General features: G+C 33.2%; 7 protein-coding genes across 7 annotated transcripts; 4 read left to right on the top strand and 3 right to left on the bottom strand.

Annotated features, from left to right (window-relative positions):
- Positions 1–2252: 2252 nt before the first annotated feature.
- LOTGIDRAFT_154711 (hypothetical protein) lies at positions 2253–6356 on the top strand (the record flags this gene model as incomplete). The annotated part of the gene is made up of 1 exon (XM_009063907.1): positions 2253–6356. The coding sequence occupies one exon, from the start codon at positions 2253–2255 to the stop codon at positions 6354–6356; it is 4104 nt and encodes a 1367-aa protein (XP_009062155.1).
- Positions 6357–10070: 3714 nt separating this feature from the next.
- On the top strand, positions 10071–10637 carry LOTGIDRAFT_154710 (hypothetical protein; the record flags this gene model as incomplete). Its single annotated transcript, XM_009063906.1, has 1 exon — positions 10071–10637. One exon carries the CDS (start codon positions 10071–10073, stop codon positions 10635–10637), a length of 567 nt encoding a protein of 188 aa, XP_009062154.1.
- Positions 10638–12220: 1583 nt separating this feature from the next.
- LOTGIDRAFT_154709 (hypothetical protein) lies at positions 12221–12781 on the top strand (the record flags this gene model as incomplete). Its single annotated transcript, XM_009063905.1, has 1 exon — positions 12221–12781. The coding sequence occupies one exon, from the start codon at positions 12221–12223 to the stop codon at positions 12779–12781; it is 561 nt and encodes a 186-aa protein (XP_009062153.1).
- A 2792-nt stretch (positions 12782–15573) lies between these two features.
- On the bottom strand, positions 15574–50544 carry LOTGIDRAFT_210612 (hypothetical protein; the record flags this gene model as incomplete). Its single annotated transcript, XM_009063904.1, has 17 exons — positions 15574–15672; positions 17002–17131; positions 19832–19954; positions 20934–21097; positions 23800–23941; positions 25436–25525; positions 27251–27390; positions 29276–29363; positions 29619–29690; positions 29956–30027; positions 30389–30483; positions 31057–31134; positions 31932–31995; positions 32430–32535; positions 40575–40688; positions 41878–42044; positions 50231–50544. The coding sequence occupies 17 exons, from the start codon at positions 50542–50544 to the stop codon at positions 15574–15576; spliced, it is 2058 nt and encodes a 685-aa protein (XP_009062152.1).
- Positions 50545–77709: 27165 nt separating this feature from the next.
- LOTGIDRAFT_107417 (hypothetical protein) lies at positions 77710–77985 on the bottom strand (the record flags this gene model as incomplete). The annotated part of the gene is made up of 1 exon (XM_009063903.1): positions 77710–77985. One exon carries the CDS (start codon positions 77983–77985, stop codon positions 77710–77712), a length of 276 nt encoding a protein of 91 aa, XP_009062151.1.
- A 3873-nt stretch (positions 77986–81858) lies between these two features.
- Positions 81859–87791, bottom strand: LOTGIDRAFT_154707 (hypothetical protein; the record flags this gene model as incomplete). The annotated part of the gene is made up of 5 exons (XM_009063902.1): positions 81859–82199; positions 82567–82686; positions 83909–84104; positions 87001–87069; positions 87576–87791. The coding sequence occupies 5 exons, from the start codon at positions 87789–87791 to the stop codon at positions 81859–81861; spliced, it is 942 nt and encodes a 313-aa protein (XP_009062150.1).
- An 11274-nt stretch (positions 87792–99065) lies between these two features.
- Positions 99066–102629, top strand: LOTGIDRAFT_67517 (hypothetical protein; the record flags this gene model as incomplete). The annotated part of the gene is made up of 4 exons (XM_009063718.1): positions 99066–99233; positions 102123–102186; positions 102251–102271; positions 102454–102629. Coding segments are annotated over 4 exons (429 nt in total), but the record flags the coding sequence as incomplete, so codon positions are not given.
- Positions 102630–114780: the final 12151 nt, after the last annotated feature.

Here is a 114780-nt window from a genome sequence, read left to right as displayed (position 1 = left end):
TGTCATAATGACATTATAAACACTGAAAACTTTATCTTGATATCATTATGACCCAATAAACACTGAAAACTGTATCTTAATGTCATTATGACATAATAAATACTGAAAACTGTATCTTGATATCATTGTGACCCAATACAATAAACACTGAAAACTTTATCTTGATATCATTATGACCCAATAAACACTGAAAACTTTATCTTGATATCATTATGACCAAATAAATACTGAAAACTGTATCTTAATGTCATTATGACATAATAAACACTGAAAACTGTATCTTGATATCATTATGACCCAATAAATACTGAAAACTGTATCTTAATATCATTATGACCCAATAAACACTGAAAACTTTATCTTGATATCATTAGGACCCAATATATACTAAAAACTGTATCTTAATGTCACTATGGCATAATAAACACTGAAACTGTATCTAAATATCATTATAACCCAATAAACACTGAAAACTGTATCTTAATATCATTATGACCCAATAAACACTGAAAACTGTATCTTGGTGTCATTATGACACAATAAACACTGAAAACTTATCTTGATATCATTATGACCCAATAAGTATGACCGAATAAACACTGATAACTGTATCTTAATGTCATTGTGGCCTAATAAAAGCTGAAAACGTTAGGTCACGCCTACTTTTGATCGACAGGCCAATGTAAATATATAGAGTGAATGTGGATCTTGTTGTCGTAGTGGGGAAATAAATCTAGTTTATCATGTGACAAGACATACCATCCACTTAAACTTACCATATATAATTCATTATGGTTAAACGATTGTAATAAATTCCAATATGATATAAAACAGATTAACAAAAATACATGTTTAGAATTTAACCCCAAAATAGGGGCAAAATGGTTTTTCTAAAGTTAATCTAAGGATTTAGGTCTTGACCTTGAATGAAAACACAAGATGCATACACTTTCATATAACTACTGACAGGACAGGGAAATGTTTGTCAACTTGTCCAATTGAAATCGGGATTTTAGAACAGCTCAAAACCCGAGTTTTTCAAGCATCAAGAACAGACCACGTATTATCGAAACGATCTTAGCCCTAGGATGTCTTTGAATCAATGTTAGAAGATAGGAACCTAGGACATCCTAACACTAAGATTGTTTCGAGAATTCGTAGCCAGGGGTGCAAATAGGGGGTAAACTAACTAAATAGGGGGGAGGGGAGGACAGACAGAAACGGAAAAACAAGGTTGGGAATGTTAACCAGATAGCTCTGAAGCACTTCGACGGCTGAACGCATCTGAATACTTCCTAAGCAGCTATGACGGGTGTGGCGCCAGACAGGGTATGCTTACTCAAAGTCCCTCAAACACTGGGAGCCAGGAGAAAGCATTTCTGAGAGTGTCAAAATCTCCATCAAAATGTTAATCTTTTTTGGTTCTTGAGACGAATGTGAACTGCCATATTTTCACCTTTGAAAACTATCTTCTGCGTTGACGACCCAGTCCGGAAAATACATTTTCAGTGATTCCAACGCATTTGATATGCAATTTCAGATATGATGTTATTTGGCTAACACAGGAGCTTCAAATGTGTGAAATTGCGAAGGGGTTCTTCGAATTTTTTAAAGAATAATAAACCCGTCAGCATCATTTCAAATGATTTCAGACAAGAGAGGGAGGCCCTCCCTCAAGAGTTTTTAAGAGTTTTCAAAAAGTTTTCAGACTAGTCCGCGACCCCAAGAAAAGTGCTTCCAAGTTGAGCGACCAGTAGTCCCCAACCCGAGGGTCACGACCCAAGGGTTTAACAAATGCTATAGATGCTACAAAACACGTATTCTTATTTTTTTAACTTGGCGTTTTGTGTATATGCATGTAAATATTGGTATATGTTACATAAAGTTGTGGGTAGAGTTTGAAAGACGACATTCAAGTACAGTATAGCGTAATGTTTTTGTTTGCTGATATATGATATGTGATTATTAACTTAATTGAATGCACAATGCCACAAATTGTCCAGACACTAATTATCAAACTCCTATTTGTGCCTTTCATTAACAAAAGTAGGTAGGTGCTTCTATAGGCAATTAAACGAAACTATTCATTGTTTCCAAAACAATCAGTTTCGAATCGCTAATGTAAACTGCGTGGAAATTTTCATTTCCATTAACATATGTTGCATATTGACAATATATAAGCGACAAACGTATCAATTTCAGTTGCATTTAAGTCTTTCTTTTTTCTGCTGTGGACCATTTCTATATTCGAGATGGGTACCTTCACAAACGTTATACTATTATTTGGCATCCTGTCAATCTCATTAGGGATGCACGTAGTGAAGATTGAAATGGAAGATTTAGCACTGGATTCAAACACTTTTAGAGTTGTGGGAAGATCAAAGGCCAGTGGTGGAAAAACGATTCAAATCCGGGGAACAAATCCTTTAACATTTGAATTATGTTTACGTGAAGCAGAAGACTTTTTTGTTAAAACAATCGCGTATTCTAACGATGGACCTTCATCACTTGTAAACGTGCTATTGAATGAAAACGTCTTAGGATCTTTTCAAACCCAAGCTGGCTCAAATAATGGCCTTTTATGGAACAAGTTTCATTACACTGGTGTCATTAGCAGGCCCCATCTGTTAAGTCGAGGTAAATTCAATTTCGCCATTCTAAATAACGGACATGGTGTTGAAATCGACTTCATCGAATTTGGCGTCTCAAAGAGTGTCTTGCCTGATCAAATTTTATGTCCTAACCAGTACAATCCTACTTTAAATCAACTAACATTCGGTGGTAATGGAATGCTTTCAAGTGACAAGGAAGTTGGCCAAGATTTTGGTATTGGTAATGATGATGGACTTAGTACAGGGCTTGATGCACAGATTGGGGCTCTGGTTAATACGGAAGTCAACGCCGGTGTTAATGCAGGACTAGGATTGGGAACAGAACTCGGAGCTGATGTCGGAGCTGGAGCAGGTGTCGGTGTTGGCACTGAATTAGAAGCGGATGTTGGAGCAGGACTAGGTCTCGGATTAGGGCTAGGTCTTGGACTGGGAGCTGGTATCAATTCTGGTGTTGATGCTAGTGTTGGAGCTGGTGTTGATGCTGGTGTCAGAGCTGGTGTTGATACTGGTGTCGGAGCTGGTCTGAATACTGGAATTGGATCAGGTATAAATATTGGAATCGGCGCTGGTATTGATGCTGGTGTCGGAGCTGGTGTTAATACTGGAGTAGGAGCCAATGTTGGTACTGAAATTGAAGCTGGAGTTGAAGCAGGATTAGGACTTGGATTAGGAATTAGTCAAGGACTAAGCTCTGGTATCAATTCTGGAGTAAATGCTGGTGTCGGAGCTGATGTAAATACTGGAATGGGAGCTGGTGTAAATACTGGAATTGGAGCTAGTGTAAATACTGGAATTGGAGCTGGTGTTGCTGCTGGTGTCGGGGCTGGAGTAGGAGTCGATGTTGGCACTGAAATCGAAGCTGGAGTTGAAGCGGGAATAGGTCTTGGATTAGGACTTGGTCTTGGACTGGGAGCTGGTATCAATTCTGCTGTTAATGCTGGTGTTGGAGCTGGTGTTGATGCTGGAATCGGAGCTGGGGTTGATGCTGGTGTTGGAGCTGGTGTTGATGCTGGTGTTGGAGCTGGTGTCGATGCTGATGTCGGAGCTGGTGTGAATACTAGAATTGGAGTTGGTGTAAATACCGGAATCGACGCTGGTGTGAATACTGGAATTAATGCTGAAAATGGAGCTGGTGCAAATACTGGAATCGTCGCTGGTGTCGGGACTGGAGCAGGAACCGGTGTTACCACTGAAATTGAAGCTGGGGTTGAAGCAGGACTAGGTCTTGGATTAGGACTTGGTCTCGGACTGGGTTCTGATATCAATTCTGTTGTTAATGCTGGTGTTGGAGCTGGTGATGACGCTAGAATTGGAGCTGGTGTAAATACTGGAATTGGCACTGGTGTTGATGCTGGAATCGACGCTGGTGTTGATGTTGGTGTAGGAAATGGTGTTGCTGCTGGTGTCGGGGCTGAAGCTGGAGTCGATGTTGGCGCGGAAATAGAAGCCGGACTAGGTCTCGGATTAGGACTTGGTCTAGGATTGGGATCTGGTATCAATTCTGGTGTTGATGTTGGTGCCGGAGCTGACGTTGATGCCGGTGTCGGAGCTTTTTCAAATACTGGGGTTGATGTCGGTACAGAACTGGAAGCCGGAATTGAAACAGGACTTGGATTGGGATTAGGACTTGGAACTGAAGTTGGGGCAGATGTAGAAGCTCGTATCAATTCTGGAGTTGAATCAAGAGTCAGTTCCAGGGCAAATAATGAACTTGAAGCTGGTGTCGAAGCAGGAATAGGATTGGGGTTGGGACTTGGTCTCGGACTCGGAGCAGGCGTAAATGCTGGTGTTGGTGCAGACGTTGATGCCGGAGTTGGAGCTGGTGTAAATACCGGAGTTGGAGCTGGCTTGAATACTGGAGTCGGAGTTGGTGTAAATACAGGAGTTAGAGCTGGCTTGAATACCGGAGTTGGGTCTGGTGTGAATGCAGGAATCAGAGCTGGAGGGAATACCGGAGTCGGAGGTGGAGTCAATACAGGATTCGGATCAGGCTTGAATACAGGAGTCGGATCAGACTTGTTTACAGGAGTCGGAGCAGGCTTGAATACAGGAGTCGGAGCTGGAGTGAATGCAGGAGTCGGGGCTGGAGTGAATTCAGGAGTCGATGCAGGAGTCGATGTTGGTGCAGAACTTGAAACTGGCGTCGAAGCAGGATTGGGCTTGGGATTGGGACTTGGTCTCGGACTCGGAGCAGACGTAAATGCTGGTGTTGGTGCAGAAGTTGATGCCGGAGTTGGAGCTGGTGTAAATACCGGAGTTGGAGCTGGCTTGAATACTGGGTTTGGAACTGGTGTAAATACAGGAGTTAGAGCTGGCTTGAATACTGGAGTTGGAGCTGACTTGAATACTGGAGTCGGGGCTGGTGTAAATAGCGGAGTTGGTGTAAACACCGGAGTCGGATCTGGTGTAAATAGCGGAGTTGGTGCAGAACTTGAAGCTGGTGTCGAAGCAGGATTAGGATTGGGGTTGGGACTTGGTCTCGGACTCGGAGCAGGTGTTAACGCTGGTGTTGGTGCTGAAGTTGATGCTGGAGCTGGCGTGAATGCTGGAGTCGGAGCTGGCGTGAATGCTGGAGTCGGAGCTGGTGTGAATGCTGGAGTCATGGCCGGTGTAAATAGCGGAGTTGGAGTGGGCGTCAATGCCGGAGTCGGGGCTGGTGTAAATAGCGGAGTTGGAGTTGGTGTTAACTCCGGAGTTGAGGCTGGTATGAATACCAGAGTCGGCACTGAGATAAATTCAGGAGTTGGTGTCAAAACTGGAGCTAATACTGGTGTAGGAGCTGGAATGAATACTAGAATTGGAGGTCATTCTAGAACCGGGTTCGCAGCTGGAACTGATTCTATGCCAGTGATTAAGGTTGAAATGGAAGATGTCGCTTTAGGTCCACTATATACTGGTAGAATTATTGGAAGATCGAATGCAAGTGGAGGAAGAACTGTTCGAATCCTTGGTAAAGATTTACTTTCATTTACATTCTGTTTGGCTCAAGAAGAGGTTTTCTGGATAAAGCGGATTGTTTACTCTAATGATGGACCGGCTACACAAGTCAATGTAATCTTGAATGATCTAATCATCGGATCTTATAGAACCCATTCTGGTTCAAATAGAGGTCTCCTGTGGAACACGTTTCATCAAACTGGTCCTATCGGAAGACCACATACTTTAAGCAAAGGTAAATTTTACCTGACATTGACCCAGCTTGGAAGCGGAGTAGAAATCGACTACATGGAATTGTCTTTTTCAAAGAGCTTCATGCCTCACGAGATTATGTGCCCTCACCAATATATACCATCAGAGTATAATCAAAGACTGGCATCAAACGATATACTGGCATTGGATACATCATATTTGTATAATGACCTATCAACATACAACAGCTTATATCAAAATCTATTGGCTGCAGAAACCAAGGACTATTATGACTGGTTAACCAGACAAAACACCATAGCGACCGCTGTAGGACTCGGAGCTGACTTAGGACTTGGTGCAGGGCTTGGTGTCGATGCAGGTCTTGGTCTTGGTGTCGATGCAGGTCTTGGTCTTGGAGTCAACACAGGTCTTGGGCTTGGTGCTGATACGGGTCTAGGGCTTGGTGTCAACACGGGTCGTGGGCTTGGTGTCAATACGGGTCTTGGGCTTGGTTTCGATACGCGTCTTGGGCTTGGTGTCGATACGGGTCTTGGGTTAGGACTTGGCCTGGGTCTTGGAATTGGAAAAAGAGATGTACAAGATGAGAAAAACTAAGGGTAAACAAAAAAATAATTTTATACTAAAGTGGATAAAATTGATGACCGGCGGCATAATTATAATGTTACAAATAGACAAAACATAATATGTGATATCCTTCACAAAACCAGATCTATATCGCAATTTATCAAAACGTGTGGTTTAACAAAAAATCGATGCGTCGATTGCGATGTGAGGCTCACGGGAAAGTATCTCTTCTGGTATATCCCACATATCTGTATATCTGAGCCTGTTTTTGTGTTGGAATGTCACATATTGTAACATAATGGTCTACAAAGATATTGAAAGACTTGTGTAAATATTCTTTATGTTGAATATAAAATGTTTTAGTGTTCTTATATTTTCTTTATCACAAGGAAATTATATTTCCCATTTATTGTCCAGAACCATAGTTCCAAGTCTTTAAGACTCCTTGCGCACTTTACTTGAATTCTGCCAGCTGGTCCCCCATCACCTCCTTTATTAGCGCAATCAGAACCTTCTTGTCACGCATCTTATTATTCCTATATATTTCATAAAATTTCTTCCATTCAATCCCCGGGGAATGAACTATTATATCGTTTAGTTGGATCCAGCGTTTCAACGTCTAAACAAAAAGAGTATAGCTCACTGGTCGCAGGCAGAATTGATAATGTTTGGTGCAATGAGTTGCACCCCTTTGCCAAACACGCCATAAATGCAACTGAGAGATCACTGGCGCGTGCACATGTTCGAGCAATGCGTTTTGTTTTACCTTTCATAAAATTTCATTTTATTCTAGTAAAATTCAGCCACAATTACACTTCAACTGCGCCTCATTAATTATCAAGGCGATATGTGTATACATTTTATTGTGGCGAAAAACAGAACATAGGTTAAAGTAAACTATTATGTATACAAATTTTTAAATTTTCAAAATTTTACACAATAAAAAAATTTTGACACAAAATTCATTCCAACTAATACGAAATGCCACCAAACCCCCGCTGATAAATTCTAAAAAGAGAGTCGGGTCCTTTTATATAAGTATAAGTTGAAATGAGGTAACAATACCGTATAAGGAACCAGTCACAAATCTGAAACTCTCGCAACAAACTGTATTGTTTTGGACCACTTAAAGGAACAGATTTGCCATTTTCGGGGGTTGATTTGAGTCTCGAATATATGTAAATATTCTTTAGAAGTACTAGAAATGTACGAAAATCACATTATTCCTTAAAACAATATCCCAAACTAGGATTTCCTCTTTCTTTTTATATATACGTCTTTTATATACGTCCAGAAAATAGGAGTCGTCTTTTTAACTTTCCTCTAAAATCTGGACACACATGGATTTGAAGGCTCAAATTTCAATAGTGAATAACTTAAGTTTAGCTGAAAAATTCCCATTTCTGAGACTAAGGTACGATTGATCAAACAAAGCTGCTTAGAGAGATCAATGTTTTGTGACAATTTGAATTAAATTAGACACCTCATATAAAATGCAAACAAAGAGTAGCTACGGAATGTTACATCATTAGGTTTAAGAAATCGTGCAATTCTATTAGAATGCTAGGTAGCTCGTTCAGGGCTCAACAAAATAAAAATGAATAAACTTTTCCACGGAGAAAGTAAGTGCCTATTCGTTTCTTCTGCAAATGCTGACAGAATCGAATTTCTAACATCCTTCTTTAGAACGTTTAGAAAATCATCTGAAATGAGAATGTGTTAACGCATTACCAAGTCCTCTGGTCTCAGAGTAAAAATCGCGATATTTGATGCCCGTTTCACATCTTGACAAATTGAAATTTGATTATTAACGTAACAGCGGAATTCATCAACATCAGCGACAAAAACAATTTCTCTCAAAAACAGATGTGAATTGACACTTTTGGATTTTGCGTTATTAACAACAGTTACCGAGGTTCCATTATTTACCTTTTTCATTATCACACAAAAGTAATATTACTCTCTTGCCGAGCAAATAATTTCTCCATAATTTCAGATAAATCACGATTGTTAACTTAAGCTCATTGATATATTTAAACACAACCTGGAAATGCTGTATAAAAAAAATCTACAGGCGTCACTCGGTAGCATTCGGTACTGACCGAATCATAGAGACACCATTGTCATGAGGTAAATTTACCCATTGAGTTGACAAGGACTATTCTATAGTTCACCCAAAGTGTAAGTGGATTTTGGTTGCAATGTAGAGCGGGGATTAGATGATGCTTAAGCATAGTACTGGTGTTGTGTGAAAATTTCTTGCTGAAACGGCGGCTTTGACCCAATAATTTCTTTCGTCACCTCAGATATACTAACTAACTTGGTTCAGGGCATAAAATAAACACCGAAATGTGTGATTGCCTTCCTGAATTCCAAAAAAAAACAAAAAGAATAAGACCGAAGATCAAAGAATATAGTTACTTATTATACATTATGGATGTACAACATTTGCTTTTCAGGAAGGTTAATGTTTAACGTGTTGTGGCAGTTGAGTTGACTTTTTATGCAAATCATCTACTTTTTCAATAAATATTGTTCATATTCCAAGGTGCAGAAAAACATTTGCTATATCCCAATATTCGTCTGTTTGATATTGCCATTATCTATGTCAATATTTGTCCATGTCAAGACCCTTCAAGATGTTATTGATGGTATTTTATGTTTGGTCTTTGGTATGTTCCTGTAGTCTATCAAAGTATTTCTGTTGATAGATATGATAAAACGGATTTTGTCAATGCTGCAATTGCAGATGTAGCAAATGATCTGGAAAATATTTCCTACATCTTGGTCGACCGCATATCTTCTGTTCTGTTGTACCTATAAATAAATCTATCTGTAAATTTCTCACACGAACATTCGAACACGGTAATCATTTGGGTATTTTTAGTTAGAGGTTATTCTGACAATCTTAAAACATAAACATTGCAATCACATTAACTCTATATCACTATGAAAAATGACCCAAATGTGCAGTAAACGCGCATAAGTAACATCAGATAAATCATTTGCAACACTCATCAGGAAGTTATGTTTCTTTCTGTGCTAATCTGTATCTAATAGATTACAATGAAATGGAATATAATTTCTTATATTACTTTTGCGACGTTATCTTGATCAAAATTTTGCTTCATACAGCTAAGACTAGAGAATCTTTATCGAAATTGTGTTATTTACATCAAACCACCTTAAATAAAAGCAATTCAAGGAATAAATCTGTATTTTGATGCAAATCAAGTCTCTGGATTTCAAGAAGTCCATAAACAATGTTTAATGGTTTGATGTCGTCACAAATCCACAATTAATAGGGAAGTCTTTTCCGGTCCAAATCGAGTGAAGAGCTGAAAAACAATAAAAATAGTGATCAGATATAGAAAGGCAATACCTGTTATAATAATTAAAATAAGTTGAAATCGAGCATATATGGTATGATTTTTAAATGAAGGAATATAACTAAACTACCGCCTGGAATGTTTTAATGGACTGTCTGTACCATTCATTGAACTCGTGATAGATTACTAAGGCCTTGTATATACTTCTTTGACCGACGAGTCGAGAAGTTACAATTGGCAAAATTAAATTCGATTAATTGGTTACGACTGACTTCAAAACCAAATTTCTCCTACGCATCAGTCGGGTGACATATTTGGAATAGATATATAAACCACGATATGACAGGTTTATACACTGACTGGTAGAACCTGTGGTGTCGTATTATTCAGATCCTACTTCTATTAAATTACCAAAATGCTTTCGTGGAAGTCACTGAGTTTGTTTCTGGTGCTAGCAGTGGTTACCACCAGTGCTCTGAACGAAATGAAACTAGAAGCTGAGGATGTCGCAACAGATGCTTCCTACATTAACAGATTCTACATGAGATCAAACGCCAGTGGTGAAAGAACTATCTTAGTTCGAAACTCCCAGTCACTGTATGCTTTGATTTGTATCCAGGATCAGCAGGATTTTCAACTAGCTGATATTGTCTACTCAACTGATGGATTTTCTGAGCCGCTCAATGTATATCTGAATGATAACATCATTGGAATCTTCGTGACTCACCAAGAGCAAGGAAATGGCCATCTATGGAACGAGTTTCACCACACTGGTCCAGTTAGTCAGGAAATCATGTTACCACCTGGACAGCACAATATCAGTATCGTTCTGGAACAACCAGATCCACGAGGTGCTGAAATAGATTACCTACTACTGGCGTTCTCCGACAGTGCCACAGTAGACCAGATCCTGTGTCCATACCACGAATACTCCAACCTTCCAGGGGTAGGAGATCAAACGAGGCAAGCTGGACCTGTTTAAAAGCGTTTTTATTCCAGAAACCAGATTTAACGATTTCCAAGATAAACTAATTGAAAAAATTATGCGCAAAATAAAGAACATACAAACTTAAATTTTGTATCTCTAAGTAATGTTTACTTCAATAATTAGTAACTACGTTATGCATTTTGAAACCTTTCAGCAAGCAAAAAGATTTGGACTATCCGAAAGATATATCATATTCCCTTTTCTTAGTGCATTTGACGAAAGCGATTTTGAAAGTTTGGTTTTAGCTTTTATCGGAATTCCTCCTTACCACTCTAAAACAGTTTCTAGGAAACACTAGTTGAGAGGGCCGATCAGGGACAATAAAAATTTCCAGGGAGCCACAGGACAGGCCCAAATTTTTTTGCTTTGCTACAGGATATACTTCGACCGTACAGACATTGTGTTAATGCAATAGATTTTATATTTAAGGCGTTTAATACGTTTGAAGTAAATAAAAATATAGTAAAGATTAGCACTTATAGCACCAATGTGTGAAAAGTTTTAAATTCAAGGGAAGTAATAGGCGAGTGGATTCTAGATATCAAAATACATGACGATACATAGTTTCCACAAAATCTGATCTTAACTGTGCTCTATATCACTTTAACAAGTCAATGTTGACATATTCTTATCAAGGGCAATAACTCATCAAGATACGTAAGAGTAATAAAGCTGAAATTGAAATATATTAAGCCATGTTTGAGTTATTTTTTTAAGTCAAAGTCGATCACAAGCACAAGCCAAATTTTGAAATTTTAGCTTAAGTCAAGGGCAATACATCAAAAATTGTAAATTGAAAAGGCAAACTCAAACCAGATCTTAAACATTCTAACTTTCAAAACTGCAGTCTCTATGTCGTTCCCAACCAGAATTCGACATGGCTAAAAAGGGGCAATAACTACAAAATATCGTTGCCTTTTACGGACACACCTCAGTATTTCATTTACCGTCTGTTTCCATATTATATCACGAAATTAAACCTTCTAGAACTTTTTCCAGAAATCTCGTAGACTTTCCAATATGTCTCAAGTAAACCTGGCCAATACTTGTTTCAATGTACATTCAAGATATCATGACCATGAAAATCTTGGACCTATAGTCCATACAGATAGGAGATGCAATTTAGTTCAATATCGTTTTAGTATATTATTCAGATTGCGGGACAATGTCGTCTAAAAATTGCTGATTGCTTTTTATAAGTTCCTTTTAAGCTATCCTTAGCAGTTGAAAGTAAAATTTGTAGGGAAGAATAAAGAAGGATGTATATCTCAAAGAATCTTGTTTAAGAAAGTTTTGATCATTTCAGGTTTCATAGGCCATCTTCAAATGGCCAGACTCTGGCTTTGTTTGCACCAAATATTATCAATTATGGTCGTACAATGTAGTACAATAGTCTTTGTTCTCTTTAACTACAGGCTGTAATTTTTTTAATTTCATAGATTGATTAAATAACTGTATAATTGTTGTTTCGCCCCCAAATTTGAAACACGTGTTGTCGTTGGTATAAAAGGCGATTGAAATCAAGTCAGTGTATCTCTAGAAAGGAACATTTTAACATTGTAACTCCGCTTGCTGCTATGTTCATGATGAAGACTTTAAGTCTAATGTGCTTGGTGGCTCTTCTGTCAACCTGTACTGCTTTAAACGAGATCAAGATTGAAGTGGAAAATATTGCAACAGACGAATCTTATACTGGTAGAATCTACCCTAGATCCAATGCCAGTGGTTTGAGAACTGTTCGGATAATGGACTCCAATAGGGTAGAAATATTTCTGTGTATCGACGACGAAGAAACATTCCAAGTGGCAGACGTCAGCTATTCTACAGATGGTTTTTCGGATGAAGTTAATGTGATTCTAGACAACCATGAGATAGGACAGTTCACAACGCACAGTGAATCTAATGGTGGTTTATTATGGAATGAGTTTCACCATACCGGTGAAATAGGCCAAGAATTCCGCATGATACCAGGAGAACACAACTTAACCATCGCTCTCGATCAACTTAATGAACTCGGAGTTGAGCTCGACTTTCTTCTCTTACGATTCTCAAGAAGTACTACAGAAGACGAAGTTTTATGTTCGTATCACAGTTATTCTCATATATCCCCAGATTTGACCGTTGGTGTCGAACCATAATATGCTTCTAAAGAAAAGAAAAAAGAAGGTGACAAAATGTTATGGACATTGTTTGCATGATTTTGTATGAACAAGGTCATCTAATGAAAGAATGTAGTATATCAATGATAAACAATACTTTTGCAATTGAACCCCAGTCTTATAATATACATGCACTTCAGCCAATTAAACACATCGCTCGTTTAATACTGAGGTACGCATATTTACAATCCCAACATTGATGTGGCACTCAAACGATTCCGGAGCGGCTGCCTTGTATAGGAAACTATATTGTGGCTATCTAACCAGACTAATAAAGACGGACAACGCCATGCATGCGCAAAAAGATAAATTTTGCCACGGCATTGTCGATTTCCTAATGTCGAGGGATATTAAGTTAAATTTGTATAGCCTTTTTTTCCCGTCATCTGAACAACGCTTTTTTCATGTTAGCCCCTCCACCCTGCATTTGTGACCCTGGGTCCCTTAGTTCAACTTTTTGATCAGTGCATTTCATTTCTTTTGGTCTGGTAGAGTATATAGTGGCCGCGAAGTCGTGATGTAGCAATTGAAGTGATTCGCAGTCGAGACAATAAATGAAATATCAAGTCCTGATTTTAATCAGATTGTCTACATGCAGACGAATTTGAGATTTCTCCTTGTCATCTATCTCATGACGTCAGAGAACAAAATACAACGTATAACAAGAAGAATCCAGTATGAAATATTTTTATTTCCTTCTCCGAGTCGTCAAATAAATTCTGTACAAACAAAAAACCTTCCATGGTTGTCTTGAGACGAACAAACAAATAACAAATATAACAAAACTTGTCTGATAAATAAATAAAAAATCATTTGTACAACGTCTCTTGACAAGATCATTGTCATTCAAATTTATCATATTCTTAAACTATTTACAGAACACATTCATTATATCTTCATAAAAATAGAAATTTCTTTACATACATATTTCATATTTGTGACCTTTGATATTAATTAATTAATTTAATACTAATGATAAATTAATGAAAATACTAATGATGGATAAACTAAGTCTACTTCAATTTTTAGCAGGTGGATTAAAGTTACATGGCCAATTAAACAGTTTCTGTATGGTATTTTCAAAATGTATTCCGAGTTGATAGACCCAGATGCACAGTGATATCAGATGAAAGGTGATCATACCTTACAAGTGGCACCCGCAAGCAGGGAATTTTCCCATGAACTGAATATTTTGATTTAGTTTTTGAAAACTGTAAACTTGCTCAACCGTCTCAATATTATAGAATAAGACTTGGCATAATTATCTTAATCTTAATAAATTAACCCAATGTGGATATAATAATATAATGCAATTAATGCTGAAATAAAGATAAGAAAAGAAATGCTATACCTTCTTCTATGTAATAAACTAAACAAGGACAAATTAAGGCACCAGTAATGTCGTGAATACGTTAATGCAAATTATCATGTTCTGTAATCAAACCATCGAAGACAGTGTTTAAAACAATAGGTATTTTTACTCCACAATTATGAAAGGTCAGTCTAAAGCAAATATTGGCCTCTTTCTGTAAAGACCAATTATATCATTGAAATATAAACTTATGGTATCTGAGATCAGAATCATAAGAAATCGTATAACATTCAATTTTACATTATGCCAGGAATACTTTGTTTTCAAATATGACTTATTTCCCCTACACCAATGTCGTGCGTCAACAACGCTTGATTGTCCCATTACGAATATCTTAGAGGTTCAACGTTTCTGACCACTTAATTCCCACCACGTTACTTATGTATGCATGGATATTGTTTTGGTGTCTTTGCAGTATCTCCAAATATCTTAACAAATCTCTCGAAATGATCCAAATAACTTATATTAAGCTCTGTTTATCTAAAAGGCGCTTCTTTGGCTATCTTTTTCATAGAATTTTGCTATATTTTTTATGATGGTTGACTTTTTTCTGGGAAAAACCGTTTGTCATATTTATTATAGAATTATCCTTGACACAAGAATAAAATCTCTATCACAGAATGCTTAAATTCATATTTTTGCAATTCAAATATAAACAGGTCTTAAAATTATTAGGCATTTAAAAAAAAAAAATTCAAAAACAATTTCTCAAAAACCTTCAAATATATTTTTTAACCTACAATTAAGTCACATAGCTAAAATACCTAGAAGAATGCTTATCTTTGAATTTTGACGAGGAACACTTTGCATTGTCCATAATGTTTCAATGCCTATCAAGGCTGTTTGTGTACGCTGTCACCTACATAATGATTTGAGAAGAATATCTACATGTAAGTAATATTTGCGTATCACAAGATGGTATGATAAGGCCCGATTCCTTTGTTGGACTAGTTACATTCGGCTTTCGGAGACAGTAGTCTATTAAAGACTAGTATTATAACGGTTTCCTGTTGAGTTAGTGACTATTGCACCATCATTAAATATTATTGCATTGTGAATGAAAATCTTGTCAGTTTCTCGCTAAATATCTATCATCAATCTGATTTAAGTACAGCCCATGTAGTTCATTTCGGCTTGTTTATGTTGGTGGTTTCATTCACTAAACAGAGTTGAAGTTGTACAAAATGTAACAACAGAAAAAAGAAGAAACGCAATATTTCATTTGCATAGTAACCAGATTGATATCACATAACATTCAAAATGTTATCAAACACCAACACTCAGCAAGTTCCAAAATGTAATCATTACTTTACTTCTAGTTCCACTGTGGGCTTAAACTAAGTTTTATATGAATCAATTCACTTTCCAATAGTTTTAATCCTAGCATACTGAGTCTTCATCAAAAATCCTTATCCCATCCGGACAAATCATCAGGTGGTGGACCATCCTCGTCTTCGGGATAATCATCAAAGTTCGATGTATCTGTTGGTGATTTTATCTGAAAAGATAGAAGATCAAAATTATTGAATTTAACTCATGTACAGCCTAGTAAACGCGCTTGATAACATTGTTGGTTTGGTTTTATTCATCATATACTATACGTATAACAATTCATAGTCTGTAAGCCTACAATAGTTGTAACGTTATCGAAGCAATAAGTTTACTTTTGATGCGGGTAAAAGTTTGCTAAAGTGTATCTGAGCCTAGAGCAAAATTTCTCCGTTGTTGTCGTAGCATTCTGGTAACCACAAAGTTTGTATTTGTTTAATTAATTTCAATACAGAGCATAAGTTTCGACAATGAAAATTTATTCTACTGTAAATCAAGTTCACAGAATAGTAATGATTAAATCACACATTATGATAACATCTTAACTGGAAACTTGAGAATAAATACAGTAAAAGAAAGACTCAGTTATTCTGACCCACTGGCCTACATCATTAGGAACGATCATGTTTATGACTCTATCAGAAGGGATTATTACAATAATCACATTAATATTTTCATATCAGTTCTACTTTCAATTTCTACAAGACAATTGTCACTACCTTACAATTCTTGTATTGCTATAAGAATGGTTTTTTACTGGTTTAGATCGAATTTGAATAAAATGGATCAGGACAACTATAAAACTTTAAATGAAAACGGTGATTTTCTTTTTATAAGGAGAAGGTGTTGGTTGAGGTGACGACAGGCAAAGACGATGCCCCATAGAGAAGGGGTTTTCAACCCCTACGGAGGTAATTTTGAAATTTTTTAGGAGTACCTGACAATTATATTTTAATATAACGCTTTATCCTTCGACGTGAAAAGAAAAAAACAGGGGTGATAGTACGGATATATATGGGTACGAGGGTAATAGTTAGGATCTATAGTGGTAAGGGGGGTAATTGTTAGCAATTATAGTGGTAAGAGGGGTAATAGCAAGGATTTATAGTGGTAAGAGGGGTAATAGTAAGGATTTATAGTGGCAAGAAGGGTAATAGTAAGGATTTATCGTGGTAAGAAGGGTAATAGTAAGGATGTATAGTGGTAAGATGGGTAATAGTAAGGATTTATAGTGGTAAGAGGGATAATGGTAAGGATTTATAGTGGTAAGATGGGAAATAGCAAGGATTTATAGTGGTAAGAGGGGTAATGGTAAGGATTTATAGTGGTAAGAGGGGTAATGGTAAGGATTTATAGTGGTAAGAGGTGTAATATAATCAAATAAGGATCCCGAATGTCACACCTGCTGTTAATCGTTTTCGACCCCTATTATTTCTGAGAATCAAGTTTTTGTCCTTGTCTTATTAGGGGAAAGTTAAACTAGGGGTCATATACTTACCACAGGTATAATCGGTGGTTTCATGGATCTGTTTCTTAATCCATCCCAGTTAAAACCTTCAAACCAGGTGTGTTTCTGTATCTCTCTAATACCACCTCGACCATAACCTAATCTTTCTAGTGGATTATCTCTGTAAAATATCAATCATTATAGACTTATATTACATATTACATAATAAGGACAACATCCAGAGATGATAAAAGAAGAAGAATGCCACACAGTTTCTTATAATATGACAGGAGTATGCATGCTTTAATTGGTGTTCCAACAAATCTATTGTCAAACTTTAGTAGGGACACAGGCTGAAATAGGTCAGTCATCTGGAGATCAGTGTGAAACTTTTAATATTTCAGTATCGCTCTACAATATTGTTGGGTGTATTAAGCTCTATTTTTAACAATGAAAATATTTTGTTAATTAAGGCTTTCTTTTCGATAGACTGACTACATTTTAGTTCAAAAGGGTGACGATTTATTTGTATCTATTTATTACATTACACAACAGTGGAAAACCATTATAACTATCATGATGGGTATCATTTTGAGTTTTCAGTGTACTAGAATATAACTCAGGGGAATTCGAATAAACAACGCTACAACCCACAAGACATATGTTTTGAAATAAAAAAAATCAATTTCATTAGTTTAAAACTTGTGTTCATAAATGTATTTCAACAGAGCGATATCTTGTCCGACGCATAAATAAACCCAATTACGAAATTTTAAGAATCTACAGTAATCTTAACGCCGCAACAAACCAACTGATTTACAACATAGCTTTTGTATGAAGTGCGATAAAACTAGGTATCAGTTCATAAATAACCTAGGCTGAACCTAAACATTGTGTAATAAACAAGACAGGTAGTAGATAAAACTGGGAGTTATCATTGATATACTGAAATACACATTATTATCAAAAACATTCTTTCTTTCTGAAATATTTGTTAGAACAGATTTCAATGACAGAATACATAAATCAACATCTTTTTTGTTACCTAGTTTTTCTGAAAATTCGGATGTTTTGTGCAAGATTTTTGTAAAGAATTTATAACGCACCTGAAACAAACTACACTGTTGAAGGGTTTCAACTAAATTTTGAACTACTGTTGCGACTTTTGGGTGGATATAAGGTATTGCTGGGTCTAATCTACCTGAGCGCATCGAAAATAGGTTTGCTCATTTTCTAGTTTCTAGTAAAAACTTGGATGTGGTCAGTGACCTGAGTATGGAAATTTGACACCCATCATTGGAGTTGTAAACCGATACGACGAGATGCTGTGAATCGTCAGTCGATTTGACCCTCATTTACAGACATTGAGGATACGTCCCGCTCAAATAACAGGACGGTGCAAGGCAGGGTTCAATTAAGATTGAAAAAATTGGTTACCAATTTATCACATTGGATATTTTTTAGCTAATCATGTTAAATGTTGATTCGCAATTTCGCATTTCATATAAAATCGGTAGCAATTCACAATGTCGTACAGTCGTAAACTTCAAATTTATATTTCCAATGACGATAATTCATAAGGTTAGAAACTGTCGAGTATCGCCTTTTCTTGTAAATTTTGCAGAAGATGTACACAAAAAATATTGGTTTTGATTCGCAGATCGTTGCGATAAATTTTGATTTCGGCTGATCATAGGTAATATTGAAGGGCAAACTGCGATGCGATGCCACTTACATTGGTGCCTGGTTCAAGGAAAGTTGCAATGAAGACAAATCTAGAAGGTATTGGATCTCAATATTTACAAAATATACAGCCATTCCTTTCCTACCAAGTTGCATCAATGTAAGGTCAGTGTTAAGATCATTGAATTAATCAGATAAAAAGTTTTCTACCAAAATCAATAATGTAATCAGAGATAAGATGTTATCCAATTTAATTGTTGTTCAGTCTATTGTATAATCAAACCCTACAGCAGTATTCTTCTGTTAGATTTTGATGTTTTTATGGTACACGTTTTGTGAAGTTGATTTTCAACTGCAGGTCCTTCTGGTTTTCAATTAAGAAGATAATCATATGGTGATGGCCTCAATGAATACTGAATTAACTTGTCACTTGCAAAAATATGTCTACAGGTACAAAAGCTAATTTGATTTGGAATCAATGTGTCACTTATCAAGATAATATTCAAAGTGATAAGATTGAGCGAGGTGCATATCTCAAATAAATGTGTATTGAGCTAAATTAAAATCGTTGTATTGTGTTTTGATTACCTCTAAAAACTGAAAACACTTTAACGAGATTAACGAAAATAATTCCTATTCTTACATTTCAAACTGACAATTAGGGGAAGCCCGTTTTTTCCCGTATTCTCGAGATTGGAAAAGTTATCCATATTTCAAAAGCAGGCTTCAATTTTTTTGGTACGAATTGGCAAGTCGAGAACACCCTGAATAATACTGACAGATTTAACCTGTTGAACGATTTGTCTGTAAATAATATTCCAATTAAAATACAGAACAATTAAACCATTTTTCATTCTGGTATTTCATGATTCCAACATATATACGCATCTGCTTTCACATTCTCATAGCTAGTCTGAAACATTCTGACTGTTTACTTACCATCAGATATTCTCTTTTTAATAACAGTAAATAAGTTCATTTATATCTAATTCCAACACCTATGCTGCATTACATTTAATTAGCCGTGTTTTTTGCATTTCTTGATTTATATTCAAAATAATATCAATCCGCTAGGAATTTCTGTCTCCTATTAATTTGTAGCTGGCTAAGATAATGCACTATTTCGAACTATCTTGACACTTGAATATACATTTCACATTTCAAGATGGTAGACAAAGATTATAAAACAAAAACAAACCTGCATAGTTTTTTGATTAAAATTTGAGCATTTTTCGTTATTTTTCTTGGAAAATCTATTGCATCGATTCCCTTTAATATCAAGTTGTATGTTTTCATTGGATCTGGGCCAGCGAAGGGTGGACTGAAAAATATAACACAGACAAATGTTAAACATAATCTGAGAAAACATGAAACATTTCAAGTTTAAAAGTCAATTGTCGAGATCTATTGAAGTAATTTTAAAGAGGAGAAAAAAGCCAAGAAAGTGGATATGTGAGTAAATAAAGTTAAATAAACACTTATCAGTGAGATTCCGTACAAGTTTTACCAATTCCCCTCACTTGATGATTGAAGCCAAAATCAAGCGATAAACTGATTGCTTCTTGTTTGAATTTGTTAGACTTTTAATGAAATCACTTGTTCATATTTCGCTTATAATGTTTCATCTCTTTATATCAGACGTGCGTTTTGCCACACTTTCCAAATTCACTTATCCAAATTAAACCATAAAATAGCAAATGGAACAATACAGAGAAAATAAATGACGATATAAAGAGAAACAAAATGATATTAGTTGTAATTTATCTCGATCTATCGGCACCAAATAAGATTATTATGATATAATAACAGCACGCTGGACGTTTATTACATTTTAAATATATTATAACTACATGTTATAACCATTCCTATACCAGTAATAATCATAATTTTATCCAACGATCTCCATTTCATTTCAATTACCAAATTACATGTTTTCCTTTGGCACCCGACATATAAAAACACGACACACGAGAAAAGATGTAAGATATAATCACAACTCTTTTAGATGTTAAACTCCAAATAATTACACGATACTTTCACTCTTAATCAACGGTTCAATGCTACAAATTGATATCCAATCTTCCATGAAATTGGAAACGATACTTGAAGAAATCATTGTCGCAGAGATAAGTTGTTCTGGCTCTGGTATCCCCACCCTGTAGCACAAATATTTCAAGTGAGAACGGATATGGGAGACAACCTTTTCCCAAATTCTTATTAGTATTGAAAACTGTGGTCCTAATCTAATAATAATGATGAGTTAAGAGTCTTTAACTTCTGTTACCAGAAATAATACATACCTTCCAGTGAGTAATTCAAACATCAGTATACCTAGAGACCAGTAATCAGCAGATATATCATGACCTTTATTTAATATAATCTCTGGTGCTACATATTCTGGAGTTCCACAGAATGTCCACGTTTTTCTCCCGTGACCAACTTTCTTAGCAAACCCAAAATCAACCTGAAAATCAGAAGTAAAACATTGTAACCTTAAGTGACATTGAGACATGTTAGGATCACCTATAATTATTCGTATTCGAATAAACTGTGGTTCCAGGTGATCCATTACAGCGTCGGAATGGATGCCTTCATTCTATGGGTTGCATAGACTGACATTCTCCCTCCTGTGATACCTTGATTTACCAATTTCTGTTAATATCACGCAGACATGCGGTTTTTCCATTATTGTCAATAGATGTAGTAATCCTTGTTTTGCAAAGTACCTTTTACCTCTTTTGTTCGACGATTCTATGATCTTAATATTTAATTATATAATAATATTATATCATAATATTTAATTTTAATTATTTTTGAGTATGGTATGAATATTTCAAAATATACGATGTAATTTGGCGATGTAATCAAGGCAGATGAAAAACTTGGTCAGTTGAATAATGTAAAATAGAGTAATAACCCTGTCTCAAGTTATTGGTATATGTACTGAATTAACTTCCTGTTGACATTTATAATATTATACCTTATATCTAGATAGTGTATGATATTACAGGAAATATTATTATATAATATAATTAAGGTGGAAGTCTTAGATTAGAGTCTTTAACATTATGACGTTTGACGTCACACACGATTTGAAAGTGATCTGGCCCAAGGCCGCAAAACATTTCTCGTGTTCAGCTTAGTCATAATGCCCCTTCGCATTAAGGAAAGGTAAAATTTTCTGATTAATGTGATGATTCCAGAAACATTGTGCTCTTTCTTTGATACAATCAATTATGCATCAGTAATAGCTGCTTCAAATTTGAAAAAAAAGGTATGAAAAAAGGGTTATGACCCCGGGACCTGATACTGTTTTTCCTTTCCTCATTGTCTACATGAGCAAAGACATTAATGTCCTCTTGTATCCTCGTGATGAGGTATTCGACTATATGTTTTGTGTGCCTTTTATATTGCTTCTATAATGCAAGTTTTGGTGAAAAGGTATTTAATCCTGAACTCAATCAAAAGTAAACTAGTTGGCGTGATAAAAATATCCAACACAATCATGTTTCTTTTTCTAACATTTGTAACGATTAAAATCTTCTTTATATATTTTTGTAGGATAACTTTTTTAATCGTAATCATTGTAATCTTTCAATGACAGAAAGAGTCGCGACTAAAACAAGACGGCCTTAACTTCATTGATTTACATTTCACTCAGAAATCAATGTCAATGGCTTATTGTGTTATTTCCTTTTTTTATTCTGTTTCTGAACTTCCGGTTTTAACGTATCCACATTGTTTGATAATACCAACACAATGGCATTGCTGCGTGCACGCTAATGTTAACACAGGAAACCGGAAATGGAAAACAGACGAAACTGGCACAATTTTACATTTGGAACATCTTCAAGTCAGAATGATAACACGCTAAATTAATTTCTTTGAATGATATCGAAACTGAATTACTTACAAGTAGTATTTAAATGATAAAGGAGCTGTAGCAACATTTGATCATTCAAATAATTTAGGCGTCATTTACTTGGCTGAGTTTTGGTCTGATTTGTTGTGGCCATTGTAGCAGATTTATTAATTAAGAATGATCAGGACTCTCGGGGAAAATCGTGTAACTTCAGTGAATTTCGTTATGGTTTAAGTTAGTAACATTAATGAATTGAAAGAATTCGAAGGTTCAGTGAGATATCGAGAATTTCTATCTCTGACTATAGGCATATTACTGTACAGATCAGTAAATGTCTAGTAAATCACAATAGTTACATAATTATATACTGTAAAGAATACTGGTATATGTCATGTAGTTAGACTTTGGTGGCTGATTTAGAACAGAAAACATCTGATTAAGGAAGCATTCTTGAATTTACACTAAATAAAAAATCTCAAACTACTCTATGATTATAGAAAACAAAATTGAGGTCATCAAAAGAAAAATATAATATGCAAGTACAAATATGTCATTGTTTCGTTAATGGACCACCATAAACATCTAACTCAAAAAGAAAAGCAAACACTCCTTATCTCAGTACTAACTATAGTAACCTATTAAATTATTATATAGCTTTTTTATCATAGAGGTTACATCTACATAGGACTAAAAGCTTCCTTCTATTCAAAATCCATTACACTGGATACAAGAACTTTTCTCTCAAGACAGATTCATTCGCAAACAGACCCTCTCTGTCCGTGAACGAATTCAGATTCAGTTGTTTTTCATGAAACAACTGACAATTTCGTAAATTGGAACTGAACAGATGCAACCATGCTAATTGTAACCACACCCATCTAGTCCGTAAAAAATAAGTTTTTTTTCCATGTAATAGGATAGTTGTGATACCATATGATTGTGACAGATTTTAAACTATGGTATGTGTTTTTGTTTATGATTCCATCAATGCACTTTACTATTCCCATACACGTGTCTGTTGCGTATTGGAACAGTGTAACCACTTGCAACTGTACTGGTTTACAACTTAATCTTTACATCCATTAATTTACAACACAGCCCTTTAGAGCACGAGTGATGGTTTGATTTAACGACATTATTTGCATTACATTACAATGCCAAAATATATATTTGTAATGGATTACTACAAATAACATTAAGAGCATGTTACATTTAGTCTTAAAGAATGGGTTTTCAGCATCAAAACAACAAAACTTAACCATAAATCTGTCAAGAGTTCCGATACTAAGGAATTAAGTACTTACCAATTTGACATAACCCGTGGAATCCATTAAAAGATTTTCAGGTTTAAGATCTCTGTAAACTATTCCTCGACTGTGTAAATAATTAAAAGCTTCTACAACACAAGCAGTGTAAAATCTGGTGGTGTTATCATCGAACGATCCTCTTGAAAAAATAAACATTGAGAATTAACTGTGTTCTTATTCCTGAGCAGCGTTTATCATTTGTTGTATGAAATGATAACACTTCTATAACTTTTAATATGCAGCCATTAGTTTACAAATCACACATTTTAATATTTCTGTACTTAATGCCCCTTGTATCTTTACAATTATCTTTAATTGAATGACAACAAACATTTTGTCTTATGTGAATCCTTTCGTCGTCATTTAAAACCTGATTAATTTTCGCCATCAATGACGTATATATTATTCACTTTCAATATCCTTAGAATATCATTCACGCTTTGTTCGCTCCATCAAATGAATAACCTAAGATCTACGATGTCTTTGAAGAAGTGATAGCAGTGAATTATGTAAACTATATGTGATTAAAAAGCCGAATTTTAACTTAAAGCCTATAATAGTTATATAATGGAAAATTAACATCAAGTATTCGATTTCAGATTATATATAGTGTGGTAGAACCACATTCAGCAACAGAGTTTTTAACATTGACTTTTATGTTAATTAAAAATGGTTTGCCTTTTCTTTCTGCTGTAAGATAAATAAATGCGTGATTGTGGATTAGAGGAAAGGATAATTTCAATTATTATTTATAGGTATTAAGGTTAAAAGCGAAGCAGTAGATTTTTTTTACATGAAACGGAATTCTTAGTGGCGCATGCGCACCTGAATCACATCACAACATGCGATCGTAATCAACTCGTATCTTAAAACAGCTTAAGACGTAATTTTACTAAATAATTAGCATTCAAAAATCACATCAAAATTTCTACTGAAACATAGCGAGATCAACTCATTTTGCAAACCATCATTAAAGCAGTTGTCTACTGAAAAATACAGGTTCCACTCAACTCACTTTTTCTGTTTTGCAGATACAATACTGTTGGGATAGAAACACATCAGATTTGCGTTAGAAGATTTGGCAGTTTCATTTTTCGTAAAAAGAGACATAGGTTAAACGTGTGGTTTTTGTTAAAATATTGTACATAGGAGTTTTATTGAAGCTCGTTTTTTAGGTTCTTGGTAGCTTTAATTTTTTGAATAACTCACTTGACGTTGAGCTCAGGCCAGTAGAAAATAAAAATAAAGTGAAAATAGAATAAAAATGTTTAATTGTGGTTGGGATTTTGGAATATGTTGTAACGACGATATCTGAAGAATGTTGGCCCACGATTGTCATTTTACATGGAATATTAAAGCTATACTAACAGCTTAAAGGGATACCTAATTAGGAATATAAACCTATGATAAATGTGCCCACATCTAACATCAACATGCAAAAGTCTTAAGTCTCAGAATTTCAATTAGCTTAAATTTCTGCTATCATTCTGTGGATTTTCCAAAAAGACAACAACATTAACGGCAGAACAGCAGGTGCTCTGGACAAGTACCATTGGGTCAGTTGAATACAAGCGAGCATCAATCCACAAGAATTTTGTTTTGGGCAAAGAAATTATATTTCAAAATGACTTACTTGTCTCTCAACACGGTCCATAATTCACCTCCTAGACATGATTCTAATAACATATATAAATATTTTCTATCTCGGAACGTTCTGTGTAATCTACAACCAAAGTATTACAATTATTTAATTTGATAAGATTTATAATAAAAATAAACAAAATGAATTTCATAAACAAACAATTCTTAAATAAAGAGATTATGTTATAACTCCATCAACAGGTAGTATGTGTTAGAGATGAACTTTCAAAGTTTTTGTCAAGCTGACTGCAACCAAACTTGCTGTAAGACATAACACATTGTTAAAGGGATTGTAAAGAAGTTTTCTTTTTTTTTATATGTATCGGGACACTGATAGAATCAATTTGCACCATTCCCATTTTCCAAACGTCTGTGGTTCCTTCAATTCCACTAAAAGTAAGTGTTTGATGACGTCACTAATCGCAAATACCCTTACGTGATAAACCATATTTCACGATATGTGACATCATCAAACACTTACATAGTTTTAGTGGAATTGCAGCAACGACAGACCTCTGATTGAAAAGTGGAATGATGTAGATTGATTCTATCAGTGTCTCAGATACACATAAAACCCTTTAATAACCCCTTTAATACTCAGGATTATAATGTTCTAAATAAAATACTGATATAAGTTTTTCAGCCTCCATTCATAGGTGTTCTTATCATATAATATAATTATGACACTCTATGTCATGGTGTGTATGACGTGACCAAAACCACGGGTGCATGTCAATATGAAGAGATCTGCGATTAGTGTGAATAAACTACTTGTTTTGACTCTTGTAAGAAGTTTTTAAACACAAATATTTCGATAAATACAGCTAAGACGAGGTTTTAAATCTTAAATACCGATTCAATTGCATCTAAAGAGCATAGAAATGTATTTCTGTAATTATCAATAAAAAAAGTTTTAAAAATCTCCAAGTTAAAAGAATGATATGTTTCAAGTTACCGCTAATACTGAGATTTGCCTTAGATTGATTCTAATACAGGTCGTAAAAACATGTAAAAATGAATGAAATTTGATATGAGAAGGACTATTTTAGAACATGTAATTTCGTTATAAGATTACTGAAAGGTTGAATTTCTCTATTATTGGAGAAAGACTATATAGCGGTATAATTGTCTAGTGCAAGGTAACAGTGGCTTGCGGAACAGTTTGCTCTGATTCTTCTGAAATCATTGTTTAACAATGCTAGTTACAGTAAGTACGTGTAAAAAAGGGACAATAATAGGAATTCAGATCTCTCCACTAAAATAGCACATTTTTTGCCTCGTCAAATCGTTTTATTGAATTCCATGATCTGTCACTTTCATGGGTACAATGTATGCCGATTTGTCAAGATCAAGAATATCCCTTTACCCACTGATATTCCCCTTTTTTAAGAGATTGTAAAGAGGTTTTTTAACCACTTGCATCATTCCAACTTTTAGTCAGTCTGTGGTTCCTGCAATTCCACAAAAATAAGTGTTTGATGATGTCACTAATGCAAAATATGCTTCATCACATAAGGCTTTTCGCGATTAGTGACGTCATCAAACACTCGTTTTAGTTGAATTGCAGGAACCATCTGATTTAAAGTTGGAATGGTGAAAATTAATGCTATCGAATTGTTACTTTATTCTTTTACTCATTTTTTCGTGGCAATCGTGTGTGGCAATTAAAATGTGATCCAAAACATGATATTTAAAGTTTTAATTGCTTCCCCTACTCAGGTCTCTAGCATTTAAAATATAAACTGTTAAACTAAATATTATTAAAATGATTTTTTCTGCCAACTTGCTGAAAGATCAAGTTTCTTACCTGACTATAAAGGCACACCTGGCTTCACTCATAATACGTTTTTCATTCATGATATGTTCCTGTTGTCTAGTTTCCACTATATGGTGCTTCTTTAATATTTTTAATGCATAGGCTTTACTGTTATCGTTGTTTATTTGTACCTGGAGTAGAGAATAAATAGACTTTATAATTGCAAGTAATAAACCTTTGAATGGTTTTGTTTTGAAGTGCAATTGTCAGCCAATGAAAAATGAAGAATGTATATAGACAATCATATTAAAGAACAAACAATTTTTACACCAGTCTGAACCGTTATTCCAAATTCAAATTTATTGCATGTCCGTGTCAGCGTGCTGTATCCCCACTTTAACTAGATACATACCACTGATCAACTTACAAAGATTGGTTTGTTATTAAAAATGAACATGTAATGCCAAAAAGCAATTGCCAGTGCAATGATCTTGCATATTTAAACATACATAACCAATTCATGGTAAATTAAAAAACCAGCAAAAATTATACTTGAATAACAATTCAGGAATAATATGCTTCAAGACTGAATTCACAACATTCCAGATTAAACAGAGTATACAGTGAGGTTAGTGTAACACCTGTACAACCGGAATTTAAGAGAAGTAAAAAGAAATTTCCTGTCAGATGCACGCCCTTTTACAATATGGAACGCCCACATCTAACAATTAACACGCCAAGTAAGTGGATAGCAGAAAGTATTTACAACTTTTACTCCCGATTTTGCCATATTTTGATTGACGGAATGGACTCACTTGTAGAGCTTGAGGAAGGGGGGAGGGGAGGGTAAAAATTCAAAATCGAAATAATATAGTGATGTGCACATACATCTCTCAAATCCCAATCAAGGACATTCTACTCCTGAAATCCATAGCAGTCGGGAGCTGCATTAAACTTAATGTATATTCTGTAATGACTTAATTGTAAGGATATAAAACTTTTGCATTTTAAATCATGTTGCCTTTAGAAAAATGAACAGACGCATTAATTTATTGAATGAATGGTATGAAAATAGACATTTATATAGAGTACATGTTTTTAGCAAGAGAGAATTGGGTGTGTTTGTTTTAAGAGAGATTAGATCTATAATTCACCTAATGATGTTTATATTAAATCATCTTATATACCTACATCAACATATAATATACAAATTATCATATATACTAGACTTTATCTTGTATATTATTCATAGGTTATATACAATGTGTGATACGACCTTCTGTAAGGTATTTTCCATATTTATCATTAACCTGCTCTGAATCTGGTTCAATCTGATGGTTTATAATCTTTTAAAATATATCAGCCCTTATATAAGAAGTTTTTATCAAGAATGAATGTCCTCAAATTACGAGTTGTCAACTAGTAATGATCAGAGGATGCATGGCTGTAAATATGAACCCACTTTCCGAACAGATTTTTCAGAAGGATATTTCTATATATACAAAACAAATTCCCATAAAATGCCAGTACAAATGAACTAAAGTATTGCCATATGTCTCATTGTTAGGTCAGAGAGTTGTTTTATAGAATATTTGTTCCTCATACACAATCCGTACCGTAATGGTAAGACACACATTGCTCGAGGCGTGGTAATGTTACGTCTGTCAGGTACCATCATTAAGGTATAACATATTCCTTTGATATAGCTGTTATTGACATAGCCTACTATTGAATTGGTAATTCATACATTGCTGATGGAATGAATAAAGGATTTCTGATATATTTTCCTGTAGAGTAGATTTAAATAGTTATTCTAACACCATGAAAGGATGAATAAAAATGATTTTGAGTAATAGTGTTGCGTTTCTATGTTACGCCAATAGGATGATCCCATTTGTTCCTGGTGATTTCCATAATATAAGAACTAAAATAAGAAATTGAATACAGTCGTGTTCTCGTGTTCAAGTATTCTAGTGTTCCCGGGGATGTTACTGTGTGTTCCTAGAGAATATATCCCATTGACATAGTCATTCTAACATAGCCAGAAGGTATGAATAATGAAATGTTAATATTTACCAATTCTACTCGACCAAATCCACCAACACCTAACGTTGATAATACATGAAGATCGCTGAGTTTAATTTTAGCATATTCTGAATCAATACTGAAAATATATAATAACCATTTATTATACTGAATAAATAAAATTGATTGACAGAATAAATATATTTATTCCTTGCTAATATATGTTCTGAATGATAAATAAATAAAGGTAATCGGTATAGAAAGAGCTATACCAGCTCTGATTGAGACTTCCATTTCAGAACCATTTCAGAGCAATTCCCTGATAATAATTCCTGGATGTAAGATCACTGAGTTTAAACCCTGCCGAATATATTTAGTCCAAAATTCAAATTACCCAAGTTTTTCTTCATCATCTTCATATATTCTTTTGAGATCATCTAAATTACTAATAAGTTGGGAATAAGCTCTGAAAAAAATGAAGTATGAATTCTAGTCTCGATTTATCAAAATGAATCGTAATTTTCACTAATATCATCTGCACCACTCACAATATTCCAAGTCAAAATTAAGATGGAATATGTCTTTTCCAGTAATATCCAAATGTTTCGTATATCCTTCCAATGTTAAAGGAAGGCCCCTGCTGTACTATTTATTAAAAAAAATATAAGAATGAAGATTCCACGGTAGATTACTCTTGATAACTACAAACTATCAATAAAAATATGACTTACTCTCTATCTATAGTTAAACAGTCAACACCATCAGGATCGTGTGCTATAATATTGGCTGTCCGCACATCTTCACTGGAAAATATTATGAAAATGTTTTTAATATCATATATATCATTTGAGGCGACACATTGTACTTAAGATATAAGGGCACAAGGCCTCTGATTAGTCTGCTGGAACTACAGTGCCTGTAGCACTCTTAAAAACCAAAATCAAACACCAGTTTCCTTAGATTCGATAGTTCTACAAGCACTTAAGTGATTGAGGATTATGTCTCTCCCTTTAAATGCTTATGACATTCTCCACAATTAAAAAGACATTTCTCATGCAATCTCGACTATAAACTTTGACATTACAATAATTCAATCTCGGAATGAGTTAAAGGAAGATCTATCAAATGATACATTTACTTATTATAAGACAAAGATCAGCTTACCCTTGTAAGGCACGTTCACCAAAGAAATCACCTTTCTGTAAATATCTCATTGTGACTTCTTCGTGTGATTTGGAGCTGCGTTTTGTTACACGAACCTAAGAGAAGCAAAATATGGTACAGGTTGGCATATTTGACTCGTAGAAAAACATTTAAATTGCTTTAGGAGTTTAGCTCGGTATGACATTATTAACTCATTGGGTCAAGGGGAAATGTAAGTATTGTATGTGACAGGGGTTGCTTACATGTAGACATTCTGACATCAACAGCTTCAGTATGTCTTTATAATACTTTACATACTCTATGTATCTAATTGACATGCTCATCCACAATATCTCGATCGTATGATATAGATGTATCTACTAAACAATATTGGTCACGAGGGTTTTTTTGAAAGAATGTCAATTCGACAAACAATTTAACAGTGTGATATGCATTGTTCTAGAAGATAGATTGTCCTTTATAGCTTTTGACAACCGCCACTGTACTTTTAAAGATAATTCGTGGAATTTCACGGAGAAGATGCGTGTGATTATGGATTATTGCAAATGTTTATTTCAGGAAGTTGTATATAGTAATCATTAGCTGCAGTTCGCACCATTAAATTACACATCTAATGGAAATTAAAAAGTGACACACATAGACAGCTAAGCACATTTCGATATACGTACCTTTCCTTTAGCTATTATATAAAATGAATCACCTCTAGCACCCTGTCTGATTATATATTCACCGTTGTTATAATGTGCCTAAAATGCAGAAAAAATGAGATGCTATAACAGTGGCATAATTAGATATAGGTAGGTGGAATCGAGCAGTGACGAGGTTTACATCCGTTGCCTTTTACCTTGAGCAGGACGTTGCAAAGACAATCGGGTATGAATCAATTTAAGTTTTTACCATAAGTCATGGTTTATTTTCTATAATATATTTAAGAGCGATGTTTCAATCGTTTTGTTGTCAAAACCAAAAGAAGTTCTCAATGATACAATCTTTTTTACATCAGTGTTTTGCCATTTCCTCTAATGTTTTGCACTAATTATAAAAAGTCACTTATTCATAAAAGTGCATAACATAGAAACACAATTCTAGTACAATATTTTGAAGAGTATATTTAATGGCTTTAGCACATTTAGTGCTACATATATCATATTGAATGCTGGATTTAATTAGAACATGCATCTAACACAGAAACTATTTTGACATGTTAATGGGATAAAATTTTTAAACAAAATTCAACAAAAAGTGTTCAGGTAAAATATGTTACGAACATTTCAAGAAAAAATATATTTTTTCTAATTCTCAAGGGAGGCAAGTTTAAATGTTTATGTATTTGACTGAGACCTCAATTAAAATTATATGTTTGTAACTTAATTGTTTTAAAGGTAATTGTAATAAATTGTCTCTTGTTAAGCTATCAGTATGGACTTTGTAAATAAATGAACTCCAAACATGTGTTATATGAAAGGCTTTACCAATCATGGGCAAGTTCTTTTTAAGCTTTCCAACCCTAGATTCGAGAATATGAAAATATATGATAACATACCTCTTCTAAGACATCAGCTATTTTTCCTAAAGTTTCTTCTGGAAGGCCATCGAATGTTGGAACGCTGTGAAAAGAAAGAGAGTTGGGTGAAACATCTTATAGAAGAAACATTGAGACGTGAAGACTTTAAGGCCCAGTTATAGCAAGAAAAAGAAGCCCTTAAGTGAATTGTACACGAATTTAAATCTTTATTACTATATAAACATGAGATAAATCAGAAAGAGAAGAAGCCATCACTAAAGACATTGAATATAGCGGTCTGTTAACAACTGATGTAATCCTCGTATTTAAAATCAGTTATTATATAATTTTTAGAGGGTCTTTGATAAAGAAATTCCAATATATTTATAGAGCAAACGAAAGCAACAATTCATGCTACACCACCTTAATCAGCTTAAAAATAAAGTAAAGCACCAAAACAACGACAGAAAGTCACTTCGACTTCTGCATTTGAAAGGATATAGCTATCGACCCAAAGAAAAAATAATCTGAACAAACCTGCGTAAGAATTCTAAATGCTCTGAATGTCTCTGTAGACCAGTTCGCATCATAATACTTTGGAAACAGGGTCGATCTATTGCCCATAAACGACATGCTTGTAATGCTGAAATTATAAAAGGCAAATATTGAAATGTCATTCGATTTGAATTTCACTTTAACAATTATTGCTGTTTAAGATTGGGTTGATATAACTATACCTATATCGAACTCCGCTGACCACAACAATGTATTTTGCAGCAAGCTTTAAATGTATACAATCCGAGAAAGATCATCGCAAGGTGGTCAATAAACAAATTAAGTACTAAAGATCCGAACCGCAAAATGAAACCCGAAATTCAAAACAACATTTGGCGAAGACATTCAGTTAGAATTGTTACCCCTGTTCTGTCCTGGTTTTAATCAAATTATCGGTCTAGAAAGGATATACAGGGCGTGCAATTGAACGATACGACTCAGTTATTACTGCTTGTCAGTATTAAATAATTAAAAATATGTTGTTGTTGACTTTGTATCACGATTCAATGTTTGCATTTAACTACTCACAAAGTTGCTTTGATAAGCAAATAAACTTATTCTATGTAATAAACGTCGAGACATTATCAATCGAAATCATCTCCTTTAACAAATCTTGTTTGATTTTATGATTCCATTATCTTCAGTTGTACTACTTCAGACAATCCATAGGATAAAAGAATCCACAGAACCTACCTCCATTCGTCATATAACCATCAAAGGATTGGGAGAAAGAGGGAGTAATTAAGAGTTACTAATGGATTGATGAGAATTTACATTTATTACTAAAGACAAATTGAAACAGCAAACCAAGAGTCTTTATATTTAAAGTATTTCCATTAGGAGGAATCAAGTTGTATTGAATGATAGAAGGAAATAGATTTCATCTTATTAGGTCTACTGAACAGACATTTTGTTTGTTTCAACTCAAGTCGTTTCAAGATGCCATTTTCATGCCAATCAATTGTCCAATAGTCAAAATAGAGTTATTGAAAGATCAATTTTTATTACGCTGCTTAACCACAGACGAGGAATAAAATATTAGCGATCAATTTGATTTTAAAATTTAATCTTGCAAGTCTATCTTACTTTTTAGTTGGTTTTAAAGGCCACAAACGGCTAAGGTGCACAAATCAGACCTCAGTCTCGAACAACGCATCAAAGATTCCAAGTAGCTATTCGTAGAAAGAACGAATTGTGCACATTCAGCAAATATCAAATGCTGCTGCGCTCACGTTAATTTAGTGTAGTGTTTTTCAATGGAAACCCAAATTTACGACAATTACTTATCGGCAAAAAAAAAAAACTGAACTGGGCCCTGGTTTTTCAGCAATTTCAAAATTTCACAGTGTATCGTCTATAACAATGTATATGAAATAAATGTAAAGAATTGATAGAATGGGCTGTCAAGATATTTCCCTCAAACAATAACGACTCCTTGACAGATCTGATAGACATTTCGGACTATACTTTACACGCTTATTAAACATTTAAATTAAATTATAAAGACTGGGAGAGAAAATCAACTTCAAACAGAAAATCCGTGAATAGAGTAATACAGTGTTAGAATGGCCATATCGAGCTGACAGGAGAGCTATGTACCAGCTAAATTCAATAGATCTTCAGATACCAAAATCTCACCAATGTTCAACCAGTCTTTTTAGCTAATTAAGTGCAATGTTTTTATGTTCGAACCTAAAATTTCTTAATTAAGCATGTACAAACAGAGTATATTGTCTCAGTCGACTAGTGTTATTACTACAATGATTTTAAAGTTACAGTATGTCAGATAACCTGGATCGCATTTCCATGATTTTTACATTTAATGCGTCTAGCTGATAGAATGATAGGGTTGATAAGAATGTCGACTTGTTTTATTTGTGGTTTGTCTGATTGTTCTCGATACGATACTAATTTCGTTAAAGAAAAGGTTGATTTATTGAAAGAGAACGAAATTGTACGATTGGTACGAAGTTCTTTGGCAATGAAATTTTCAACATGAAGTGCATTAAAGTCACCATCCTATTATATATAATACGCCCCAGACTACTGATAAACTTTATAACAGATCTAAATTTTTAGCAAATGAATATGGTAAGTAAACTGCAATATGTACTCGGTACTCAGATTTACCAGCCGCTCTGGACTGATTAGAATGACCGATTGAAACAGTCTTGTTGGGTACATTCCAATACGATTATCGTGATTTTTTTGTACTTTAATCTGCACCAGTACAACAAAACTGGTTCTGTAAAGATGCAAAGTCATAGTACACTTGGCATCTGTACAATAAAAGAGGTTCTTTAAAGTTGTAAAGCCAAAGCATAATTCAATACTAAGATTGCGATATGAAATACTAAATCAGCCAATACAATATTCTAGACAACTCTGACTGTCTGTACTATTCCCTGTGTGATATTACTATCATAAACTCTACTAAATAGAATTTCTACCACTTTAACTCGTGATCATTGATTTCTCGCTTTATTCGTCCAAATAAAAATTTGATTTATGTGAAAATGTATCTTTGGTCTCAGTTCAATTGAAATTCATGTCTTATAGTTGATATATTTATGGTGTCAAATGTTATTTTTACTTTAATCATTGGTCTATTGCATGTTATTCTTAATGTTTGTCTCAGTGGTATTTAGTTCAGCAAACATACATCATATAATTCATTAACGAGTACACATCCTGAGAAAACATTGTGTACAGGCTTTTGCCTATATTTCTCCTCTCATGAAGACGCCCGAGCCAATTCAACTCACTTTGCACAATAATATTCCATTCTGAATCAGAACCGTCGAGAACGTTACCTCTGGTGTTTCGGCCAGGCGTCCGACTTTCACCGAAGCAGATAAATGAAGTCGTCATGGAAGAGTCATCAAGTCTTTTGGACTGGACAAAAAAATTCATCCTGTGCACATTAAAGATCCATTGGAAATTAGAGATCGAGAATGTGTAATGCCATTGCAATGGTAAATTTTCTCTAATTGCACACTGCATGGCGTCTCCATCCATTTTCCTCAATCACAAAACAATAAACTTAATTTCACAAGAGAATACAAACCCCAATGAGTCCTGTCTCAGAATACTTTTACATTCTCCTTACCAGTAAGTCGCCGGGACAGAACATGGGCAAATACTTTCGATGGGAAATTGTACTGGATTATATTTAACACGATTGCTGTAAGAAGGTAATATGATTATTGTAAAAAATCAGATTTTCTCAGCGTTAAGTAGGCTGTAACATCCACGGTTTTATGTGTTTAATGTAAGAGCAGACAGCGAGTAAGAAGCTTACTCGTTACACTACTTTTGGACTTAATCGTCAACATTATTTCATAACCATTACATATCGTGGTCGCTTAAGAATATAATGTTAGCTGGGACAGTTACTAAGAGGCTTACGAGAACCACAGGAACATCGTAACTTAACGCAATCTATCCTAAATACTTTCATAGAGCTTAAATAAGACCGATCAAATTCTTACAATATGCTCAAAATGATTATCAAGAGTTATGATGTTTAAACAGCCGTTCCAATTGTTCAAATAATTCTATTGTGAGACAGATTTGAAATAATTTTGTAGAGCTATATTTGGATTACAATCGCACATGGAATCATTATAAAATGTTTTTAAGAAGTAAAGGTCTTGGCTAAAGTTAAAAATCTATAGTCTTAACCTCCAGATCATACACCTTAAACTCCCAAACGGTTGTCAAAGACAGGCTTTTTACATACCAAAACGTCAGATAATTTAATATTCTCTTATATTCAGACATGAGCGTACAAGAAAATATCTGACAAAATTTTAATGGGTTAAAATTTGAGAACAAAATGATGTTTGTTGTCAAAACTTAGTCACTTGGATCTACAAGATTAACATCATATAGGCAGTCAGACTTGGATGATTTGTTTGATGTGTTTATACTATTAGTACTAAGATGTATCTAGTGCCAAATTTATAGATATAGTTTGTACTTTAATAATTACTTCAACTTGATGTTGTTGCAGTGCAATAAGAATGTTTATACCCTTCGAAGTACTACTAGTCATGTTCTACCAAGAATTGTTATTTTAGTATATTGAAACCATGTCGGTACAACTCAAATAGTGCTGCGTATGATAACAGTTCCATGAACAGAGTGGGGCTACTTAATCTCGTTGTATCCCTACTTTGCAACCTCCTTACGCCTTCTTGCATTACGATCGATTTCACACAAGCGGTCTAACACTATTTGCCCCAGAAAAATAAAATCTCCATTCATTACCCCCTGTATCATCACATTTCAGAAAGGTTTCAGCACATAATCATGTACAACGTGAGGTTAAGAATATCATTCTAACTCCACACGTTATTACAGCGACCAAAACATTTTCGTTGTTGGCAACAGTTGTCGTTTTTGGGATGAACCTGTTAGTGGTGCACCATCGACAATCCTTGCCTCAGCAATTGTTTGACAGGTGCTGAACGAACAGATGAATCAGACATATTACACCATAAAAACAACCATAGTAAATAACTGTTACAGAAAGATCTTAATACTTGCCAAGTGGTAGGAGGGATTCTAAAAATTAAAAAAAATATCACAGCATGGTACAGGTCCGAAACTACAGGGACAGCAATACCCATGTCAACACCCCCCGCCCTTCCAAAAATGGATTGCCTCTCTTCCATGAACGAACAACTGTTGTCTTGTAAAATCTTTTTCATTCGATCATTCGTCAAAGTCTACACTAAAAAGGCGTTTTGAAGATAGCGAAACCAACATCAAGCGATAACTGATTTGCAATGTCGAAATCAATTTCTTACGGAGACAGCGGAAAAACAAGAGAGTTAAGTTTTGTAATCAAAGTTAACGAGTATTTGATTAACGACAGTGTGTTGTGTTAACATTGTTTAAACAATATTCATTAATTAAACATAAGACGACATTAATAAATAATTTCAGCTTATTATGTTACTGTATTATGAAGTGTTCATTACGGCATTTCATTGCAACTGAAAAGAAAGGGAATTGGGAAGGGGTTATTCGAATATACTCTAATGTTCAAAATGATTTTACTTGTTAAAAATGTCAAAAATGATGAACAGCAGAAATGCCTCTATCATGCTACTACAGTGAGCTAACTTCTTACACAACCACTTCAGCTCCCAGTTGCAAGACACATTTTGTCTTGATGACACCAAATGGTCTTCATGATAGTTCAGACCCCGAGTCCATCCTTTCCATACCCTGTGTTATGTAACTGACCCACCCCGAACGTCCCTGTTACACTACTATTACAACTGTTAGTCGTGTAAACAAGTTAAGATTGATTAGTTACAGAAGAATGACACCAGATGGTCTTTATCTCAGTATAACACTTTACTCATTCATTCAATAATATTATCTTGGTTATTCTTCCTCTAGTTTCTTATTCTAAACTGATTTATTAAAGCTACTGTATAGCAAAGGCAAGGTATGTGTACCATTCCGACACACGGCCTGGGTGGCAGCCTGTGATTTCGTATTTTCCTAAAATGGCATAATATATGGCGACCGTGAGTGAATAATAAATTCGACGAAAAGAGAAAAGATCTATTTATTCAGCGACTAGTCAGATACCGAAATTATTTAGCTCCCCTATCAAAATATAGTAAGCCAGGTTACCCTTTGATTTCTTCTCACCTCAAAATCGATGAATTCAGCAAAATATTGACTGTTCGGTATTTTCGAATCATAACAAATAGACAAATGCATTGTTACAATGTTGCTTTTAGGAAATAAATTTCACCAACTTATTAATGTAATAATTGTTAAATCGCTAATTATAAAGTATTAAGAATAATTTATTGAACCAACTTTATCTTTAAATATAATTAATTCTAAGTCATTGTGCCCTTGACAGCCTAGTCTACATTGACTTGATGTATGAGTCTTCTTGTCATTTTTTTTTCTTTTTAATCTTTTAACGAACAGTCTGTTTTCTTTAGTTCAATAAAATCAATGTTTAACATCAATGTTTTAAGTGTAAAATTTCTTGTCTAAATACAACAACAGAATGTTTGATTTTAAATTAATTGAGAATGAGTTTTACTCAGATTGACTTTTTTGGAATTCGTTATGTTGGTTGCCGAGTGAAGATGATGGGAGGATGAGTTACCAGCACACTGACCCTGTGATCTAGAACTATAGCCTTCAATGGCCGATTAAGTTTAAAAATTTCCTTAAAACTTGTGGTCGATATTGTCAACGACTGCACGTTTAATCACTTAATCAAACGACAAAGATCGAAGGTGCCCTTCATCGCACACCGTATGACATCCATTGGTTTCAGAGAAACAGCTGGACAATAAACTCCGTCATTTCAATTATATTGTACTGATTGCGTGTAGAAACCGAATAACGAATCAATTTCCAGATCAACTACATCGGGCTTTTGTAATCCCAGGATGGTTATAACAGTCTTCAATCGACCTTCTAAAACAACCGATTTTGCTTTTGAATTCAGAATTTAAGACTGATGCATCGATTTCTGTTGTTGTCGGGGTATAAGAACAAGCAAAGTGTGCCACAAAAGAAAATTTTGTAAGAAATGTTCTAATATATAAACGATACCTTACAATACGCACCCTAAAAATCAATGTGATCAAAGTGTTGTACTAAAAACATTTCTGAGATTACAGGAGAACAATAAGATCCGTTGGCAATTTTTGTGAAGAGTGGTATTCATGGTCCACTTTCAAGTTTTCATTTACCTTTTGGGTTGTTTTGTTCGCTTAGGAAAGGAGATATTTATAAGGGAAAAACTGCAGTGACAATAAATTGTGATTAGCTGAACATGTTTATCGTTTGTTGACGTTTTCTTATAACTTTTTCAATTGATTCATACTTGCACTTAAATTAAATTCTTTACGGACAATTGGAGAAAGAAAATGATGAGATAAAAATAACTAAAAATTTGACAGAATTGTCAATATACCATTGATTTATAACAGTAGTATCTCATTCCTGCAAATAAACCATAGCTACCATTCTCAATTTGAATAAAATAACAGTTTAGTTTTAAGTGTGTGTGAAAAAGTATTTTTATGAAACGGAGTCATGAAGATTGGCATGACATCGCTCGTTATTCAGTGTTAAATGTTTATTGCCAGTCTAGCAACCTGTCAGATATGATAGCAAGAGAACTGAACCATCTCTGAACAATAAGATGAAATACACCAGCTTTTATGTCTCTCGTTTACTTTTTCCCTGCATGACTCAAATCCTACGTGTTCTGCATAACGTTACAGAATTTTGAAATGAACCATCACCCTATGCAATTTTATTACAAAATACAGTTTTATGTTTTTGTTTCGATTTTTGTTTTCGTTTGTATGAAATGATATCACCATCATACATATGATATTGGAAATTAACTTTTCAGCCATTATCCACTGAGCTTCAAGATTATGAGTAAAGTCAAAGCGTTGGGTATTGTTAAAGTTAAAAGTGCTATGAGAGTGGCCAATCTGCTTGCTAAGATACTTTCATGTAATAAAACGTAGGATTTATTATTAATCCTTTAGGACAATAGTATATTTTAGGCTCTTTTGTTTTCATTGATAGGATTTGGTCAGTCTGACACCAAATTAGAATTAATTTCTATGTCACAGAGCCAAATACCACACTACAGTGTTTGTCAATCGATCAGTCTTAAGTGTCTCAATTTTTGCCGGAAGAAAGACCATTTACCATTGTTAGCCTGATATTAACTGTTCAATTGACTCTTTATTGAACTGTGCCAACAGCCTGATGACAATTCATTACAATTCATTTAGTTACTCTCAATGACTAATAGCGACCATTGCTTACAGTTATGTCTGACACGTCTTTACACGGAATACTGAACATAGGCCAGTATGTGAAATGACAAAAAGACTTGAACAAGTTTCAAAACTTACATTTTTCCTTGATCATACCGTATCGAATTGTATCGAACTGCTCAAAATGTACAACTGAAGGTTTAAGATGACATAAGGGACTCACAAAATACTATTTCAACCGAATCCCCAAAAAATAAAAACCCACCAAACAAAGCTCTGATCACTAGATCCTTGCTAGTTGTAGACCACATTTACGATAAAAGTTATTATTTACCTTTGACTGAGGCTGTTCTGGTACAATTATATAAAATAGCTAATTCACCAAATACTTTTCCTGGAGACATAGTGCATAATTTCTGTCCATCTTTTGTAACTTCCACCTTACCATCTACAAAATAAACGTTATTTATAAGATCCCCTTAAAAAGCTTTATTCATCAATTACATAGGACTTCACTACAAAAATGCAGGATCCTCGCATGATCAGAAAATATATTACATTTCTCTACCTGTAGTAAGCTGGAAAAAGGCCTACACTTTGTAGAAATTAAAATTGGGGGCTGCATACAAATCTAGTATGATTTCAGAAATAAATACCAAGCTTTAAAAATGAGTTACTGTAAATGAGAAATGATATCTGAATATGAAATGAATGTCTATTTAAAAGGGATTGAGAATATTGGAATTCAAGACAAGAAAGTCTGACAGCTTCATCCTTCATAAGTCGATGAACTTGTATAATGTATAAAAAAGAGAATTAAATTTGAATTTGCCTTCGGAACTAATAATTGCTGTAAGTGATTTTTGACCTGATAAAGTTAAAAATTGTAAAACCGACAGAATTTTGATGGCTGATTTTGATGTTAAGTGTATTTTGTAGACAGATTGGAGTTAGAAAGAGTAGTTGAAGTGTGCGTGCATGTGACAAGTGGGGGATCGATTTTAAAACCTGAACATTTCATTTTTATCAAGAATAGATTAAACTTGTTGAAATGCTGCTATATAGTTTGTGAAAAAAGAAAATTGAAATAATAATTGGGTGAGTGGAAATTGGTGAAGTGGCAATTAAAACACGTGTCAAAAATCTCTCAATGTTCGTGATGATGTTACTGCAGCATGCAGAAAGGTGGGCGGGAATTCAGGATAAATTACACCAATATCTCGATAATTGAAAATATAATGGAGGTCATCATTTTTACTGAGAATATATTAAGAGAACCAGGCTCAAACAGCACGAAGGAAGAAATGTTATTTTATTGCCCAGAGCGAGACATAGTCTTGTATCTTCTTTATGAATTCACTGGAACTTATCAACGTCCCTATAGTTCTTAGTTCTTAGTGCAATAAGAGAATCTTTCCTCGAATGTACGCGAGTTTGTAATGTGATCTAATTTATAATCACTATCATTAAAAAATGTTATGTTTGTATATAGTAATTAGTCCAAAGTAATCATTAGTTATTGTTTCATAATCTTTTTTCTGACTATATCCTAGTCCATAATTCCACATGTATTAAAATAGAAGATTACATACATGAAGGTGTCTAGATGACCATTTAGAAAAAAAAACAATGCTTACCTTCCATGACATACACAAGCGACCCAACATCTCCTTCTTTTATAATAATACTGTCTTTAGTGAATTCTACCGGATACATACATTCTACAATTTCTCGTATTTGTCCCAATTCTAAATTCTTCATAAAATCATTGTCTAATATTGCTTGTCGTATTAATTCTTTAGAACTGAAATGGTAGAGAAAAGATGATTAGGGATCTAGCCAAGCAATAGTGTTGCAACCTTGATCTGGTTACAGTAACAGAACAGTTGCGTTTGTAATGGGGCCGAGAAGGGGGCCTTCCCACGTATCAATTTCTTATCTATGATTCACAGTAACGCCACTGTTTCATATATATCTTTATGGAGATTGGTGCTTATGAAAGTTAATTGGTATAAATGTAACTGGAACTGATTTGTTAACTGATTTTTGTGCTTTAGTTTTTATTGTGTGTGGAACATAGGAATAGGCTGTGTCCAATTGTGTTTCGCTTGACGGTTATGATTATGACAGGAAATCCATGTAAACTCGAATTGCTGTATTCAGTTGTTGGTTTCGCGCTGGTTTTGATTACTGACGGAATTTGTTGTGTATACGGAATTCCGTAATAATATAAACACTAAGATGATAGACCTTCAAGGTGGCAATAAACACCACATGATGTTATATTTTATACTAGTATATGTTTATATCAGGTATAATACTATAGATATAAATATTGTTTTTGGTTAGTATCTATTTTATCAGTGGTTGGTTATATATTCTAATCTGCGTATTAGTTACAGGTCAGTATACTTAGTAGAATTCGTGTTTTGAGATTGTCAACAATTCAGTACTTGCTGAGGTCGGCAATCGTGTGTGGCTAAGTACCATTTCCATTTTGTATGTTTCCATCCATTACATCTCACAAATGTATATCTTTTTTGTGGGATATTATCTGCTCAGTTGGTTATTGGCATAAGGTCTTAAGACTCTGGGGGAGAACTGATGACGGTTGCGTCAAAAGCACTTTGACAATATAGGAATTGAGAAAAAAAACGACATTCAATGAAAATTACGCTTGTACAATCAGGCAAAGAACAAATTGACACAAATCTAGTTTAGCCCTCACCATTGCATCAATCCAAGTTTTGTACCAAGGTAAATACAGGTTGACTTGTAGGCATACCTGTTCCACGATATTTTCCTGCTTGTTTGTTTATCTTCTACTATCAAAACAATTCATCCATCAACACCAGTCTCGAGCATCAGAGAACATATGTATACTATTTATTATCTACTACTATCTCTCTAGCCTACTATCATTCCTATACACTGTTAGTATTAACTGTGAACATTGGTATGATTTCTTTCCCAAAACTTGCTTGACACTGAACACGCCAATTTCTCCCAAATACTATTCATTTTTAATACCAACTACGTTGGTTATTTATCACGACCGAAATGACTTTATCTGGAAATAGGGAAGACAATAATCATAGGGCGGCTCAGTTGCCCGCAGAATGGGAAACTGTCTTATCAACATGCATTCTGATATAATTTTTCCATCTTTTGCCAACAGCGTAATTAGTTTTCTATTATTAGTGTTCCATTGGAGGAATGTTTTTTGAATCATAAACCACAACCTCTGAGTGTATTCACACCATACTACGAATAGCACAAATCATATATAATAGAATATTAAATATAAAAATAGTATATGATTATGTAAGTTTATATATATTATGTTGTTGTCTGAAGATCGCATAGCGTGAAACTATGAGTAAGAAAAACATGTTTTTTTAGGTTCTGTTTTAATATTTCTATCTGTATTTGTAAGTGAGTGAACTTTCAAAATATTGTATTACAGGTCGACAGCTTGGCGGTCAGACTGTTCTGTATTATACGGAAAATTCTAACAGTGTAAGTACCTAAAGACATGAGTATGTTTTATTTCCTACAATATACATACCTACATGCTGAAACTAATGTGAAAATAATTCATTTCTATGGCTCATTTGTGGCGATCACTAAACATGAAAGACCAGTACTTCTTCAAGCCAGGTTTAATAGTCAATACTATGTTTCAGACTAAATACTTCTCTTCTTTCAATATTTAGATAACTGATCACCTATTTTACAAAAATAGTATTTATAATGTCTGTCTAAGTGGTTTCAATATTCCTATTTTAAACATTTTTCTCTTAAAGATCTACCCCACATTGAAAGAAACACATTTTTACTAGACAATATCTGCACCATGGAGCAACTCATCCAAGATGTCAGACAGATAGCCCATTTGGAGCAACATCATAATGAATAACAACATTTTAAAAAAAAACAAAGCAAAAGTATACTGCATTATATGTCGTGTCGTTGTGTAACTACCAACGCAACGAAATGGTTCTGTCTGAACTCTGTAGAGTCATTCATCAAATAAATCGAGTTGAAAAAGACACTAACAATACACCGTGGTATGAATTGGAATTTAAAATATATCAATATATTATCTAAATCAGAATAAACAAATTAGATTGCAGGCACTTAACGCTAATTAAATAAAAGATCTGTCTATTGATTTTGTCGTGAAATATTTAATCAACAATTCATTTATTATTAAACTCTTGACTTTTTAAATGTTGATAATTGCAGTGGTAGACTGCATAAACGAACCGTTTAATGACTGCAGTTATAATAGTCATCAGAGAATAGATCAAATGTTTGTTACTGTTTGAGTTTCATTTAAAATAGAAAGAGTTCAATATTATCAAAATGGTCTGTCATTATTAGACAATCTATTCTGACTTAATTACATGCACTAATATGTGCTTAGTTTAGGTAATGTGTGGCAATCACAAGTTATCTTTGGTTTTAAAAAAAAATTACATTGTATAATCATTAACATTCAAAATCGCACCTAAATTTAAATAGGACCCTTTTTACATCAACTGAGATGAACTCTACTCTTAAAGAATTCTTCAACATCCACTACTGAACATTTTTACTGTAAGGCAATGTTTTCTGTCGTTCACTAGATGTAATGCCACATTCCTCTGTTTGCAGATGGAGTACAACCTTGAACCAAATAAAAACCATTAACTGTTGAACAGCAATGTTTTTAGAACCTTTAACTTAACCAATACCCATTTTATATCAATTAATAGATATTTACACAGTAAAACAGTGTTTTAGAAAATTAATATAATTAACATGCTTCGTTTACTATCGCTTATCATCTGATAAAACATTATACCTCTGATATTGCGCTGAAATTAGGTATATCTTGTGTATGTTACTATGTACAGCAGGCTGATACGAAAAGGTCGGAGTACATCATATCATATCATATTTTAGTAATTAATGTACGTATGAACCACAAATAAATGCAAACTCGTTTCATATCCATAGAGAAATCCTACATGTGAAACAACATCCTACCAAAATGTTGGTGTTCGAGCCATTTCATTGTACTATAAGTTGCTACGTTGTGGACTTTGTGTACTCAAGGATAATAAGATGTTTAAGTTTCAAACAGAAAGATATAGAAAACAAAACGAATTTTCTAAATAATTTAAAAGCATTAATGTATAGATCCATCTAACTTTTAGTCTTGTCCAAAATAACATTCTTTATTCCTTTCTATCGTGATGGTTATGTTAGTAAAGTTTTCTCGCCTGATTTGTCGTATCAATAATGAAGAAAAGTATTGGTGAAATTTGATTCGTTAAAAATTGATGTACTCTCTACTTGATAGACTTGGTATAAAATAGAATTATTTCAACTGTAAGTAAGAGGTGTCCTGAAGCTAAATGTGTAGTTTGAATTCATGCAGAATAGACTAGTCTTTGATGAAATTTCATACAACTATACTGCCTTTTATTATTGGTTATTCAGAATAGCGTACTTCAGTTCTGACCAGCACAGAGACATTCAAGTCGATTGAATAGCCGAAGTCATTAAATGAATCATTATCATTTTTTTTTCCTTGTTGATCGCATATCTGTGTCAAATCTTGTAAATGTTCTCAATTGCTTGCATTTTCAAAACAGTTTTCATACAATATTTGGCCGTGTGTTGTCATGCCTCGTTTCAGACGTTCCGACAGAGCTACTCCATACAAACGCTACTTAGGGATTGCAAGGAGGTTTTCTAAAGGCCTTACTCAACGTCTGCGATATGGAACATTGAACCTGGCAATTTTACGGGATTTCTTCAGATACATATACGTTACAAGTACTGTTCATTTGAAAACACAATTAATATAGTCATCACTTAATTTAAATATTGTATTATTATTATATTTAAAAAAGCTTAAGAATCATATATTATATAAAATCATCCAATATTGATACTTGACAAATTCAGACTAAAATACAGCACCGGGTACTCGATGTTTTTTATTTTTTATTTATTTTTAGTTTAAATTCAGTATTTTGCTTTCTTTCATATAAATACCAATTTATAGGACACAGCCCACAACAGTCGGACAACAGTTCTGTTACCTGTACAACATTCTACATATAATAAAATTCAGCTTTCACTAAAACGTCAACATTTATTTTCTTTAAAGGCCACTTGAGTCTCATTGTCCAATTACATGTGTTTTTTTTTAGAATACAGACTTGCGAAATAATAAATTACATTACACGAAAATAAATATGTAAGAGTTGAGATTATTTCTATTGATCAGATAAGATGTGAGACAGGTGTCACTACCAGGTGAGATAGCGGCTAATTACATACTATAATTAACTCTCTCTCGAGACTAACTACCTATACATCAGTCTGAATGATAGAAATAGCTCCCCACCCTCTTTCTTCTATAGCTCTGATTAAACTGATACTACTGTTACTCTCATCTCAATAAATGACCATTGGTGTTTGCTCGTGTTTAACAAGACAATTTAGATAGCATCAATATGTGAAGATTGGGGGAGATGGTAAGAGATATTGACCGAAATGGTCAGTTACTGGCCAGTCTATTCATTCATATTACCAGATAAGATTAAATGGTTTCCGAAGCAGGTAATGTCAATCAGACAGTATTTGATGTATATTTGATAAGCCGATAATCCAAGGTCAAATTATGTGAAATTTCAAGCTTTTTACACACTTGACGCACGGAATTGAGCATAAAATAGTTCAAGTATTTCTGTATAAAATAAAATGTACACTTGTTTGGAAATCGCCTCGGGGCGTCTGATTTAGGCAAAAAGAGCAAAACGCGTGATTCAGTAAACCTGAAATGAACACTGTTTATAGTGAAAACAGATAAAAACACCATAAGTGGTATATGAAGAACATGTTGTTACTCGCTTTAATTTATATTTCAAGTTCAGTTTATAATACCTTAAAAAGAAAGGTGTAGGAATTGATAGATACAATTTCAAAAGTCATCATTTCCCATGTAAATGCTTATTAAAACGCCATATATTTATAGTATTTTCTCCATCTAGAGCGTGGTTGTCATTTCTATAAGTCACATCAATTCGTATTGTATGACAGGCAGTAAATATCCTAGTCTCTGAAACATGCAATTTCTACAACGTTTTAATGAAATTGAACGATTTACTCTCATTCAATGAATAAAATGAAAGAGGAAGCAAGTGATCTGTTTAAAGTGACTAGAGTAAGAAAATTTGTCACCAGATTATTGGGATATAAGCTAAATACATGAAAAATCTTTCAGCGTTTTCCATTCATCAGTTTTTTCTCAGATTCAATTTTCAGAATAGAAGGCTGTTATTTAAAACATTACTTGAATATCAGGAAGTACCGTCAAAAAATTCTCTTGATCAAATTATTGCAAGATAAGCCCGAAAACGTTCGGCCTCAAGCCAAAGCTAATTATATACTTCATTATCAACGTCATGTTTTCCAGGTTTATCAAATATTCCAAAAGGAATTCAATATTGGGATTTTGATTCGAGAGATGCTTCCTTTGGATAAAGGACGGATAACGTAGGCTAATGATCACCAAATTGACCTATTATCGATAGCATTATCATCATGACTGTGAACAACATGTTTAATTATTAAATAGAAGTATTATTACCAGTCCTGTGTTTAGCACACAATTGGTTATGTATATAGGAAAATCAAATTATCATTTTTCATTTTTGTTTGCTTATTGTTCAATTTGTCTGAACCGTTTCCTGATGAAGACTAGAGAAACTTGGTTGAAACGCCGCCAGGTAGAGTAGTAACAGGCGTCCTGCAATAAAATATCCTATGCAACACATTCATTGTGTTTCAGCACAAACATTACTGTAGTTCTCTAAAGCTAATATATAATAGAAACATATTTATCATACACGTCGTGTGTATATATGTAAATATTTTGTGATTTTATCAAATATACTGAAATATTTTAACATTTATAAGAAACAATAAACAGGAAATGAAATTATGGCAGGATGTTATTTCAGTGATTGCATGTACACTTTATATCTGATGATATATAGCTGATACCTTAGTCATCTTTGATTGCAGGCAAACCTGATACAAACTGGTTAATGATATCTATTCATTGTGGTATAAAAATACATCCTACTTATATGTTATTAAAATTTCAGGTGTAAATAATATATTTTACTTAATTGTTAAAGGTTATACTAATTTTGACTTGGTTTACAATTTCCATTCGATTAGAGGAGGGGGTTGGGTTCTCTTGGTTCAGTACAACATTGGAGTTGTTGATATTAATTAAATTACTAATAATACACATAAATAATTGTTGGATAAACTGGACCAAAACGTCTATTTCATGAGATGTATTAAGATGAAATATGTCAGAATATTGGAGCAAGGAATGTCAAAAGGGTTAACCAGTTCCGAACCTAACCACAATCCTTCACTATGGTCAAGAGTAAATCTATAATACTGTATTATTGATAACAATTACTATACAAGGCTTCCCCTAGGTTTACAAATTGGACAACTGTTAATAAAACTGCTGATAATAACCTTTTGCGTTCTCCAATCTCTTATAAAGGGGTCTTGTATGGCAACTTTCCCCATAATGTATTAAAACATCATTTAGTTTGGCATCTAAACGACAAATTTTAACTCAAGGTTAAATGTAAGAAAATTTTTTACTGTTGTAACAATCTAAGCCTTCAACTTTATATTCTGCAGTTATGTTTAATGTGTGAGAGAATATTTGATCTTTAAAGCATGAATAATAATGCGAGTAAAAATAGCAGAGAAAGGGTTAAGAAATGGTATCTATATTTATAATGGGTAATCAAACATTGTTATAAGAGGCAATAAATTGTCGTCATCCAGTCAAATTGGCTGGAATTGACAGTAATTCAGACAGGAATTCAATTGTAAACCTTCCCTCGTTTATCATTGGACAGAATACAACCAGGTTTCTAAAAATATTTATATCTTATATTCAAATTCAACAAAGTTTCTAAAAATATGTATATCTTAAATTCTTTAAAAACTAAGTATTTAAAAGTATTTAGATGTTAAATTCCAATATATGCAGCAATGAAACAAGAAGTTTCTGAAAGTATTGGATGTTAAATTCCAATACAACAAGGTTTCTGAAAGTATTTAGCTGCTCAAATCCAGTACAAACAAGATTTCGGAAGGTATTTAGATGTTAAATTCCAATACAACAAGAATTTTGAAAGTATTTAAACGTTAAATTCCAATCCTGTTTGAAGGTAAAATATTTATTATCTCAGCGGGATACAAAGTAATCAAAATATAGATAGAGGTTCAAAGAGTCTCGTGTCATAAAAACATTATGGTTATTTTAAACCAGTAATGATAGGTACTGGCCGCCAAAGACGATAATGAAAAATTGAAGTTAGATGTATTGAACTTTAGAAGGTGCCCTTCCTTTAAATTATTTCTGGAATTCATGAGATACACTCATTTGTCTTCCTTTAAACGTTTGGAAGACCTGAAATAACTTTGAGATAATAAGTTCTACTACAAGTATTTCGGAAGTTCTGAATACATCTTATCACTTGAAAATATTTCAGATATGGAATACTCTAATTTAAAAGAATTTTGCAGAGTATGGGATATTAATTTTGATATTTATTCCTTTTGGACTGAAATTCCTGAAGTTATAAATTTCCGACCAACTTCGTATACCACATTATTTCATGGTCATGTTTGTTATAGATTAATGAAATTTCAAATGTTGTAAATGAGGTCGGGAGTCAGTTTGCATGTGCTTCAAATGTTGATTAAATCAGTCTTAGGTCGGCAAATAATCATTTCAAGCAGGGAATATGAGTATTTCAGTTGATATAGTGTATTTACTGAACTCTGAGATCAAATGATAAGATGTAGTATGAAGGTATAAGTACAGTGTATACTAGTGCACGTATATCAACTATATATACCAATAAACAAATATGACATACTTACGAGAGTGATTTGGCTACAAATTGAGTTTCGCTGTCCAAAACATGAAATGTATTGAAATTGGCAGGCTCAGCTGATATAGCAGTTCGTTTAGATCTTTCTTTGACCTGAGTGTGATTTGGAAGGCTAGCTACGGAATTCTGTTGTGTGGCAGGTTTTAATATGGATCTATATTTGTCCAGTTGAGTTTGTAATTTTTGGATTAAAGCATCCTTTTGATCTAATTCCATCTCTAATTCATCTATTAACTCATCCCTCTGTCGCAATTCCTCAATCTTTTCCTGTAAGGCAAGTTGTAGATCACGCAATGTCCCCATTTTCACTAACAATACACTCCAATTTGGCATTAACATGAATTATAATAAAGGATGTAATCCCTTTTGGAATGTTACTTTTATATCACAAGCAAATAGTAATCGAATATCCGTTACAGCTTTAAAGGCAATGCTATGATCTAATACAAACCATAACTGAGAATATAGGACGGTGTATCCAATCTAACCCAAAAAGACAAAAAAAGGAATAGACAATATACCTCTGAAAATTCAAAATATTACTTATACCCCTAAAAACTGATCCTCAAACTTCTGTGATCACGAGTTCAGCTATCCACAAGCACTTTAACCTTCCAAACAAATATGAACACATATACACTCTTCTTTCAGATCTGAAACATTTCACTAATTCAAACACGTGTTCCCTTCAATTCATTTGTTTATGTCAAATACTTAGAATTCATCGTTCATAACTGATTTTCTTACAAACATTTAAACACAGGCAATATTAATCCCTTTCTTCCAAACACCGGTAATCAGTTCTTATCGCTATATCCTATTCCATCTCCCTTACTGCCAATCATAACGATACGATGATAGAACACACCGGGACGGTGTCAATCATACACTGAACAGGCACTGACATCGAACACACCCATCATTCCGTACAAATTAACGGACATTGACTGATAAAAGTAAATGTTAATGCACATTATAACGTGCACGTAAAATATATAAACATAGCCACGCGTTCAGCCCAGACTGACTTGTGTCAGTTCTTCAATAAGCTCCATTAACTAACTTCCACACAACATACCTTGAACTGTCTTAAATCGCTTTACGCTACTTTGGCATCCGTGGTTTACTGGTTAGTGAGACTAATATATACCAGTTTATATTAAAGCTAACATGAAAGAGTTTTTTCTAGCAATGTTGTACTTTTTATTGCTCATTTTCCGTTGGGTAATCAATCACTGCTTTACTTAAAAACCTTCTAACTTTAAATAGCAAGATTGATCGGCAATCGTCGATAAAATAATAAAACTTGTTAATGATTTGACCAAGGTCAGACCATGCATGCTATTTATATCTTCACCGTAGCTTTAACAATCTCATCATAATTAACATGGTGCTAAAAGTTGAGGAGGTATTTCATAACATTATCAACCAAATACCTTTAATAATAGACTAGTAATGATGAATATTGTTTCAGGCCCTAATTAAAAACACCATGGTAAGTATAAATCGTAAGACTCGACGTGGGGGTGTTATTAATTGTTAAGCCCCTTGGAGAGAAGGGAGAAAGAAACTAAATCCCTAACCGAAGGAAAAAAGAAACGTTACCATTTGAGCAGCATAATTTTATCAAAGAAGGGTAATTTTTTAAAGAAACTTTTATTATTGCTGTGCTTAATTTAGAATCCTTAACCAAAACAGTTGCAAAGTTTCAACATTGGATCTATTTCCGGAGAAATAAGATTATCACAAGGCTTTATGAAAAATTTGCCTGAGCTGAGAAGAGAATGTTTGCTCTTTCAGTGTTCGTCTGTCTTTGTCATATTTTTGTTCATAGAGTCTTTGAGTTCATTTAAGTCATGAATTTGACTAAAAGATAGCGGTTTTGATAGGCATGTGTCGGTTTTCACTTTATGATGTTAATTGAAAAGGTGACCCAGGTAGTTTTCAAGAAGTTTGTGTTGTACTGTTATGATATACCGGTATTTCAATTAGTATTAGGTAAACAATATACACATACCAATACCGGTATACCTGGGGTTTTATTACATATTAAAATAACCAGATGATATCATCCTTAAGATCCTTTTACATGTTTGAGTTTTATAGCATAATCAGACTCGTTTCGGTAGTGGAAAAGTGTTGGTATTAAGCTTTGCTAGGAAAACAGTCATAAGTAGTGCTACATGTAACAGTTTCATTTCGTAGTTCTAGTACCAAGCTCAATCTATAGCAGTTGGAATATATATATATTTGACATTTTGTCATAACACCCTTTCGCGTTGTATTTCTGGATATCAGAACTGGTGGCATGTTCCATGTAGCTCTATGTTACTTTTACATCAGGTTGGGTCAAATGTCCCTGGGCTCAATGTTCAAGAGGGCCGTCCTCAGACCCTAACTGTAGTGGCTACATTAAAAATAAAAGCTAATTAAAAAACTTAAAGAAGGTTTGGTGTAATTTCATTAAGACTGGTGGCATCTATAAGATTAATACTCAACATTTGTAATGCCAGTATACGAGAATATTTAAGAGCATCAAGTTGTGTTAACATATCTTTACGGTATAATTTCTCTGTTATAACAGAATATTTCAAGGCAAACATGTGGTGAATTCTAATTAAATCAACTCTGTGGAAATTACAGTCTTCAATCATTTTTAGCAGATAATTTATAAACTGCCAAATTCTTGTATCTACCTATAACAGTATTCCTTCATCATCAACACATTTTATACTTAAAATTGAATTTTTATTCCCTCTTTTACAGTAGTTTTGTTTACCCTGGAAGGCATACGCATTACATTTGTGCAGGAAGGCAACCATTCGCCAACGAAGTTTTAAAAAAACACGAACATACATAACCCTGGTCATTTTGTCAAAAATGCTTTGGCCTATTTAATGACAGTCCATGCCTTATAACTGACACAGATAAGCTGAATGGTCCACAATTATCAGAACAACGTGCATTTTAGAGAAATAAGGAATGGTAGGTTGGGATGTAGATGTAGGTAAATATTAAATGTTATATGGGTTAGTTGGTTTAAGGACAACAGTTGTTTCTGACGGATTGAATAATTTCTTTCATTTCAAGTCCTATATCTACCTGAAGCAATCGAGCAGTAAGCAGAAGTTATTGACAGGGTCGTCTGACATAATACTATATATTAATCATACAAATAGTTATAATCTAACATCTGGTTCTGATCTCTTTAATTATAACTCACCCATACCGTCTTGTACAGAAGAATATCTGTCCATTGTCTGTCAGTGGACATTCAGTTTCCACAATTTGACCGTAGACCTACCAACAATTAAGTACCCATGAATCAAATGAGTGAATGATCCATACTGTCTTTTAATGTAGAATATGTTTTTTCCACCTGCTATTAAATCGGTGGATAAAGTCTTTACAATTTATATTTTCACCTTCACATTTGATTTCAAAGAATATCCTAGGGATTATTTCAAAAATCACCAGCCACTTCAACCCTCGTCAAAGTGTTTTCATTCTACGGAAATTTAAGATCTGTACAAAACATCTATCATAACATGCTCAGCTATTGACCATCTATTCAACACCATATGAGCTAACCAGACGGCGTCCATCGGCTACAGAGAAGTTATTGTTGTCTGAATATATCTACTTTCTTTCGAGTTACGCCCCATTATATCACCAACTTGTTTCTCTCCTTTGCGTAAAATTCTGACGTCTGTAAAATGTGATGCCCAAGATTATATAATCGGAAGAAGAATATGTTTACGTCAATAATATCAAGTCTGTAACGATATTTTTACATTTATAGTGTATTTTTAAATTTCATTCTAAAAGCATCGTTTGATGTTCTGGGAGGAAACGTGAGAATCTTAATCAATGTTGAGATCATAGGTAATAAAATTCTTTAAACAACATTAAAAAATATATATACTGTTGAAAAACAGCAAGATATTTTAAGAGCCTGTAAGGCGGCAGATAAACCTGCATAAAAACACAGAAATGGAAAGAAAAACGGATGTGTCGATAATTTATAGTGTACATTATAATACACTGTAAGAGCTTGTGTGGCAAAAAGTAGACATGGAGTGGTATTTTGGGACCTTATGGAAATGTTACTTTAAGATGGAAATAGATAAAAACAGCATGATATATACAGTGTAATTGTCTATGCAATGATTGTCACCACACTGACTAACAGAAAAACAATATGATACTAATGCTATATTGTAATTATTTAGCGGTCCGTTATTCAAACGTTTAGCATCGTATTTCTATACGAAAAGAATTAACAGTTAGATATCATTTTCTGTCAGTCCTGAAGCCTACAGGTATTATGCGGTATTATCATAATGGGGTGAACTAATTAATAATGTATTCTTGCACCTTTACTGTCATTTCTAAGCTGTATATTTCACAGAAGAAACTTTACAGTGAGGTATATCATCGTTCCACTAACTCGAATGTGATGTTTATCTAATAATTTATATATGATATAAGTATATAATATACACACACATTTTTGAGTGCCAGCCAATTTTCAGTTTTTATTTGAAATGTTTAGATGACAGAATAATTATTAATAAAGGAGTATATTGTGTACAGTACCCTGAGTTGCAGAGTGATTGTGTACTTAAAATTCTACAAAACAGGTTAACGTGATCGTTGTAAATTCCTAGTAATTCATATCATTAAACGGACTTCTATATATTTCCAGATAAATTTAATTTACAGCTATCCATAACACTCTTAAAAATGGCATTCAATTTGTCTACAATTTTACTAAGTATGATAGTTATTAAAATACTAAGCCTTTCCAAATATTATTGATACCTTGTTTTAATTCAGTCGTACAATCATCATCTCAATTTAAAGTTCTAACAATGAATAAAAGGTAAAATAAATAGTTGATTAATCAGTTAAAATAAACAAACGGGATTTTGATAAGTAACAGAAGTAATAAAACTGCCAAGTCTGTGTGATATACTAAACTTTGAAATAACACTTTATTCTCCTTTACTTTATCTGTTTATAGTACTTTCATTGTTTTAAAACAATCAGATTCTAGAAATCGTAAAATATAAGTATAAAGAGCAACTCTCTGTCGCCTGATATTTCTCTATTCGGCAGTTTTTCTGTGTATTACACTATACTTATTATACCTTCATTATCTGACAACAATTCAGATCAACAATCGGACTTCATTTACCTAAGGGATATACAATAGCTCTCCAAATAAAGAGGATTTCAATTTTAAGTCAAGTTAAAAGTATGAAATATAATTATTCTGTCTGAATTGAACCACGTCTTTGCAAGAATTCAAATTTTAGTCTGATTTTCATAAAGAATCGGCTTTTGTAGAGAACATTAGAACGTTTTTATGTAAGTATACAGCTAAGGTAAGAAGAAATAGAGAAGTTTGCAATAATCCACGATTTATCGACTGATAGATAGTGATAGATCATACTTTAAAATTGACATTAGTTGAGACAAATTTATCGCCTTGTTTTCCTTATTAAACATTTTCTTTGAATAAATTGTACTATTTCTCTATTTTTAGTTTCTTTCGATATTTCTCTTTGATGTATTGACAATGTATTTATTACTTGTTTTTATATTTTTCTGTCATTTCCGTAAACACTGCTTGTAATAGACACGACAGTAAGTACTCTTTTCCCCTTTCCTTAATAATTTTGTAACCGTCCTAGTTAAATAGTCATTGTTTTACTAAAAGCTATATTATCAATAATAATAATAGTTATTGATTGAATATAAACCTTAAACTATTTATAGCCTAATACCTTTTTCACAATTTTTTATAACCCTTGGATAATTACAGGCATAATTTTTCATCTCCCATCAAATACAGATCTACGTGTTTGTCTCCTATAAGGGTTACTACACTGGCTCAGTATAAAATAATCTGAAGAAACTCATCTTATTCACTTGCCTTGAATTTATTTATTAAATGTATTACCTCACCAAGATCTGACTCCCTGTTGAATATCTTAACTTGACTTTTAATACGAAGATTTAGTACCTCAATTGAAGATATTTTATGAAATTTGCAAGCCCCCAGTCCCGCACTTCCTATTTGTATTTCTTCGTGTACCCCTACTAATAACCCTTCCTATGGAATGATAGCAGTAACATTTTCTTTACCAGAAACAATAGTCAAGCTACCCTGCTTCTCTTTTAAACATGTTTGGCATTAAACAATCGGTAAAGAATTGAGGTTGAAAGTTTATTTCGGTATATTACTTTTACCTATAATATAAACTAACTGGTGTGGTGAAACCATTAATTCTCATTTATTCCAATGTTTGGCTGGTCAGCCGTCCTTGGTGATCAGAGTTGAAGAAGTTCAGGCTAGGGTCAGGGAGTGTAATACTGTTTATTTTCAAGATTAAATTTTCAGAATGATTTATATTGTCTTCTATCATTTTATTTATTCTGAATATTTATTAGGTGAGTTCTCGGTTTAAAGTAATCTGTGATGTCCATAGTCAAATACAGTTGAATAGATTACGCCGCATAGAGGTCTGGGTAGTAAAAGTAATAAGGAATAATCATAAGAAGATGAACGCACCATAAACAAATATTTATCAACATCAGATTCCAGTGTGCAGTGATTAGACCCAATTCAAGAAACCGAAAATTAATGACACAGGCAATTCTTGCCGACAAAATCAATGAAAAATTTGTAGCGATCAGAACAACATAAAAGCACAGAATTGAGTGCCTGGAACAAACATTTTAGTATTTTATGAATACTTTAAGGAAATATGAACAGAACATTTTGTTTTAAAAACCATATTGGTTATCAAAGATACGTATACGTGTAGCTGTTTATTTCATCTTGAAACTTTTTGTGCCAAACTTATCATCCGACACTTCACCTTCAAGATATCCTAGTAATCTTATCTCACATATCCCGAATTTCAGAACATGATACACAGTTTTAAAAACAATGTGTGTTTTTCTTTTCGGGTTACTGACTGGTTGGTCAGTATTTCAATCATGATGTTACAGCCTCCACTATACGCCTCTGTGGATAACAGGATGATGTCTATGATAACCGTATCTTATATGACTCCGGGTTCTTAAATTGCATTTCAGATGTATGTGAGGTTAGTTATAGTAGGCCTATTGCAGAAATAGTGAACTGCTGTGACAGAATAAAGTGATGGTCCTGTTTACCCTTGAAGAACATTTTATGACAACTAAAGCTGTTGCAAGGTCAATTCCTAAATCGGGCCATATACTAAGGGGCGAACACAAGGAAACACTACATGGCTATAGCGTTAATTAGCTTCAGAATTAAATATGCTTCTTACATGGTTAATTGAAATTAGGAATGTCAGCACACTGCCAAATATTTACAGAATAATGAGAAAGTACCGATATTTGTTTATTATGGTATATAATTAATGCATACATCAAAATTTACTGTTATTGATATATGTGCCAAGTTATAATACACAAAAAATCTTGATACAACCGAAGTAAACTGGTGTAAACAATAATTTATTCATAATGAAAAGGATTGGTGAATAATTAAATTTGTCGGATTAAAACGAATAAAACCATTCACCCGATTCCTCAGAAAAATTTTGTCTTTCACTAAGGGCATGCATTGTCATTACTTAGAGACCAGGCGGCAAATTGCTAAATCCCGATAGAAAATCGGGGCCGATGTCATCCTTACATAAATCACAAGATCAGATGAAGAAAGATGAGGTTCCCGTGGATTTAGTTAGCCATGGACGATATCGGACAAGGATTCAATAAAGAAACGGACAATACTTATTAAAATTTTGTACCTCTCTAATTGGTTATTTTGAACTTTTTCGAAATATTCCCAGGAAAGATCAAAGAACTAGCTACATGTGTGGGATAATTAACTTCAAGTTTGATTGAGTAGCATAGTCTGTTTCTATTATTGAAATACATCACCAATGTTATCGTTTCTTGCTCGCGATAATTGGCAAAATACTACTAGAAATATCAAGGATCGAGTTTTACATCCATGTTGTTTGTACTATATTACTTGATTTAATGACGATGGGCAATTGTATAGTTACCATGCAGGCATTGAAGGTGGGTTCACGACAATGTCTATTTCAATAGATCTGGAATCTTACATATATTCAGTCAGTGTGACTTTGCTTAAGTGTAGTTGCTTCAAGATTTTAAGTTGCATAAAAATTCTACCACGTCAGCTTCATCCGTCAAAGTACATTGACCAAAGGTAACACGGAACCTGAACCAGTAACGACGTTTGAATCCAGTTATTAACCCAATTTAGAACGAAAATTTCGACAAGCTATACCGACTTCTGATATGACAAAATTGTGGAAACAGCAATAAAATTTAATGTACTATATCAAGAAAACTGAACTGATGACAGGATTTAAAGAAGAGTTATAAAAGTTATAACTTGACACGATTATTTAAAATAATAAGTATATTGTTGGTGAAGTGATCTGTTCAATTGTTTATTATATAGCCTAGAGGGATATCAACATTCCAACTGAGTCAAATCTGTAGAGAAAATGTGTAAAGAAAACATGGTATATACTATACTTTTTATATCTATATCAAACGTTGTACCCTACTTATATACCTATATCAAAAATTATACATGATTTACGAAGTTTATTGTCCCTCTGTTTTAAATTTTTGAGGCATCATGGGAACTGTGTAGAACGCACCCCTACATTTAACCTTCGTTAATGAAACGTGGATGATATTGTAAATTATCTATGTTCTATTCATATTATATCATGTTAAAGAAATGAAATTAAAAAAATGGAGTTTTACGTCCTACTTTTCTGCACCATGTGGGCTAATGAAGACGGGCAACGCCATGCAGGGTGCAGGACAACGGCATTAGCCTGCTCTTTTCGATTTCCAACTGTCGAGGGATCTTTAACGTGCACAGCCTGTAGCACACGGGGCCTCGGTTTATTGTCCCGTCCGAACGACTTGACGCTCTTTCCATGTCAGCTCCTCGGACCTGCATCACTGACAGGGGGAAACCGGGTTGACAAATCCGAAGGTATTATCTCGACCTATGCCGGGATTGAACCCTGGACCTTCAGGTTAGCGAGCAAGCGTCTAACTGACTGAGCCACCGCGGCTCCCATATCATGTTAAAGAAGTAGTTATCATTTGATAACTGTACCATAATTGCACACACTGCACATAGCAGCTTATTTCGTGTTTCGTAAAAATACATGATCTGTTTTGAATATTATTTCTGTTTATTTCTAGTTTATTGTAGTTATAGCTCCTACAGGAAATATTGTCACCTCTACTAAATTATATTAAGTGTCCACATGCTAACAAAAGATGTCAATCAACTGCATAACAGTGTTTGTTATATAAAACAGTTGCTCGTCGTTAGAATTCTGAAAAGGTAGAACAAAATATTCTCTTATTCAAATATTTTTATAAGCAACCAATCCTACATTCTGAGAGCCAATAACAGGTTTTTAACAGGGCAACAGACATGTGTTAGAAAGTAGAGGTCAGTGTGACCCGGATATAGATAAAACTTTATACATGATGACCTTGACATTTTAAACTGTTTACCATTGCCAGACATGGTACCAATTTCATGTAAAACACGACTCGGTGGAAAACTGTTTCATCTGTTGCCACCCAAACAGATCTCATGACTGGGGTAGTTGTATTTATTGGAACTGAATATCAACAACAGTATATAGGCCAATCGTTTTTTACGACATTGTCATGGTAATCCAGATTATCTAGAATTACATTAACTAAAGACAATCAGTCAAGATGTATACAAATATAAATGTGATTCCAATACACAAAGACAATAGACCTGCCCCAATCCCTTAAATCAGGAACAATGGAAATGAATTCTAAAAAGTATTACGGGCAGAGTTTTAGCGGCTAAAGTAACATATTAAGACGACCATTTTTCACTTAAAGATTACTTTCTTTTCTCACCTGCTATCTATTTGTTTTTAATCTACATATTCCAAAACAGTCAACTAACAGAGTTATAAAGAAGCTTTTAAAATATCTCTAAAACTTGGCAGGTTAATATGTTTTGAGTTTTATATTGTTTATATAAACCACAAGGCCACCGTATAAAATATGGCATGATGAGATGAACATTGAAATATATAATAAAATATATATGTCATTAAATGATTCTGAGAAATAAATAAAACAGCACATATTTATAATTTCGATATTAATTCTTTATAAATGAAATTATTCATCTACATGTATGTTTATAGCTGTTTTATATTGATCATAAAGTCAACGCCGAGCTCAGTTCTTTCTTTTATCAGATGGAACGAAATTCGAGATAAAAAAAAATACCGATTTAATTATCGAAGCAAATATGTCTTCCAAATGTGATAGAATGTTGGATGCAATCGACTGAAAAATTGTATTTCATACTTGAACATTTCTTTAAGACTGTATCTGTTTTTTAAAGTCTATTTGATCCTATTTTCAACTAAACCTAACAATTGTTTTGAAGAACTTTGTCTTGTAGACTGAAGTTTACATAATAACATCAGAAAGTAGAAAAATATTTAGAAATTAGACGATAGAGGAATAAATATTTTTCTGTGCCGTTTCACATGATAAAGAAACACTTATAAAGTTTCTAAACACGAAATTCTTCGGTTTCTTTCACTTGGAATTGATGAGGAGACAGAACCACAGAACGCTCAATGTTTCATTCACTAACACTAAGACCAACATTTCCTTACTGACAACCAAATAAATAAGAAAACCATTCAGCATCAACATTGTGAGGGGCATTAGCGTATTTTGACCACTTTATCAAAACAAACTTGTATAATACATTGTTGAGTTTACACCACTTTAAACTGAAGTCAGCAACTTTACTGTTCACAACACAAACTAACAAAGTAGAGCTGTATTTTATTCAGGTACAGTTTTTTCTGAAATTCCTTGTATAAATGAAGTAAACTGTAGTTTAAAACGAATTATTAGAGTAACGTTAACCTCATTTCTAACTGTAGATCAATTAATGGGCTAATTTAAATTAATGAAGACATTCAAGAAAAACAACAACTTTGATTTTCATTAAAACGATTAAGTTGAAATTGTACAGACATCACAAAACCTTTGTGAGAAAAGAGGTACCGAAAGCTAAATCAGCAATTAAAACACCTCGAGTACACTTCAATGAAATAAAGTGTACATCTTTTACCAGTTATACTATTAATTAGAAGATCTCTGTTAGTCTTAGTATTTTATATAATGCCAGTATGATGTTGCAAATCCTAGAGTTGTAATTCAACTGGCGTGAACAACCCTAATGTACAATGTACTTGTATGAATATATTATTGTAAACACCATAAATGACCCTCTATGACACAAGGATGTCAGTCTTTGACGTAGGTACTACAAGTTAAATGTTGAATTTGAAATACCCTGACATTGTGAAATAAATTGATAACATAATAACATAATATATTTCAATTATTTTGGTTTACATTATACATGTATGACGTTTGCTGTATTATTGTTTTTCCACTGAAAAATGATGCAGTGTCTCACATATAATTATATTAGTTTTTTCTCTGATAAATGATTCAGCGCCATATAATTATTGTGAAATACTGTATATTGTTTACAAGTCCCTGCAATCCTAATACATATAAGTGATATCAATATGGTTTCACATTTCTTGACTTTAAAATACATAGCTCTAAGATCGAATTGCGATTTAATGTTTTTGACGCGACTCTCAAATGATTTGACATAAGTAGGTCAACGTGTTGAATGTGTCTCAAACCATGAAAAAGTAGTAAACACGGACACAATTCCTTCCTGTCAGTCAAGGGTTCGAATCAATCAAATATCGACAGGGGTGATGGAAAATAGGTTAAGTTAATCCGGGGTTATGTAAACAAACCTTCAGTGTTATCACAATACTGATAAATCATACCTAAGGTTAATATCTTATATACCATAAATAAAACCAGCCTGTGGGTAACAACCGGAAATGTACCCATTCAACCAGCTTAAAGCATAATTTAACAGCCAATCAGAAAGGTGATAAATATGTTAATAAGATCATCAACAATTCTTTTCGTTTACACAACTGTTCAAGAGAAGTCATAGTGTCCAACCTGGAATCAGCCCATTTTTATATGCCACTTAACCAAATCGACTGTAATTTTCTACATATTACAATACATGTAAGTATGAGTATAGTGAGTATGTATGTGCAGACATAAGACCAGCCAAACACATTCTATGAATAAATGAAATGAATGGAGTTTTAAGTCCTACTTTTCTGCACCAATGGGCTAATGAAGACGGGCATTAACCTGATCTTTTTCGATTTCCAACTGTCGAGGGATCTTTAACGTGCACATCCTGTAGCACACGGGGCTTCGGTTTATTGTCCCACCCGAACAACTAGAAGCTTTTTCCATGTCGGGGGGACCGGGTTGAAAAATCCGAAAGTATTATCTCGACCCTTGACCTTCAGGTTAGCGAGCACTTACTCACTGAACCACCGCGGCTCCCGATTCTACGCATAAAATTCATTCAGTTCCCCCTATTAACTCATTCGTACTGCTCGCTTAAATCTAAAATATTTCGAAAATGTCTTATATTATTAACCCATTATAAGTATATTATATTTTCCACTTAATTAACTAGACCGATGAAAATTTTTATAGTTAAATAATTTTTATTAGATAGAAATCAACCTGATTGAGTGAGAATATTTGATTTAATTCCTGTGGGAAAATAGAATGAGTACACAATAAACAGTAAGAAATAGTCTAGTTAATTAGTTTATTGTAATATTTATAGGAGGTTTATCAATATATACATAAACTATGTCTACCAGACATTATCAATGTAATTTGTTCTTCATTACCACAATCGTTTGAATCAAGAGTAGTGGCTTATTCTCGTATTCGTCAAATTTTCCTTGAATTATTAACTTTTTGAAAAGGAATTACAGTAAAAAAGTACTCACTGGTCTCAACCACAGTTTATTGTTTAAGTTAATAATGTGAGCGCGGACCTATGAGAAGCCCTCTACTTTTACCGAAGTGTATCGAGAGCACTACATGCGGAACAATATGCCACAGTAAAACATATTATGTTCTTCTGGATTTCTTGCATCTAAATACCAATGCAAATGCTAACAGTAACAGGCATACTGTCTCTGATACTATTATCGATTATGGTTTGCATTAGACCCATAAGATAAATGACAATATGGCATGCAAGCTCGTTTAGATAGAAACCATTCTATTCTAAGAGTTTATAATATAAATAATACAACATTAGACATTATGTTTATATGTAAACATCTTTCACGATAAATATAAACATTATACAATAATCACTGTTTGTTATAAACAATGTTACTCTTATAGCAAGATGTGTCATTTACAAGTTAATTTCGTTACGATATCAAAGGATGTCCATCACATATCATTTATACCTTGACTGAAAAACATAATCTTTTTGTTTCATGATATTTGTGAGGTTCATTAGAATTATAAATACCCAGATGCATCTCATACAGAAGTGCATTGAAAAATTAGATGCTTAAAGCTGATATGATGTCACTTGATTCATACAAGTCTTGACATTGAAAATTATAAGAATGTAAAATTTATATGTTAAAGATTTCATTGTAAATATTGAGCATGGTCTCAGTCTCAGTCGCCTTTCAATCCTACCTGCATCATCAAGTCAGCCAATTTTCACTGCTACGAATATTGTGCAATGATCGTCATTTTGATATGTTTAATTATGGTACAATGGTTGTCATTTTGATGTGTTTAATTAGGACAGGTGTATCTGTTTTATGATTGTATTTAACCTTCACAAAGTCAACCGTCTCTCATCTCTCTAGTCTGATTAGATAATATTTTGTTTATATTTTTCTATAACTGATAAGTACTGATAATTAACTAAATACCATATACAAATGATTATGTGTTTTATATGTCATGTCTTCTGGCACGTTCTTTAAATGCGAGGCATACAAATGCAACTAGTCGGAGAGCATGAAGTATAGGAAGCCAAAATGTCATTGTGGAAAACTTAACCAATATGAAGCATTGCAAAACTATACATAAAAGTAGCCAGCTGGTAGTATAGCTGAATTGACTTGCACAATCATTATGCTGATTAGATTCAGCCAGTTTGGACCAAAATCAAGGAACAATTACAGTTGTTCTAAACCTTTGCTATGTAAACCTGACCCGAGGTTTTCGAGGATAAATTCACATTTATGTATGAACATATACCACGCTGAAATGATATTTTGTGACAAATATTGCTCGAGGGAAAAGTCTTGATAATAAAACAGTAGAAATGTTGTCGCGATGATTGATGATAGCTAGAAATGGGTCGAATCATTCAGCACTAAAATATTACAACGACGGCGCCACATAATTGTCCCGAATGTTGCTCTATGGGAAAATGTTCTTTGAATCGTATCACGACCAGCCCATCACATACGAACGGGATGAACAATGGCCAGTAGGTAGAAAGAATCACCGAGAACCTACGTTGTTAATGCCCGGTGCTTTTTTTGAGACAACTTATTGTGGTCCGTAACCACTATAATCTGAATAAAGAACACTCTGTATAAGTCAAGGAGATACTCTAATCAGTTGAATAGCAGCCAAGACACGAACACCATTGTATTCACTCTAACAGGTGTTTATACCTCCACTTTAATACAAAACACACACGTAGGAAAATCTCATCAATTGTCGCTAATAGTATCATTCAAGGGTTTCTTTTTCTCCGATTTAAGATTTGGTATTGCATTTTCTGGGAAAACCTCGCGTGTCAATGAACGTAAAAATACAACCTTCTTACTTATGTTTCATCAGTAATTTGACCAAATCCCATGACATTCGGTTGATTTCTTTTAGACACCTTGTAGATGCTTGTAGACTAACTATGGGATCGGGGATGCGATTTCGACATGGGTCGAGATGATGCTTTCGTATTTGTAAACCCGGTCTCCTGAAGGTGCTGACATGAAAATATTCGGATGAGATAATAAACCTATATCCCGCGAGCTTGACAATCGCAAGAGAATAGGTGTAAAACGTTGCAAAATATCCTTCATTGCTATATGCGTTGTCATGAGACCAAACTGTTGCCGTGACATTTGTAGAAGCGTAATCGTTTGATTACTTTTATTATTACTTTTACTAAAAATAAATTTACCTAATGAACAATATGGATTCTCCGAATGGAACACCAGATTTTTCTAAAAGGTGAGAATATTCTATCTCGCTAGCGACTCCCGCCACAGTACTAATTTTAATAGAGTTCAAGTTCGATGAAGTCTTAGGACACAAGATCTAAATAACAGACTATATCAAATGAGAGATATTTGTTTTTAGTCCAATATGTGCAGTCTATACTAGTTAATAAGATATCATTTTATTTATTTGATTTACACCCTAACAGTATGATTGATTTACCAATTGCTTCTAATCCAGTCGGAATTTATCTCACTTCTTCAAAAGATATTCAGAATAATCTAAATAAAGTATTAGTATTTATAGACTATAAATTTACACCTTGCTAATAATTCATTCAGAGATAAATCCTTGTGTACATGTCACTTGAATTGTGCAGATTGTATGGGAGGGCAAAAGTGGCAAAGTGTTATATATGAAAAACCATATCTTTTGGAAGAATGCATGAATTTGAAGATTTCAGATTCGGTTGGCGTTTGGTCTTTCAAAAAATAACCTTTGTGGTACAAATAAATGCACACTTTAAGCAGCATATTACACTTAATATATCCTATTCCACGAAAAATTAATGCCAGAGATAACCTTCCATACAATTTCGATGAAATGTATATCCAAATATAGACAAGTTATAAACCTTTTGAAAATACTTGACGATAAATTTGGTTTTATTAACAACACCTTTGTGAACCACTCTAAATCTCTAGACGAAATACTTGATGGGATGTTTACAGTTATATTACTATTGCATTGAAGTAGTATTGATAGAAATCCAGAGCTACTCAAAGCAAACTCTATCATAGCATACGATGTGATGCCTTTAAACAACAAAGATTGCAAAATATGTAGTGCTGGACAAGGTTTGTTAACCATTATACTGTATCGATGGAGTTTGAATAGTTAGTCCATCTGCTGAGACATGGTGCCACTGTGCGATTTCTAAGAGCAACTTTTATAATCGATGTACTTTTACTGAAGCACAATATCAAATTATGTGACACAACTGCAACTGCGCCGAATTCTGCTGGACCCAAGTTATTCAATATCCCATGTATCACTGCGTGCTTGCTCTATGCTGGGTCGAAAATGTCAAATTTATAGGTTGTTCTTTGTTCTGGAAAGACTGCATTGTTTAAACAATCTCAAATTAATGAAGACTGTTAGTAAACATGTATTGTTTATTTCGATAAACGAGAAATGTCAAAATAATAGCCATCTATTCAAAAAGATATTAAAAGATAGAAAACAATGCAATGTTAACTTTTAACAAAAAAACAAAACAAAGAAACGTCGATGAATTGAGATCGTTACCCGTTACAGATCATTACCACGGATTTGGTCAAAGATTCACTGTAGCAAACAAAGGTCAGGGAAATGGAAATGATGGCAATATTGAAATATGTTATTTGACATGAAATGAATGAGTTTTACATGCTACCATGTGGGCTACAGAAGAAGGGAAACGCCATGCAGGGTGCAATGTGGAAAATTTTGCCAGGGCAGCGGCATTAGCCTGCTATTTTGAAGTAGCTTTTTGTCAGCCCTACGATAAGGGGATTTACAGTTACTGAAATGTCTTATATCATCAGTGTTGTTATTTATAATACTGAGCTAATAGTCTTCAGGAATTCGTGCCGTTATTTTACATCTGTAATTTATCATGTAGTTGCATATTAACTCCATTGTTTATAATCTGTACGATTGTGTCTATGCACCTTGCCAACTTGATGAAAAACAATCATCTGAATATAATTCTTGTAAAGAAGCCGCCGTTAAATTGATGTCAGTATCATTCGTGACAACCTTGTCGAAAACTTCTCATCTTTTCAATCGTTTCAAGGGAGTCAAATTCAAAATGTTCGGAAATGCACCTCTGAAAAAGCACTTCCATACCAGCGTTCTTTACTGTTAGATTATTACTTAAAATATGAATAGCCATTTCCTATAACATTATACTGCCTCGAAAATGCAATCTATTACTGAAATCGAGCACTTAGCCAGTTCAAACATGGAAAGGTTTGCGAATTATGCTATGGCAACTTTTTTTGTTAGAATGTTACAGGAAACAAGATAATGCACCTGAAATGAATAGGCATTTCCTTTAAAATCATCCTTCCATAAAAAGTGTTATCTATCATTAACATTTCAATGATATTTAGCACTTAACCACATGGTAATATTGTGCGAGAGAATGGTACAACTATCCAACCTGGAATTGGCAAGTTAACATAGTAATCAACAGACTGGAAACACGTGCAGTATGCATACCTGTAATTTGAGGTATGACAAAAAGTAAGATTGTAATGTGTATTTTCGTGAGATAGTAAAAGGTTATCTGTGTTTAAATCAAGTTAATACAGTAGGTGAAACCTCACTTATTTTATGCCTGTGTTATAAATGCCGTTCACCGCAATAATCAAAATATTTTCAAGTGTTATTTTCACTGATGATTGACTTTGTTGGGTTGAAGATAAGAACATAAAAACTCCAGGGGATATTAATTTTTTTTTAAATACAAGATCGTTTTTCCAAGTAATCGCAATTTCTTTCAGATCCTGTAGTTGGCATCTTTACAATGTCAAACTATTAAGTAACTTTTGTAATGATATAACCGCGTCTAATACACTGACTGCAATAGCCAAAACGTGGCCATTACAATCAATGTAATAGATGCAGTTCTTAATAGTTTGACATTTTAAAGATGATAGTTTGGGGAGTATCCCCTTTGGGTCTGAAGCTTGAATAACTAACAGCAAATTTTCCATGAAATTGTACCATCTTTCGACACAAGACACAACCTTGAGCGGTGCCTTTAGAACACTGCTGTTCAATCGAGCAGCGCTAAGTTGAATGTTTATCATTTTAGAGCCATTAGGCTATTATCGGAACCACAATATTCAATAATACGACGCTATTAAGCCAACGTATGTTAATGACAACACTTCGTCGGGTTTTCAGAGTATAACTTGCAGGTGTAAATAAAACCTATATGTTGCACAGCAAAATGGCCATTCACCTCATAGAGAGTAATAGAAGTAATGTCTAGTGCTATTCTGAGATACAGCTTCAATGAACAGGAAGTTTCTCCCCACTTCTTTGTCACTTAGATAGCTAATCAATTGATAAAGTGTTTTGTACTCTGGGCCCTGATATTATATTTTGCGGCCAGACTGTTGTTCTATCGTCATTGATATACATGTAGATCTTTCTGACTTCAGTCTTAAGTATTGTTTTAAAATACGTCAATGATAGTAAAGCAAATTTGAGGTCATTTCGTTAAATATCCATTCATTCATTCAACTTTTATCCACATATATTTTCAATTACTTCTCTTGGTAATATTTTCAAGGAAATGTGACTATACTTATCATAACTGATCATGAGGTCCGAAACCATTTGACTTGAAGGACTTGCAAAAACGACTGAAATAGTCACCATCCGTGCCATGTTCACGTTGTCTTCGTCTTATACCTTGACTGCGATAGCCACCTTTCTTGTATCACAGAAGTTTGTAAAAGTAGCGATTTGGTTGGAATATACCTTAGCAAATATCTCTGATTGGCTGTATTCGCTAGCTTACAATCCAATCAAATCGCTGCAGTGATTGTTATTGCAATCAAGGTATAAGATGAAGTTCGTAATACCTTGACCATTGTAAAGTTGCATCCGTGTCTACATTTACATAACAACATTAGCTCAATATCCAACTTTGCTCTTTCGTTTATAAAATTGCTTGTCATTGTGTTGCGTTAATCAATCGTCAGCGAACTTCCTTATTTGTTGACAGTGACCTTGACACTTGACGGAAATGGCCACTAGTATTGAAATTAATGATGAAAATGATGAAAAATTATATAAGAGTGTATATCAGTATTGTGTGATGTTATAAAGGTATTAATTATTGTCTCAATGACATGTTGAACACTTAATAGTGTTATGTATGTTTACACTAGGGAACAACTATTAACAAAATATTACTTCCTTAAACATACCATTTTCTGTATCGTATTCGGCTCGAGAAGGAAAGCAATGCGCTGGGAGGTTTTCGTCAGGACATTGATATCAAATGGTTCGAAGTGATAACGACACATTTTTCAAATATGATGTTTTGGAAAAAAATTTTGTTTTTAACAAATCGTGCCTCTCATGGCCACAATTAAATAATACCAGATGCGATTGGTTAAAATAGTCAACCGATTCGACGATTCTTTTTATTATCGTGTTTCACTCCACCAATATATACCATGTATGCACTTCAAAGGGAAATCATTTAACGAACCATATTAGATCTAATTTAAATGATAATCCTGGTTATCATCGTTGGTGTCATCACCGTCATGCATCGTTTACAAATGATAATAAGCAAGAAAAGAGGTACAAATGAACCTGTTGTGGTTTTTTTTAACAAAGTACAATCTTGTACATAAAATAATGAATAAATGTACAGAATTTTAATAATTCTATGTATTAAATGTATGTACAAACATAGACAGGGATGTAGATGCGGTTTAAATTCTAATGAATTCCATTTAGTACCTCACGGTGACTATATACCTTTTATTTTTTTCACTGAAAAAAGTGTGAATTGATTTTATCTACGCAGGAAACAGACACCAATTTTTATCACTTGAACAAGGGGTTAAAAAAGGATTGACTGCACATCAACAAAACAAATTTACATCGTCTCTCATGATAGCCCTCTCGAATTTCTATAAAGGGGAAATGAAAAAGGTTGGTCGTGGGTAAAATAAAATGAGATTAATTGATGAGATTGCCCTTGGTGACATCAAGTAGCGTCTCTATGATAAACTATTACTTAATGAAATGACCTGATTTCATTCAGAAATTACACTCTCAAAATCTTCATATACACAGCCACGATTCCTATGTTATGTTTTGTTTCTGTCAAATGCAAAACTCTTACAATTTCAACTTAAATTGTTTACCTCCCAAAGAGATCCTGAATTTGGACGAACTAATAACTTTCCCAGTGGTGCATGATTTCTACATGAAAAGAGTTTTACGTCCTACTTTTCTTAACCAGAGAGTGTAGTATCATCTCAGAATCTTTTATAGCAAGAGTGGAAACGATAGTGAGAACACTCAAATACAGCCTGGATATCTCTATAAACTGTATTTAGACAACAATTGACTTCGTGGATATTATAAGTTTTAGCACTTCTGCATTTTAAAAGTTTTTAGCTGAATATCATTGTTGATATGTTGCTACGCACGTAAGGCACACGTTTAGCACGCAACTTGTATGACATATATTTATACATCTAAGACTTATTTGTTTTAAGTGAATCAATACATAATTATGTCTATTATCAAAAATAAAGGTGCAAGGTTGATTTGAGTCTATATAATATTTATAATAATTCCTTCACAAATATCTCAATCTAGGAATTCATTTTCCTATTTATATTTCAAAAAAGATAATTCTGGACACACATGAATTTGAAGGCTCAAATTTCGACGGTGAGTTGTGAACATTGTTTCTGATTGGCTTAGCTATTAAAAACTTTTCTGAGAAAAAATAATGACGCACTTGTCCTTGTTTAGTTCAATACTATTGACACGGAAATTTAATGAAAGACAATAAAACCGCTTGTAGTTGATGAGAGAATGGCATATGTAATATGTAATAGAAGACTAGCTTGAAGGTAGATATATCTGATAGTAAACCTATGATATACAATACCTACATTATGATAAACCTACAGATTCCTGTCTCAAAGTTTAACAATATCTCACAGTGACTATTCAAACAGCCCCGAGGCTAGTTAACCGGACTTATGTGGATTACTCAATTTATGTTTTGGCCAAGGGTCATCTGTCACCTTCAATGTACGTACTTGACGTAACGAAAGGTTAATGTTTAAAAACCGTAAATCAATTTATTAAATGGATATTTACTCAATAACTTGTCTTCTTGAACTATTTTGGAATATGTTGGAATAGGGTTTACCCACCATTTCAACAGAACCTGATGTCTATTTTCAACTGGGAATCCTCTTATATAACTATATCATTTTTTTTATTACTGAAACAGCCCAAAAACCGACTCGGCAAAAACTCAGAGGAGTTTTCTAAAATGTCAATGCACAAAACGTTTCGGGCTTAAATTGCTCTTCTTTAGTGGTAAATATGGGGGAAACTGTTCAACTTATGTAATATGTTCCGATCTCCCGTGCATCACTAAGATCCCGATCTAGCATCTCTCTCTACAATTCTTTTAATTCAGCTGATGCATATCTACGGGAGGTTGTGTAGCCGCCTTTTCTCACTTATATGGTATTTTATATACTTCTATAGTAGCAGTTCTGACTCCTTCGGAATACAACCCTGATATTTTAACAAGGATCATCTGGATATATGTACTCACTGACATCAAAACAGAATACGGCCTAATTAGAGTGCAGCCTGACATATAACTACATTTACCCTTGTTCAAGAGTTCGAAATATATTCGAAAACTTGTTTATCAAGTTGTTACACCCAATTTTGTAATTAAAACTCTGTTTTTTTTAAATCATTTTATGACAAATAGCATTATCAATGATCTATTTATCACGATGAAAGGAAATGAAATGTTACGTCCATCTGGCTTTACACTATTTACCGACAATGAAATTTACGTTCTGCTGTTCTGGTCTATGTTCAAATGAGTTTGGTTATACATCCTGCTGGTCCGAACCTTAATTGGCTTATGGAATCAATAGGCTTCATTATCCTTTTCTGGGAGGTAACTGGAGTCATAATCTAAAACCATGCAACCGTACCTTGTTTATCATAAGCATCAAAACATTAAATTTGTATCCTATATACATCGTTTTATTAATATTTTGAACAGACACAAACAAATTTAAATACCATAGTGAAAGTTATCAACATTGACAAGTCGTATTCGTGTATCATTCAGAATTATTGGGGCAGAACAATTTGTATTAAATAAAAATATGAATACACATAGATACAGACCACGGCTATTATCATTCAGCCGGAAATCTCTTAGGTCGATTAACATAACATTAACCATATTTACATGCTTACAGATAATACATAATACATCGATAGAGTATTCAATAGCAAGGCTTGCTGTAGCCTTGTGGTATTAAGGTATGTATCGACTGAATGTGATTTTAAAAGTTCCATTCAAATTATAATGAATGATTTGAAAAATAGTGTTCCAAAATGAACGATTATTCTTAGTGTTCTGATGAGTAAACCCATTTATTATTGGACGATTAAGAACGGTATTTCCATTGAAAAACTAACGAAGAATAAATATACATTAATATTATCAATAAATACATAACTGTAATCTTCATACCAATGGCACCTTATTTAAATAATATACAGAGCACTTTCTGCAACAACTAACTTTGGACTATTACAGCAAAATTTAAATTCAAAATTAGTGCGCGTTTTTTTTATTCTTTAAAAACGGATATCACCGTTACAGGTATAACTCTACAAGTTGATTGTCTTCTAAATCTTAAATTACAAATAGGCCACTCATCGTATCGCTTTAGTTAACATAAAAAACTACTTAAAACGTTTAAGTCAGAAATATATTAAAACCACGAGAGGTTCAAAAATTTGAATATGTCATTGCAAATGGAATGGGATTTTACGTCCAACTGTCATAAACCTTTCGTTTGGCTCATGCATATGCAATGCAATGTATGATGACGCCGATCTGCACCATATGGACTTGTATATTGTGATTGGTATCTGTACATCATACCTATAATAGTTGATAAAAATAAGGTTATGTTTTAAAACTGATGAGAGACGTGGATAATTTATGTTTACCTGCAGGCTGTTTCAACAATTTATGACGAAACCCGACATTGATTAATAACCACGATAACTCGCCTCCAGTTTCAAAACACTTACATAAAATTTGGAGGTTAAAAGATAGATATTATCAAGTTATAAACCTTCTATTCATACCAAGTATCTGGTAGCTGATATCATAGTTTTCTACCTTGAGAAAATCTTAAGTTTAAAATGTTATTAAGATAGTTAATTAATGTAAAATATTATTTTATAACACAGCGTATTCAGCTCAAAATGAATATAGGGAGAATTAAGAATTCGTACTAAGCCTTGACAAATATGATGTGCAATAATCATAATCAACTTTATAGATTTAAATATATAATCGAGCTTATAAACTTCGGGGTTCCGACTTTAACCCAATCCATCTTACAATGCCAAGCATTGGGTAAATTCGCAAATAATATATGATGAGAATTGCTTTTGAGAAATTACAGGTAATGCCATTTTTTAATCTGCTCCTGCTCACATGTACGTGATATTTCACGGTTTAACGGTTTCGGATAACAAAAACAGGACATAAAATCCTTGTTAGCCAAGAGTTAATTACGCATCAGATTTTGCGAAAAAAAAAATTATAGTTTAACATATTGAATGCAAAAGCATCATATCAAATGACAAATATTCGGTTACAAATTTTCACAAAATTAGGACCAAAATACTGATACATATCCTAGGGTAACGACCTCAGTTACGCCTCATTTTTATTACTATTTTTTTTACTATTATATTAAGCTGTTAGAAGACTTTTTTGTAAATAATTCTATTTCAAGCAGAGCCTGACCCATTATGAAGGTTTTGTTTGTTGGAGATTACTGATAAGTGAAAGTTCAAACAGTGTTGTTATAATCAATTTTAAAGGTAAAGTCACAATCATACAAGTATGAAATGAAAGACGAAAAGCATAAATATGTTGATGTTAAAGAAGCGATATTCAAATTTAAAAATAACTCAATAATTGTATAGTGTGAACTGTTTGTAAGCTCGATAACGGTACAGAACAGGACGTAAAAAATAAAATGCCTTTTCTCATTAGTCCATTAAGTTGATAAATGAAACACAATATCTATTTATTGTTCCGGTTGTGACGCATAACAAAATTCGTCCCATTGCTATGGTTATATCTACCCAGATGCGCATTTATTCGACCAATAATCATTTTAGACCCATAAGGCTATTAACAGATCTACTATATTCAATATTAACCGTGCAACGTTTACTCTAGAATATTCTTTGTTCGTGGAAATATCAGTAGACTTTGACCTTGAAAGATATGGTGAGCTATTTGGGGAAGTTAAGGTAGACATCGGTCATGTTTAATACAAGAACACCTGTTGAAATCTTATATAGACTACTAGTTATTTTAATAAAGTTGTTTGTAGGTAACATATGTTTTCCTTGCCACCATCCATTATTTTTTTCTGAATAGTATCATTGACCGTAATTGTCCAGCACTGCTCAGGCCTTGGATTGAAGGTTGTGACACAATAGGTTTGTATATGCTAACACTTAACCATCCAGTGAGTTTACTCTTTAAATTTCGGGGTTGCCACCAGCTGCTCTTAACAAAGTTCCACTTAAAATGCATAAATTATCATACACACTGTTGTCACCTAGTACTTTTAAACATCATATAAGGCGAATTCCTATTTTGTTAAGATTATAACTAATACAACGCATTTGATTTATGTAGCCTTAATATCAAGATTTGTAAGCTGTGGCGATAGTTCAAGGGAGTATATCGAATTATATAGGATAATAAAATGAAATCAATCTGTCGATATCAAGGTCGTGTCGAGAGTATATACTGTAATGTAATCAATGTTAACCACACTCAAACAAATAGTAGAAACTATCTTACAGATTGTTCATGGTGCGATGATATACTCGGGTAGATTTAGACCCGGAAGATTTACTGCCAACTTGACAATAGTCATCGGGACAATGCAGAGAGTGGACATCTTACCGACACTTTTTCACATCTTCAAAAGATATTAAACGAACATCATCATTAAGTGAACGAAATATTTGAAATTGAGAGGAAAATAGAGTAGATTATGAGAGAAATATTGGCCCATATTCAAATTAGCTTGTTAAATAGGCTAATTATGACGACTATTTCCGATTAAATAGTTCTAGATTAGTTAAGACTGATACCATCAGGGAGTAGCAGTGTATGTAGATTCAGTGGCAGATAGTGGCGTATATAGGCGGACACACACACACACACGCACATCCCTCGCTACGCCACTGGTGGCTATTTGGTTGTGCTTTTATTCTGCATTTTTAGAGCATATTGGCCCTGAAAACTGTCCAGATCTTTAATAACCTTTTTCAATATTTCAAAATTTCAAAACTCCTTGCTGGAGTATGTGCTGAAAGTATTTTGATTTCGAACCACTCGTATGTACAAGCATTATTTACCCAAGCCACCATTTATAGATAGCAGTGGTACCCATTACAAAGGCTGACTAGCACTTTATATGTGTGGCATTGAGGTGATCAAAGCATCTAACCTATATATTAAGCATCACATTCTATGATACACAGATTGTCACATACTTGCTTTGTTTTTTTATATACTTCATTATCTCGATACAATAGTTCTGTTGGCCCTATTTCATTATATTTAATAACTGGTGTATGATTATACTATTGTCTGACAGTATGCATAAACACAATGCTGATTTCATACCCAATAAAAACCTATTATTAACTATGGTAAATAACCAGAAAATGTACTCAAAAAGTACAACAATTTGTCGACCCTGTATATATAATTATGTACATTGCCTGTAAAATTAATACTAATGCCCAAAAACAACAGGTTATAGAGATATGCTGTAAAATGTTTGTATAGGTGCTTGTATATTACATTTGGTGCAGAGTTTGGTGAATATCTTTTTCAAGACACTAAAACACTATATAATACACAAATAAGTGGTTCATGGTCTCAGTAGGTTCCCCGTGTAATTCAATGGATAAGCTGAAAAATTGTGGATAAATGTGGGAGATTTGGTGTCAATTATGCATCTTTTTAAAACTGGGTTAAAACTGAGCTTTGTTGTGTTGCTTTATTATAGTGTTTACTAACGTCTCCATGCCCTACCTTGTACCAGATAGATAACAGTAAGCTAAATTATGATAACGTTCAATAGAATAAAATATTTTTAGGACATTAGATCATTTGTTTTTATGTTTTTTAAAACTATAAACATAATATATTGATGATTCATCAGTGGACTGAAATATCTAGAAACTCCGAACGATCGTTTAGTAATGGCCACAATTATAATTACACATTCTATGCTACATTTTATTTTAATCTCTTTTTACTCAAATTCTGCAAGACGTGCATCTATATTATTGGTACAAAGGTCAAATCTGGGATGTGGAGGAGGTTTATAGCTCACTATTACATGCCTTAGGTGTTATATTTGCATAGATTGTCTAATATATCTGGCAGTATATCTATAAGACGAGATATGCTATGTGTAAATCTTGGCAATGGACTAGTTAGAGAAAAACTCGATTTTTACATAATTAGTGACGAAGTATACTATCTTTGTGCTAAATAGATAAGGTTTTTATAATATGACAACAAGCATGATAAGACAATATTATGTATATTATTATCTGTCATTGGTATATATTTTGTTGTTTTTTAGCATTGTCATATAACAAATTCAATGTTGTTTCTAAAATGGTATCTTTTCACATGAATACATTGTTCGTGGTAAGGTTACTGACATAGTTTAATTATATATTGTCCTACATCAATGAGGTTAGAAACAATATGGCACATAAGACATCACCTACCCCAGTGGTGACCTTGTGTTGTCAACTCATGGATTGTGATTTCGAATCTCGATTGTAATCTATTGTGTGTCATAATGCTTTGTTCTGAGGTTTAAAAAATGTTGTGTGAATGAATCAATTCTAAATTATTTGATTGTATCATTGATATAGTTTAAATAGATGTATAATAAACTTAATTTATGATATTGATTCATTATCATATGTTGTTGATTTATTAACATATATAATAAGTATTATGCATGTATTATGTCGATATATATATATAAAAAATCGTTAAATGAATATGATTATGGTTTTTATACTCATATATCGCTCTATAAGTATTAGGCACTATTTTAACTGTTGATAATATTTTGTTATTGTATAATTATGGTTGTATTGTTTATAAATAAGACCTAAACGACTAACAGCTTGGTTTGGTTCAACTACATTTTAAACGTGATTTTAAACGCCAGTTTCCTGTGTAATGTTTATTAATATCATGGGTGTAGAATATGGGTCAAATTGTAGCATGTTTTTAAAGTCAATGGTGCCTTACCTGTTATTTTTAGAATGTTTCCTGAAGGTCTTTTGCGACAAGTCTTGAATAGTTCTGAAATTTTGTGGTTCAGCACTGATACCCTGTGCTCGTTGTTTCCTGGGACCATTTAATAGTGGTCTCACTGTGGCTGGTAACACTGACTGAAATTTATCCAACTGGCTTCGTAATTCCTGAATTTTCATCTCCTTTTCATCCAACTGTCTTTGCAGTTCACGAATTTTGTCATCTTTTCGTTTTAAAAGATGTTCTAATTCTTGTAAACTTCCCATTTTGTTTAAAACTATGTCACACATTCGATGTTTACTACTAAATAGGACACTACACAACAAAAACTTTACAAGTCCATGCCATCACCATTATAAACAATGCATTTATAACATAATTAAATTGAGGTATTTCCTCAACGGTTAAAATAAAGTTTAAATAAGTATTGTGCTCAAGAACACCAGCTAAACGAACTCTATCCCATACAAGATAACGTGTATACTAGTTTATATATATATACATACATATCGGTCGTCTGCTGGAGGTGCCTCAAGCAATCACATGACCTCCGCTAAAACATATGATAAAGGGCGATAACCACTGTAAGCGTGGTCAAAATGTAACGATATATATTTTATATTAGTCATGCATTAGTAATCTGTGGTTATCTTTACAGGTTCACTGGTTACTACACTAAATTTTAAGATAGATATGTTGAAAGGAAGAGAAAATATATTTGAAATCAAGTTAGCCTAGGTTGTTGCTCGGTTAAAAAGAGAACAATTACGACTGTTGTGGTGTAGTGTGGAAGGGTTTACCATGTGTGACCCGCTTCATTATTCAAATACGATACAGGGAATCAATTTATTTCATTAGGCATGGCCTCATCCGTTTAAGGTTTAGCGAAGGTATATGCCTGGAGAAAATTTAATGGGCTTATTTGATGCATAAATATGCTCTCAGTTAAAAAGCATAATCTCATAAATATTGAGCGACAAATTAGTTTTCTAATTCCATTGTTTATATCTTCTATAGTGCTTCTAGTTGTGATCAAAAAAGCGATCTGCGATCTTGGACAAAAGTTAGCAAGGTTTGCTTGACATTGAGATTATTACGGGCTTCATATCATATAGCACCCTGTGGCTAAATTGTCGAAAAAGATAAAACCGTTAAACAACAATTTACGTATAGTTTACGTAGGAGTGCCTCTGGCCATAACAATTGCATAGATTAGGACAAATCTATGTTTTAAGTGGCTATAAAATAGCCATTCCGTATCCCCAAAGGGTGCAATGCACAGATAGCTTTTGTTGATCCGATATTGCTGACAGGTCGTCAGGCTGATGAACAAAACTTGCATAATACTTATGTAGAGTTCGTTACAATTCATATAATAATACGTCTATCTATTGTATTTCTTTAAATATATTTGTATCTAAAGATATATATCTCGAGACTATCATAATGGACTATTAATAAAGAATCTGCTTTATAGTAGTAAAGTAATAATGATTTTATTCACAAGAGCCTCCCACAAAACCATAACAAATTGGTATCCTATAAAGTAATCACTAAACGTATCATGAAACTTGTATCTACCCGAACCTACCTTGTGGTAATCAGAAAACCAAGCCTAAAAATGGTGCATGGTATTCAGTAACATAAATCAAACACGCCGTATTCACAGAACTGAACCTGACAAGTGGTATCCGTATCAACTAACCCTAACGTAACAAACGCAAACGTGCTCATAAATCTTACCCTCACAAGTGGTATTCAATAACCTAAACCTAACAATTGATATTCACAAAACTCAACTGGCGATCAGTATAACAAGTTGCTATAACTAATCTAGTGGTATTCGTAAATCTGAACATATGAAGTGGTTTTCACATATCTGATCCTAACCAGTGGTATTTAACCTGAATCTAGCAAGTGGTATTCACTAACCTGAATCCAACAAGTGGTAATCACTAATCTGAATCTAGCAAGTGGTATTCACTAACCTGAATCCACCAAGTGGTATTTACTAACCTGAATCCAACAAGTGGTATTTACTAACCTGAATCCAACAAGTGGTATTTACTAACCTGAATCTAACCAGTGGTATTCACTAACCTGAATCTAACAAGTGGTATTCACTAACCCGAATCTAGCAAGTGGTATTCACTTACCTGAATCTAGCAAGTAGTATTTACCAACCCGAATCTTGCAAGTGATATTCACCAACCTGAATCTAACCAATGGTATTCACTAACCTGAATCCAACAAGTGGTATTTACTAACCCGAATCTTGCAAGTGATATTCACTAACCTGAATCTAACAATTGGTATTCACTAACCCGAATCTAACAAGTGGTATTCACTAACCTGAATCTAGCAAGTAGTTTTTAGTAACCTGACTCTTGCAAGTGATATTCACCATCCTGAATCTAACCAGTGGTATTCACTAACCTGAATCTAACCAGTGGTATTCACTAACCTGAATCTAATAAGTGGTATTCACTAACCTGAATCTAACAAGTGGTATTCACTAACTCGAATCTAATAAGTGGTATTCACTAACCTGAATCTAGCAAGTGGTATTTACTAACCTGAATCTAACAAATGATATTCACTAACCTGAATCTGACGAGTGGTAGCCACTAACCTGAATCTAACAAGTGACCACTAACAAGTGGTATACACAACCTTAATGTACTAACAGTTACGAAAAAGAGCTGCTGCGAGAAATTTAGAACTTAGTATTTTGAAACATTGCTTTAAAGCTTGTGCAGTTTCTTTGTACTGTTCTTAATGATATATTTTAGCCGTATGCTATTCGAAAAATTTCCTGTAAGTGTTAATTTTGTGTAATACATGACTCGATTACGAGTCCTCAGTTCCCTTATTAACTGGTGCGGCCTTTAGTCGAAAATGTATAAAGAGGAGTATAAACGATTAAACGTGGTTTTCATTTTGATAATGAAAATGATGTAGTTACAACCGAATTTTATAATAATGTATGACCACAATATGAAGGCAGCTTGAGACAAGTTGAATGTAAAATCGAACTTCACTCTGATTTTCACAAAAATTTTTAGAAAATGTCATGTTTTAACAATGACATTCTGGCGTGAGCGTATCAGAAAGAAGTGTAAAGTAAAAAAAAAAAACAATTTTACCAATGATCAATATGGTAATAATACAAAATAATTGTAACGTTATACGCTCAGAAGAGATATTTTCAGGGATTTTTCAGTCTTTGTGACTTCAATTGGAGCGATGGTTTGACGGAGGTCCTGTATAATTTTTTATAATGCTAACATTAGTAATGAAGGGGAGATAACATGACTTTTATCATCCCCCGAGTGGATTAAGTCAAAATACATGTAAGTCATTGCTGTGGATCAAATGGAAATTACATAACATAAGTTAACTAGTTTTCACCAGACGATAATCGGGTTTACGATTTTGTGACTTAGGATAAACATAAACTCATATTATTTGAGATCCTAGCCTTCGCCAATTTGCAGTGTGATTCTTTTTATTGGAAAAACAATAGACTACTTACACTTTATTGCGTATAAGCTGTCTGTTTTATACACTGAAATTGGTGATTGGTTATGTATCTCTTATTGAGTCTCGGCGATTTCCATCAATCAACAATCATGTTCTCGTAACAATTTCCCCAATTCAAAGTTTTGTTACAGAACTATAACAAATACCAATATAATATTGTGACAATAACAAAACACAGTTTACAGTTTAGTTTACGTAATAAATTTTTTTTTAAAAAAAAGTTTACAAAGAACTCGACTGAGCAGAACTATATTCATTTCTGTGTACCACACATTAAGGTAATTGAAGACTCGACAGGGATTGTCTCAAGTTACTTCCATTGAAGGCGCCGGATGGGTATTCTAAATATGTCCTGCTTCACCACAGTATTTATTGTTGTGGAACTAATGATTTTATACGCCAGACGAGCAATCAAGTCTATTCAGTAAAAGGTTTTAGATATGAAGATGTAGCAAAGGCTGGATATAAAAAAAAAATTGATAATTTAATGTTCGAGTATTATCTATGAATACACACGTTAAAAATGTACAACGTATAATACTAAAACCGTTTATATCCCACCAAATATGTTCTCACATCATCAAATTATTGATTCATCAGAATCTATGAAGATAGTCCCATTCTGGATCACGATCTTTATAATAATCTCTATAGTAATCCTTCTCTAAATGAGAACCATGATCTGGGAATCTGTTCCAGTCTTTAGGTGAGAACATTTTCTTCTTCTGTCGTTTTTTCTCTTTCTGTCTTTCACTGTACGGCTCTATTCGGTTATCCGGTGTGAACTCACTACCGCACATACATATTGCTCCAGTTCCAGCTAATCCACCACTAAAACAAGCAAGTATAAACCCCCAAGAAAACACTGCACCTTGTCCAAAATCGGTAGCTTTAACGTAGTAAGCATACACTGCTGGCCCACTTATGTACAGGAGAGCTGTAATGAAGGTTTTTTGATGATTATTCCTTTATACAAGTTACCTCCCTTGTGTGTCTTGTTTTCGATGAACACCATGACAAAGCATCTCGAATCAGGCCCGTAGCGAGACTCCATTGTTCGGAAAGGCAAGTGATATATCCCGAGGGGCAATGGGGTATGGTGTATAGTTGCAGTCATGAAATGGGTAGGTTGACAGTGTGTTGGGAGATGCAATCCATTTTTTTTTCAAATGACAAGAAATGAAAAGAGACTTACGTCCTATTTGTTTTTTTTTTCAGGGGAATGGAGAAGAAGCAGAAAATATGTTTTCGCTCTTTGTGACCTCTCCTATATTAAAGGTTATAATCAGAAAACTAAAACACACCTACAATAAATGCATCAAATCCTTCAAGCCGACTGGGTTTTCTTCTGATCATAAAAATAACATCAAAAAACATCAGAATTATGCTGATTATCTCTAGAGCTCTTACTGCTTCAAACCATGCTGTAATAAACGAATGAATTGGGTAGAAACAATTGTAAGGTCATTGTGTTGAAACAGATTACAGCGCAAACTAAGGAATAGGCCTGCGTAGGATAATCAAAGTCATTAAATGAAACTAGAAATGATACTAGTTTACAGGGTTCCATACACGTTCAATAAAACCATCAATATGCCAACATACGGTTCAATATTTCTGTCATTAAAGAGTCGTTCTTAATCACATTGCATATCGCTTAAGCCTACTTTAATGTATCTTAAACATATTTCAATATGGTGGTGTAATCTGTTTTATTTACAGCAACAGTAAATGCTTTCTCATGTCCCAATACACGTCAATTATAGGGATTGTAAAGAGGTTTTCTAGCCTTTTAATGTGTATGGGGGACACTTTTGGCTTCTATTTGGAACATTGCAATTCTTCGTCCGATGCCTGTGGTTCCTGCAATTCAAGAAAGAGTTAACTGGAAATGACACAGCTCCCGCGAAAGAATTCGTAACCCACCCACCACCAGACCACAATGACATGATAATATTATTTCTAATTTCTAATAATTGCAGACTCATTCACATTTTGCTTCACCGTTGCCTTATATAACTCTTTACTACGTCTTATATTGCTTAGTTTAAACGGAATGGAAAAGTTGTTTGATATTAAGTGCAAATCAGGGCGCTAAATATCCTTATTTATGATAAAATGACCGGTTTGGAATACAGTGAGGTGATCATTTGGTAAATCAAGTTAGTACAGTAGTAGTAGTATTATCATTTCCGGTAAAACCTTTCTGGAGTTGAAGGTACCACGGGCATTGGATGAAGAATTGCAATGTTCCAAATAGAAGTCAAAAGTGTCCCCGATACACATAAGGCTAGAAAACCTCGTTTAATCGATGTCAATTAATTGACGAGAAAACTGATCGTGTATGGGCGACATTGACGGCAATTAATTGAAACAATACATTGAAGCAACTATGTATTGACGGATCGAAGTTCCTGTGATATTTATTGACGGCTCGTCAATTAGAGTGACTGAGTGTGGGCGTCAATATTGATCAATAATTCCTCTTTTTCGGTTTGCAGTATCCTCCAGGGAAAGAACTATTGCCAGTGCGACAGACTCTACCATCAAATATGAAAAAAGTTTTTAAAAATATTGATCGTGTATGAGGACCTTCAATTCATTGAATCACGACACCGTACCGTATATTAATGGGCTCTTTCTCACCTCCATAAGAATATAAGTCTATAGTGGTACAAGTTGAGAAGTCCAGGAGTTTTCCACAAGTCTGGAACAATCCGTGCATTGAAACCGAGTCTTTCTTCCATGTTGGAAATCCTAGACCCAGGATAGCTGACGGTACTGATATTATACACAGAAACACTCCAAATTTATAGGCAAACGTTCTTTGGTGGAACTTCATCTGGAAAAAGAAAGGGTGTTTGGAAAAAGAGACTCACATAAAGCATAAAGTAAAAATAAGATATGGACAAAAAGAAAAGTGATCCAGAACAGGTATTTATTTCTTAGTTAATCTATGAGTATATTAATCGTTATGTGTGTCTCCACCTGTTTCTACTACAGCCTGCGTTATTGTAAATCAGTAAATCTAAAAAATAAACTGGGATAACTTCGATTTCTTTGAGCACTTTGGTCACCTTGCATCCTTTTCAGTCTGTCCTTTTTAAGTTTTTTAACATTGACAAGAAAACGTGTTGATTTTACATTGTCCTGGGGCACAAATAACTTAGGTATTCTTGGTGTAACACACATCTTTTTGCGACCATAAATGAAATTTTGTACCACTATATATTTATCAAATTTATAAATATATTATTTTTGGAGGATTTTGCCCAAAAGATGTGTCAGAATGCCTCAAATCAATTCAATGTTTTTGAAAGAACACAACAAAAATGTCTATTCTGAGTTCTCCCACTTTTTTCATATAAAAGAAAGTCGATTCAAACTTCTGATTCAATACTCCGTCAGTAATGCATTCATTTCTTAAAGGATCCATAACCGTTCAATATGGCCATCAATATCATTGACTCAATACATTGATTTAATATATTGCGTCAATATTTTCAGAATTTCAATGAACAATCACCAAAGTATTGTTGGCATTAATGACAGAAATACTGAACCGTGTGTTGGCATTTTCTAAACAGATTGCAAACGTGTCCCTTTAATAACTTTAATAACTTTCACTCATTTGTACTAAGTATAGCTCGAGAAAAGGTTTAACTTTGACCTCTAACCATCGTTTTCATAGCCGCAGCATGAGTTGAAATCATTGAGTGTGTATTTACTGAAGTCATTTGTCATTTTTCCGGCTGATATCCAAGAAAACAATATCTCTTTTAGCTTATATTGGCAGAAACCAGTTTTTAAAAGGTAGGCTTGTGTTAATGTGTTATTCTTGCGAAGAATTGCAATATTGGAAATCGTTGCCTCTTTCTATTGCCAGGTCCGTAGCCAGACTACACTGTTCGGAAGAGCAAGTAATAATAATAGTAATCTATAAGGGTCCATGGTATTTTTGTTGTTTAGTTGCAGTAATAATGGTCATTTTGGACATATTTAGTCGATTCTCACAAAAATTGTCGTTATATTTATCTTGTAGGTGGCCATAATGAATAGATCGCCAATTTCTTCTGAAATTTCAATACTGAATCAACAGTGAAAATGGGCGGTTTAGATACAGACAAATGTATGAATGATCGAGAGAATTTCATGGCCTTACAACTGGACAAAACATCTAAATTAATAGAATAGGATACGAATTTGCATATTTGTTAATGTAAATAGTTTAAAACCATTTATGTTTTGGGTCGACATGATGAAACTGGTAAGGGACAGATTTGTTGAAAATCATAATCAGGCATTGTTCTGGTAAGTACACAGTATTGAATTAACACTAAAACTCATAACACTTATATGTACATATCAATTTCATAACAGATAGAACACTAAATATTTTAATCAATTACAAAAGAAAACTGCCGTAAATTGGTCGTCATTTATTTGAAATATGCTTAAAGAACACTTTGGTTACAATTGAAATTATTGGAATTTTGTTTGGGAGATGTGTAAAACATCTAGCTAGGTGATAATAAGTCTAGGTAGGCCTTTTATATATTTATTTTAATAATATAACCACATTAATGTATAATGCGATCCTAACATGTAATAACTGCACCAATAAATATTTCAGAAATGAAGATGTGCTCACTATGGTTGAGAGAGAAACAAATACCATCATATTATATCCTGCGAGTGACTGAACAGTGGAATGCTTAATTCTTATCTTTCACGTGCTTGCTGGCAGTGATTCTGAAAATACAGAACTGTGAAGCCCTGCACTGCTCACGACACTTCCAACGATGGCAATAAAATCTCGTTCAATAGCTCACAACAGCTATCAACGATTAGTCCACGTAATGGTCTTCAGTACCTTAATTAGTCGAAGCTGTCAAACCAGTCCCACATCTGCAAACTTGTAAACAGACTTCATACCAACAACGTACTACGAGACCATCAGTTCAACGCCATTAAATATTGATGCGACGTTCAATGCACGGAACTGAAACCCGCTTGCAAGCCACACAGAGTACCTGGAAACCAACGGCATTCCACTCACCATACAGAATGTTTTGATCCACCCACGGACCACTGGTATACGATAATGGAACTCGTATATCAATTTATTACATTATCTGTCTTGAAAAGTTTTTACTCACAAAGTTTCTTTACACAGAAAATTATATCCCATCAATGTAACAAGTATCACTGCAGAAACATCACAGAACATCATCTTTTCCTCTTTTGTTGAAAGCTTTTCCCCCTTTTTATTTTTTCTCTTTCCCCGTCTTTTCTCAGAATCTTTTTTCTTTTCTTTAGGTCATCTAGTTTTCAAACAGTTATCAGATAAACCAAACCAAACCAACGACCACCATTTGACTACCAATCAACAAGAATTACCATGATCAGAACGAATTTTGGAGTTTGGACGAATGAAGAAGATCGAGTAACTCACGCCACACCACCCAGGGCCGAGTTTCACCGCCATGCCATTCGACCCGACCAGATCTCGCGAACTATTTACAACCAAACCACAGCATCTTCAAATTTGAACCAATCCAGCTACCAACTACTACGACTACCAAGAACTACCTATTTCGGGATATCAGCATTCGCTGGAAGCGAAAATTAACTTTTTATCTACCAACCAACCAACCAATCCCACAGTAGCATCAGGTGTTATAAATAATTAGGGTAAAATTTGATGGTTGTTTAAGCATTTTTTAGGAAAATCTTACCTTGTTGGGTCTACATTTTACAGTCCTTAGTCTAATATGTTGTTTACTAATAAAGTCGTTCTCGTATATCTAAAATGAACAAATAGTATTTGTCACTTCTGTAATAAACTAGGACATTCAATTATAACCAATACAATGATTTCTATTCTCACTTTGACAACATATATAAATATTGGGTTTTGTATCAACATAAAGGACCTATTATAGTGCTGTGGGTATTTTGTAAGCAAAGGTTTTTCTTTATTAGTTAACTCTTTATTGAGTAAATATTATAGTGGGTCCAATTATACTAAATCTAGCTAATGCTAGTTGAATCGTAGCTCTATCGTATGCCATGTCAATTATCTAATGTGAAATGTTCCTTTAAATTGCTTTTATTAACCTCCTTGACCTTTGTTGTGAATTGTAAAATAAACATTAGATTTAAGATCCATATTGAATAATTCACCGTTGTGCTTTAACCGTACTTGTTGTGCTGAAATGCTTCTTTTTTTAACCTGAAAATGTTTTTTCGGAAAGTCCAATATCTAAAGCTTTCCCCGAGTAACATGATGATATAGGCCGTAAACACTGACTGCCCGAGTCTCGTTGGATTCACGAAAAATCTTTTCGATTGGCTGTCGATGCAGTGTATACCTTTTATCTGGAACCTCCAGATTTTTGTTGTACATTTCCTTGCGATAATCGCGTGGCATCCCGGGATGTGTTTGATTCATGGTGCTTTTCCATGACCCGTGTTCTATCATATGAAACCATTCTGGAACGAGAAATCGAACACTTATATCGCCCATTCTCGTTAACAATTTGTAAACTAAAAATAATTCTCAGTTCTGATATTTTTACCAGCGCATTTTGCCATGACAAATCACAAAACATTTTTGAAGCAAATTACTATCTCTAAAAGTATTTTTTAGATCAGTACTACGGTAGTATTCCGTAGCCCTTTGTGGCAATTAACGTAGTCTTCTGTTTAATAAAATTGTATTATCTCCCCTTTATCAAGGTTTGAAATTACCACCTCTTTCATGTTAAATCTCAAAATGCAACCTTCTATATAACCCTTGCCAATATGTCACATGAAAGCCTGGCCAATACATATTGTCTCAAAATATATACAACTGGTACATGTAACATTTGGCTGTGAAGAAACGCCAACTTTCACACACATTCTTGCACACCAAAATCTCTTTATTTCCAGTGTTCCAATTCCATAATTGACAAAATAGGGTTGTTTCCCTTTACTTAATTTCGACTATTGTCTTTGGCAAACGAAACTCAATTCTTAATAATGAATCATTTGAACAGTGGCAGTGCCAGCCTCCCGAGACTGCGGATACAAATAGAGGACAGACTCACTCAATGGTGGAACAACTGACTAAATTCAAAAAATTGTGGAAGTTGTCGTGGCTCAAGCCTCTCATGGAGCTTCTGACAGGGTCCTCCCAAGAAAAATTTCAAAAAATTTCATCGATTTGGTGAATTCTGACACACATTTTAGGTCAGTATAATAACACCTCTAATTTATAAATTTGGGGGTACAAATGGGATGTAAATATTTTTATCCTTTTCGAGGGACAAATGCCCCATGTACCCCTACTGGCGCCGCAACTGCATTTGAAGTGGTCAATCTACCTTCACATGTTGATAATAGCAGGATTTATGTCGTATTTAAATAATGATAAACTATTTTTCAAAATTTACTTCTTATCAATGAATATAAACCATTCACTTTATCCAAATAGCTTCTTGTTAATCTCTGACCATATTCGTATAATATTCATTTGTTTCCTGTGTGTTCATATTTACAAAATGAAAGTTTAGAGAAGCGAGTTGATAAGCTGGTTTTGAAAATCATGTTACTATCTATAAACTATCCTTAATAGGCTACGAGATATAGCCTACCTACTAAAGTGAAAACACAGTAGTTTCGGCAATTTGAAAAGCCCAAGTGACCATATACGGTGTTGCAGAGTTTTCTTGGAATATGGTGTACAAACTTACATGTAAAAATATTATAGCCGTTGCATGATAAAAATACTTCGTTAGTATGCTGGTTGTGGATTCCAGACCGGGATTGTCAGAACAGTAGAATATAGATTAAACGGGTGGGTATGGAATCCCATGCATGAACATACACAGATTCCATCCGGAATCCCGGGCTGTCTAATAGTGGTAATATTGCGCTACATGCGAGTTCCTTAAAAAATCATGTAGGTGGAACAGATCAATTTAATAATGTGAACACTGAATAAACATAAGACACGCTGGTGTAAGAGTGTGGTCAGTATAAAACAAGTCAATGCCCGGGGCTTGGTTATAACAATACAATAATAATATATAGTAGATTTTGACATGTTTATAAAGATTTAGAGAAAATCAAATTGAACTGTTGTCTAATTTATACAGTTCTGGTTTCTACAGAGCAAAGTTTAATTCACCAGCCCATAGCGTAATATTTAGTTACTTCCATACCATTTAATGCAATTTGAATTATCTTCAGGCAAATTTAAATGTTATATTTCTGAACAATTATCTATCTGCGAGTATTTAAAACAATGTGTTATTGGTTGGAACGAAATTACTCCAGCATCTCCAATATCTGATAGATTTGCAGATTTAGTTGAATTGGGTATTAAAGGGAAAACCCCACAAAATTTTAATTCTGAAATGTCCGACTTTGGATTACAGGGAATAGCGTCACATCCATATTGAAGAGTTGTCTCCCGAATGACTTAATCCATTTTGTCACTCCAGACTCCAGAGGTATATTTGCATGTTCATCATTTACATAATAAGATTTTGACATCCAAGTGGCATAAAGAACATTTTTGAAAGATTTAGAAAAATGTTGAATTTGGTGATTTAATGTAAAGTAAATTCCCTTAAAGTAATGAGTCACAAATTCGACCTTCTATAACTTTTTCAAGAAATCTCAACAAAAACTTTCCAATTTATCACATGAAAGTCTGCCAAATGCTTAGTTTATGGACAAAAAGAAAGAGAACTTCTTATAATAGAACGGACTAAATTCGTATACAATCATTTGCATAAAATGTCCATGGTTTAACACATACTGGTCTAACTCTTTCAGATATAGTTTTACATTGTAATAGATATAAAATGACTAAGTCGTGTAATCTTCAGCTACAAGATTTGTTCAAGTCCACTGCCCCCTCTAATTGTTTTCAACTATTTTACACTTGAAATATTAGAATTATTACCAGTTGTAGATCAAACTGTAACAAGACAGTCAGAGAATGTGATACGTCGATAAACTATACGATATTTAAATTGTCAGATGGGAGTTCACATTAATTTCCAGTCTAATTGTGCATGATTTATCACTCGAACAAATTTGGTGAGAGAGGTTGTTTTAGAAAATAGAGTATCGCAAATGTTCCAGGAAAGTAGGTGCAATAAAAGTTTTAGTAAAACCGTCGTATACAGTTACAAGTTTTGTGAATGGTTTTTGTTTTGTGAGTGTGTAATATTTCTAAAAATGCAATTGTACATTTCAATAAAAAGAAAAGTGAATTTCAACCGCATTCATACCACTATATTTGTCAATCTTTTCAGAAGTACTAGACATGTAAGAAAATAGCAAACTAATATTTTACTCACTAGATATCGAAGAGTATCTTATAATGACAGGTCGTCATGTGAACATTCAAACGCGGATAATTCTGGACAAAAATGGATTTGAAGGCTCAAATTTCGACTGTGAGATGTGAACATTAGTACTGATTGTCTAAGTTAAAAACTCCGTTTCTGAGACTAAGGTACTATTGCTAAAAAAGAAAAATGGCACATCTGTCCCTTTAGTATGATTAAATCTTTGTCTTAGTTTCCATTCATGTCACTTGTTTTATGAATTAATTTTATTTTGTAAACTTTCTAGAGAACAGTCCGATTTTTTAATTTTAGCAAACAAAATTCAGTTTTATCTGACATTAAGAAAGATTATGTTCAAAATATTTATGAATATGTAATTTTAATGTTAATCGGCACACACTGCCGCTATAACGACAAATTTCTGAGTTTGTAGAACACGTTTTGACAAGGCAAAAACTCAATTCTGGTACTTAAGTAGTCAGATTTTGCCGTGACAGTCTTCTTATTTTAGCTCTTTTATCTGACAGCCGTCTCAAGAGTATAAAATGGCGGCTCGCGCACTTTCAGATTTAATCTCACTTCTCGTGGGGGAATTACAAGACTCGCGAGATTTACAGCTCATCATTTGTCTCACAAATTCACCGAGTAATTTCAGCACTTTTAATAAAGAGGGTGATTAGCATTTTGTTACATATGTCATCTTTTACAGCGTGTTACATTCTTTACAATCATGTTAACCAAAAACCCAATTATCTCCCCCTGTTTATAGTCTTAACTATTTGTGGTGATTAATTCAAATTTAATTAGAAATATCATCAATAATAATACTCCTCTCCTACAATCAAACCTTGTTTTATAACACACAGAGACTAAAAGGAAATCGAGTCGCATCATCTACCATCATCTCTCACTCAATTTTTCTATTTCCATGCAAATTGCCTCCATTTTCCGGTTTAGGGGCTTTTTTGACAGCGTCGTTATTTCCGATCACGACATCTGGAAACGGGCTCGAGAACTGGTCACATGATAACGTTATGAGCCATCAGCTATCAGATAGACATTAATTGAAAAAGGAGAATTGCTGGAAGTCGACCAGAAATATATTCTAGACAATTTAAAAGCTCTGGATCTCATTCCACGTTTTCCTGGTAATTGGTTGTCGTCTAATAGAACAATTTGTATCAATCAGATTCTATAAGAAATAGATTTTCACTGCACACGAAAGCCACAAGATATGTTTGAACGCAAAAAGATTCAATGAAAGACGGAAATTGAAAAAAGCTAAATTTATTGCTGTCATTCAATAACACGCTATGGTTCTTGATGATCGATTAAACTGCTCAAAGATGGTTATTTTCATCAAGATCTTAAATAACTAATTATTTTGACTTACATGAAAAATTTAATGATATCTTAATTTAGAATAAGAACTCATTAAAAAGATGCATGTGTTTTGACATTTTTTTTTTGATTATTGGTTGTTATGAAATTTAAGAAATTGTAGTTCAGAATAAGTAGGAAACATATTTCTCTTCAATTTAGCATTATTTTACTATGTAGCATTATTTTTCTGAAATCCATACAATAGTTATAGAATAACATCTAACAAGAATTAGATTTTAAGAGGTTTACGTAAACGTTTTAGCATTGTTGGGAACTTTTGAAAACTTACCGCAAGTTACTTTAAATTAAACTTTCACAAAAATAAGTGCATATTGGTTGATATTTCTTTACCTACATAATAATGCACAAAAAAGTGTGTGAATATGTTTAATTCTATATTAGTATGACAGTGATATAACGAGAAAATCATATCAGGAATTTGACAATAAGCCTTTGTCTTTATTGATATAGATAGGCCTACGTAGCTTTGATATTTTTACATTTTATAACTTTTGTGCACTTTTCTTGTCGCTAATTAATATTCTGTCATCCTGAAAAAGAGTACAGTCTGTAGCTGGGTTGATGACAGTTTCGGAAACTTGATGTCACTTTTCATTACTTACGTTATGTTGTTAAGTTACATTGGTGGTCCATGACTTTGATCTCAGTCTTGTGATCTTAAACAAGTTGCATCTCCTTATTGTTCCAGTCGACGAAGTCTGTAAATGTGAACAATAAATACGAAGTACGCTCGAATCCTGGAGAACCAACCAATTTACCTTAACGTATTTTATTTTCTTCCTTTCTTACGGTCTAGGGGAAAAACTATGTGGCAAAATCGCTTACTCTCTCCACCTAAAGAGCATGAAGGAACAACCGGTTTCATCCTCGTTTTTAGTGCAATAAAGTGTTAACTGTTTTGATTTTATTTTTTTCTAAAATATTCAAAAGTTAAAATAATTATTTATAATTTGATATTAATAATGAATTTCTATTGACGTTTTGAGTTCAAAGAGTCTAAAGCCCAGATATCCAACCCGATATGTTGAAATACCCTTCAGCGTCTTATACTAAATATCTAAACAAATCCTTTATTGCGATGAGAACAATTTTATTGTAATGATAATTGGCCGGTGATTTGCCCACTTCGCTTAAAGATAACATCACTCAGAGCATGTTTAAGGGATTCTTGACTATCGCTTAACGCTTTCACGATTTTCTTAATTATGGATAATCTTAATCATTTCTTAATTACGGTCCGTAGGGAGCTGATCGGGAGAGTTTACGATCAATGATTACGACCAGGCGGCATTCTCAATACCCGAGAATTATTCATGATATCTTTTAACTTATCTGATTGTTTCGCTTCAACTGAAGGTAAAAATATGTAATATGCCTGAAGAAAAGACACTGATATTCATATCTCGGTTTAGTATATCATAATTATGATATAGACATTTGATAAAGAGATTAAATGAAATTTTATTAGAAGTTATGATGATAATATATTATTGAGTGATCTACTTTAAAGGGAAGGTGTCCTATGAATGTTGTTGATGTTGTTTTAATTTTAATATGAACAGAAATAAACAGTTATCTGAAACTTAAAGGGAAAGATGTGCCATTAATTTTTTGGACCAATCATACTTTTGACTTGAATGTTTTTTTTAGCTAAGCTAATCAGCCATAGTGTAATTGGTTAAAAATATGCTTTAGTTGAAGAAGAGAACATACCGACTGACTATAGCGCAATAATTTATAGCTTACACATAAAAAATCAAATTAATGTCGCCAAAACTCAAGGTCGCAATTGACTTTCACATTTTATTGGTGTCACTAGATCAAACGCCTAGTTACATTCTAAGATAAGTATATTTAGGCTAAAAAAGAATTTTAAAAATGATTGATTTTCCCTATAGATTTGAACTACATGTTTTAGATTATTAACTTACTTTTTTGTTTTAACCAGACATTTGACTTTTATGTTTATTAAGTCGAAAATCCTGAATTTGAATAAAAAAATTTATACTGACTGTTGATCTCAATAAAATGTTTGATTCTGTTAGTTGATTTAATTTTGTTTGTTGATTTGAATGAAATGTTTGATTTCCTTTTGTTGATTTGAACAAAGTGCTTGGTTATGTTTGTTGATTTGAATGAAATGATTCATTTTGTTTGTTGATTCAAATAATGCGTTTGAATTTTTTCGGTGATTTGAATAAAGCGTATGATTCTTTTTGTTGATTTAAACATAGTCTTTAAGTCTGTTTGCTGATTTGAATAAAATGTTTGATGATTTGAATAAATTGTTTGATTTTGTTTGTTGATTTGAATAATATATTTGATCATGTTTGTTCATTTCAATAAAATGTGGTTGATTCTGTTTGTCAATTTTGATTCGGTTCTTTTTATTTTTATTTGAGTATAGAATTCCTCCTGGCAGGGCTGCAGGTACGAGGGGCTGACATGGAAAAGGCGTTTAGTTGTTGGGATGGGACAATAAATCGAGGCCCTAGGTGCTACAGGCTGAGCACGTTAAATTTCTCTCGACATTTGGAAATCGAAAAAGAGCAGGCTTATGCCGCTGTCCTCGAAAGATTTACCTCATTGCGCCCTGCATGGCGTTGGATGCCCGTCGTCATTAGCCCACGTGGAACTGAAAAATAAGACGTAAAGCTCCATTCATTTCATTTGATTACAGTATTTGAATAAAATGTTTGATTATAATTATTATTTTTGATTAAAGAGATTGTTTTTTTTTTTTGTAAAAACTACTTGATTCTAATAACTTATTGAATATAGTGTTTACTTTAAATTGTTGCTTTTGATATGTGATTTCACTTTGTCTTGTGTAGGAGTTTGTTTTTTGTAAGGCTAAAAGTTGAACATTTCATTATTTATTATTCAAACAAAACTGCCAGTGGGGATATGTTACCTTGCCTGGCAAAGCTATCTTATAATATTTACTCACCTTTTTGTCGGTAACAGAAAGATGCCAAATCAACCAGTTTGTCACCATCCATCTTTCATAGATATAATTCAACAACCGCGTGGAATGAAACCATTAAAAATATACCACATATCTTATAAAAACTTCTTCCTGTTCTGAAGCAATATATTATTTCAATTCTATACTAATACAATAGGGTGTATTGTTGAATAAGCTAGGCCTATATAAGTTGATAAATGTGAGTTATTAAATATATGTTCAATATTTGTATTATACCGTATCTCTCAATAGTTATGTAGCAACTGTCAATTGATACATATCAATACATATTGATGTCATGTAGCCACCAATTAAACATCATGATATGACACATGTCTTAATGACGTTATCATTCCTTGTATGTCACGTGATAATCGATCTATCAAATCATAAGGATATTATTATTTGGCTCTAGTAGGGTTAAGGATGAAATTGACAGGCACTCATTGATGACAGTGGTTAATATGAAGCTTAATAGGTATATATTATATCTGAAGCAATTGTTGATTATTAGGTTATGACAGTTGTTATGATTGTATTATAATCTATTGTTCTTATTACGCTGGTGTAATATTGCCAAATCTCATCATTAACCCATCATCGACCATCATCTGAGTGTTACATCACCTTCGTTTTATCAATACCGCTACTGATATACTCTAATAGATAGGCCTAGTATTATTATATACACCTCTAGTATAGATAGCTTTATAATTTCAATGCAATTGATAATGGTGATCATATAATACCAATTGCCCAATTGAACAGATAGGCTAAATACCTTTAAATTAACCCTTTTCTTATCATTTTCCGTTTCATTTCACCGAAACTGAATTTTATTTGGTTTTAAATCTGACTAATTATTGCTATACATATCTATTTCAACTTATAATAACGAGCCATTAAATTGAGAATTGAAATTACATTAAAGTTAATCATTGAAAAGAAATTTCGATATTTTTGTCACAGTTATAACGTGAAGTTGTTAAATGGAAGCTTTTATTGTCGCCATTATAACGGTAAATTGGGTTTTAAGCTGTCACAAAACACCCCTTAACCATATATACCCACACCTGTAGTGCGATCAGTGTCGGACAATTAGAACAATTAGTAAGAGTATTTATGGTAGGAAGTATAAACAATGTGACATTGCCACTGACACTCTAGGAAGTATGTTATATGGCAGTATAGTGACATGTGAGGTTTATAGTTTTCTTTATGAAATTGATGGATCAGTAGCAATTGAAACCTGCAATTTTTCCATTTTACTTCCTTGAATTCGGTGCACACGTTCTGATAGATTTAAAATGTCTTGACTCATCATGATTGTTATAATTGGAATAAAAATATTACATTTAAAAATTAATTTTCATGATAATCAATCTAAATATTATATCCTTGTGTTTTAAACTAGATATTTTTGGAAATCACATAATAATCTCAAATTTAACCGCAGTAATTTTTTAAGTCTGCTTCTATTTGTAGATCATTTGGTAAGATCATGTCTTAGAAAGGAGACCATAACAATATCTTTGGTTCGCTGGATTTTTTTTTATTATCAACATAGATGTTTTGTGAAGTCAATTTTGTCCATCCCATTATGTAGGTTCATAGAAAAGTAATTCGTTACAAATGAATTTTGATGTTTCTTTTTACTACAGAAAGTATTACTCTCAATTTTGGAAGAAATGTTACTCCCATACAATATCGGGCTAGAGATGTCAAAAATTTGGTACAGCTATATAAATTATATTAAATTTTAATGGAACAAATATAATATATTATAACCTCATGGAACATTCAATATGAAAAGTAATAAGGACGGCTGTAATAAACCCTAAAAGAGTCCGTTATGGTACGGAAATGTAATAGTACGGATGCAGACTTCAATTGAAAAATACCAGACAATCAAGATGTTGATACTGATCAGTGGAATCGTGTGGCAGATTTCATCCCATTCCTGTTATTTATAAAAGACGATAATAAATTGATGATATTAAACGGAATCTGGTCAATTATGACACCTAATAGATCATAATATTATTTCTTAATAAGCTTGTTATTCTTCACTAATTCATGTATAGAAAACCATTTAATAAGATTTGAAGATGCATGCCGGGGGATATTTAACTTATAGAGTGCTACCAACGAGTTCAGGAATCCTGGTATTTCTCATTGATTCCTTTCAAAACTAGAATTTTTATTGAATTTTCTGGGGAAGTAAGATAATGTGAAGAATATTATTTATTCTAGAAACTAGTTATTTTACCCAATATTCAATTATATTATACCCCAGTCTTTTAATGTCATTTTATTTAGATTGTGTTGAATTTTAAAGCACTTAAAATGTAATTTAGAATTCTAACTAATATGACAGATTCTAAAGTGTTTATTTCGTTTCGGCATCAATCGCAGAATGTTTCTCTAACTTCTTGCTTCCAGCTACTTTCTTGTAGAACTTTGTTTTTTCTCTTTAATAGACTTGGTTAGCTTCCTTCCGCTAATTCCCAGTACATTTTGTAAACAATTATTTGAAGTGAACGATAATTTAATGTAAGTTAAAGGAAATCGATGAATAATTTATGAAATTTGAATAAAAAAATCTAGGTGAAGATTATATTAAAGTGTCAAATAATAAGAGCAATGTGTGAAGACTTCATTGAAATAGATTAATCGTTCACCTGACTTTTTACTGCAGCCAACTTGTGTGTTAAATCTATTACTTGAGAGTCAATGGCCTGGGGTACACAACTACCCTCAATATCTTAGCATACAATTATACTTTAACATTAATCAAGTCATTTCACTTCATTAGCTTTTGTTTTGCCATTTCTACAACGTTACTGTTAAATGCCATCGGCGACAAATCGACATAACCCCGCCCTTCTATCATCTGATTGGTTGAAATCGCTCGTCAATTGTTCTCCGAGTTATTCATAGGCAGAGCATCTGAAGGAAACATCATCTCAATATTTGTGAGTGATATAGGAAAGATATGTTAACCAATATTCCTCATAACTTAGATACTATGAATTTACAAATGAGCCTGTTGGAATCGCATATCAGTCAGAGCTATGCTGCTATATCCGCCATGTCGGCTTATCCGCATTTTGTGTCACCATTTTCTGCTCTCCGTGCTCCATCGCCGGAACAGTTACGAGCATTGGACTGTACTGTGAATCCAAATTTTTATCGGCATGGACAAATGAATTTTTCTATGGATAAAATAATTACCAGTATGAAAGACGGACGAGCATCTCCAGAATCCAGTGACGGTAATTCTGACTGTGAATCAAAATTTAATGGCCGAGGTAAGAATTGTTTTTTTTTATTAATTAATCAATTCAATTTCTATTCAATCTATATGCGATTTATATATTTATTGAATTCCTCTGAATTAATATTTTTCAAAAATGAACATATTGAAGAAATATTATAGGAGGAGGTGTATTTGTGGAATCAAAGAATTTTTTGATATATCAAGGCTAAGATGTAGATAAAATTCCTTGAATGTTTTCCCATCGCTACAAACTCATTCATAAAAAAAACAATTATTCTTCCTGAAAAATAAACGTTCACGATCTTTTTATAATGATTGATACCAATATTTTGTCGTTTGAGTCATAAAATATTGCGACCGAATTCTAAAAATACGCATTTTAATATTTTTTTCGCATTTAATATCAACGACGACAATATTTTACTCTTTCCACGGCAAATATGCATAACGTATCAGGTCAAAATATAATTTTTTCATAAAATGCAAGATTTTCTCTGAGAATTCTTTTGTGAATTATTTCTTATTATAATTTTTATTCAATGATAATTCTGTCAAACATTAAATCAATTCGTCATATTTATCAAAATATGATTTAAAATTAAAAAATGAAATTTAGTAAACATGTCATGTTTTAACACAATTCAAGCGTTTACTCTTTTTCCTGTCCTATTTGATCATGATTTTATTTTGAACGATACAAGATAGTTGTTATGAAATTTACGACATTTCATGTCTTTTCCACACGGAAATACAATAGTGTAAATAAATAGTGTCAATTTAGATCTGTTCTGTTTCATTTCAGATGATGATAGAGAAAGTGCAGCAGCTAAACGAAGACGTACCAGAACAAACTTTACAGGTTGGCAGCTAGAAGAGTTAGAGAAAGCCTTCAATGATAGTCATTATCCCGATGTTTTTATGAGAGAGGCACTGGCTTTAAAATTAGATTTAGTCGAATCCCGAGTACAGGTTGGTATTTTTATTATCCATGTGGAACATTTTCAGGAAAAATTGTACATTTTCGTTTAAAAATTAACTGAACCTAACATATCGGAAAATATTGCGACATCAAATAAGAAAATGTAACCCCAACAATTTGTTTATTTGAAAATTACAATAGATGTACGATTTTCAATCCATCGGAATAGAAAGTCAGATTTAAAAGCAAGGATCTGAATTGATATAAATTATATACATATAATATATTCGTCTATAATTAAATAAAAAGTAATATTGCAGATCAAGGACATCTGCACTTATCTGTACTGAATTTTTTGCAAGATTGCAATTGTCAAGCTTCGAAGAATTTACAAAAGTTTGCAATTTCATTTCGAAAGAAAATAATACCAGTTAATTTCCTTATTCCTTTTTAACTTAAAATAATGAATAAAATCTTAAAATTTAATGGGTTCAAACGTCTTAAAAATTTTGTTAAAATTTTGTTAAAATTTTAGAATCGATTTTTCTGTCAAGGACGTAGTTGTTAGATAATGGGTTGAAGTCTTTAGAGATTCGCTTGAGTGTCATTTTAAGCCTTGTCTTACATCTTACCACTAAATCTACCATTAATGTAAATAGCATTTTACATTGATTTTATTTCCATAGTTAGATTAATTAAAATCCATCACTTGACAAAGTAATTAAAAGAGTCAACCACATGGAAATTAAAGGACAATCTGAATAGAATAATGAATTAAAATCTCGTCGATTGTTTGAGGAAGGCTAATGTAACCTTTTAGAAATGTGAATTTTCAAGTAGATTTTAAGTTAAGTAAATGAACGATTCTTATGGCATTATAGTATTGACTATTTAAGTGAAGTTTTAATGTTTTTAATTGTCTGGGCATTGTCAGTAGCCAACATGGAGATAGTATTAAGAGAAAATAAATATTGTAAGAATAAAAATCAATTAAAAAGAAGAGATCAGACTTTAAATTAAGCTGATGAAATTTCGTGTGCCATCAGTAATTAAACATTAGTTACAGAGAGACAAGAGAAATCTTGTATAGGTTCTAATTACACACACCATGCTTTCTATTCACTCTGCTTAATGTATCTTGATTAATTTCTAACTGAAGTTTATTTTGTTATCACTTCTCTTTATTTATTACATCTTGTTAGTGCCTTGATCAATCAAAAATTACGTTTTTTAACAATCGGGCAATGTGTACTGATCTTCTCTGATCGTTGACAATGAGGAATAATGGGTTTCAGACTCCAGGGTGTTCGCAATCAGTAGCCACTGATATGTTGACTCTCTCTTCAACCTTACATCAATGTACGTGCAACATTCAATACCTTTCATCACGCTGATAGCTGGAATTAAAATAAGTTAAATATCTTATGAAATTTGACAAACAGTTTAAGAAAATTCAATTTAAAGTTACCAAATTTTAATTTTAAATTACAACAGTTTGATATCATTTTACACAATTTAATTTCAAATTATGCCTAGACACTCAACACAAAGTTTACTCCAAGGGTTCAGTATATACTTCTATGGTTTTCTAAACCGATATCTCTACATTGGATACAGAAAATTATCAAAAATTTAAAATAGGATTTTACGGTACTGTAATAGTATCTTCGTATTTCTTACTTCTTATGATACATGAGCATTTACTTTTATTTATTTATTGAATGGAGAATAATGATTATTATAATACCAAAGAATGACATATATATTCTTAAGATGTCGATCTAATCTTTAAACTATTTGTATTGGAAAACGAAATAAATTAGAAGTAAATAAGACAAGGAATGGAAAATGAGAAGACTATTAAAGGATTTAAAAACAGTAATTTTATTATAGAATATATATTTATTAACTTATATTCCCCATTCTCAATTTCTCTAAACTACTGTACAATAATTGTATTATAATGTATGAAATGACTTGTATTATGTTGACAATGAACAAGTTTGAAAATTGATATTTTAACCAACAAAATATTGTCACGGTGAAAAACAATCTGCTTTAAAATCACTCGTAAATCACAAAATTAACGAGCCCCTTTTCGTGATAATACCCATTCAAATTAACTTCATTTCCTACCCAAATTACAGGTATTTAAGTTTATCTTTCGTTTCGAGAAATCTTATCCGATAAAATCACTTAAAGTATCACAAACCGAAAGAATGTATTTTAAATGATAGTTTTGATAAATTTGATATGATCTTGTATTAGAAACTGTTTTTTTTTTATTTAAATATGACACATTAGTTTGACTAGGGAGAAAATTAACTTTATTATTTTCTCCAGAAGACCGATTCTTGTTAAAGGAAACCGTAGAAAAATAATATCTCAATTTGTGACAAATATAGGAATAATAAAAAGGACAAATCAATTATGAAATGTATAAAATGAGTAATTTGTTTAATGGTTTTCTCACGACCAGTTCACTTGTTTGTCAATCTCAGTTTGAAAGGTTTCTTTACATCGTTAATTGTGTTGTAAATTCAATACAAGAACATATTAAATGTACATCCGATCCTTCATTCAGCTTGCTTTCCGATCAATGTCGTTATTAACTCGCCTCGCCTCGTGCATCATGTCGCCCAGCGTGTGTCTAATGTCCTGAAAGAAGCCGCCAAAAATGGAATAAAAATATTTTGACACGAAATAGACTTTATTCTGATAATGATCACTCTATCCAAAATATTGACATTCGTTCTCTAAGGGTAATTTGAACTATTCTTAATATTTCTTATTGTCTAATTTGATCGGTCAATTTGCCCGGATTCTTAAATGTTTACATTAGAAACTAACCAGTTTTTATTCAATCGAATCACTTAATACTTTTCTTTCTTTGAAACAATTCAAGTTATAATCATTTTGTATTTTCTTAATCTCTTCAGGTTTGGTTTCAAAATCGACGGGCTAAATGGCGAAAGAAGGAAAATACAAAGAAAGGTCCAGGGCGTCCGGCACATAATGCCCATCCACATACTTGTAGTGGCAACCCAATGGATGCCGAGGAAGTGAGACGACGTGAAGAAGAACGATTGTTGAGAAAACAAAGAAAACAAGAAGAACGGTTACGTCGTTTAGAAGAAAAAAGAAACACATTTGGGAACAAACAATCGTTAAATATCACTTCAAGACTTGAGATGATGAGTAAAAGTGGCTCGGAATCGGATAAATCTAATGATATGTTCACCAATAACGAATCTCATAGACAGCATATAGCTGGTGTAGAAAACAATTCTAAAAGTCCTTACAGTATCGCTAGCTTATTAGAAAAGTCAAAAGTACCACGTGGACGTCGTCCGAATTCAAAATACCCACGAGTTCAGGCGTGTAAATCTTTAGGTCCCATAGGTATCGGGATGATGCCACTATTTCCTATTACTCAGCCAATAGGGTTTGTGGTAGAGCAGCTTCCCGAATCAGATGAGGAAGATATGGAAGACGATCTTGATGTGGTTTCAGTTGAAAATGAAGAACAGAACAAACCTTCATCAACCGAAGATGTTGAACATTCTGATAGCAACGAAGCTTTAGACTTTTCAAAATCTACCGCACAAGAATCAGTTTCTGGTTCCGAGGAACAGTGACAATTTAAAATATTGTGAACTCTATTTATTTATTATGGGGTAGGTTTTGGAAGTGAATGTTCGTGAGACATAGGCCTAAATATTAAAAGTTACTGAGTGGCAAACTGAGCATCCTATGATTTCTCTTAGTAAAAGTGATGAAAGGCAGCAAGTGAAATAAAGTAAGAATACAACCAGATTTCAAGTCGGTCAACAGATTCTGTGTTCCAGTATAAGACGGAATTGTTTTCTTCAGATACCAGGCTGTTTCAGGAAATTATTTGTCATCAGGGCAATAAAATATAAGGCATAATGACTTAACACATGATGTTTGAAAATTTGGCAAAATAACAAGATGATCTACAGAATTGACGCATCCAAAGGGATTCAAGATAGCTTCCCATGCTCAGGAGATGACTAAATCATGATGAGTATGTCAGTATCAGATGGCAGTTGTTTCAAGAATTTAACTGTAGTCTTTAACCTAATTGTTTAGATATGTTTTGTGATACTGTAATAAATATATTGTTATAAATATTACGATATTAAGTTTTTGGGTTAACAATAAAATAGTGCAATGAAAAGTACCTTTTTTATCATTTGATAGACTAAATAGAGTTATTTAAAACTTCTTAAGGAGTGCCCAACCTTTATATAGAAAGAGTGTCATTTTAACACCAATTCACTCTAGCAACGATCTTTTCTTTGTAGCATCGCTTTCTTGATAAGCTATAGACGAATGTAAGCAAACTGGCTGTTGAAAAGGTAGTAAATTCAAGTCTCAAATTTATCAATTCAGAATCCAATTCGTTTCATTTACACATTCATGTTTGAATAGAATAAAAACCGGGTTTTAAGCCAATGGAGACGGGAAACAACTTGCAATGTGCAAAGAGGGAAATATGGTCAAGAGAGTGGCATTAGCCTAACCTTTTTACGATTCCAAATGAATCTTCTACGCGCTAAACTTGTAGCAGAGACTCGGTGTGCTGTATACTTACTCACATTGATCCCATTTTATTAATTTTTTATACATCAACAGTAATTGATAATAATGCAAAGGCGCGTTCTAAATTCTGATATTCTGAGAAGCATTTTACTTTAACAAGAGCCAGGTCGATATAATATGTCATGCAATATTCAGATAACTGCCTGATCAACAAAATTATCTGTATGTATTATATATCGGGAATCATAAAACTTAGAATAGAATAGTAATTAATAATTATAATAAAACTAAACACATATTCTTTTGTCTGTGGAAATCAATCAACCATTAGTGATTGTCAATGACGGTGACAATATGAACTCTGTGAGGTATCCAGATAAATAATAGCCATAATAAACTTACAAGTACACGGGGAAAATGTGAGGTATGATAAATCATTTTATCATTCAAATTGATTGTATTAATGACCCGGGCTCTTTAGAATAATAAAAACAATAATATCAGTTAGAAAACAATTAGATATGTAAATAATCAACAATATTAACAAGATACTGACTGTAATATATTACTAATGTAAATATGATAGAGCCATACATTATCATTGTATCTTTTAAACTATATCAACCTCTACACACCTTACATATATCTATCAATTTTTCACCAATATAAAAATTGTGTACCGTTATTCATTCCTCATTCGCCACTTAAAGGACCAGTTTCGCCATTTGGGGGGTTAATGATTATTGAGGTCGAGTCGACTTTTTTACTTTCAAACGTGGATAATTCTGGACACATATTGATTTGAAGGCTCAAATTTCGACGGTGAGTTGTGAACACTTTTACTGATTAGCTAAAAAAAGAATTCTCGTTTCTGAGACTAAGGTCAATCGGATGGCGACTCTGTCCTTTTAAGGAAGTACACTTTAATACAAATTCAAAATTTGTTATTTGTATTAGAAGTGTTGCGGCTATTAAGATAGGACTTCGAAAGATAAAATACTTGGAATTCAAAACATTTTCATGAAAGTGCCTTACAATATACAATAACAAAGTATTTTACGGTAATGCTCAATACATCAATTGTAGAGCGATATAGAACACATGTTTATAGATTCTAGAACGGGAACTGATAAGAAATGTACTTGTACGTAATTTGTCAGTATGAAATACTTATACTGGGATAGAAAGTGTCTCTTAGATTTTCAGAAGGATCAGCAGACTAAATATTGCTGATAACTGTAAAGTACATGCACTAAATAGTAGTACCCATACATCAATCAGGTTTATGATTAATATTCCACATAAAATATTTTTAATCAATGTATCATTCAGTTGTTCTTATCTAAACCTTTTTTTATCAATTTTAAAACTGTTGGAAGGTATTTACATAAACAAGATCATTGTATATAACTGTAAATGGACTCAAATACCCCAAAGTAAAGGCGACATTTATATCAAATAAGAATTTATTATGAGAATCATCTTAAAGAAATGGAGAGTAAAAATGAGTGAAAGGTGACAAGAAACAGTCATTAAATATATAAACTATAAAGACCTAGTTTACATTGATTCTGTCCAAACCCATACAAGTCTATCAGATTTTACATCAAAGACCAAGTTTGACAGGACCTGCCGTCACTTTACATTAAATCATTTCAAAATTTGGCAATATCAAAGAATATTAAAACAATAAAGCTGGGAGAGAACACGATCAATAGCAATAGAAGAAAGGTGGAAAGTCATGAAAAACAATAACTAATGAATTTGTTGAGCTATATTTTTTGCTTTATAGATAAAGCCTGAGGCGCATCTTCCGATATCTGATATAACACAGAATAGAGAGAGATTTGTGGCTCGCCGTATTTCTGAAGGCTATGTAAATAGAATAAGATTCAAGATTAAAAAGTTTATTGGTGAATATTAAAGACAAATAATATTAACTATAGATTTAATCAGGAGAACTTTATCACTTTATTTACTTATATTAATATCATATTATAGACTTCAAAGGAATTAATCAGCTCAAAAAATAAACCTATTAACTTATCGCATTATATTCAATTTAGCTTTGAGCTATCTGAAATATTTGGACTATTTGGATATATTATCATATATTGAAAAATTTCAAAGTAATCAGCACTAGAAAACTGACATATCAATCAATATTGCGTCTACAATATAATGCCATTCAGCACAAGATGTATACTTTCACAATGTGCAATTTTATTAGCATAAAAGCTAAAGAAGATAGAACTAATGAGTGAACCTTGGCGTATACCGTATTGGTAATCATCATATGTAACAATTCGAAATTAACGTACCATATGGGATCGAATGCTTTTTTAAAATCATACAAGTACCTTTAGCAAATTATACAATATGCTCGGTTTCATATTTTTATCTAATTAGCCCAGCGTTATTTTACGATGCAGTCAAACAATCATTAATAATGCTGATGTTTTGAACCACACATTTTCGTATAAGCATTTCATTCGCTTTCAAGAAGTTATTGGCAGTCCAAACCATGTAGTGCACGGGTGTTGACAGGTTGACACATATTGACGTTCTTCTTCACAATCTTTGTGATAATGTTCTATAATATATTCAGTCAAACTTAAATATTTATAAAAAATACCCTTAAGTTTTCAATAAGTCGGAACTAGTTTGTTTTTCCCCAACACAGTAACCTTTTAACATTATGGTTCTTTGAAGTGGTTTTATAATCAAAAAGATAAAAGAGATGCGGTGACACTTTTCTTTTCAAAGATGACAATATATTGATATATTATTCAATTACGAATTGTTTTACTATTAAAGGATAGGTTTTATTCATATCCAGTCATCACGACACGTCAGTTTATGTTTGCATACAATTTTTGAAACTTGTCGGATGAAAATTGTAGCTTTTGCGAGTATCCGACGAACACCCAAATTATATGATATTACTCAAATATCAAAAATCGTTCATTGAAACATAATTATAACATCAGAAATCCACAAAAGCATTCTATACCTACGATTGATGAAAGCTCTGGCTTGTTTAGTACTTCTAAGCTGAATCTGGTGCGTTTGAACTGAAAATTTCTAAGACCTTTTCGTGGACTTAAAACGCATACAAATCAGATAAGAATGATCTTATTGAGACTAGGCTAAGCGGTTTTAACGTATATTATTAAAATATTTCAGGGGAGGTTACCGTAATGTTAATAAATATAGAAAGTAGGTTAATTCAAGTAAGTATTGAAAGTCCATCGACCAAAAGAGATTGGAAATATACGTCCATAAATTATGCATTTAATAAAAAAAAAATCAAAGCAAAAACATAATTGGTTTTAAACATGGATATCCTGAGCAATGAACCACTTTTGATGTCCTACATTTTACCGCGCGATCTATTGTAGATTGGGCATGAAAACTATAGGTGTGGTCCACTGCTTTTAGTCTGGTCTCAGAATAGAACAATATAATGATTTTTTTTTTGTCATGAAAAGGCATATTGTTCAATTCAGAATTAAAACCGTTTTTGAATTATAATAAATTTTTATTATCAGAAATTTATACAATAATTTCTTTATTATCAATACTAATTTATATGATGTATGTATTCAAAATTTGTTCAAATTACATAACAATTGAATTATTTTGGTATAACCTTGAGGCGTTTCTTGATATAGACTTAAATTTTTTTTATAATTTAGACAAATTATATGGTCCTGTCGACAAACAAGCCTATTTTATAATTTTCCCAGCTTTGAAAACCTACTCAAAATATGGTCCAGTTCCGAACGAGTTGAAAATAAGTGTCATTTCGACAAACTGTGTATGAGTTACTTTCCTTGACTAAGTAGAGTCTGATATTTTAAAATCTCCTAACATGCAGTTGCGATCTGACGATTTGACGATATTTCTATGTACGAGTTTCGAGTGATTGTCCCTCGCTTTTTTAATATCCTGGGGTATTGTGACATAATCATATTTTACCGTGAAAACCTAATCGAGGCACTTAAAATTTATTGTTTTAACATCTCGAACAATTAGAAAGTGTCACTAAAGATATCATGCTCACACTGGAGTTGACACTGCCCGTGGCGACCTTTTGGCCATGTCACTGATCAATTCTCCTCGCTACAACTTGACAATCCCAAATCAGGATGTAAACTTGTTTTTATCATCATAAATCAATTGATTTCATTTGTCGAAAAACTTATTTACGGTTTAACAGTTAAGTTTTGCCATTTAGTTCAAAACAGGTGATACCTTAATTATTAGGGAAATGATCAGGTCCCATAAACCATCACTTAACACCATTGGAAATTGCCATAGATATATCGCCAAAACTTTCAATTTTAGATTTCAAAACAGAAAATGACCTATTGATTTATTGAGAACAAAATAGCACGGTCAAAATATCGACCTATCTGCTTCAGTGCATATGGAATGGCATACAACTATATACCATAAGAATGGTGCAAAATGAATAAATACACAAAACGCTATAACACTAGCTACATACCAGAAATAATTGACCTACTTTCGAAAACTTCGAGTTAATAATCTAGCAAGGTTAGCTCCCCTGAAAGATCTTTAAGGACGGGTCACAAATTTCAATATGTAATAAAACTCCTGAAACACTGACCAGTGACTAAGATATTCCAATATCCAGAATCTAACAAGGATGCCTAGTTGTCTGGTCATAGAATACTATGTTTGGCATAACGGCAGTTTTCTTTGCTCAGAACGACTTTTTGTCGACTAAACTACACCATAGGCTACGTCCCATGCGGATATTTCACGCAATATTATCACCTGCGTCAAAAACGTGAGTCTATGAATCATAATTGAATATCAGGAGAAAAAGGCATTGGGTTTAAACCTTGAAAAGTACTTTGGATAGATGAATTGGAGAATTAAAAGGATATGAAACAAGCTTATATTTAGATGTATTTTTCGGTGTTTTAAGCTGATGCTTAATTATAAAATTAATTGTTAACGACCAGAATTTATCAGAGTATTTAAACATTATTTGTGTTTCTTTTTGTAGTTGAGTATGTATCGGCAGAATTTAAAATGTGGCCCGATACTAACTTTAACTTCCGTGGATGTTATATCAATTAAAATAACAGAATCAAAGAAAGATTTGCAGGATTAAATTCTGTTCGTTATTCACAGCGAATTGAACTCAATGTTCTAAGAATTGATAGAAATTTATTTATTTTATTCTCTTTCCCTTATTTGTCGATTTCAGTCGGATTTCATTTCATGGTAAACTGTCACTCAGCTTCAATTTCTAGATAACCCATGACATTCAATTTCCAACAAACAAGAAAGCGTCAAACTCGCTTTGATAGCCCATGGCGCAACACTTTCAATTCTAATGCAGGCAAAGTCTCACTATTAACATAGAAATTGAAAAGAGGCCTAAAGATCGAGAAATGAGCTTATCCAGCGAACCTATAAATTAAAGTGATTGAAAAGAAATACGTTTATGATAAGCGATCGGCTATTTGAAGCGAAGTGTAATTAAATTTGAATTAATCAGTATAGCTGGTATCGAGATGACATAGAATTGGTGGAACTAGTATTGATTTTTGATTCTATCTAGATTGCTTCTGTAGAGAAGATGTGACAATTGCAATACAACTACTGATAACATATTTATTTAATGTTTTATGTATATTGGTAGTAATTTATAAGACGGTCTATCTAACAATGTCGTCTTGATAAATGTCATGTATATTCTGGAGATTTACCAATTTATATTATGATCTTATAGACATATACTGGTCTCTCTTAGAACCAATTTAACATAATATTCAAACCAGGATCGAACATCGACATTCAATAGAATTGTTCAAACAAATGCCTGTTAGCCAATCACAAGTTTCGTCTCTCTTTGAGTGTGAAGGTACAGGAGGGGCGTAGGGATTTGTCCCCCTAAAAAATGGTTTGCAACCCCAATTGTATCACCACGTTATTCTTTAAAAAATTTACAACATGATTACATGATTTTCCAACATTTGCCCAAAAATATGTGTCAGGATGCACCAAATCAATTCAATTTTTGAAAATTTTCTTGAAAGACCCCCTCACAGTTGTGCCCCATTGAGTCATTCTGCCCCCTATATGTATCCCAAGTCTCTAGAGGCTGGCACCACCAATGTTTTTAGTTTGTTGATTTGACCTGAAATGGAGTTTTACGTTCATTTGTTCTGCATTCTGTAGAACGAATAAGACAACAATTGTACATCAATCGAAACAGCAACTCTATAGGTCGGGTATGTACATGTATAAATCATAAGAGCTATATGTGCCCCAGATACATACAATAGGGCTACAGAACCTCTTTGGAAATTTTTCGGTGATCTATTCAATATTTATTCAACAAGTTCCTTTGTAAAATGCTGATAACTCGTCAATTATTTACAAGCAAGTAGTTCTATAATTACCTTTATCCCACGATGTTTGTCATAGCACATAAATTGGTACTTTTTATAGTAATAAGTACTTATGAATATATCAATAAACAGATAGCTGATAAAAAATGAATAAAATATTGAAATTGATCTATTGGAAATACAATCAGCCAACTGTCAGTGGTTTGATCGATGATGATGACGAAACACAAGATCTTATGTTTTATGAATAATTGTAATACAATGAAAATTCAATCTTAATTTATAATCTGTCATTATTTTGACAATATTAATTGTAAGTTTTTACAAATTTGTTTCTATATCATAATATTCGCACGGTACTTCTTTTAGGACAATCAACCAAAAGGGATTGTCAAGAGGTTTTCTAAAGTTTTGAGTAACACTTACTGCATCAATTTTCACCATTCCAATTTTCAATCAGACGTTCTTGCAACTAAAAGTGTTTGATGACGTCACTAATCGCCAAAGGCCTTAATATTGTGATAAAGAAAATACGTCACCAAAGACTCATTTTTGTGGATTGCAAGAACCACAGACGTCTGATTGAAAATTGGAACAGTGCAAATTGATACAAAATTTAGAAAACCTCTTACATTCCCTTTAACTAATTTAAAAGAGAAGAAAAAAAATCAAAATTGATAAAACTAAAATGTCGATGCAGAAAACATAAATGATAATTCAGAAAACAGTATCATTTCCAGTTCCTTTTTCGACATTCCATTTGGATATGGAATGTATTGTATTTTAATCAAATTTTATTTTTTTTGATATAGATTTTTTTTTTGTATTTTGCATATTAAATCGTGTCGGATGTGGTATTGTATTTTATATATTGAATCGTGTCCGATGGGGTATTGCATTTTGTATATTAAATCGTGTCGGAAATGGTATTGTATTTTGCATATTGAATCGTGTCAGATGTGGTATTGTATTTTGCATATTGAATCGTGTCGGATGTGGTATTGTATTTTACATATTGAATCGTGTCAGATGGGGTATTGCATTTTGTATATTAAATCGTGTCGGAAATGGTATTGTATTTTACATATTGAATCGTGTCAAATGTGGTATTGTATTTTGTATGTTGAATCGTGTCGGGTGTGGTATTGTATTTTGTATGTTGAATCGTGTCGGGTGTGGTATTGTATTTTGTATATTGAATCGTGTCAGATTGGGTATTGTATTTTGCATATTGAATCGTGTCGGATGTGGTATTGTATTTTGCATATTGAATCGTGTCGGATGTGCTATTGTATTTTGCATATTGAATCGTGTCAGATGTGGTATTGTTTTTTGCATATTGAATCGTGTCGGATGTGGTATTGTATTTTGTATATTGAATCGTGTCGGATGTGGTATTGTATTTTGTATATTGGATCGTGTCAGGATGGGGTATTGTATTTTGTATGTTGAATCGTGTCGGATGTGGTATTGTATTTTGCATATTGAATGGTGTCAGATGTGGTATTGTTTTTTGCATATTGAGTCGTGTCGGATGTGGTTTTGTATTTTGCATATTGAATCGTGTCGGGTGTGGTATTGTATTTTGTATATTGAATCGTGTCAGATGTGGTATTGTATTTTGCATATTTAATCGTGTCGGATGTGGTATTGTATTTTGTATCTTGAATCGTGTCAGATGGGGTATTGTATTTTGTATATTGAATCGTGTCGGATGTGATATTGTATTTTGTATATTGAATCGTGTCGGGTGTGGTATTGTATTTTACATATTGAATCGTGTCAGATGTGGTATTGTATTTTGTATATTGAATCGTGTCGGATGTGATATTGTATTTTGTATATTGAATCGTGTCGGATGTGATATTGTATTTTGTATATTGAATCGTGACAGATCTGGTATTGTATTGGATATATATTTTTTTTAATTTGAGGTATTGTACTGCACAGTAAAAAAATTTCCAGTTATATTGTATATCCTACTTGTTTTATGGCCTCTTTTTTATGCTTTTATAATGATTAATTTGAAATCTCTTAAAATATTGACAATACTAACAAAATTTAATGTGCACTCATCAGACATAATTAGTATAAATTATTTTAAAACTCAAAATAAACGTTCGACACTGGAAATCGGCGTGGGAGCTTATATGGTGCAAGATTTCGAGCGAATCAGGCACTTGAATATTACTGTTCACTTTGAAAATCGCAAAATATGTAAAATAACGGAGGCTTTTCTTATTATCTCCGCAAGTATTGTAAATATTTGTTATGTTTTTTGTTGGTTTTTTTTCACTCTTTTTTATTTGAGCGAAAATATTGTTTAAATGTGCTTCAATGTAGAATAGTTATGAATTTCAAGATATTATTTAAGTTTGGTCATAAACCTGAAATTTGTGACTTGAAAATATAAAGACGGTAGAAAGGAAGGAAACTGACAGATTGAAATGTATTTCCCAAAGGACGGTTCTTTCCAATGTAGAATCTATTGAGCGACATGGGGTCTATCTCTCATCGCCAATTTTCCGATTTCTTTACGATATGAATTAGCTTGATATGACGATTTAATTGAAAATCATGTAGCGAAACAAATTGGTTGAAACAAGGATAGCTAAACAGGCAATAGGGTCAGCCAGTCACTGATTTCCCTGGGTTAAATAACTGTTAGACACCGGTTATTATTATTTTCTCTCGACTTATATTTCATAAATAAAATACTTAAAGAAAGTCGAGCGGTGGTTTTTATTGGTGACTGTGGAAGATAGTAATGAACAATTGATTCAGAATGAAATTCAAGCCACTAGACTGTTAAAATATTAAATTCAAAAAATAATAAATTAACTTTAGTGAGGTTTCGTCAAATAAAAACCGACTACAGACTACAACGGTTTCATGTTGTAAGTATTAATATAAATTTCAAGCAGGAATATTTTGTGAACTCTTTTTAAATATTTGATTTACTCAACAAACTAATTCAACCTTATGGACATTATGTGGTTAATTCAAATCAAATATTAAAATTCTATCCAGAAAGATAATACTGATCACAAAACATTTTCATTTAATTCGTCTTTTGTGAAAATGACATTTGTCTAAATTTTTGCGTTTTAACATTATAAAAAAAACACAGAAGATACTTTTACTGATACTGTATTAATTAAGGTCTATTATGTTCGATAAATTCTTCAGCAATCTTAATTTTTACAATATTCACAATAGGCATACTTCGTACTGCTAAAAGATTTATAACGCTCTAACAGCAGGGCAGTAAGGTTATCATCAAGATAATCTGCTATCTTCAGTCGAGTTCAACATCATTTACATGTTAATATAACCCCTTAATAGTCATTTGACTAATACGACATGTATTAGGACAATATCTCCTTCAACAGATGTGATAACAACACCACTCCATTAACAACCATTCCTTCTTAAATTAAAATAAATCAAATTCTAGCATGAAACACAATGAAAATCTTGTCTAATTATATTATGCGAGTTGTTGAGGTCTTTGATGGGTTAAATTGGACACATATGCAATGTTACGATAATAGAATTCTTATTGAAAGTTCGCCAATCACGTTACGGATTACAGGAATTACTGTTCCTCGACGATATCTTAGGACTACATAATCCCATGGATTACTACTAGTAGTAAATAGGCGAGCATTAATACCCAATCAGAAATCATCTGTCATGGAGATTTGAGACTTTTATTTCCAGATCGGTTACATGTCTCTGATGTTCCTGGATTTCATGTTAATGCCAAGAATATTAATTCAGACTTGTTTACATTCAAACACAATTCAATCACTCTACATTCAATAACAATTTAATTGAGTACATTCAATAACAATTCAAGTAAGTTTACATGTAATAACAAATCATTGTTATTGTTAAGTACTTGTGCATTTCAGATTAATTTACATTTAATAACAATTCAAAGTACAGAGACTTTACATTAAATTACAAGTAATTTTTTTACTTCTATATAGCATATTACATACTTTATTTTTGTATATTCAGTATAACAATACAGATTTGTTAACATATAGCTTCTTTATGTCAATCCAATCCAATCCAATCCATAATTCAAACTCTTTACATTCAACAACAATTCAAAGTTCAAACAGATTTACATAATATTTTGATTAATATCCCGGATTATCGATATTCAAACTTTGTATAATCAATAACATATTTCAATATTCAGATTTTATGCAATAAAACTATAGACTTGTCCGCACTCAAATATAATGAAAATAAAAAAAAACTTAGCCTAGCTCACACACAATAACAAATCACCGACAGACTACTTTACACTCTATAGCAAATCACAATTTGACAGACTTGACAGACACAATAACAAATCATGATAGCCCTGCAAACACAATAACAAATCACAATTCGACAGACTTGTTTACACCCAATAACACATCATGATATAGCCTTGCTTACACAATAGCAAACCACATTTCGACAGACTTTTTTTTAACACACAATGACAAGTCACAATTCGACAGACTTGTTTACACGAAAAAATCATAATAACAAATCATAATAAAGCCTTGCTTACACAATAACAATTCACAATTTGACAGACTTGTTTACACACAATAACAAACCATGACAGACT

The sequence above is a fragment of the Lottia gigantea genome, assembly GCF_000327385.1.
Source record: "Lottia gigantea unplaced genomic scaffold LOTGIsca_6, whole genome shotgun sequence".
NCBI lineage: Eukaryota > Metazoa > Mollusca > Gastropoda > Lottiidae > Lottia > Lottia gigantea.
Note: the sequence above shows the minus strand (reverse complement) of the source record. Positions and strands in the feature narration are given on the sequence as shown.